This window comes from Leopardus geoffroyi, chromosome B1 (assembly GCF_018350155.1).
Source record: "Leopardus geoffroyi isolate Oge1 chromosome B1, O.geoffroyi_Oge1_pat1.0, whole genome shotgun sequence".
Classification (NCBI taxonomy): domain Eukaryota; kingdom Metazoa; phylum Chordata; class Mammalia; order Carnivora; family Felidae; genus Leopardus; species Leopardus geoffroyi.
This window is the reverse complement of record NC_059327.1, coordinates 89,806,955-89,951,133: the sequence shown is the minus strand read 5'-3', so window position 1 is coordinate 89,951,133 and position 144,179 is coordinate 89,806,955. Positions and strand designations below refer to the sequence as shown.

At 35.3% G+C, this 144,179-nt stretch overlaps 2 long non-coding RNA genes across 5 annotated transcripts; both read right to left on the bottom strand.

Moving 5' to 3' along the window:
- Positions 1-31,256: 31,256 nt before the first annotated feature.
- On the bottom strand, positions 31,257-50,349 carry LOC123583012. 2 transcript variants are annotated; one of them, XR_006704698.1, is made up of 3 exons: positions 50,193-50,349; positions 46,108-46,284; positions 31,257-31,490 (listed from the first exon to the last, which is right to left on the bottom strand). It is a non-coding gene; the product is annotated as an uncharacterized LOC123583012 (long non-coding RNA). The 2 variants fall into 2 exon arrangements; XR_006704699.1 differs by lacking the exon at positions 50,193-50,349 and adding an exon at positions 47,968-48,140.
- Positions 50,350-80,572: 30,223 nt separating this feature from the next.
- Positions 80,573-140,667, bottom strand: LOC123583006. Of its 3 annotated transcripts, XR_006704695.1 has the most exons (5): positions 140,518-140,667; positions 115,692-115,794; positions 96,428-96,558; positions 83,532-83,647; positions 80,573-80,695 (listed from the first exon to the last, which is right to left on the bottom strand). It is a non-coding gene; the product is annotated as an uncharacterized LOC123583006 (long non-coding RNA). The 3 variants fall into 3 exon arrangements; XR_006704696.1 differs by lacking the exon at positions 115,692-115,794; XR_006704694.1 differs by lacking the exons at positions 115,692-115,794; positions 140,518-140,667 and adding an exon at positions 96,682-96,875.
- Positions 140,668-144,179: the final 3,512 nt, after the last annotated feature.

The window sequence follows — 144,179 nt, the reverse complement described above, 5'->3', positions numbered from 1 at the left end:
TGTGAGAATCTTGCTACAATGACATATTCAAAATGCTGCCAGTAAAACAATAAGTAGAAAAAAAAAAAAAAAAAAAACTAAACCAAACAAAAGCAAAAACAAAAACAAAAACCTTGTCAACCAAGAATCTTATATCTGGAAAAACTATCTTTCAAAAATAAAGATGAATTAAAGATAGTCACTAGTAACAAAGACTGTTAGAATTTATTGCTATCAGAGACAGTTTATAAGACTATATATATTTTAAAGATATATAGGTTGAAAAAAAGTGGGAACAGAAGTGATTCAAATAGACATGAAGAAATAAAGAGCATTGGTAAAAGTAATTGAGGAGCTAATTATGAAATACCATATAATTACATATTTATTTCCATTCTCTTCATTGACTTTTTAAATCTACTTAAAGCAATAATTACAAAATTATATCTTTGGATTTATAGAGATATATACATGCTAACAGGGTAAAGGAAGAATGGGGTGAAGAAGTTAATTTGGATTGAGGAAATGACACCCAATTGTTAAACCTAAAAGAAGAAATTTATAATCTAAGAAGTGATAAAATAAGTAGATTAATATACAGAACTCTATAAATATTGCCGTTTTGCTCTTAGCTTCTTTAAAAGGCATAGGGTTATACAAAACATTAATGATAACACAGGGTTTAGAACATAGTTAGATGTAATATATACATTTAACACAAAGAAAGGGAGAGAAAATGTAGTTCTATTGGTAAAAAAATGTTTATATTTTATAGGATCAGTGCTTTCTATGGAGTCGGAGTGGGGGAGGGGGAAGGAATGAATAGATTGAGCACAGAGGATTTCCAGGGCAGTAAAACTGCTCTGTATGATACTATAATGATGGATATTTGTCATTATACATTTGTCCAAACCCATAGAGTGAACACCACCAAGAATGAACCATAATGTATAGATATTTGGTAATAATGATGTATCAATATAATTCACCAATTGTACAAAATGCACCACTCTACTGTGGGATGTTGACAATGGAAGAAGCTGTAAGCATATATAGGGGCAAGGTTACATGGGAAATCTTTATACCTTCTCACTTGTGCTGTGAACCTGACACTGCTCTAAAAAATAACATCTATTAAAAAAAAATAACAAGTATAGGCAAGTGTGTGGAGAAACTAGAAAATTCATACACTGTTGATGGGTATATAAAATGGTTTCATCTCTTTGGAAAATAGTTTGACAGTTTCTTAAAATATTAAACATATATTTCCCATATCAGCAAGCAATTCTACTTCTAGGTATATATTCAAGAGAACTAAAAATATTTGTATACCCAAAAAGTTACATGTGAATATTTATTGCCACATTATTTATAATAACCCAAAGATCAAAGACAAATAGCAATGAATAGAATCATTTATTTGGGTATTTTTGGTTAGTGCAATTTTAAGTTTTGTAAGGCTCCTTAGTGAGAAATAAAATGAGATGGGTATGGAGGTCCCTGAATATGTAGGTTCTAGAACTGAATTTTCTCTTAATTCATTAGGCGATGGAGTGGAACTTTAGGGAAAAATCATGAAGGGAAAAATGAGAACAGCTGGGTTACAGGAAAATTAATTCATAACTCATTTGTAGTTCTTTTGAAGTTATGTAGTAATATGTACATCATAGCCAAATAATGCACAGAGCGTACTTTTTATTTTTTTTCTTTATAGTTGTCCTTTCCTGAGCTCACAGGGTAAGGAATTGGGCTGAACAATAGAGAAAAAAAGGCTTAGTATTTTAACCAGGAAAACTAACAAGAAAATCTAATTTACTTTGGATATCACTGGTCACAGTGCTAGGGATTTTTCCCACATATTTTTATAACAAAACCACTGTTTTGCAGACCCAAATAAATATTAAAATTTTGGAATATGTATGTATGTAGTATTTGTAGATTTTATTCTAGATTTATTAAAAATGTCAGACAGCAAAATAAACCTGATTTCAATGTTTGTTCTTCATGTATATAATAATGGAGGCTACTTGGATAAGGAAATGTTACTAGAATTTATCAGGACTTCATTTACTGGAAAGAAATTATAGTAACCTGTGTTTACTGTAGCTTGGTAAGTGCCTTGAGAGTATATACAGTAGTTGCCCTGTGGCATATTTTCAAATCATTAGAAGCTCCAGGGTCTTCATAAATCACCAGTTAGGAAGCATCATTCAACACTATTCTTTAGTAGCAAATGTGATAAAAGCTCATATTTTAATTTTATTTGTAAGAGTAAAGCCCTCTAGTTTTTGAATACCCAATTTATGTATCTAAATCCCAGGTTAGCTTTAAGTATTGTTCAAAGAGTTGAACAATATCCATGTTTACCTTAATAGGCCTGGAGGAAGAAAATGAAAAGAAAATAAAGGGATTGAGGAATGAGGGGAAAAAAAAAGTTCATGCAGTTTGATGAATTCCAAATTATAACTCCAGTTTATTAGCATGTAAATGGATTGATAGAATATGCAGACCTAATCCAAAGTCAAAGTTAAATTTTATGAAATTATTAAGCAAGGGAAACAAAGAAGTCATAAAGTAATTATTGAAATATTTTATTAGATTAAAAAAAAATAATTATTTTTGGGTAAAAGACAATGTAACTACGGTTAAAAGCTAAAAATGAGAACAAGAAAAGTGTTTCAGCTTATATGAGTCTAATGTTAATATAGCTGTGATGGTAATTGTATGTGTCATCTTCACTGTGGTCATGGAGTACCCAGATATTTGGTTAAACATTATCTATCAGTGTGACTGTGAGTGTGTTTCTGGATGAGATTAACATTTGAATAAATGATTTGAATTAACATTTGAATGGTTACCATTTGAATATGTAATTACCATCTGTATAAGTAATTTGCATATGTAAGCAGATAGTTCTCCCCATTGTGGGTGGGCCTCATCCAATCTGTTGAAGGTCTGAATGGAATAAAAGTGTAAGAAAGAATTCTTTCTCTCTGTCTCTCTTCCAGCTGAAACATTTGTCTTCTGCCTTCAAACTCAGACTTTCACTATAACAATACCATTGGCTTTACTGGGTCTTCAGTTTGTCACCCGTACATCTTGAATTTCTCAGCTTCCATAATCTAATGAGCCAGTTCCTTATAGTATATAGAAATCATATATATCAGATAGTAATCATATATTACCCCAAAACAATTTGAATGCAATTAATCTAATTCAATAGAAAAACAGGTAAAAAGTTTAAAAAAGGAAAAGGAAAAGAATTGAAAAAAAGAACATAAGGAATGAATACACATAGGAAGTCACACACACACACACACACACACACACAGAGTCAATAAATATTAAAAAAGTAACAACTAAGTGATCAAAAACATAAATACTGAGAAATTTATTGTTGCTACCAGATATATAATATCCAGTGTAGGTAAGAGGGAAATTTCTCTCATGCAAGGTAAATATTTTATAAACAGTGAAATGGTACTCCAGGTAATCCTCCCTCTCTCCAACTGAACATCATGAGAAATCAGAAGACGTAGCAATGTTTAGGTTCCTTAGCAACATGGGCTATCACTGCAATGTGGATATGGATGTTATAGCACAACCTATGCAGGTGATAAATGGAGGCTATATAATCAATTGCAATTACTCATCTATATGGAAGAATAATGTCACTTACAATTACTTTTGCCACTGAGATAGACATACGAATGTTGTATATGTAATTTGTAGTAGATAAATCTGAAGGAAGGTAGAGATAGGAGCAAAACTGAATGAGAGATCTTTGTGTCTGTTTCCTTATAGAAAAGGGAACCAGTTTAGACACCTTAACTTAGCTGAAAAATATCAAGAAATTCCAAGTATGCATGTAGGGGCTCTGCTGTTTCACTTTAACCTCTAAACAAATAATCATAAAGGAATGTCGTGGTGGGCTTAAAAGAGGTAAAATATAAGAAGAGCAAATAGGCAAACTTCTCCATGCAGACTTCTCTTTTAGTGTGTTAATAAAATTTCAAATAACACTAATGTTTCATTAGAAACATTATTGCAAGTATATGTGCTTGCATAAGTACTAAATAGGTCAAATTTACACAAAATCTAAAGTATATAGTATTTTATAAATAAAAATATATAGTATTTTATAAATACTATTTTATATATTTTATACTATTTGAAATATTTTATATTTTATACATATTTTATAAACATTTTATAAAATATATATTTTATACTATTTTAAATATTTTATAAATTTATTTTATAAATAAAAACTTCCTTTTTTTTTCTTAATGTTTGTTTATCTTTGAGAGAGATAGAGAGACAGCCTGAACAGGGAGGGGCAGAGAGGGAGAGAGGGAGGCACAGAATCTGAAGCAGGCTCTAGGCTCTGAGCTGTAGGCACAGAGCCCAATGTGACACTTAAACTCACAAAGGCAAGATCATGACCTAAGCCTAAGTCAGATGCTCAACCAACTGAGCCACCCATGCGCCCCAATTATCCTTCACAACTTTAAATACTGTCTTGCTTGACTCCTCTTCTCATCAAGGACACTGCTACAGCTGAGAGAATTCCAAATGGCCAATTATATTTATTCTCACTGGAGGAATTTTAGTAAACCAGCTTTCTAATTTGACATAAAAGGGAAAGGAAAGGAAAGGAAAGGAAAATAAAATGCCTCTTGTTGCTAAGTGTATTATACACACACCAATGCATATGAAAATTATCTGACCAGTTTAAAGGAAAATCACACACACACACACACACACACACACACACACACACACACAAACCCTCCATAGCCACAGCCCAATTTAAAAAAAAAAAAAAAAAAAAAAAAAACAAAAAAACCAAAAAGCTTTACCTTTGAAAGTCCCTCTCTTTATCCTTGAAAGTGTCCTTTCTCTTTGAAGGTATCTCTATCAGAAGATTCTTTAGGTTCTCTTCCTAAGGGGATAGTTATGGTTATAAGTCATATATTTAACTGTACCGATTATGATGTCAAAAATTAGACTCTACAAACTGAATAAAACAAAGGGGGAAAGATTCGTTTATTGCAAGAGTTTCAATCTGTAGTCTGAGAAAATCAAGGCCATAGGAACAATGAGTTTCAAATTGCTCAGAGTCTAAAGGATTTTTATGGGGTAAATGTGAAGTTAATTTGTTTTTTCAGCTGAAAGGTTGCATAGTGGTCTTTTTATTTATTTGGATCAGGGTAGCTAAGTCAAGGGAATAAGGAAGTACAGAGATGATAACAGACTTGGCATTTGGGGATTGGCTGATATCCTCTGCTGATTTCTGAGAAGAACTGTAAATTTCTAGATGGTTAGGTTAAGTTTCCTTAATGTGCCTGCATTGACTGTATCCATTTTGTCCCTGACATGACTCCATTTCCGTTTGGTTTTACAATGCCAAAATCTCTTCCAAAACGGTTGCCCTCATTAACAGCGGATGAGAGACTCCATATCTCACAATACTCCCAAAATTGCTTTTACCTAATTTTTAATCTTTTCCAATTTGGCACATATAAAATGGTTTCACATTGTGGTTTCCATTTTCATTTCACTGATGACTAATCAGGTTAAAGGAGTGGAGAGCAAGTGATTTCTTAGTTTTAAGTTTAATAACATATCTTCAGATGAAAGGTCATATTTATGCTAGAATCCTGTATTTATCCAACACAGGTAAGACTTCTGATTTTCAAATTAAACTGAAAAAAATTTAAAGTTCTTTCAGAAATGTTGAAACTTTATTAACTGAGACCTTTGGTTTTCATTGTTCTTTAGGGAAATCTGTAGAACTTTTCAGAAGCAAATTTACTTAAGAATAGCAATCAAGACGTTTTGTAGGACAATAAAGACATTAATAATACTTTGTTATTGCACATGATATTATTCTCTCTCTCCAGTTTAATGGCTTACAATGCATTTTTTTTTTTTGGCAGTATGAGGAAATTAGCTCTGTTTCCTGGCACAATTAGTTGTAAGTCCTTCATTTTCATTCTGTTGAAGACTGAAGGACAAATCAGTGATAACAGAATCAAGCACTTGGGTAGTCAGCTAAGATTCTTGTCTAAGAGTAATTTATCATGTAAATGGTGCCTGCTTTTTTTTTTTTAATGGATTTGAAAACAGCTTTCTGCATGATTGAAGCCTTTGTCAGTAGCCCACCCCAACATTTGACAAATGTTACTTTTCTCTACAAGAGTGTAAGTAGATCTGTGTGATAAAATTTTGAAATGGCATAATTAGTTTATATGAATTTTTCTAAACCTTCTCTTGCTCATTTAGAATTTTATATATATGTTATATTTGCACTCTAGATAAAGCTTAAAAGATTGTAAAATGCATATTTTTTTGTGAAAAAAGAATAGTTTGGGAACTCAAATGTATAAAGTATATGTGTGTATATATTTCCTTCCTTCCAACCTATGCTTCTTCAAAATATTAAAATAATACTTATATATTAAGGCAGTGTGCGCATTGAAAAATGTGTCTATTGAAAAAAAAAGGAAAAAAAAAAAAAAAAAGAGGTTAGAGTGGGAGAGAGCCAAAGCATAAGAGACTGTTAAAAACTGAGAACAAACTGAGGGTTGATGGGGGGTGGGAGGGAGGAGAGGGTGGGTGATGGGTATTGAGGAGGGCACCTTTTGGGATGAGCACTGGGTGTTTTATGGAAACCAATTTGGACAATAAATTTCATATATTATAAAAAATTAAAAAAAAAAAAAAAAAAAGAAAATATCAGAAAATGTCTAGGTGATTATTGGTATGATACCAGACAACTAGATATCTTAAAATGTACAGAACATATATTTTTTAAAATTCTTCTTGGGGCAGTTGGCACTGTATAAAGAACTAAAGTGCTTTCATCTAAATATATAGTACATGAATATTGATATTGCAGCCAATACCTAAAAATATGGATATGCTCAGATATCTGATATTTATCCCTAAGAAAAAAAAATATGCCAATGGATCCATGCCTGTCAAAGGAAAATGGTAATTTTTAAAGTAATATTCAACCCATCCTGGAGGAAACTGATTTTTTTTAAATTGACATAGTTATTCCTTATTAAAGTCAGCTATTACATTCAATTGACCATATTGAGTTTTATACTATGATATTATAATCTTATGGAACAATTTTTTATTTTTTGTTTTATATTATTTTATTTGTTGTCAACTTATTAAAATGAGTTCTCCATTCTAGTTGACCTAAATCTAGGACCTATTTAATCATATAATACTTTATTCCTCATTTTAATATGTCTATACTTTCTATTCTAAGGTAATTCTCAAATACTTAGAGTACTAAAATACTATCTTAACTAAATTTGGACGTACATACATGTGCACTAACAATGTCATCTTCTGACTTTGTGTCCATTTCATGGTGATCCTCTTTGGCCACCACAGTTGGCGCCAGTAGTCTTTTCTTAGTATGTCTCTTTCTTTTGGTCTCCCCTGTGTATTTGTGTATGCCTGCGCATCCATTTGCATGGTTTCCAATTTCAGAATGCCAGTGTCAGGGCCACGTATCCCTGAAATTATTGTTGTTTCCATGTCACTGCAATGCCAACCTTTTGGAATTGATTTCCCAGCTAGGAAGCCCCAAAGCTGTCACAAACATTTCCTTCAAGAAAATAAAATGCAAAACAGTAGCAGTGAGTGCTATCTTGGGGCCTAACAAAACCCTAGTTGCAGGATTCAATGAGACCTCTGTACCTTCCATTGTTTTAAAGTGATGGGGGGATATGCAAAGAGGGCAAAATGCCTCTTGTTATGTGTCCATCCACAAATTTAAAGCACTTTACAATTATAAAATATTTAGTTATTCCTCATTAACAGGTAGACAGAGCTAAGCATCTCCCTTAATTTATTGGGTGGGAAAATAATACATTTTGTATGATAAACCTAATGCATGATCCATCCTATTTTCTCTTGAAATTTTTAATTCAGTGTTACCTTTTTCACAATTATTATGTGTCTCTTCTATTCAAGATATTCTGCTCATCACTGTCGATATGGATATTACAAGTGCATTTCAGTACTAAGCAATGTACATGACTCTAAAGAAGTATGATTCATATATTTGCTATACATTCATGGACAGAATATTCCAATATATAGAAATGGGAATCTAAATTAACTGTGTTGAGCATTGTATCTTCATGGATTTTGTGGATACATTTAAAGACTTTGGATCTGTATAATTGAAATATGAAAAGACAAAACAGTCTTTCCTGAAAAAAAAATTCATAAGTGATGTCCATCTGTCTGTCTTCTATGAATAGATGTGCACAAGATAGGTAAGAAGTTTAAACATTTCCGTTTGGTCTGGAGCCAATGATAGACACAATGTTTTGCGTTTAGAATAAGAGTGATTTTGGAGACATTAACGAGAAGGTGAGTTGAAGATGTGAAAAGCCTCGGGAAGAGAAAGCAATAGAGGTGCGTTAAGACACTCATTAATTCGTTTATCTACCCAAATCCCAGAATGTAATTTACTCTACATCAGAATATGGCTGATTCCCCAGTTTAACTGCTGAGCCTCAGCAACTGTTGTTTTTCACCTTTCTTCTAGGAAAGACTGATAAGCAGTGAAACTGACTATTGGGGACATTTTAATATTCAGTTCACCTCTTTCACCCTTTGCCTCGGGGCAGCCAGCACACTTTGCACAACCTGGACTTTAGCAGGATTTGGAAGAATTCACCTTAGGGAAATTAAAACTGCAGATACAGTCAAGGGACCTATGATTACAAATAATCCACACACAGCCATTATTTGGCAATGCTGAGCTAAATTGCTACAAACCCAGACGTTTGATTTTTCAATGTTTCTTGGGTAACCACATATATTGTAATAACTTTTAAGTGAGTCATCTTTTCAGCCTAAATCAACGTGAATATGACAAAAGCAGTTTGGCCTTTGTTTTGTTTTAATAATGGACAGGACTTTAATAGATATAATTAAATGTTTGTATAACCCCTCCCCACACATACACATGCACACTTAGAGCTGGTAGTTCTTCATTGTTGTAGATACTTGGGCAGAACACCCGGATTCCCTTTCAGAGCTCTTCTCCCCAGAGCAGAAGTGTTGCCTGCTGGTAGCTCACAGCAGAGACTCTCCCTAAGGGAATCCTCTGTGGAAGGAAGCTGCTGGGTTCCAGATTACCTGCTCCACCTCTCCCACGTGGCCTTCATCCAATGATTGGTCCATTCAGGAGTTCAAAGGCCCGCCAGCTACATCTGTTTCCATCTTCTCTGGAGACTCATCCTAACTCCCATTCAACTTTTCCATCCATACAGTCTCTTTTCCTTGCTCCATCACAAGTATGTCTTCCCAAATCCCTTGCCAAGAAATATCCCTAATGCAAATATTAGTTTCAAAGTCTGTTTCTGAGGAAGCCGAATTTATATACGATGATCAAATAAATAAGACTAGTTCGTGAGAGAGGAAGGGGCAAAGAACAAATTCAAGTTCTACTCTTCTACTCAGATTGCTTTTTTGATGTTGAGAGATTTCAATGAGCCTAGTGCTCCATTTCCAGGAAGAGAGATAAGATCTGGAATAGAAGGTTAAAGGACTTCTTCAAGATTGATCTTTAAGCAAACTTGGGATGGATTGTAGTTTTCTAGTCGATATTTTATCTTAGTTGGGAAAAATCCTTTACCTGACAATAACCTGGTAGTAAAACTATAAATGACATATTTGTTTGTTTGTTTGTTTTCTTCAGTACATTTCTATTTGCATTTTTTTTCCAGTTGAGAAACTACACTTTTTGTGGTGTCTTACAGAAAAGCACGGCCTCTGCTAAGAAGATTTGGACTTCCTCTATCGGAAGCAGTCACTGTTTCTTCGAACAGAAGAACATCAGGATCTAAGAGCTTCATCCCCAGGGCCAATACAGGACTATGCATATTTGGCTTCTGAAAGTCTAATGGCCAATACATGATTTGGGACCTAGTGAAGAATCAATATGCCAATTATACTTTATGTTCCGCAGAGTATTTAGTGACCATCTTCACTGTTTTTTGCTCAATGAAGTTTATGTAGAGTTGTTGTTGTTTTTTTTTCAGATTATTTTTATTTTTGAGAGAGAGAGAGAGACAGAGAGACAGAGAGTGAGTGGGGGAGGAGCAGACAGAGAGGGAGACATAGGATCTGAAGCAGGCACCAGTCTAAGCTGTCAGCACAGAGCCCCGTGTGGGGCTCAAACCCACGAACCGTGAGATCATGACTTGAGCCAAAGTCAGACACTTAACTGACTGAGCCACCCAGGTACCTATATGTAGAGGTTTTAAATTGTCCCTTTTTATAAACTTTTTCTAATTTCCTCTCTAAATTCCATATACAACTACTCTGAAAAAGTGCATAACTGTACAGTTGTTAAGAGTATAAACTTTGAAATCAGTCATACCTATCCTACATTACTGTTATGCCATTTACTAAATGATAATCCAACATAAGTTTTCTGAGAACTCAAAGGGCCAATATGCTTAACTGTACAGTAGAAGTAGTAATATGACTTATAGCCAAGAATAACATAAGGATTTAATGACATAATTTATTCAAAACACAAAACATGGTATTTGGCATGTAGTCAACACTAAAAACAAACAAATAAACAAATAAAAAACTATGATAATAAAATGATTATTAACTTTATCAGTTCACTGAAAGGTGTTAAATAATTTTTTATTTCTCTAAACTCTAACCACATTATGTCCTTTACCAAAGGCAACATTTTTAAATTGGCATAATTGGGGCGCCTGGGTGGCTCAGTCGGTTAAGCGTCCGACTTCAGCTCAGGTCACGATCTCACGGTCTGTGAGTTCCAGCGCCACGTGGGATTCTGGGCTGATGGCTCAGAGCCTGGAGCCTGCTTCCAATTCTGTGTCTCCCTCTCTCTCTGTCCCTCCCCTGTTCATGCTCTGTCTCTCTCTGTCTCAAAAATAAATAAACGTTAAAAAAAATAAAAATAAAATAAATTGGCATAATAGATCTTTAATGAATTCAACTCCTTTGAAGTTAAGTTCTTGTTTACATGGATCTTCTTTCCTCTGTCCTTCAGGCCTTCGTGCTCTTTCTCACCACCTCTCCCTTCTCCACTCGCTCTACTAATAAGCTCTTAAACCCATTTGATGAATCATTTACACCTAGTCGTGCATGTTCGGTGTATTATCTATTACTAATATATCTAGATTAGAAAACTTGTCTTTAAGAAGTTTGAAGACGATTGTCCTTTGCTGAAAAACTTTAGGCACAAAAAAGCAGACAGGGTATATAGTGTAAGTGATGTTAAGCTTTTGATTGCCAAGGCATCCATCTCAAATAAGCACATTGCCAGCACACAACTGGATGAAGAACAAGGCCATCCTGCCCATGAAGCTCCCCTTTTTAGAAAGCCCTGGGTGACACAGTTAACTGACTGATTTCTTGAATGAACCTGGGTTTCCCTTCATGTGCTTTCATTCCTGCCATTACGTTTTAAATTCACCAATAAAGAGTGAAGCCTCAAAACCCTGGGTACTTCACCCTCTGATCCAGTAAAGGAAGAATCCCAGGTACACACACACACACACACACACACACACACACACTCTATCTATGACCTGGTTGTATGGCCCCAGATGTGCCATGTATCCTCCAGGAATTGTGAGTCATACACATTTTTTGTAAAGTCCTTTGATGGTTGTTGCAGAGGTGTCTCATGCAATCATAATAAGAACCACAAGAACCGGTCTAGTCATTGGCTTCAATGGGGAAAATGTCTGTGTGAGTTTACCACAAGCAGAAAAAGGTTGTAGTGGGTGCCTTCACACACTCATAGCCAATAGCACTGGATTACAGTCCAATTAATTGGATTTGAAAGCTGAAAAATATTAATTTTATTTGATCTATATATAAATAATAATTTAAAATATAAACGGAAAAATTTCAATGTTTATTATTTTATTTAATCTTTTTCGGACTTTAATTTAGACATGATAGAAAGCTCTAGAGGAAAATAAAGGATCTGGTTCATTATATATGGTTCACACTATTATTCACAAAACTTCTGAGGAACAGAGATCAATTTCATTTGCACCTATTCAAGATTGAATCTTTTTATCCTGCTCACCCCTCAAGCTGCAGATACACAAATATTTTGTTTGAGATTAAATGGAGACTGTGAAGATATATATACATATTTCCAGGATGTAGTTATCAAATCAGCTAAATGAAATCACGAAATATATTCAAACAAAACCAAAGCAAACAAAAACCTTCTATGAAGACTTCACAGTGATTTCCAATTCTATGTCACACAAGCCCTAGAAATCCCATAAATGATAGATTTATGAACTACATGCCATGCTTTATTGACCTTAACAGATATATATCTAGTCAAATTGACACAGCTAAAGGCAAAATTATTTTGCTCTAGTCTAAATTTATATTGATTCAGAGTCATAACAATACTAATACAAGAAAAGCTTAATTTTCCATTTCTTAACTATCCCAGCCTGACTGAAATAATATTTCAGAACATGAAGTCATTTGGGGGAAAAAAAGGCAAAAGGTAAAAGGAGCAATTAAAAAGAATTCTCATGGCTATTTTTTGTATCCCTTACTGATATTTGCACCATAATGTAGATAATACAAATATATTCCATTGATATATTTACCCAAATTGGAATATATAAATCAGGACTTTAGCAAACTCTTTAGCCTTGTATGATATTGATAAACATAATTCAGTCATAAAAAAAGAAAAGGGATGAAAAGAGTCACCCAGAATTTCAATGCATATAGAAGGCACTAATTTTCTTGTGGCCTATAGTTTTTTTGTTCAGATGCTCTCCATAAAAGTCTTTCAGATTACTCTCTCAATCATCATGATAGGCGTCTGTGGTTTATTTAGTTCTATCTGGTAGCTTTAGTATTGGAGAAGGAATCAGAGACACATCCTGGTCATTAAAATTCCTCCTCGATAGTTGGAGATACAAGACTAAGAACATGAAACAATGGGAAAGTTTTAAAAGCTGAATGTAACTACTATGCACTATGAGCCAATGTAGTATAAGAATCAAGAGAAAAGAGAGTATAAGGGCTGAAACAGACAAGGACACTGGGGAGATGAAAATAAACTAGATTCTTAAGATTGTAAAGAAGTGTTAAGATGAAGGACTGAGAAGAAATTATTTGATCAGGAGAGTGAAATTGAGACCCACTTTAAATTTGAAATGTAATAGCAAAATTTGGGTCATAATTAAGCCTCTGTCAGAAATAGTGTTGGTAGATTTTTTTTTTTTTGCCTTAGAAATATCTGTTAAATCTTGCCTAACTTTGTAACTGATATTTCATTTCAATCCTGAGGCTATTATAAATGAAGAAATGATTGGATGATAGGGCTCTAAATCAGTAATGTCAGTTTTTTTCCTTGAACTGAAAATAATGGTGGACAAAAGCTGCTCAGGTAATTTAATGTTTATGCCTGAAACTTGACTCTGATCATCTTTTAATTTCAATGCATCTCCAGCTACAGGTTCTTAGTAAACCATTTTCATAATTTTAAGTCTTGTATGCACTCTGAAGTGACATTTGAATAAATGGAATCCTTTTCATTAGCCTTGTTGCTCTTTAAAAAAAAAAAATCTAAGATATCAGACACTGAACATGCTTTAGAATAAGTTAACCTTCACATTCCTTAAAAAATATAGTAAATATGCAAATGTCCTTCCTAAAACAACTTTTATCTACAAACACATAGAAGAAAGCAATCACTGGCTTCACAGTTTCTCAGTCTTAACTGGATTTGAAAGCTGAAAAATATTAATTTTATTTGATCTATATATAAATAAAATTTTTAAATATAAACAGCAAAATCTCAATGTTCATTGTTTTATTTAATCTTTTGGGGACTGTTTTTAGATATTATTTATATGATAGATACTCTAGGGGAAAATGAAGACATATGTGGTTATAATCTGGATCATACACTGTGGCAACATTTCTTATTTCAAATGCACTTTTCAGCACGAGCAGATAAACCAACAGAAGATGCCTGGAGGAAAACATAAAATCACATTAAAATATTCTCAATTTTAAGACATAAAATCTCAACACCAATGCCTGATTTATTCCAATATCACCATAAACTTTTCAACATTGTTATCAATCAGTGTACATTTAAATATGCTAATTTTTAAAAGAAATTGTATTTGTACATATGCTATTATGTTTATTGCATTATTGGTTTATATCTGAAGTATATACCTATTAATAGAGTTTTTTGGTATATTATATAAAATACGTAGATTTACTCCACTGTTATGACTTGTTAAATTAGAAGTGAACATTTTTATTAGGGTAAAAGGAAAAGAGACCATTTCATTCAAGAAACTGAAAGAAGCTACTTATTACTGAAGCCCTGAAATTGATGAAGGGCAGGATAAAACAAGAAGTTAGGGAGAGCTTCTCATCAGATTGTAGAAGACTACGTTAAGCAGGTTAGTCTTCAAACATAGTGAATATGAAATCACATTTGTATTTTAGAAACAGCATACTAAAATGGAAAAGCTCTATGATCAATAGTAAAATTAAAAGTAAAGAGTTTTATCTGTATAAGTAACATGATAAAATCACTTTGTGATCTACTATAAACCAAGGTATCCGATTTGTTTATATGTGATTATTCATCTAGAATTTTATGTTGAAAAGATTGACTATTAAAATTCATGTTCAAATTATTTTAAATTAGTTATATATTCCCATAAACTATTGATTAAACTTTAATTAAAATAAAGAAAATTATTTATTTCCAACTACATTTGTCTGGACATCTTATCATTATTATCTTAAAAATTATTACTGGACCTAAACCCAGATATTCTGATTTAGTAGTTCTTAGAGGAGATGATGAATAAAACCAGAAAGTATACAAATTTTAATAAGTAACCTAGGTAGGAGGCATCTGGGTGGCTCAGTTGGTTAAGCGTCTGACTTTGGCTCAGGTCATGATCTCCAAATTGTAAGAGATTTAGAAAGCATAGTAGTAGATAATATTTGCAGGTCAATGAAAGAAAAAAAGAAACTATTGGAGTGACATATTTAAAAGGATCCACTTATTTGCTGAGTCACTCCCATATGTATATTTCAAGATGTAGGTATACAAATAAAATAAATGTGGTCAAGTGGCTATTTTGGAACAAAGATCCAGTGGAGACCAAGAATGATTTTCCTTTCAGTGAAGAAAAATATGAAAAGGAAAAGATAGGACTTCCAAGTGCTTGAATAACAGTAAATAGAATTTTGTTCCATGGTGAATGATAAAGACATAGTAGTTTGAGATATGCCTTTTAAAGCAAGCAGGGGGGCGCCTGGGTGGGCGCAGTGGGTTAAGCGTCCGACTTCAGCCAGGTCACGATCTCGCGGTCTGTGAGTTCGAGCCCCGCGTCAGGCCCTGGGCTGATGGCTCAGAGCCTGGAGCCTGTTTCCGATTCTGTGTCTCCCTCTCTCTCTCTGCCCCTCCCCCGTTCATGCTCTGTCTCTCTCTGTCCCAAAAAAAATAAATAAACGTTGAAAAAAAAAAAATTTAAAGCAAGCAGGAAAGGCTTCTATCCATCTAGATAGCTAACCATAACTAGATTGCTTTGGACCTAAAAATGTTGGGAATTTTAAAGGATTTCAATTAAAGTATCACAATGATTGTTTCCATAAATGAAAGCTAAATTAAAACTTGACATTTTTTTTTCCTCAGTTCAACATTCTTAAGATTAGGATTTGAAGAAATAAGGGAAGGAAGAATTTTCCAACTTCATTTTTTTTTTCCAACGGCTGGTTACTGTGTTGTTATATACGTAAATTATGTGTTAATTTTCTCTGAACAGTTATTTCACTCCTCTTTGCAGCTTAACATGAAGATTGTCTATCACGTGCCATGTGAATAATTAACTCAAAAATACCCAAGTTTGGATGTTCCTTGTTAGAACTGAATTAGAATTCATAATGTCTGACCTCACATCCCACTGCTTCACTTTCTTCTGATGATTATCATTACTTATTAAAGATACACTGTGACCAAATATTTATGTTTTAGAATCTTTCAAAAGGACTGTAATTTAAGACACTAGACTTCCATCTTCTAATCAGGAGATTTATTTCACCAACAAAATGCAAAAGTACTTTACACAAAGTGGAATTGAAATAAAGTTTAGAAATAAAGAAGTTATACCAAACTCTTTGCTTTTCCTTTTAATATTATGACCCCAGAAAAGTTACAAATAATTTTAGCTACTCATTTTCCTTTTTCCTACAATGAATGAAATCACTTTTTACATATCATTTTTCAAGCATAATAGATTATGTGTATTAAACCTTTTATAAGCACAAAAGACTATTGAAATACAGCGTAAAATGAACCGAGACCATATATCTTTTCTAATTATTTTAGAATTATAAATAAAAGATGTTAGAAATTAACCCGACTTTTTAAACCAAGTTAGGAAAATGCAGCTTTTATGTGAAAATGTAAAATTGACCTTAAAATATTTAATACTAATAATGGCAATCATTTGCATTATTTGTGTTGGCAAAGTGTTTAAAACTTTTATGTTTACCATAATATTTTGAAACTATAGACATTTTAAGAAACTAGGTATATAAACTATATTTAATAAATATCGGTGCAATCTAAAGAGAATTGAATTAGGACTTTATTTTTATACCCAAATGTTTCAAAGCTTAAAATATATGTGGCAGTAAAGGGGCACCTAGCTGGCTCAGTTGGCAGGGCATACAACTCTTGATCTCAGGGTCATGACTTTGAGCCCCGCATTATTGGGTGTAGAGAATACTAACAACAACAACAACAACAACAACAACAACAACAACAAAATATATAAAAACATAAGTAAAAAAGCTTAAAAAAAGTACTGGTACTTTGCCAATCAAAACCAAGTTCTCAATGTTGAGATTGTTAATCAAAATTAGTTGAATATATGTATGCATAGATTTTATTCTTGAAATAATATTTGGATTGAATACATCTATCTATATCTATATCTATATCTACTCTATGTGTGTGTGTGTGTGTGTGTGTGTGTGTGTGTGTGTGTGTGTGCATTATATAACGTAATTATATTTCCCTGAATCAAGTCTTTCGGTGTAGTATCTTCTTTCTGACACTTTTATTTTGGCCTTTAAATTTAGGCATCTGATATTCCAAATATATTTTATTACATTTTCACATCCTTTTTCTCCTCTCCCAATCTGTTATTTGGCTAAAATATATATAACATATAATATAAAAAATAAAATATAAATATAATATATATTCCTATGTTATCAGCAAACATGCTGAAAATATGTGATATGAAATTCTAATAATATGGATCATTCTGAGTTCTTTACAAATGTTCATTGAGTTAATGGTGTCTTGCACAGACGCTTTCAATTCTGTCAGCAGACTTTTTCTAGAAGTTTCAGTATATGAAATACTATGTCCAGATGGATCATTCTTTCAATTGAGAGATATCTTAAAAGTAATGGGACATGACTCTGAACAACTCTCCCAAACAATACACAGAACAAAAGGGATAGGCAGATAGAAGAAAGATCATAAATATAAATTTGAAAAATAATGGTTTAAGCAGCTAAACATTTTTCTATTTCAAAGATTTATTTCATAGTGTGCTTATTACACTGCTGTATATTATACATATTAGAAAAGTCATAATGCACAACATTTCTCAAATTAATTGCCCAGGAGTCTATTTTACCTAGAACATTTCTATGTGTCTAGAGTTGAGCTGAATATACTTTGGGAAATGCCACACTAAAAGCAAAAAGAATTACAGGGGGGAAAAATGGAATGCTCATCAGCTTTTAGATTCTGATGTTAGAAAAGTTAATTAAAATGTCAGATGGTTAGAAAGTGGGTGACAAGGATAATTATGTTGAAAAGGAAGAGAGGAAAAGAATGGAAAGGCAGTGGGGTGTGCTAGCATGAATATTAGAGTGAGTCAGTAGACCAAAATTCCAGTCCTGACCTGAAATAAATAAGCTACGTGATAATGTGAAAGCATTTAACAATTTCTCATCCAATGTTTAAAATGAAAAAGTTTAGCTGAAATATCTCCAAGATCTCTCCTACCATTTAAAGTTAACTCAAATATGTTCAGTCACTGGAACACGTTTATTTCAGAATGAGAAGAATGTCCAGATTAATGCATTTCTGGTCATGGGACAAAGACCTGTGCAGAGCTAATTCTTTTTATGAGTTATGAATTTCATGTTGAATTAAAGAGGATTCCATCTATGTAAGCATTGACAAGCCAAAGAAAAGGTAATAAAAGGACAATAAACAAGAGTCATAATGTGATATATTCAAAATGCTTGGGTTGCAGAGAATAGTTTGAGGATTTCTGGATAGAACCTCTCTCCCATGATTTTTTCTTCTTTCCATACTATTTACTAAAAATATTGGTTTCTGGATGACATCTTTAATCTCTGCATGCACTTTTATAACAAGACAATATTTTTGAAGTTCTAATGTTTTTTGTCCCTTGTCTCTTCAGCCCTTCTTTCATACTACTATCCCTCTCGCCGAAGTGGCTAAGATACTGATTCAGAATAGCATAAAATACAAAAGTCTGATTTTAGTTCCTAAGTGCCTTCCTTCTGGTGGGAATATTAAAGACTAGATCCATGGAAAAGTATCCGTAACAGTTATCATTTGAGGAGAGTATTGTTTCCCTCAAAGACTAGAATGTATTTATGTTGAGCCTAAGGAAAGTAAAGAAAAAGGACAGGTGATGAAAACAGAAAATCCACTGGTGAATTTTCCAGTGCAGCTGCTAGTTTTCCACCCAAATCCAGTTTGTTTGTTTGTTTGTTTTGTTTCATTATAACATAGCTCTGGTCAGACACATTTCTGCCAAGTCAGATACTTTGTACCATCTTTCCTTGTAATGAGTTACAAGCAAGTAACCAAAAACTGCTGATGGATTTAAGTCATATGTGCCATTTCTGGTCTGGTGACAAAGATATCAAAAGTAAGTCTTCCACCCACTCCTTTTCTTTCAAAGATCAGGACAAAGTCCCAATGGAACTTCAATCATGAAAAGGATGACAATTTTCTCAAGTATGGTAGATCAGTGGCTTAGAAGGAGGCTGGATTCCCAAATAACTATGAAGAGCATGAATGTCCTTGAGATGGGAAACATTCATACCATAACTGTGACATAAGAGAAAATAAAACTTACTGTCTTTGTGCTACCGTAATTTTGGATCTTTTGTCATAACTAAGTTTTCCCTCATTTAATGTACTGTAACACATAAAAAATTTTTTTTGAAAATTTCAGGCACATTTTGAGTATTGAAAGTTTTACCCATTACTATCATTATTAATAATATAGTAAGTATTATTAGATTGTGTTTAGGAAGGGTCTAACTGAAATAAACTACAGAGAAAGGAATTAAGAATTACTCAGGACAGAAATAGGAATTAGGAACCTTGTAGCAAAGGGCAAAACACAGACGGCAGTGTTCTGGAGCTAAGTCTGGTCACCACCACTAAGTCACTCAACTTCCATTCCAGTGAGGATGTTTTCTTTATCAGCTTCTAGAAGTTAAGTTGAGAAATGTTCCCTGCAAACTTCCATCTTGAAAGATGATCACATACATAACCTGCTCCCAGGCAGCTACACAAACTCTATTTCCCATAATGGAATCATGAGGCATTTTTCTTGGACAGCATCGAGCACTTCTTGCAAGAACTGCCCAGTAATAGTGACATCTGTCTCTGCCCTAATATGTTACATGAGTTTCACTAGACATACTGATGTGATCAACCCCTTTTGTCATTTATCTAGACACTAAAACTCCATGTGTATGCTGTGCTATGGCACATGGATTTCATTCTCAGCTAAATCCTTCTCCAGGAATTATCCTCAGCTTAAGAAATCCAGCTACCTTTCCAAAGGTTATGCACCCCTCCCCGGAGGCAACACACAGCTAAGGATTAGCCAACAGTGGGTTATAAGAGCCCACAGCACTCTTTTCATGACTGAGACCACTCTGCAGGGCCATTCCAAATGGTCCAGCACCCCTTTTAGATGAATTCTCCATAGCAGCTGTATCACAGCTCAACTTCTCCCTCTGTCTGATATTGCTTCCTTCCACCTGCACCGTATTTTTCCTTAAAGAACATTCTGATTAACATACAGAACAACAATCTCAGAATCTCAGAGTTTGTTTCCTGGAAATCTAATTTACAACACCACAAATAAGAGAGGGGTGACCTGTAGACTGTGGAAATAGTGGCACCAAGTTTTAAACTGGCAGCTGCAATTTTGTAGGGGAATAGGGTACTGAGGAAGTGAACAGCATCAACTTAACATTCCACTGATCAAAATAATCTGCTTTCATCGCATGTTTTTCAATTTTATTTCATGTCATGCACATAGGTTTTGACTCTCAGTAATTAATGTTCCGAAGGAGCATAAACTTGAGTTTGTGTTTTTATTTAGCTATGTGGTTTTCATCCATTCACTTAATATTCAAATATTTTTAGATGTCCTTAAATATGGAAATCACTATGAAAGTTTTAAGGAAAATATACCAATAGACATTATATCCTTCTTTGCAGTCTGAAAAGCCTGAAGGCTAATTTTTAACAAGCAATTAATTATAAGCGCTAGAAATCAATAGTTACTTAATCTTCAAGTCTCAAGTTATTGATTGATTGATTGATTGATCTATTTTGAGAGAGAGAGGGAGGGGAGGAGAACAGCAGGAAAGGGAGAGAGAGAATCCCAAGAAGGTTCCACATTGTCAATGCGGAGCCTGATGTGGGGCTCGAACTCATGAACTGTGAGATCATGACCTGAGTTGAAATTAAGAGTCAGTTGCTTAACCAACTGAGCCACCCAGGCACCCCTTGAAATCTCCGTTTTTAATGTCAAAATAGAAATGAGTTTAATATAAAATTGTTGTTATGATAGAAATATAAGCATATGAAAGTGATTTGGCACAAACCAGGATTTAAGCAACATCAGAATATTTCCTGGTTTCTCTTCCAGTTTTGATATGGATTCCAAGACAAAGGTATTGCATTTGAAAATTAAGTTTTATCCTTTTATATACACATATTAGAAGAAGGTTTTTAAATTTGTTTCTGGTTAGAAGCCCTTCCTATGAATGCATTTGTTCAACACATTGCAAATGGAAAATATGTGAGAATAAAGAAAGGTCATTATATTTACTCTATATGAAACTCAGTTTTAAGGGCACGCTTTTTGCAAAGGTTGTATGGCAAGCCAAGCTTTGACTTTTAACACAGAGGAAAACAACCAAACCCACTACAAGCTTCATGATCCTTTCTAAAATCTCTCCATAGGTGTAATGTATTACTTAAAACAACTTAGATGCTTGCGAAAGCAGATTCAAACTTTATGCGTGCATGCATCATCACTATCACTGTAGCAACATACATTAAATGTTGATCATGTGTCAGATTCTATTCATCCCTTTCATTTGTTATAGACATGACCGTATGTGGTATGCAATACTCTCAGGAAAGGACATTTCTATAGTGAAATTTAATTTGTCTGTTTGGAGGAAGTGATTCCCATGGTCTTTATTGATGTTTCCTGAGTTATGTATTCTTAGAATAGTATTAAGTACCATTTATTGTTCTTCAGCTGTAAACATAGCCAATCACCCTGAGTCTTCCCAGAATATGTGAATATATAATTTTTGTATCCTGTTGATGATATTTGTTTGAGAGTTCCATGGCATGTTTTAAAGAGATCTTAGATGATCTGACTCAAGCCTGCCCTATTGCTTGAAATAACCCACGTTATCACCACAAAATTTAATGGAAAATGCTACGTTATAATGGGAAGATGAATTATCTAATACAATTCAATATCTTTGATATGTGCTTTCTCAAGTCCATTATGATGTATCAGAAGAAATTTAAGAAAGAAGGGATTTGGGAAAGGTGAATTGTGGGCAACAAAGCTCAGAAGGTGTTATTATGAACAAGTACTCGGGGAAAGGTGATACTGCATAAGATAATGCTATTACTGAAATAAGGATTACTTAGTGCTATGTGATGGTTCAAACTCTAGCTTCCAGGAGGAGTAACTCTGGATTCAAACCCTGGCTGTTTCATATGTGATTTGAGGGAAACTATCTACCCTCTCTGAGCTTCAATTTAGAATTCAATATTAGAAATTTCTTTAAAAAAAATCTTACTATTAACTACCTCAATTTGTCTTTACATTTGTAAGTTTTTCTTTACATATGTGATTTTGGGGCTGGCATTTACCCTGTCTCTGAAGTTTCCTGAGTTATGTATAATTTTCTTTTATAGAAAATAATCCTGGGGCTACTGGGTGGCTCAGTTGCCTAAGTGTCTGACTTCGGCTTCCGGTCATGATCTCATGTTTGGTGAGTTGGAGTCCCTGTGGACTCTGTGTGGACAGTGCAGAACCTTCCTGCGAGTCTCTTTCTCTTCTCTCTCTGCCCTTCCTTCACTTGCATTTTCTCTCTCAAAATAAATAGATAAACTCAAAAAAAAAAAAAAAAAGGAAAGAAGAGAAGAATCCTAAAAAGAACCACCTTTCTGGACTAAAGTAAGTACTGAATGCAAAGCACTATTTGAGGAATCCTTGCCAAGTAACAAGCAGTATTTGCTATGACTCATATTCGTTCTAAACAGATGTTAGATAGGCAGGTAGGCATATAGATAAATGGATAAGCAGACCTAGCCAGTTTATTTTCTTTTTTGTGTGTTTCTGAAAGGCCTCTCAAAGTTCTCTAAAATATTTTAAGAACATTTTAGAAGTTTTTATTTTTCATTGATTCACTTATTCTCTCCTAAAAATCAGAATAATTGTCATATGGATACAAATTCCTAAAATGTAACTTTTCTCTCTGATTATCTTATTAGTCGGTGTCATGTAGGCTGAGATCAAGGATGTTGCCAGAGCCTATTAGATACACCAGCAGCAGATATAACCTGTTTAATCATAAATTGGAAGAAGCAATTGACCTTTTTTTGATCATTATCTGTATGCCAAATTCCGACGTAGATTACTTAGGTGAATGATAGCTTGCCTAAAACAAAATCACTTACAGTGGCTAATAGTTCTAGGTAATTCTGTTAAATTACACGAGTTGGGAACAATCAACTCCATTTCATAAATGGGGTCATTGAACTTAAGCAAGTTATCTACAGATCTCATAATTAAAGAAGACCTCCATAGGAAAGCTAATACAGAAAAACTGAAAAGTTGAAAAGTGCTAAAACATAAACATTTTCTAGTAAGCGTCCTGGTACTTTAACCTGTCAGTGGTATGGTGAATCCTGAGTTCTGACTCTAAAGTGGATGGCTCAGAGCAGAGAGCTACATTCCTGTGAGAAGTTAAAATACTTTTAGTTTTTGGGGCGCCTGGGTGGCGCAGTCGGTTAAGCGTCCGGCTTCAGCCAGGTCACGATCTCGCGGTCCGTGAGTTCGAGCCCCGCGTCAGGCTCTGGGCTGATGGCTCAGAGCCTGGAGCCTGTTTCCGATTCTGTGTCTCCCTCTCTCTCTGCCCCTCCCCCGTTCATGCTCTGTCTCTCTCTGTCCCAAAAATAAATAAACGTTGAAAAAAAAAATTTTTTTAAATACTTTTAGTTTTTATTTTTTGCATTGTAGAATTACTGTAATGTAATGAAAAGAGTTGAAATTTCTAATTTGTGTCTATTTCTAACTTTGAGGCTTATTAAGTATGAAAAATGTAATTCATTTTGACAGATATTTTCATCAGAGGTGTCCATTATACCTTTTAAAGACTTCTGTTTCATTTATCTGAAAAATGTACTTCATTAGAAATATTTTGCAAATCTGTGGCTGCATATTAATGATTGTTCACTAGGGAATAAACACCTAAATATAAACTGTTGCAAACTGGGGCACCCAGGTGGCTCAGTTGGTTAAGCGTCCAACTTCAGCTCAGGTCATGACCTCATGGTTTGTGGGTTCAAGCCCCACATCGTGCTCTGTGCTGACAGCTTGGAGCCTGGAGTCTGCTTCAGATTCTGTTTCCTTCTCTCTGTGCTCCGCTCCTACTCATGCTCTTTCTCTCTTTCAATAAATAAATAAACATTAAAAAAAATAAAAATAGGGGCACCTGGGTGGCTCAGTCAGTTAAGCGTCTGACTTCAGCTCAGGTCATGATCTCACAGATTGTCGGTTCGAACCCCGCATGGGCTCTGTGTTGACAGCTCAGAGCCTGTAGCCTGCTTTGGATTCCGTGTCTCCCTTTCTCTCTCTGCCCCTCCCTCCCTCACTCACACTCTGTCTCTCTCTCAAAAAAAAAAATAAAACACGGAAAAAAAAAATTTTAAGTTAAAAAATTATAAATAAATTTGTTGCAAATTTAGGAAAAAAATTACCTAAAATTCCTAGTTAATATATGGGTTTTATGCAAAGAAGAAAAATCTGAATTTTCTATTAATTATGTTAGTGGAATACAATTTTTTAAGTGAGAATGTATCTGAAAATATATTAAACTACCTCTTGAATGGTGTATAAATTTTTATAATGATTTCTAATCACAACTGGGATTAGGTTTTTATATTTACTTACATACTTCTAAGTATCTTTTGTAATATATCTACTTCTATACATGTATCTTTTGAAACTTTATATGCAGTAGGCATAATGATATATTTAGCAAAAAAAAACCCAGCTTGTGTGAAAGACGTCTTGTCATATTACTAATTTTTAAAAACATCCTTATCTATTAAAAGGACTTGTCAGGAGCCTAGACACAAATACATAGTGGCTTTTTCCTCTTAAACTTGCAGGCTATCTGAATTAATTTTGTTATTCCTATAAATGTCACACCGTCAATTGAAATGTTTATGGAAAGTTTTATATCACATGAAGGAAAACACACAGATTGGCAAAAAGAAATGTGGGAAAAATAGGGGTAGTACTTGGTAGTATGTTAAGAATTTTTTGGATGCTGTTATTCACCATTTCAATTCTGAAAATTGTTTTATCATGAATATATCTAGTAGGTGACACTCTATTTCTCTGGCTAGCAATCCTGTATTTACAACTATTAAAATGCACTATTTGGGGCATGGCTCAGTTCATTAAGCATCCAACTTCAGCTCAGGTCATAATCTTGAGGTTTGTAAGTTCGAGCCCTGCGTTGGGCTCTGTGTTGACAGCTCAGAGCCTGGAGCCTGTTTCCGATTCTGTATCCTCCCCTCTCTCTGCCCCTCCCATGCTCATGCTCTGTCTCTTTCTGTCAGTAATAAACGAACGTTAATTTTTTTTTTTTGATTTTCAAAAAAATTTTTTTTCAATATATGAAATTTATTGTCAAATTGGTTTCCATACAACACCCAGTGCTCATCCCAAAAGGTGCCTTCCTCAATACCCATCACCCACCCTCCCCTCCTTCCCACCCCCATCAACCCTCAGTTTGTTCTCAGTTTTTAACAGTCTCCTATGCTTTGTCTCTCTCCCACTCTAACCTCTTTTTTTTTTCCCTTCCCCTCCCCCATGGGTTTCTGTTAAGTTTCTCAGGATCCACATAAGAGTGAAACCATATGGTATCTGTCTTTCTCTGTATGGCTTATTTCACTTAGCATCACACTCTCCAGTTCCATCCACGTTGCTACCAAAGGCCATATTTCAGACACATAGACCAATGGAATAGACTAGAAACCCCAGAACTAGACCCACAAACGTATGGCCAACTCATCTTTGACAAAGCAGGAAAGAACATCCAATGGAAAAAAAGACAGTCTCTTTAACAAATGGTGCTGGGGCAACTGGACAGCAACATGCAGAAGGTTGAAACTAGACCACTTTCTCACACCATTCACAAAAATAACTCAAAATGGATAAAGGACCTGAATGTGAGACAGGAAACTATCCAAACCCTAGAGGAGAAAGCAGGAAAAGACCTCTCTGACCTCAGCCGTTAATTCTTTTTTTAAATGCACTACTAGTTTATTGGTTCAGATAGAATTTTCTTGTTTAATCAAATTCAAATGTATGTACTAATTAAGATAGCAATAAACTAGAATCTCTATTATGTTTAAATCTTCCTATGGTTATGATGTAAGTGCAAAGAATAAATATTAATTCAGTTTACCAGCAGATATCATCTGAGGCACCACAGGTAATAGTAAACTAATGACAGTCCCCAGGCCAGTCTCTTGGCCAGTGTTTGAAATTTGGAATCCGTTTTTATTAATATAACAAATATGTGTTTACTGCTTCTGCTTTCACCACTACTACCACTGCTGTTGATATCTGTCATCATGAGTGCTGTGATTTCCCAGGTAAGTGGATAATTGCGCATTAACTCATGTAGCTCTTGACAAAGACTCTCTTCTTTCTCTTTGCACTAGTGGATTTAGAGTATCCCTGAAACTCTGTGTTTATCCTAAGGAAGAGTATATTTGAGTATATACCTGACTTTAACTCAAAGAAACATGAACAATGGGAAATGCATCACTGTGTATTAAAAAAAAAAAAAAAGATTGAACTTCACTGTTAACTCAGGCAAATTATAAATCTTACTCTACATCAAGCTTTACTAATGATTCAAAGGTTGCAAACATGTATCATGCACAGATGTAACATGTTTTTCCTGAAGAAACCCGAAACGTGTTATGACTCCCTTAAAAAGCTCTTTTTTTCCCCTTGCAGTTCCCCCCGCCACCTCCACCCCCCTGTTTTTTTCTTGCTTTGGGAGAAATAGATACGGTTTTGAATTTCATAAGTAGAAACATTAATATAGAGGGAAGATACTTCAGTTTTGGCATACTTTCATTTTATTCTCAATTTAATTACATTGCTCGTGTGACCACTCCATTCTATCTGCTCTATAAATTTGTTCCAGGTTTGTTTTCTATAAAGGGTCCAGATATTACTGTAACCTTACAGAAACATTTTATAGCCACCCTTTTTAGTAAATACCTTTACTTTCTGCACAAGGATGCCTGATCAAAATCACTCGTTTCCCCAAAATTCCTAGCTTTGGAGGGAATGTGCATTCGTCTGCTCTTGACCTTTTCCTTTCTGCTCTGTACCAAAGAGTAGTAGACATTGAAGGGAACAAGAATAACTTTACTCTCACCTGTTGTGTAAAAAGCAGAGTGCAAGGCAATTAAGCATTGCTTAATTTGAACTTCTTGGAAGTTTAATCTATACTGAGGAAGATAGGGAGATAATCCTAAAATAAGCTCAATTTTTATCTAAGTGCTAAATATCATGATTATTAGTGATAGAGTTTAAAAGAAGATAATGCCTTAGAGGTACTAGAGGTTAATAGAGCTAAATTGGAAAATAGTGATCCCTATAAAAGATTGAACTTCTTGGGTACTTTTTCCTTGGATTGTATGAGAATATTGGCATAATATATTTAAAAAAAACAGCTATTATAATTTTTCTTCTGAATAATTTTTATAACATTTGAGCCTGTAGTAACATATTATACATCCAAGCATTCTTATGCACTAATTGTGTGAGACTAAAGAGACTGAACAATACTGCGACCTGTAACCGTGGGCAATCGCATATTCAATTACCTGCTGCTCTGCTGTAACATACTATGATATCAAGAGGATTTTCTTCCAGAGTTCAAGATGGTATCAACACTGATGTACTGAGCAACTCTCAGTAGAGCAGGACAAGAGCCAGTGGGGAGCCATGTTCATTCGGCAAATCAGAAGAGGAACATAGTAATCCTGATTTGTTCCAAAACCAAAGTAGTGAAAAGTGACCGCGGCACAGGAAAAAAGTAGCTAAAATATGAGGTCTGTAGTTTGTCAGCTCCCTCGATTTATTTGTATTGATTAAGGTATCTTAAAAAAATTATTTGTTAATATTTTTATATCATCTACCTATAGAAATATTTGATTATATGAAGTGCTTGATGCTAATAATGAACAAGGGGAAGCTAGTATTTATTATTGAGATGTGTAAGACCTTCTCTCAGGAGGTCAGCTAATTCATGGTTCACTTCTACTATTTCTTCATTCACACTTGTATTTTCAACATTGCTTTTCATATGCAGAATATGTCCAATATGTCCTATTACATAAGAGAGAGATTAGAAGCAACTAACTTATTGGACACACACAAAAATAAATTCTATTAATAATATGTGCAATTTGTTAGGCTTAACTTCTAGATATGATGTCCAAATCGGGCTATCTAGAATCCTTGGTTTTAGGCAGGATAAAGGAGCTTACAGGTTACATGATGAATTCAGAAAAAGAAATTGTATTTATATGTTCTTTAACTGAAAAAAATACAATTAGAAAATAATTTTATTTCCAATACTGTCAAAAAGAAAAATATATTTAGGAATAAATTTAAGAAAAGAAATTTTGAAATTTATTTTGAAATACTGAAAACTAGAAAACATTATTGAAAGAAATTAAAGAAGACCTAAATAAATAGAAAAACATTCTATGTTTATGGTTCAGAAGATAATCTTATTAGATGGCAATGCAACCAAATTAAATACAGATGCAATGAAGCCACTATCAAAATACCATGTTTCTACCAATTTTTCCGAAACTATCTAGCTGACTCAAATTAATACAAAAATGTAAGTAACCCAGAATAGTTAAAAAAAAATCTGGAAAAAAAAAGTTGGAGCCTTACACTTCTGATTTCAAAACTTCTCATACAACCATTGTATTTAAGGCTATGTAGTATTGGCATAAACACAAGCATATAGATTTAATGCAATAGAATAGAGAGTCCAGAAATAAATTCTAACTTTTATCATCAATTGATACTTGACAAGGTGCCAAGACATTTTAGTGGGGGGGGGGGAGAATTCTTGTTAGCAAATGATTCTGAAACAATTGGATATATACATGCAAAACATGAATTTGGATTCTCAAATTATACCCTGCATACACACAAAAAATATTCAAAAGGATCATAGATCTAAATATAAGAGCTAAATCTATAAAATCCCTAAAACAAAAAAAAATAGAAGTAAGACTTTTTTCTAGGCAAAGGTTTCTGGAAAAAAAAACCAAAAGCAAAAGTGAAATAATATTTTATCACTTTTTATATTTTGATAAAGTCTAATTTATACAGTCAAAAGATAACTCACAGAATGGAAGAAAATACTTGCAAATTATATTATCTGATAAAGGACTTGTGTTTGGTACATAAAAGTACTCTTAGAACTAAGTAAAAGAGGTAAATATCACAATTACATGTGAGAAAGATTATGAATAGATATTTATTTAAGAAGGGATATATAATTGTTGATTTGCAAACTTCTAGGACTTCCCTCATATAATTTGAGTTTGGCCCCTGTATTCAGATGGCAGGGAGAAACCAAGGAAAGAGTCCGGGTTGGTAGTTTAAAAAAACATTTTTTTGGGGGGGCGCCTGGGTGGCGCAGTCGGTTAAGCGTCCGACTTCAGCCAGGTCACGATCTCGCGGTTCGTGAGTTCGAGCCCCGCGTCGGGCTCTGGGCTGATGGCTCAGAGCCTGGAGCCTGTTTCCGATTCTATGTCTCCCTCTCTCTCTGCCCCTCCCCCATTCATGCTCTGTCTCTCTCTGTCCCAAAAATAAATAAACGTTAAAAAAAAAAAATTAAAAAAAAAAAAATAATAAATAAAAAAAACCCATTTTTTTTAATGTGTATTTATTTTTGAGACAGAGAGAGAGCGTGAACGGGAAAGGGTCAGAAAGAGAGGGAGACACAGAATCTGAAGCAGGCTCCAGGCTCTGAGCTGTCATCACAGAGCCCAATGTAGGGCTCGAACTCACAGACAGTAAGATCATGACCTGAGCTGAAGTCGGAAGCTCAACCGACTGAGCCACCCAGGCACCCCCAGGTTGGTAGTTTTAAAAGCAAGAGTAACTTACATATCGTGCTTGACTTGGATGTAGAAAGACAAATGGATCCCTGCACTCAGACTTCCAAATCTTAGAAGTTTATAAAGAGGCCTTAACTGTGCTCAGTCACCTATACCATGCAGGTGTTTTCAACACCGTATCACCATCTCAAGCCTATGTCCTTGGAGCAGCTTCTGAGAGAGGGAAAGACATGCAAAACCTAAAACCTATATTCTAAGGACAGAGGAGGGGATGAGAAGCCTCCAGTTGCCTCTGTCCAACTGAAGAGTCAATTAGGAGTCTTGTCTTTTTGATGACAGTCCCCAACAGTTCACCATTCGTGACTGGTTATTACAATCTCATGTCCCCCCTCTTCTTCAATGGGCCCTGAGTGGTCAGCAAGGGATTTCATGTATGTGGAGGACTCTCTCTGGGCAGCTATCTAGCTTCATTGGAGGTGGGTGCTCCAGCAACAATATAGGCACATGCAAGAGAAAATACAGATTAACACAGTAATTCTCCAAATCTGACAACTTTTTCCATCACAAGCCCTGGGATCTAAACCATCAATTTATTAAATCCCCTTGGCTGGGGGTTGGATCACTTAGAGCATTCATTTGTGTCTTCCTGTGATTTAATAAAGATGATACATTAACAGACTCATCAGATACAAACACATAATGCTCTGTTTGGATAATGGCATAGGTGCCTCCTTGTAAGGTAGCAATAATGTCCAAGGCCATCCTGTTTTAGAGGACAGCTTTTCTCATTAGAGTCATTTCAGGGTTTAATAAGGACAAGTTTTGTTGGCTATCATTCAGGGCTTGCTGAGTGAATTTATTAAGAGCTTCTATCGTGTGCTATAACATCCTTCAGGCCTATGGAGGGAACAAAGACATCAGCCAAATGATCATACCAGTAAAAGAACATGTCCATATGGCCTTGAAGAGAGGGAGATTGACAGCCATTGTTACTGCTGGGCAAATTCTTTCTTGTGCCGAGGGCAAGCTCAGGGTGCAGCAGCCCAACCATGAAGGTGGAATCAATGGCTGAAGATTTAGGCCATACAAACATGGGGTTCCATTGGTGCTACCCCATAAATACCTGGGTGTCACAACAAATCAGTGCCAAACCAGTCATTCTCCCTTAATATGATAGGATGACTAAATAGCTCCAGGGATATCCACTCCACATTTGTAGTATAATTGGGTTGATTCTCCTTAGAGTGACTTGGTCCATAACCCTGGGCAAACCATATAAACCCCTTCCAGATCTGAGCATAACCACCCACGGCTCCGATGGTGGTATTCCAGGATCCTTCTGGTAAAAATTTGGTAAATAATTATAAAAGACTACTTTTATAGTTTGTTTGACAGAAAAAGAATACCTATGTCCAGTGTAGCTTATTCTTTAATATACTATTTTAGTGTCTTTTAATCCCTTTCCTGGGGTGGAGGTGATACCAACCATGGAAATCCTCAGGAACTAAAGAGGGGTAGCGACCCAAACACTCAACAGTTGGATTGATTTCTTTGATGAGCATATGAGTAGGCCTGTTGTACAAAGATATTTCCAAAAGTTTTTCATCTTGTGATTGGATACCACAGGAGCAGCAGAGGTGCAAGGCTGAAAAGACAGATATTTAGTAGAAATGTATATGGGCAGATCTTCTGCTTCTATAAGAATTACACTTGTGGCCTAATCTTTAGATGTTAATGTGGCTGTAGCTTTAGGATTCTAACCTGGCTATGCATACCATACATGTTGGCTAAGAGAGATAACACTGCCAGGAATGAGGAGATGGACTGGGGGCAGGATATGCCAGACCAGGACTATTATCTTCTCTCCTCTTCCAATGGTAGATGTTCCATTTCAGGTATAGTCCATTGCAGCAGGACAAAGGATCCCAACAGAGATTGAGCCGATCCTGCTTACTCAAGGGTACAAAGATCCCAAGGGTGGGATCTTCCACTGCAAATTCCAGTTGATGATTCCTTTTCTAGGTCTGATGGGGTTTGGTATTCTCAGCAGCATAGCACATTGATTCACAGTGAACATAAGGGCAGGGCTGCTTCCCAAAACTTCCACATCTTTATAGTGTTGGATGCCTCAGCAGGGGCCCCAGTCTGGCATGTGGGGCAACAGGCCCTACTGGTTGATTAGTCAAATGTCTTAAAGACTGGGATAGTACTTTAGTCTCCCTGGCCATGGTGTTTTTACCTATTAACAATTTAATCTGCTGCTTTAATGTTCCTTTTTTTTCCCCTTTCTACCAATTCTGCTGCTTGTGGGTTATAAGAGACATGGTGCCTCCATTTAATGTCATGTTCTTTTGCCCAGTCTTGCATTTTATGATCTTTGAAATGTGACCTTGATTACTATCTGTTTGATGAGGGTTTCCACCCATAGTTCTCAGGTTTTATCGCTATTATTTTGTTTTGTTTTGTCTTTGTTTTTTAAGTTTATTCATTTATTTTGAGAGAGAGAGAGAGAGAGAGAGAGAGAAAGAGATGGAGAGAGTGGGGCAGAGAGAAGAATCCCAAGCAGGCTCCACACTGCCAGCTCAGAGCCCAGTGTGGGACTGGAACCAGTGAACCACAAGATCATGACATGAACCTTAATCAAGAATCAGATACTTAACTGATTGAGCCACCCAGGTGCCCCATAGTACTCAGTTTTTTAATCCTCTAATAATGATTCTGTGTCTCCCTCTCTCTCTGCCCCTATCCTGCTCAAGCTCTGTCTCTCTCTCTCACTCAAAAAAATAAATTAAGCATTAAAAAATTTTTTTAAAAAGTTTCTCACATTTCATACTAAGTCTCTTTTTGCTGAGCTATTAGTCTTTTTCTTGATTTCCTGTGGGTAAAATACCCAATAAGACATTTTCCCCAAAGTATAATGACTTGTGTTAGTATAAATAATAAATGCTTACTACAAAAAAGCAATAAATAAAATACTAATTAAGTAATAATAATTAACAATAATAGCTAAAAGGGGTAGTAGTGAAAAGTATAAGCATAAATAAATTCTTTCATCTGCTCATGAGACAATGTTCATGAATGTTGCCTACATTGATTTTTCCTGGGTGGGAAATATATGTGAATATTTCTAATTATTGTTCTGAGATTTAATGGGAAAGCAAAATAAACTGGAACTGAATGAGTACAAATATACACAGATACAGATGTAGACACAGTGAATAATTAAAATAATAATAAGGGGCACCTGAATGGCTTAGTTGGTTGATCATCCAACTTCAGCTCAGGTCATAATCTCATGGTTTGTGAGTTTAAGCCCCACATTGAGCTCACTGAGTCCACTTGAGATCCTCTGTCCCCCTCTCTCCCTGCCCTTCCCCTTTCCCTGCTCACATTCTCTCTCTCTCTCCCTCTCTCTCTCTTTCTCTCAAAAATAAACAAATATTAAAAATAAATAAATAAATAAATAAATAAATAAATAAAAATTTTAAAACACTTTCACAGATACATTTGTATCTGGAATGGAGTCATCAAATATTATTTTCAACTTTACATACAAAAGTGACTTTCTCATTATGAAATATGAGAGTCATCATGTCCATATTTTAGCCTCATGGAGTTCATATTTTAGCCTTATTTTAATCCTGATAATTAAAAAAACATGCAAACTTTATCATTACATGTGTGCATGTGAGTGGTGGTGCAGAGGGTGTACTAGAAAGAATTAGCTTATATCCATTAATTGTCCCATAATTTCATAGGTTTGTATGGGTTTACAAATCATTAATTTTTTTTTAACTTTACTTTGATGATTAGTTTCTTTTGTCTACACTGTGCTTTCTATCTGGAATTTATTTATATACGTACTGGATCTTCTGCATGTACTCTTTGCTTCTCATCATTTTGTTTATCCTGTTAATATCTTTTTTATTTATATAGGAAAATGTATCCCCTGAGCAGCTAATAAAGTTTTCCAGTTTCCAGATGTATCAAACCTGTGAGTCACTATTTTACTTGACAATCCTGCTTTATGTATTAAATTGATTTTTCCCTGGGCTCATTATTTGATCACTACTCTCACAAGAACACTCATTAGTCTCCTGTGGCAGCAATAGCCCACGTCACACAGCCTACTATCCTTTTCCAGCTTCATTTGAGTTTGCTACTATGACCTCTTGTTCTATAGATTAGCATTGTTAAGCCTCCCAAAATTGCCTCTGCATTTGATATTTGCCCTAAAATAGCTGTCATGTTGCCCACATCTCTTCTAGTCCAGATTTGGAGCTTGTATTAGTCAGGCTTTTCCAGAGAAACAGACCTAATGGGATGTGTGTGTGTATATATATATGTATATATGTGTATATATATGTATATATATATATATATGTATATATGTGTATATATATGTATATATACATATATATATATATGTATAGACAAAAATATTTATTTTAAGAAATTAAAAAAGAAGGGACACCTGCGTGGCTTAGTTGGTTGAGCATCCGATATCCGATTTTGGCTAGGGTCATGATCTCACGGCTGGTGAGTTCGAGCCCCACATAGGGCTCTGTGTTGACAGTTCAGAGCCTGGAGCCTGCTTCAGATTCTGTGTCCCCCTCTCTCCATGTCCCTCCTTCGCTCATGAATGGTCTCTCTCTCCCTCTCTCTGTCTCTCTCTCTTAAGAATAGATAACATATTAAAAAAATAAGAAATTGGCTCATGCAATTATGAAGGCTTATAAGTCCAAAATTTTTAGGATAGGCTGGAAGTCTGGAACTCAGGGAAAAGCCAATGTTGCAGTTGATCTGAGGACTATTGGCAGAATTCCCTCTTGCTTGGGAGAGGTTAGTCTTTTGTTCTATTCAGGTCTCAAACAATTGAGTGAGGCTCATCTACATTATGGACAGTCACTGCTTCACTGAGAATCTATTGATTTAATTATTAATGTCATGCAAAAACACCCTCATAGAAACATCCAGAGTGATCTCTTTCTCTCTCTCTCTCTCTCTTACACACACACACACACACTCCACTATTAGATCTAATAAATATATTAAGCAAACTTTAAGTATAGAAAATCAACATGTAAAAATCAGTTGCATTTTTATACAATGAAAACCACAAAAAGAAGATTTAACAAAATTCCTTTAGCAAGAACATCAAAAAGAATAAAGTACTTCAGAATGAACTTAAGGAAACAAATGACCTGTACACTGAAAACCATAAGGCACTTATGTAGGTAATTAAATGTAAATAATGAATAAATGGAAAGACATCCTATGTTCATGAATTGGAAGACTTATTATTGTCCGGATCTCAATATTACTCAGTGATTACAAATGATCAAAATCCCAATGAACATTTTTTTCAGATACAGAAAAACCGTCCTAAAATTCATGTGGAATCTCAAGGCACATCAAATAGCCAATAATCTTGAAAAATAACAAAGCTAGAGAAATCAAAAGAAAAACAAAGTTAAATAAATTAATCACACTTCTAATTTCAAAACTTATTACAACCATGTACTAGCATAAAGATTAACTTGAAAACGAATGGAACGGGAGGGAATGGAATGGAGAACCCAGAAATAAATCTTCACATACATGGTTAAATTATTTTGACAAATGTGCTAAGATGTTTCAAAGGGAAAGCAAGTCAAATAGTGCTGGGAAAACAATACCATTATTTAAAAGAATAATACCTTACACTATGTGCAAAAATTAACTCAAAATGCATCAAATACCTAAACATAAGAGCTAAAATTATAAAACTAGAGAAAAACATAGAGAAAATATTCATCATATTGGATTCAACTATTAATTCTTGGATATAGCACAAAAAGAATAAGAAAAAAAGGAAAAAAATGTAGCACATCAAAGTTTAAACTTCTGTGCATGAATGGACATTATCAGCAGACTACAACAGCAACCCACAGAATAGAAATAATATTTGTAAGTCATATACCTGTTAAAGGATTAAATTCCAGTATGTACTAAAACTCAGCAAAAACAACAACAGTAACAATAAATTCCTTATAAAATGGGCAAAGGATTTGAATAGACATCTCTTCAAAGAAGATATACACATGTATACAGCACATGTAACATGTAAATACTGCTTAATGAACATGTAGTGATGTTCAAAATCACAAATCATTAGGGAAATGCAAAACAAACACACAAACAAACAAAACCCAAAAACTAATAATAACAAGGTTTGGTTAGGTAGTGGTGAAATTGGAACCCTTTGAATTGCTGCTACCATGTAACATGGTGCACCCACTGTGGAAAAAGTATGGTGATTCCTCAAAATAAATAAACAAACAAACAAAGAAACACACAAACAAACATAGTATTACCATAAGATCCAACATTTCCACCTCTGAATACATACCATCCAACAATTAAAGCAGGGACTGAAACAGACATTTGTACATCCATATTCACAGCAATATTATTAAAAAAATCCAAAAGATACAACAACCCAAATGTCCATCAATAGATGAATGGAGCAACAACATAAGGTATAGATAGATAGATAGAAATAGATAGATAGATATACAATGGAATATTATTCAACCTTAGAAAGAAATGAAATTCCAACATACTACAAGGTACATAAATATTAAGGATATTATGCTGGACACAAAAGGACCAATATTGTGCATTTTTTTTTATGAGGTAATTAGAATAGGCCAAATTCACGATACAGAAAATAGAATAGTTGTTACCACCCACTGGAGAGAGGGGAAATGGAAAATTATTATTTAATGGACAAAGAGTTTTTGTGATGATAAAAATATTCTGATAAAAAATGTTCTGCGGGGCGCCTGGGTGGCTCAGTCGGTTAAACGGCCGACTTCGGCCCAGGTCATGATCTCGCGGTCCGTGAGTTCGAGCCCCGCGTCGGGCTCTGTGCTGACAGCTCAGAGCCTGGAGCCTGTTTCAGATTCTGTGTCTCCCTCTCTCTGACCCTCCCCCGTTCATGCTTTGTCTCTCTCTGTCTCAAAAATAAATAAACATTAAAAAAAATTTAAAAAAATGTTCTGAAGATGGGTAGTGGTGATCATTCACAACATTGTGAATGCAGTTAATGTTACTGAAATATACACTTAAAAATGGCTAAAATGTTAATTTTATAGTATCTCTGTATATTTAACAGCATTCAAAATGAATAAAAATGCCTTTTTCTACTTTTTTCCTTGCTTCATAGATTAATATTTTATTATCAGAATAAGAGGTGATATGAATGATTAATTCACTGCTAGTTTTCCGTTCTAAATTGCAAAAATGTGTTCCTTATTGCCACCACTACCCTTGCCTTCTCAGTCCTGATCTCACTTATCTAGCTTTATTCATTTCCAGAGCATCTACCATTTTCTGAAATGCTGTATTTATTCATTGTGTTGTATATCTCTCCCCACTAAGCTCCACAAAAGCTAGACTTTTTTTGTTTTTTCTGTTAACAGGTTTGTTACTAGATCTTAAAACTGTGGCTTTTCAACTACCAGCATTTAGAAGACTATTTGACACATAGTTAACATTCAAGAAACCTTTGACAAACTCATAGATTTACCTAGGATCCTAGACACCATGTATTGTAGTGTTTAGGAATTATAATTCGGTGTCAACCAATCCAGGCTCTGCCAATGTCTAGGTGATTGTCCTTGGCCAAGTTAATTGACATCATCAATCCTCATTTTCTCCATCTGGTAGCATTGTAGGAAACTAAACTGTGATACACAATTTTAATAACTTTACCCCTACCTAATGCATATTGAATGTTCTTTAACAGGTAGCTATTTTGCTGTTAGTAATAGGTTTCAAATATACATCTCTATTAGAAAGCGATATTATGTAGTTTTTATTTTTTTAATAGGCCTTATACAACTGTCTGTATTAACTTCTTTTTTATTTTGTAGGGTATGTGAGAGGAAACCTCCCTTTGTTTCCATTTCTCCTTTTGCCTTGCAATCAAGATAACATCCATGAAAGTAGAGCAGTTGTCTGCCTCAGTTTTTGGAATATGTGTTTATACAATTTTTGACAGCATTTAACATGCTAATGTGCCCATGACTATCCAAAATGAGCAATATGGTGGACATATTACCACTTTTATAGAGAATTCCTCCTTTTTGGGGATGCATCTTGTGAAAATGATGTTTCCATAACAAATAAAAAACTATTTAATACTAAAAAAATATAAACAATACAATTGATTTTAGTATATTTGTTAGCTATAAAAACAGTACTTAAAAATAACACACTAATAAAATATCAAATTAGTATTTGATTTTAAATTTTAAATTTTAAATCAATTATCATGATATTTTTAGCACATATCAACTATAATTTATTTGTTTCTTTAGATCATCAAGATCTATTCCTAAATATTGATGAATTATTTGCAGCATTAATTTCCTAATAAGACAAATGACTATTTTAAGGTAAACTTTGGATTTCCCATTTAATCCAGATATAAAAGTATTTTCATTTTAACTGTTAGAATAAATTCCAAAGCCTCATATTACCTTTGGCCAATCCAGTGATGAGCCATTTCTTTTTTTATTTCCCATGAGAAAATTAGGGCATAATGTAGAATGATACTGACCTTCAGGATTTGGTTATATTAAAAAATAATTGGGAATAAATTTATAAAGGCAAGTTGGAGAAAATATATTATTTTTCATAAAATCTATAGCTTTTAATTTTATATTTATTTTTCTAACATTAAAATTTTGAATTTAAGACTTAAGAATTTTAGTTATTTAGATAGACTCATGAGGGGCTTTTAGGATTAGATTTAAAATTCAGAAATAGTTGCCAGTATGGAATAAAAGAATGTCTGGAGTGTCTCCACACTTATACATCATTTTTAATATTACTCTTTAATAGAAAGATGTCTTTTCTGCTGAAAAGCCGGGTAAGATCTACAAGGAGTGCTCCCAACCATAATAGACAATTAAAAAGGTGGTAATCATTTTCAAGTTGGAACAGAAACTTCAAAATTATGGAAAATATTTTAAATAATATGTTTATATGATTTATGATTCATTTTTCTCTTGGTTTGGGTTTAATGCTATATTCAAAGCACTCCCAAGTCCTTGCATAAAATGTAACCTCAAATTTTTATTGCCAAACTTTGATCAAAAGCCCCTTCGAGAGATATTTTCAGACAGCATATGAAGGGTATCGTCAACCATTCTTATAATTATTTATTATGCAAGGATCAAGCTGGAATTGCACCAAGATGCAACTTAGATCACCGTGTCTTGCATGTCCTTCCTTCATGCCTTACCCCCAAAGTATTCTGCTCTTGAGTTATGCTTTGAAATTAAAGTTTTTAAAGTTCTACAAAACCAACCATTATAACCATTTAGATAAATTATTGCACATAGTGATTAACATTGTCTTCTCCTTTATGAGAAGCCTTTAAAATAAATTGTCTCAGTTGTAAGTGCCAGAAAAAAAAAATCTATGGTTTTGTGTCAATTATCAATTCTTGCATTACTTGCTAAAATTTTATTGATTTTTTTATATATGTTGGATACTACTTTATGTCCAGGGTCTCATCAAAACAGACAAAAACAGTCCCTTAGCTTCTAGGGCTTAATTCCAATGAGGACACATTAAAATCAATAAACATACAATAACGGATCACATTAAATGCTGTATAGAAAAGCTAAGTGGGGTAGTAATAGATGAGAGAAAGACTAAGGTTGCTTTAAAAAAAATTTAGTAAGAGGCAGAGGAGAGAATAGGTGAACTAGAAGATAAAGTTATGGAAAAAGAGGAAGCTGAGAAAAAGAGAGATAAAAAAATCCAGGAGAATGAGGGGAAAATTAGAGAACTAAGTGATACACTAAAAAGAAATAATATACGCATAATTGGTATCCCAGAGGAGGAAGAGAGAGGGAAAGGTGCTGAAGGGGTACTTGAAGAAATAATAGCTGAGAACTTCCCTGAACTGGGGAAGGAAAAAGGCATTGAAATCCAAGAGGCACAGAGAACTCCCTTCAGACGTAACTTGAATCGATCTTCTGCACGACATATCATAGTGAAACTGGCAAAATACAAGGATAAAGAGAAAATTCTGAAAGCAGCAAGGGGTAAACGTGCCCTCACATATAAAGGGAGACCTATAAGACTCGTGACTGATCTCTCTTTTGAAACTTGGCAGGCCAGAAAGAATTGGCACGAGATTTTCAGTGTGCTAGACAGAAAAAATATGCAGCCGAGAATCCTTTATCCAGCAAGTCTGTCATTTAGAATAGAAGGAGAGATAAAGGTCTTCCCAAACAAACAAAAACTGAAGGAATTTGTCACCACTAAACCAGCCCTACAAGAGATCCTAAGGGGGACCCTGTGAGACAAAGTACCAGAGACAACACTACAAGCATAAAACATACAGACATCACAATGACTCTAAACCCGTATCTTTCTATAATAACACTGAATGTAAATGGATTAAATGAGCCAACCAAAAGACATAAGGTATCAGAATGGATAAAAAAACAAGACCCATCTATTTGCTGTCTACAAGAGACTCATTTTAGACCTGAGAACACCTTTAGATTGAGAGTGAGGGGATGGAGAACTATTTATCATGCTACTGGAAGCCAAAAGAAAGCTGGAGTAGCCATACTTATATCAGACAAACTAGACTTTAAATTAAAGGCTGTAACAAGAGATGAAGAAGTACATTATATAATAGTTACAGGGTCTATCCATCAGGAAGAGCTAACAATTATAAATGTCTATGCGCCGAATACCGGAGCCCCCAAATATATAAAACAACTACTCATAAACATAAGCAACCTTATTGATAAGAATGTGGTCATTGCAGGGGACTTTAACACCCCACTTACAGAAATGGATAGATCATCTAGACACACGGTCAGTAAAGAAACAAGGGCCCTGAATGAGACATTGGATCAGATGGACTTGACAGATATATTTAGAACTCTGCATCCCAAAGCAACAGAATATACTTTCTTCTCGAGTGCACATGGAACATTCTCCAAGATAGATCATATACTGGGTCACAAAACAGCCCTTCATAAGTTTACCAGAATTGAAATTATACCATGCATACTTTCAGACCACAATGCTATGAAGCTTGAAATCAACCACAGAAAAAAGTCTGGAAAACCTCCAAAAGCATGGAGGTTAAAGAACACCCTACTAACGAATGAGTGGGTCAACCAGGCAATTAGAGAAGAAATTAAAAAATATATGGAAACAAACGAAAATGAAAATACAACAATCCAAACGCTTTGGGACGCAGCGAAGGCAGTCCTGAGAGGAAAATACATTGCAATCCAGGCCTATCTCAAGAAACAAGAAAAATCCCAAATACAAAATCTAACAGCACACCTAAAGGAAATAGAAGCAGAACAGCAAAGACACCCCAAACCCAGCAGAAGAAGAGAAATAATAAAGATCAGAGCAGAAATAAACAATATAGAGTCTAAAAAAACTGTAGAGCAGATCAACGAAACCAAGAGTTGGTTTTTTGAAAAACTAAACAAAATTGACAAACCTCTAGCCAGGCTTCTCAAAAAGAAAAGGGAGATGACCCAAATAGATAAAATTATGAAGGAAAATGGAATTATTACAACCAATCCCTCAGAGATACAAACAATTATCAGGGAATACTATGAAAAATTATATGCCAACAAATTGGACAACCTGGAAGAAATGGACAAATTCCTGAACACCCACACTCTTCCAAAACTCAACCAGGAGGAAATAGAAAGCTTGAACAGACCCATCACCAGCGAAGAAATTGAATCGGTTATCAAAAATCTCCCAACAAATAAGAGTCCAGGACCAGATGGCTTCCCAGGGGAGTTCTACCAGACGTTTAAAGCAGAGATAATACCTATCCTTCTCAAGCTATTCCAAGAAATAGAAAGGGAAGGAAAACTTCCAGACTCATTCTATGAAGCCAGTATTACTTTGATTCCTAAACCAGACAGAGACCCAGTAAAAAAAGAGAACTACCGGCCAATATCCCTGATGAATATGGATGCAAAAATTCTCAATAAGATACTAGCAAATCGAATTCAACGGCATATAAAAAGAATTATTCACCATGATCAAGTGGGATTCATTCCTGGGATGCAGGGCTGGTTCAACATTCGCAAATCAATCAACGTGATACATCACATTAACAAAAAAAAAGAGAAGAACCATATGATCCTGTCAATCGATGCAGAAAAGGCCTTCGACAAAATCCAGCACCCTTTCTTAATAAAAACCCTTGAGAAAGTCGGGATAGAAGGAACATACTTAAAGATCATAAAAGCCATTTATGAAAAGCCCACAGCTAACATCATCCTCAATGGGGAAAAACTGAGAGCTTTTTCCCTGAGATCAGGAACACGACAGGGATGCCCACTCTCACCGCTGTTGTTTAACATAGTGCTGGAAGTTTTAGCATCAGCAATCAGACAACAAAAGGAAATCAAAGGCATCAAAATTGGCAAAGATGAAATCAAGCTTTCACTTTTTGCAGATGACCTGATATTATACATGGAAAATCCGATAGACTCCACCAAAAGTCTGCTAGAATTGATACATGAATTCAGCAAAGTTGCAGGATACAAAATCAATGTACAGAAATCAGTTGCATTCTTATACACTAACAATGAAGCAACAGAAAGACAAATAAAGAAACTGATCCCATTCACAATTGCACCAAGAAGCATAAAATACCTAGGAATAAGTCTAACCAAAGATGTAAAGGATCTGTATGCTGAAAACTATAGAAAGCTTATGAAGGTAATTAAAGAAGATTTAAAGAAATGGAAAGAAATTCCCTGCTCATGGATTGGAAAAATAAATATTGTCAAAATGTCAATACTACCCAAAGCTATCTACACATTCAATGCGATCCCAATCAAAATTGCACCAGCATTCTTCTCGAAACTAGAACAAGCAATCCTAAAATTCATATGGAACCACAAAAGGCCCCGAATAGCCAAAGGAATTTTGAAGAAGAAGACCAAAGCAGGAGGCATCACAATCCCAGACTTTAGCCTCTACTACAAAGCTGTCATCATCAAGACAGCATGGTATTGGCACAAAAACAGACACATAGACCAATGGAATAGAATAGAAACCCCATAACTAGACCCACAAACGTATGGCCAACTCATCTTTGACAAAGCAGGAAAGAACATCCAATGGAAAAAAGACAGCCTCTTTAACAAATGGTGCTGGGAGAACTGGACAGCAATATGCAGAAGGTTGAAACTAGACCACTTCCTCACACCATTCACAAAAATAAACTCAAAATGGATAAAGGACCTGAATGTGAGACAGGAAACCATCAAAACCTTAGAGGAGAAAGCAGGAAAAGACCTCTCTGACCTCAGCCGTAGCAATCTCTTACTCGACACATCCCCAAAGGCAAGGGAATTAAAAGCAAACGTGAATTACTGGGACCTTATGAAGATAAAAAGCTTCTGCACAGCAAAGGAAACAACCAACAAAACTAAAAGGCAACCAACGGAATGGGAAAAGATATTTGCAAATGACATATCGGACAAAGGGCTAGTATCCAAAATCTATAAAGAGCTCACCAAACTCCACACCCGAAAAACAAATAACCCAGTGAAGAAATGGGCAGAAAACATGAATAGACACTTCTCTAAAGAAGACATCCGGATGGCCAATAGGCACATGAAAAGATGTTCAGCGTCGCTCCTTATCAGGGAAATACAAATCAAAACCACACTCAGGTATCACCTCACGCCAGTCAGAGTGGCCAAAATGAACAAATCAGGAGACTATAGATGCTGGCGAGGATGTGGAGAAACGGGAACCCTCTTGCACTGTTGGTGGGAATGCAAATTGGTTCAGCCACTCTGGAAAGCAGTGTGGAGGTTCCTCAGAAAATTAAAAATAGACCTACCCTATGACCCAGCAATAGCACTGCTAGGAATTTATCCAAGGGATACAGGAGTACTGATGCATAGGGGCACTTGTACCCCAATGTTCATAGCAGCACTCTCAACAATAGCCAAATTATGGAAAGAGCCTAAATGTCCATCAATTGATGAATGGATAAAGAAATTGTGGTTTATATACACAATGGAATACTACGTGGCAATGAGAAAAAATGAAATATGGCCTTTTGTAGCAACGTGGATGGAACTGGAGAGTGTGATGCTAAGTGAAATAAGCCATACAGAAAAAGACAGATACCATATGGTTTCACTCTTATGTGGATCCTGAGAAACTTAAGAGGAATCCATGGGGGAGGGGGAGGAAAAAAAGAAAAAAAAAAAAAAGAAAAAAAAAAAAAGAGGTTAGAGTGGGAGAGAGCCAAAGCATAAGAGACTGTTAAAAACTGAGAACAAACTGAGGGTTGATGGGGGGTGGGAGGGAGGAGAGGGTGGGTGATGGGTATTGAGGAGGGCACCTTTTGGGATGAGCACTGGGTGTTGTAGGAAACCAATTTGACAATAAATTTCATATAATAAATAAATAAATAAATAAATACATAAATACATAAGTAAACATTAAAAAATTAAAAAAAAATTTAGTTTTTTCATTCAGCCAACAAATGTCTGTTGAACACCTACAAAGTGCTATACACTGTGACAGGCACTGGCGACACCGTATGGAACAAAGGAGTAAAAAATTCGTTCCCACAAGAAGCTTTCATTCTAGTAGACAGAGAGAGAGAGACAAACACAGAAAAAATAATAAGTGAAAAAGTATATTAGAAGGAAATGAATGCCATGAAGATATATAAATAGAGGAATTTGGACAGGGCGAGCCAGGGTGGTCAGAGGTTTCACTGAGATGATGTTTGCACAAGGCTCCACTGAGGTTGCTTTTTGAAAATACAGGTTTGTAAGGAAAGACTCCTGACACTTCAGATAGGAAACAAGGAAGTGAGACATTTGCATATCAGAATTAAAAGTGTTTCATGCGGGGCTCCTTGGTGGCTCAGTCGGGTAAGTGGCCAACTCTTGATTTCAGCTCAGATCATCATCTCATGGTCCTGACAGTGAGCCCCTCCTTGGGCTCTGTGATGACAGCGCAGAGCCTGCCTTCTTGGAATTCTCTCTTTGCCTCTCCCATTTCCCCTCCCCCTCAAAATATAAACAAACAAACAAACAAACAAATAAATAAATGTTTGTTTTAAAAGAAAAAAGAAGAGGGTTTCATGTTTCTGTCATAGCATGTGTCGAGTCCTCGATTTAAGAGTTTTGTGAAGTGTTCTAGAGTGGTAGAAAGGTTCAATATGACTGGAATGGAAGAGATGGGATGTGTTATTTGAGCCACAGTGGTCTTCAATAGCCTCATAACGTGAGAACATACAAGTCAGAGTAAGAAGTTCATATTGCATTCCAAGGGTTTGAGATAACCATTGGAAGTTTTCTGGGAAGCAATCATACAAAATCTGCTCATTCTAAAAGGATCACACTTCTGTGTGGAGAACATACTGCTATGTGTGTGTAGAAGAATAGTAAAAAGTGGATGAAAAGACCAACAGGAAAATGTTTTATTAGTCCACAGGCAAGATGTTGGTGACTTGAGTTAGTCTGAGACCGAGAAAGAGAACAAAATCGTTTAAATAACTGATGTGCTTTGAAGGTCTCTCTTGGGAATCAGCTAGAAATGACTTTCATTTTATTCAACATCAATCATACAAATTATTGTGATTCCTGTTCTGCTTTAAAAGCTCAGATGAAGAGAATAAAACATTGCTGCCCAAATTTTACATTGAGTGGGACTCATAATTAAATTTACTTTTTTTCTAAGTCCTCAAAGCTATGTCTATGTTACTTTTTCAGATTTTAACATGGTGTTTTTTTTTTTTTAATGTTATAGTTACCTGGTAAACTACATTAAAACCTTTGTGGAATTCAGTTAGGCCAAAATAAATACAAAAAAGTAGCAGTTATTTTTAACTTTGGTGTTTGAAAGAACTATGATTAAGTTTTGAGGAAAATTATGTCTTGGCAGACTCATGTTCCAAAGGCAACATTAAAGAAAATACACTTAAACAAATAGCATCTGTCTGAGACAGATTATATGACATTGAGTTACTCTGTTTTCTCTTTTTGCTATATTTCATACATGGTTTTATGGATGACTAAAACAGAAATGAAAATTAATTCTAATCTACATTAAAATAAATATTCATTTTCCAACTAAAATAAATGGCAACACTACTTGCAATTGAATGAACTCCTTTGATGTTCCAAATGATTTGTTCATTTACTCACAAAATATAAAAATACCTGGAATATTGTTAAAACGACAAAGGCATATAGCACTGTAGATATGCTATCTTTTTTCAGATTGTACTTTTCATCTTTATCGTTCTGGAATATGAATGGTCTCAATAAGGCAGACAGCCTCTCCTCTGCTGTCTCGCCCACTGCTTCCTTGCAGGGTATCCAATAAACTTCTATCTCCTTTAAAAAAAAATAATGGTGGGGCGCCTGGGTGGCGCAGTCGGTTAAGCGTCCGACTTCAGCCAGGTCACGATCTCACGGTCCGTGAGTTCGAGCCCCGCGTCGGGCTCTGGGCTGATGGCTCAGAGCCTGGAGCCTGTTTCCGATTCTGTGTCTCCCTCTCCCTCTGCCCCTCCCCCGTTCATGCTCTCTCTGTCCCCAAAAAAATAAATAAACGTTGAAAAAAAAAATTAAAAAAAAAATGGTTACAATGAGTTATAATTTGAAAACTTCCATTTAATAAAAGCATGAAATCACCACAAAGATATGCTGATCTATATAATACAGTTAATCAACGATTTTTTAAACTAAAATTACATTAATTCATCACTTCAATAAGAGTGACTGTCATTTACTTCATTTTATCCATTCTACCTTTCTTATTTTTTACCATTGCTGTCTGAGTGATCATCATCTTATTTTTCACACCATTTAAAAAGAGCTGAGAGAGGGGAATGAGGAATGAATAAGTGGTGCACCAAGGATTTTTAGGGAGTGAAGCTTCTCTGTATGTCGCTATGATAGTGGATACACGTCATCATGTATTTGTCCAAACTTACAGAATATGCATTAAAGGTGTGTAATGTAAACTATGGATTCTTGGCGATAATGATGTGTCAGTGTAGGTTTATTGATTATACCAAATTTCCCACTCTGTTGGGGGTGTGTGAATAGTGGAAGAGGCTGTAAATGTGTGGGGGCAAGAATATAAGGAAATATCTGTACTTTCAGCTCAATTTTGAGGTGCACTTAAAACAGTTCTAAAACTAAAGTCCATTTGTTAAAAGAGATAGTGTGTTCAAATAAGTATGTAACCATAACTATGACTTTATATTTGTGTCAACAGACATCCAGCAACTGATAATGTATTTTGCCTACAGAAATAAGCTTTGGAAAATTTAATTGAATCACATATTTCTTTACAAACATCTGAAAGTTAACAGGCTATCATTTACTGAATTTTGCTGTTCTAAAGCTTGATGTCAAAGGCATAGAAAGTAACAGTGGAACATTCAAGCGCATTTTTCTCCAACTGGTTTAATCTGACAGCAGATTAAAAATGCTTATCTTCCCATATAAATGTTGCAATGCAATCATCAACATACTGTCAAGATATCATTAAATACATTATGGTATCTCATCTGTCTGCAAAAAAGTTTGGCATTACTAATGTTAATATAAACTTCATGACATAGTGTCAAATAAAACAACAATCAGGGAAAGTTATTCCAACCTTTATAGGATGATTGTGTTATTTTCATATTTATTCTTCACCAATACAGATTGCTAGAAATTGCTGGTAAACATACGAACATTATGAAACATTAGGAAAACATTATTGGTAGACTTTTAAAGCATATAACTTTTCCATCAGCTTCTACTATAACAAGTTATAATTAAAAGTTTATGATGTTTTGCAAAGATCTTTTTCATTTAACCATAATCATCCGTGTCTTTGTCCCTTTCTCTTCTAGGTGAGCAAAATCTATCAAAATATTTCCTTAAAGGTATTTGTATAGAATTACTCCTAATAATAACATTTTTCTTTTTCCCATAATATTAACTTTGTAGACTTTTATAATGGCCAGTAATCTTGCAGCACGTGCATGCAATATATAAACTAATAAGTGTCTCTCAATTTACCTTATCATTCTTTCATTCCAGAACACAGTTTGGCGAAAGTCTCCATCTTGCTTCCTCACCTCCAGTTTTTATTTCAATGAATACAGATATCACACCATCTGACACTTAGCAGTATAAATCCAGATAATTCATATCTCATAATTCCCTTGTTCGTGGTTCTCTCACTACCCCAGCAATACCTAAGTAAGAATGATTAAACTAGTCTGTATGCTAAATTCAATGTCCACTAGAAACCTGTTATAATTGCTCTGGCCTTCTCTTTACACTGTTTCTTTTCACTAAGTTTACACTCATCCACCCTGAACTACTTTTATGGATATGAACTGCATTTCCACAACTCAATGAATTTACTCAAGTTATTTCCTACAGTTGATGTGCTTTTTATTTTAAAAATAAAACAGTTGTCAAACTTGAGTCAAATTGACAAGATTGAGTTTACCTGAGACCTCCAATTTTCTTTTCTTTTCTTTTTTTTAAATATATGAAATTTATTGTCAAATTGGTTTCCATACAACACCCAGTGTTCTTCCCAGCAGGTGCCCTCCTCAATACCCATCACCCACCCCCCATCAGCCCTCAGTTTGTTCTCAGTTTTTAAGAATCTCTTATGCTTTGGCTCTCTCCCACTCTAACCTTTGTAGCAATGTGGATGGAACTGGAGAGTGTGATGCTAAGTGAAATAAGCCATACAGAGAAAGACAGATACCATATGTTTTCACTCTTATGTGGATCCTGAGAAACTTAACAGAAACCCATGGGGGAGGGGAAGGAAAAAAAAAGAGACCTCCAATTTTCTATGGGTAAATTAATCTCTCTTGTCTTCGTATTCCAAGAATATTCTCTTCCAATCTATCTACCTGGTAATAGAGGTAATTTTTTTCAATAAATGATTTGTTTCTCTATATTTTGAACTACTTACAATAGGGGATGTGTCTGGCTTATATTTGAATGCTCCATACCCATAGGGGCACTTGGGTGGCTCAGTCGGTTAAGCATCCGACATTGGCTCAGGTCATGATCTCCCAGTCCATGAATTCGAGCCCTGCATCAGGCTCTGTGCTGACAGCTCAGAGGCTAGAGCCTGCCTTGGATTCTGCCTCCCCCTTTTCTTGCCTCTCCCCCACTCGAACTCTATCTCTCTCTCAAAAATCAACATTGGGGTGTCTGGGTAGCTCAGTTGGTTGAGCGTCAGGCTTCCACTCAGGTCATGATCTCACGGTTCTTGAGTTCAAGCCCCACATTGGGCTTTGTGCTGACAGGTCAGAGCCTGGAACCTGCTCAGATTCTGTCTTCCTCTCTCTCTGCCCCTCCCCCACTCATGATCTCTGTCTCTCTGTTTCTCTCTCAAAAATAAGTAAAAATTAAAAAAAAAATTAAAACGTTTTTTTGAATGCTCCATACTCTTGGAAAATCTTTTACAATTAATTACTGTTGCACAGAACTGAAAATACATTTACTATACTACTAATATCATTATTATTATATTGTTGCTTTACATTTAAGGGCCTTCTTAAGTGGGTGTTTTGAACATTTCCATTTTTTTGTTAAATGTGTAAATATTTTTCTAGTAGATAGTGAAAATAGGATTTTTTTTCAAATGTAAGAATTTTTTATCTTTAATTATTTTAATTATTGTTAATTTCAGGCTTAGGTAATTCTATTATATATACATATATATACATATATACATATATTATATATACATATATATACATATATACATACATACATATACATACATATTATATATACATATATATACATATATACATATTATATATACATACATATTATATATACATACATATACATATATACATATATTATATATACATATATATACATATATACATATATACATATATACATATATACATATACATACATATATATACATGTACAAATATGTACACACAGATATATCTATGTATACATGTATATGGATCATGTATATACATATATATTATTCAACATCTTCTTATGGACCCGACACTATGTTACCAATTTGGAATAACGTATCTAAAAAAAAATCAAAAACTTGACCCTCAAAAAAACTGAGAATCTAGCAAGCAAATCTTCAATTCCAATGGAAAATAGTATGCACTACACAAACACAATTCATTTATGGAGTACTTATTATGTATCAGGATCTGTGTTAAAAGTATTAACTGAATTGTGTGTATCATTTTTTAAAAAATTACCATTATGAGGTGTCTGTTACTAACCTGTACCTTATAGAAGAAAAAGTGAGTCTTAGATAGTTTTAGACTTGCTGAAAGCCAGACGTTTTCCATTCAGGCTGTTATACTCCATAAACCACACTCTAAGTATTTAGACACCAGGTGCTATGACAGCAGAGCAGAAATATCAAAAGGCCAACTGGTGATTGAGAAAAGGTTCTAGAGTATTGGAACAGGGAAAACGCTGGGAGAAAAGAACACATGAGGTAGAAGTAAAACAAAGAGAGAATGGTCTGTAGAATTCAAGGGGAAAAGAATTCTAAGAAAAGAACATAGTATTATAAAATGGCAGTGTGTGGTTAATCAAGTAAAAGCATGTAATTGGAAAACTCTGGAACAGTGGTTTCCAGTGGGAAGATGTATTAGAATTTCCTGAAAACAAAATAACAGACACAAAATTAGAAGTGAGGTGCCTAGTAGCCCAGAGAGAAACAACATATCTTGCCACAAACTTCCCCCCATAGAATCCTAAAGCAGTGATTTTCAACTGGATTGTTGTTTGTTTTTTTCCTCCTAAAGACATTTGACATAGAGACAAGGATGCTGGGTGCTCCTGGCATTTTGACACTACTAAATAGCATACAATTTCCAAAATTGCCCTTCACAACAAAGAATTATTTGACCCCAAATATTACTGAACTTGAGAAACTCTGCCCTAAGGAAAGAAACTCAGCGCTGGGTTTCTCCTAAGAAATTCTCCTAAGAAATTAATCATAGGCAATAAAAACCACCAAGCATTTTCTCACATTTTAAAGTAGCTGAATTCACCATGAAACCCAGACCAGAGGCAGGCCCTAGGTCAAGCTGTCTGTCAAGAGAGTCCCCACAAATGCAGAGATAATGCTGACACTAGAGGTGTTTGACAAGGCCCAAAGTGTCATCCTTTGATCCTGTTTCCAGACTTGATTGTCTACGATAGCCACTTTAGTACTTGAGCATACATACTCTGGAAGTAAAGCGTCTGTAATCAGATTCAGCATGGGCTATCATGCAAACAAGGATACTTACCTGGACTGAGAAATCAGACTCGAATTTCCTAATCTGGTTAAACTGGCCTTTTAAAAAATGTGGTGAGCAATTATTTTAGGGAAGTCAGTAGTTTGAGAACATTGAAATCAACAAAATTAATCCTTGAGAATTAATTTATTATATTAGCTAAGATAGTTAATATGGAGAACAAAATTAAAGCTCTAAACTAAATATGATTAATAAGATTAGGAAAAGTGTTGTGTTCATTAAAATAAACGAAGACAGGGGCGCCTGGGTGGCGCAGTCGGTTGAGCGTCCGACTTCAGCCAGGTCACGATCTCGCGGTCCGTGAGTTCGAGCCCCGCGTCGGGCTCTGGGCTGATGGCTCGGAGCCTGGGGCCTGTTTCGGATTCTGTGTCTCCCTCTCTCTCTGCCCCTCCCCCATTCATGCTCTGTCTCTCTCTGTCCCCAAAATAAATAAACATTGAAAAAAAAAATAAAAAAATAAATAAACGAAGACAATAAGGCTCGATAAAAGTTTTAGTTCAACCATATGATGCTCATTTTTATTTAAAAATTTTTTTCAACGTTTATTTATTTTTGGGACAGAGAGAGACAGAGCATGAACGGGGGAGGGGCAGAGAGAGAAGGAGACACAGAATCGGAAACAGGCTCCAGGCTCTGAGCCATCAGCCCAGAGCCTGATGCGGTGCTCGAACTCACGGCCCGCGAGATCGTGATCTGGCTAAAGTCGGACGCTTAACCGACTGCGCCACCCAGGCGCCCCTGATGCTCATTTTTAAATTGCACTCCTCAATGTATTGAACAACAAAACAGACACAGGCTGAGAATTATTCACTGGAAGAGCTAATTTAAGACTTTCTCCAAAACACAGAACAAAGGGGAAAAAAAGAGGAAAGATATGAGTGAAATATAAAATGGCACTAATGACTTATACCGCGATCTCAATATATTTCCAAAGACATGCTTAAGAAGAGAAGAGAAATAACAGACGCTATTGATTATTAAAGTAAATAGTTTAATGATTCTAGATCACTGTTTGAATTCCTTCAGTTCCACATTTGGTATTTTGCCATAATTATTATTCTTTGGCATACTATCTTCATCAATCTATGCACATAGGTTTTGCATAGATTGCCAGATAGTCCCCAAATCCATCCATTCTTTCATATTTAGCAGCAAAACCCTGAAATTTAGCTGTTCACATGTTAATAAAGGTAAAGATTATACTTCCTAGACTTTCTTGCCACAGAACTGTCTCCTGAAAAATGGTAACTGGTAATCAGACTTTGGCAAATCTTTACTTAAACAGAGTAAGAATGCTTTTCACATTCTCTTTTTCCTCCTTCCCACCCCCTCACACAAGTGGTGAGCCATCTTGGAGCATGGAGAGAATTCAAAGTGAACATACTGTAGTTTTGTTGTTACCCGTTATCCAATCTATCATCTAACTATGCATCTATCTATGTTGGTGGAATATTTATGCATCTATCTATGTACATAGACAATCTATGTAGACTATGTATCTACTTATTTATTTTTTTATTTATTTTTTTAAATTTTTTTTTCAACGTTTATTTATTTTTGGGATAGAGAGAGACAGAGCATGAACGGGGGAGGGGCAGAGAGAGAGGGAGACACAGAATCGGAAACAGGCTCCAGGCTCTGAGCCATCAGCCCAGAGCCCGACGCGGGGCTCGAACTCACGGACCGCGAGATCGTGACCTGGCTGAAGTCGGACACTTAACCGACTGCGCCACCCAGGCGCCCCTGTATCTACTTATTTAAATGGATGGATGGATGGATGGATCGATGGATGACTAGCCAACCTATGATGACATATAATGCAAACTGTGTTTAATTAAACAAATTCAATATAATTGATAAGGTAAGAAGGAAAAGACCTATTTCTCGGTGTTACATTTAAAAACATGTTTTAGGTAAAGAGAAAAAAAAAATGATATATAACTTGGTACAAAGTTGCAACTCAAAATATCCACATGGTTATACTTTCATGCATCTATTTCTCTCAAAATCAGCATATAGGTTTGAGGAAAAATATTTTTCCTCATACTATATACAAAACCAAATAATGCACTAATAGTGTTTTCTGATTTGAAAGTTTTAATACTGGATCTCTGGCTTTATGATGTTCTGTTAAATACCAGATAATCAGGTCAACTCTTTCATTTCAGATGAAGAGAAAAAATATATGGCACGTTAGATGTGACTCACATGGCTACTCAGCTCAGCATTCTTATCACACCAAGGAGACCTCAAATGCCCAATTTCCCCTTCCCTTAATATCTGTATCATTTTTTTTTTTCTGTATGAATCTATAGGTCTTATCGCCTAGACATATAAACTCTTCGGCATTCTGCAGCATTTCACAAGATCCCTTGAGAAATTCTATACATTTCTGAAAGAGAATGCAAGTTATGTGGGTCACAACAATTTATTTCAAGGCTCTGTAATAGAGTAAACTCAGCTGCTCTTGCTTCATGACATGAAGCTTCGTGGACATGAGCAATGTCTCTGAAGAAATAAATCCCACCGTGGCTTTCAATGCATTAGAAAGTACACCAGATCTTAGAGCTGTCTTCCAAATCCCAGTATGGAACTCCCTTACAGATGAAGCCAAACCATAATGATGGCAATTTGTTATCTCAGTAACCTATCTTCCTAAATGTGATTTAAAAGGGATCAAATTTATATTGCTCATTTTATAGTGAACAATATGAGAATCAGCATTCAGTGTACATATTTTTCAACCCAGCATACAAGAAAGCACACTTACTGTTAATTTTATATTTTCTTTAACACATTTAGTATTCAGCTTGAAACAAAAATGTATTTTTGTAATGTAAAGAGCTATAAGTGATTCTAGTTGATGTAAGCAATAATAATTACGATTCTACTGAATAAGGATAAGTATAGGCAATTATAAATATATATTTAACTATATACATATACCAATATGGACCAATGATTTTTGTCTGGCCAAAATCAGTATAACATGCCTAATATAATTCAGTCATGGACTTATGTATGTGACCAGAAATAAAAACATAGAAAATGATTGATTTTATTATCATACATGCTATCAAAGAAGGTATAAAGGATTATAAAATTATCCATGGAGAAGCAAAGTGATCAGATCATGAATGATTATGTATATCATTTTAAGGGGTTCAAACTTTACATGGAGAGGACACGGTAGGTTCTTAATAATTTTAAATAGAGCAATAGTTCAGGGCTTAGAAGGATTAAGAGTACACTTACCATGATGAGCACTGAGTAATGCAAAGAATTGACAAATCAGTAGATGGTACACCTGAAACTGATATAAGACTGAATGTCGACTAGACTGAAATTAAAATTTAAAACAAAACAAAACAAAACAAGCATATGATAGCAATATAGACTAGCACATAGCCTGGATAAAGTGTCCAACTCATCTCCCTGCTTCTGCCATTTGCATTCTACAATGTGTTTCAAAAGAGTACTCCCAGTAATCGTTCAGTTTTTTTTTTTAACTTTACTTTTTATTTTTCAGAGAGACAGAAAGAGTGTGTGAGACGTGTCCCTAAATAATCCAGGTTTCTGTTACATTTTCTGTCTCCATACTTCATTGTAGCCACATGGATCTCCAAACTTTTCTTTAAGTACATGAGGCTCACTTCAATGTCATAGCTTTGGGTTCGCTGTTTTCTGACTGCAGTTTCTCCCACAGAAATCCTGACTGTTCTTTTCCTCATCCCCTTAATGTCTTCTCCCAAGTCTTTGCCTGAACTTGGAATTTAAGAGAACAACTCTCTCCATCCCACCAGGATACTACTTTCTCTTCCTCTTCCACCTTTATTATCTTTTTTCTCCGTATACTTATCGACCCTGACATTATACACAGTTTCTTTGTTTATTTTCGGCTGTGTTCAGCAACCACTGAAGCAGTGAAAGAGAATTATATTTTTGGCCAGAGCTTTGTATCCATGGACTAGAACAGTACCTGACACACAAGAGTCATTCAGTGTAAGTGGGGAATGCAGGAAGAGACAGACTCATTGATAACAAGTTGATGGCTTTTCCAACTAATGGAATCTTACTTTTCTTTCTTTTTCTGTGAAGTAATACACAAAGGCATCTACAGATGGTGAAGGGTTGGAGGCTGTAGGAGGTTGGAGAAGAAAGGAATCCATTTTCACTTAAGTCTTAAATCAGAAATGGTCCATCATGTCAAAATGCAAGTGTAATGTAAAACTCCTAGTTGCTCCAGAAAAGGAAAGAACCAGCAGTGCAGAAAACACAAGTTTTCTTAATTGTTTCTTTATCAGAAAGAACACTGGAGAACCAAAGAACAGGCCACAGCCGTTTCCAGAATTTCCAAAGATCCAGGCGGCCAGCTTTTTGCAGAGTATATCACAGGGTGATAACTGATGTAAAAGAAATGTTATCCTTAAGAAACATAAGTGCTCATTAATATTTGAAGATTTAAAGTTCACCAACTGTAAAATGAAAACATTAAAGCAAATAGGTAACATTTTAAAAACGAGAATGATGTTGGGCAAGACCCATGCCATATCCCAGAGAAATGGTAGCAGATATCAGGGCATTCCTAGAATGAGTAAGACACAGGTTGGACAAGGGCAAAAATTCTGCTGTCAGAGGTCTAAATCATAGCTCTATATTCCCCAGCAATAAGTAAATAAAATAAATAAAAATACAAATTGACCCACAAGTGTCTTAGGGAACTGTGGTAGGCAGAATTCTACCAAGACTCCCTTCTTAATTCTAAGACTAAAATATGATGGATATCACAATCATGATCATAAGTTACCTTACATGGCAAAAGAGATTTTTCTGGTGGGAGAAATTTTTCAGATATAAGCAACTTGGCTTAGCTGGCTAACCTTTAATTAATCAATAATGAGATTGTCTGGGTGAGCACAGTCTAATCACAGGAACCTTCTAAGAGGAATGTCCCACATTGTAATTTTCTCCATCTGGTAGCAGAAGAGAAATTCAGAGAGATTCTAAGTGTGAGAAGGATTTGACCTGAAATTGCTCACGTACAGATGGAGAGGTCTCACTTACAAAATGAGGAATGTGAGTGACCTCTAGGTTCTAAGTATAATCCCCAGCTGACAGCCAGCAAGGAAACAGCAACCACATACTATAGCCACAAGGAAATGAATTCTAACAAAAATCTAAATGCACCCTGCAGCAAATTCTTCCCCAGAACCTCCAAATAAGAGTCCAATCTAATCAACACCTTGATTTCACATGTAGGAGACAATAGGCAGAAAATTTTAATGCCACTGACTTCTGACCTACAGAAACGTGAACTATCAAATGAATGTTGTTTAAGGCACTAAGTTTTGAGGTGATTTTTCATACAGCAATACAAAACCAATGTAATGATTTTATTTAATTAAAAAAAAGAGTTTTGGCTTTACTTGAAGAATTTAAAAATCTGGAGAACTTGGACACTTTTCTGCATGGCATATTAGGATGTTCACTTTAACAGAAACATGATCATAACAATTGTCACACTTCCACTCTGGACACTCCATTCATTTAGTTTAAACACGCAAATGTTTGCTTTTCAGTCTTTTCTTTAAACCATAGTGACAAGGGATTCTTCTCTTTTTCTTTACAGATGGAGAAAAACATTCACTGTAGTAATCCATTGTATATCCTTTTAGTAGATGTAAGTATGTATGCTTACTAATAAATATTTAAATCTATGTGGTCCACAAAGTCCTATTTCCAGACTATCCTATTCCCAAAGGTTTTAATCGTGAGCTTTAGTAATCTTTAAAAGTCTCAAGGTTTGTCATAATTAACTGATCGACCTTCATTTCATTACAAATAAAAAAGGGTGTTCCTTTGTGAAGGGTCTGCAAAACCAGCTAAACAATACTCACACAGCGTTTTCCGTACGAAGTTTTAAAGAATTTACCCTAACGAGTTTGGAAAATAACGTTATCTATTTTATGAAAGGCTTAAACTTTATAAAAATTCAATTTGAATACTTAAAGATCAATATTCTAGATCAATATTTTATAATGTTGTATATATTTACAGGGAAGTATAAAAGATTAACTTCAAATCAATGAATCTCAGTCCACAAGTTTACAGGGAAAGGAAAATTTCACGTGCAAGAGAACAACACTGTCTGCAAATCTTAAATTAAATGGTGTACCTTAGTAGTAATGAGATTCTGGTAAGTAGAGACATGTTGTCAAAGTTGTTCAGGTTGCATGATGAGAAGGGTGCCGGGAACATTTAAAATATGGGGAGGGGTGCTTTAACCTACATAAAATGTTCAATGCTGAGCTATTCATCTTGGTAAGGAGAAAAATATCTATGAATTTTAAACAGGCTTGACCATACCATCTTCAGGGCAAAATGCTTGTCAATGTGTGATCTGAAAATAGTACAATCAAGCACATTGAAAATTCAGCAGTTTTGCTCATAGGAATGGATGTCTTCCTGACAAGTGAACACTGGGTGTTATTTTGGCCTGGGGATTTGTTTTGATAGAAAACTTTATTTACTCCAAATACATCTTATAAACTATGGAAATGAATCAGAACTTCAAACAAGGTTAATTTCTATGCAAAACACACCAATGGCCTGATTGTTCTTTATGATTCCTCTCCTTGAACAAAAACATGATCATTCATCATTCAAATTAGTTTGAGATTCCTGTGTGCTTAATTCCTTAGTTAGCACAGACTTTATAGCAGCACATGATCCCGTGCCAAAGCAGTAAAAACTATTGAGTCCCATGTGAGTATTTATCAATAAGGAAATGTACCCTTTTTTCCTTTTTATTTTTATTATGTAATAACCATATCTTCAATAAACAAAGTTTTGGATGTTTTATGAATTCAAAAAACCATTTAGATAGTTTTAGTGTTTAAGTATTAACTAATGACAGGTGCGTGTATTGACAGAGTTTCACCTCGGTTTTTGGAATGAATTACTGTAAAATGGTATTAAAATGCTCACTGTTTGTGTATTGAAATGATAGTACCTACACAGCATAATTTTGTTGTACTATATTCAGGTGATGAAGAATAAGAAGCATGGACTAGCATAAGAAGCATGGACTAAATATTCCATAAAGTAAAAGTAAGGTCAAATAACTACTAAATAAATTGCCAGAGCAAAAACAAAAACAGGTAAAACAAAAAACGATTGTTTTAAGGAAATGTTTTCCAGGGGGAACAACTGGGTGATGTAGGTAGCACATTTTCCATTTATATTGTAGTTCTAGATCTGACCTAATTAAAAAACAAAACAAAACAAAACAAAACAAAACAAAACAAAACAAAAACGCTTTTAGTTACTGTGATGATATCACATCATTCCTTGGTCAAATACTCCACGAGGAAATCTCATTCAGAATCAAAGCCAAAGTCCTAGTTGTTCACAGGCTCTGACTCTTGTGTCTCTGACTTAATCTGTTGCCTCTTTTCACTTGCTCCCTCTAATCCATCCATCTGGGCCTCCCTGCTATCCTTCCAGACTCAATGCTTTTTCTCAAAGGGTCCTTTGAACTGGAATATATAATATAATACAATATAATATAATAATATAATATAATATAATATAATATAATATAATATAATATAATATAATATATATCCAAAGATATAGTAGAATGTCAGCTCCAGGACTGCTTGTCCAGTAATCACCCATTAAATGTTTGTTGAGTTAATCACTAACTGAATGAATATATATTGGGGCACAAGTGGCTCAGTCAGTTAAGTGTCCGGCTTCAGCTCAGGTCATGATCTCACGGCTCATGAGTTGGAGCCCCATGTCGGGTTCTGTGCTGACAACTCAGAGCCTGGAACCTGCTTCGGATTCTGCATCTCTTTGTCTCTCTGCCCCTCCTCCTCCCACACTTCGTCTCTCTCTCTCTGTCTCTCTCTCAAAAATAAATAAACAAAAAATGAATAAATATGTATCATTCTCTTTGAAATAAGTTTGCCATTTTAAGAAGTGTAGAAATGTTCTTATTAAAAAAACAAATATAAAGCAAAATGTAATGTATGAACGTGGTGCTTTTAAAAATTAAGGATATAAACCAGACTCTACAACAAGATGTGCTAAAGTCAAACATACGTGTAAACTTTCCTTTATGCCCAGAAGGGCAAATAGGTTACCTTATCAAAAGTCAAAACATATTCTCCCTCATAGTTGTTCAAGAAAATACTTTGTGTGGGAGGGAAGGAGCAAGCAGTAACTTACAGTTCTTGATAGGTGGCCTTTCAATTTCTACAGTATGTTTTATGGAGCCTTGCAGAAATTACTTCCAAAGTCTCCTTGCGTATTCCCTTTCTGATCCACTTCGTTCAGTGTCTCAGCTTAATTACTCTAAAGATACTAGTTTTCCAGCATATATTATTTTCAAGCTTGACCTCTTATGTCCAGGTATTAACATGTCTGTTTTGGATTCTCATATTATTCAATCTGGGTAAATCAAAGACAAGCAACCTTTTTCCTAATAATGTTAGTTGCTTTCCAGCTAAATTATTCCTGCTCTGCCCTAAGTTTTCACTGGGTTGAATTAACTCTGATCTCTTTGAAGTATCATTGGCAATGATAAGAATGCTTTCTTTTTTTTATACCTGTTCATGAGATACTTTCATGGAAATGAAGCCTCAAAATCTCTCTCTTGTCACAATGTATGTGAGAATGGGGTATCAAACTGAAACTTTACCTGTAGACCCACTACCTCTGTGGATTCTTTCTGATTTCTGATAGAATGTGCCTATCATAATGACTGAAGTGTTTAGTTATCATCAAATGTGTTACTAGATTTGGACCCTTGGTTTCCAAAAGACAAAATAATATATATTTTATTAGCAAACAAATATTTCTGGGGTGCCTGGGTGCCTCAGTCAGTTAAGCAGTCAGCTCTTCATTTCAGCTCAGGTCATGATCTCACATTTCATGAGTTTGAGCCCTGTGTCAGCCAGCTTGGGATGCTGTCTCTCTCCATCTCTCTCTGCCTCTCCTCCTGCACTCTGTCTCAAAATAAATAAATAAACAAAAAAAAAAAAAAAGGGGGGAAAAGAAAATAAATATTTCTAACCAGTTGCCTCAATCAGCATTGTTCTGTATCCTGATATTTCAAATAGAAGCAGCCCACATTTGGTCATTCTTCTGCATGCATTCCTGTCATTGACTTCCTGGTCTGGAGTTCTTTCTTGTTCAGCAAGAGAGTGAATGCAGGATTAAAATGCAAAAGAGGCTAATGTCCAAAAAGAGACAAGAGCCCAGAGTAAGGGTCCTTTGCTCCATTTTTATTAAGATTAGAAGACTTAAAAGCATAGTGGGCATGCACAAAGAGACAATGAAACTGTGAACATTACCACATGGGCATGAGGGAAAGGGGGTTTTGAAGATATGCAGTGTTAGGGGTTTGGGTCAATACAAAACAAAATCTTGGCTGGGCAGAAGGTTGTTTACAGCAAACATGAGGCCCACCTTTGTTTACCTAAACTGGCCTAGGGGACTAGAAACAGCATGCAACTTCAGGAGCAGAGGCAGAGACTGGAGTGATGCATGACCTCAGGGTCAAAAAGGCACCTTTCTTTTGCTAGTTAGCTCCATTCTGGGCAACTTCACCCTGCAGCAATCTAAAGTCCTGTTTTCCTGTTTTTGTCCGTCCTTCCTGTGAAAGCAGCTTTCTACTATTGTACTAAACTGGAGGGCTTTTCTGCCCTGAATACCTAATCATATTTACCTCATCTTGGATGTTTTCATCCTGAGATTTCCTATTCCTATATATTTGTCCTATACTGGGACCCTTTGCTCTGTTTACCTAATCTTATTTACATTTACCTAATGTCGTTTACCTAATCTTGTTTACCCAAACTTGGGTGTGTTCATTCTGTGGCTTTCTAATTCTTTATGCCTTAGTAACCCATCAGTGCAAGCTCAGGAAATTCTTAAGCTTATTCCTCACATAGTCCCAATGCCAAGTGTGCATTCGTTTCTTGTGGCTGCTCTAACAAATGACCACCAACTGGGTGGTCTAAAAACAATAGAAGCATATTCTGTCACAGTTCTGGAGTCCAGAAGTTAGATATCAGTATCAATGGGCCAAAATCAAGGTGTTGGCAGGACCACACTCAATCTGCAGGCTCTAGAAGAGAATTTGTTCTAGTTCCTTCCAACTGCTGGCATTCCTTGGCTCCTGGCTGCATCCCTCCAGCGATGCAGTGCCTCCATCTTCACGTCATCTTCTCTTCTTTGGTTTGCGTGCATGTCTCTAACTATATTCTAGAACACTACACTCTTCTACATTATACTTAATGGATTGGGCATAATGTCTTCTTTTTATACAGCAAGATTCTTCTCCACTTACAGAGTAAGCATATACTCGTATAACCTTTGTTTCCGAACTTTCCCTTCTTCTGTTGGTATCTCTAAAGCAATCTCTGCAATTGAAAACATCTATTATCTCTACATGATAGCTGGTTTAGAGTTTCTGTAATCTAAGATAGCTTGGGTGCAGCCTCAAAAATTGACACTAGGCTGTTTTCCCTATTCTTCACTTTGAAGGACATGACCCATTATCTGCAACCCCTTCTTTGACTAAATATGGTGTCAGGAGAGCTCTGCCTGTAGCATATAACATTAGTATCTTTCTTGCTTACCTGAGTCTATATTTTATGTACAAAGTCTGGTGCAATGACACACTAACTCCGTGCTGTTTTAGACTCCATCTCATGGTTTATGGAATTATTACCTTCCATCGATCAAAGTGTTTGCCTTACATTTTAAAGACTTCTGTATTTAAATGAAGCTTACTTCATTTCCAAACCTGTGACCCTGGGATTTTTTGGTAAATAATGGAATGAGACAGAGTTGGATTAGCAAACGCCATGACTCTATTTCTACAGTAACCTTCCTGATGTATTACTTTATGAGGGTCTGGTAAACATAAAGGACTTTAAATAAATTGACAATATTCTATTTCCTCAGCTCGATGATGAGTAAATGAGTACTTACTTACATTCTCTGCCTCTACATATGCACTGTATGTCTTGTTTTACATGTATAATACCTTTTACAATTGAATCAAATAAAGTGAACACACACTTTAAAAAGGTGCATTAACTAGGCTTATAGCCATGGGAAAAAGCACAACAATCGTGGTAAGCCCAACACCATCACCTTTATTAGACATTCCTGAGGATACAGTACTCTGTAGGGATTCTCAACACTGTCAACTCTGACAGCTTAGACACTTTTTAACAGTAGTTCCTGTCAGATTTTTCTCCATGGCTTTTTCATCTTTTCCTATGCTGATTCTTTGTTTAAACTGTTTCTTTTATGCCTCTTCTCTTACTTCTTTAAAAAAAAAAGAAAAAGAAAAACTCCTGAAAATCAAGCTGGAGGAAAAGAATAAACAGCCATTATTAGAGATGTGTGAAAAACTTCTGCATACATCTGAGATAGGGGAGAGGAAATAGGGGAGATAGGGGAGAGGAAAAGCTTTCATGGGCGTTTTTTCCCCCATATAATAATGTCTCAATTATACAAATTTCTATTTATTTTAGTGTTCACATAATTGTGGGTAGGAAAATTATTGCCAATCCCTAAACATTCATGTTGGCTATGTTCATTTCTTATGTGTTACTCTTTCTAAACAAAGATATAGGAGTGTATAGGAAATTTTATAAAAATTTTGAAATATTGAATGAGCTTAAAAACTATCAAAGATTTTAAAAAGATATCTCTCTTTTTCATGGTATATAGTATTATTTATTCAGAATTTTATTTTTGCTAATAGTTCGAAGTTAATAATTGCACACGGTATAAATACTGTTCAAGAAATAATGCTGCTATTTGCAAAGAGAGTTGAATTCTTTCGAGAAGGATGGAACAATAGCAGGAAGTGAGCTAGAGAAAATTTTATCAAAAAGGTTTCCTTCTAAGGGAGATAAGGAATACAGTATGACATAGCAAGGTAAATGATTTGAAGAAATAATATGAAAATAAACACAGTAAGTCATGATTCTTGCTTTTCTTTTGACTTTTTGCTCTTTTACTCTGTAGGTTTTTATTTGCCATTTTAATTACCCTAAAATAATTGTTATATGAGTGAAATATCTTTGTTTGCTGTTGTATCACATTGAGATTTATCATGAATATGAAAAAAAATCTAATTAAAGATTATATTTGGGTGATTAATAACACAATGTAGTAATTATGGGATCTGGACCAGACTTACAGTTATATCTTATGTCTTAGCTCTTTACTTATTAGGGGGTAGGAAAATGGAATATATAAAATCCGTCTCTACCTCAGTTTCTTCATCTGTGAAACAATAATAATAACAATAATATTTTCTAACTGAAGTAGTCATTGTCAGGAAGGAGTCACTGAAATAATATATTTTATTTATTAATTTTACAGAGATTCCTCGTGACGAACATAATTTTATGGCTAAGAATTAGAATTTACATAGAATTAAATGGAAATTCCCTGAAGTGCTCATTGTTAATTTTTATCAGTGCAAAATTATTGATTCAGTAATTTTTACTAGTGTAACGCATGCATTTTCAAGGTCGACATCACCCACAAGGAGGCAAAAATTGGTTCTGGAGGTGTAAAAAATCCACTCTCTTTATGTAGAAAGCACAAATATACACATAACATATAAACAGATATACAGTACATCCATCGTATTAAAATTTGATGATTCTATGTTAATCAAAACATCCTAAATAGCACCTAGGGGGTAGAGTGATAATGAAAAAATAATAATAATAATAATTGAGGCCAATGGTGTAACACAAAGCAAAGAAATAGGAAATTTCTAGAAATGGACCTATAAAAGACAAAACTTCTGTTTTTATTCTTTATTCAGTACAAACAATACACTAGCGAATAACACTCAAGTGCGGTAGGTAGACAATTCTCCGTGGGTCTCTACACTTTTGCACACCTTGTGAGCAGAAGTGGACTCTCTTTTTTCTTACTTTTCAGTAATGTATAGATAGTGAGCAGCCTCGGAATACAGAGTGTCACCGTTCGAAGCAGCAGGCATACTGGCTCAGAGTCCCTCTCCTGTACTGCAGTCCACTGCATGTGCAGGTGCCACCTGGTCATTTTGGTTTCATTCTGTGCATATTGGGACTTAAGAAATTGGTGCCATTTAAGAAATTGCTGATTCTATAGCTACTGCTATTGCTGTGAGTAATAAAACCCTTTTTCTTTGACCTTAGTGTCTCATGTCTTCTGCCAGCCTCCATGAATCTGGGGCTGAGACACTCGCCAGCTTACATGTAGAGTAAAACCTCAGACATTTTAGTTTTTAACAAGTATAAGTCTCTAATTCTAGAAATTTGTTTTGAGTTGCCTATAGCATGAAAAATTAAGTAGATTTTTTTTCCTACAAGTAAACCACTTACTGTGTCAAAATAGATCTCAGCCTGATGTTAATTTCTACTGTTTTAGGTATTAGGGGGATTCATAGTCTGATCGTTGCCTATTGATATCACAGAACAATATATTCAATATTTTAATATCCTTATTTAAAAGAAGTAGTCTATAAATTCTGTATGAGTTATCTGCCCTTTTAACATTGGTTAAAACTATCAAAATCATTATGTCATTGTTTATTGTTTTAAAATACATTATCCAGATAATATCATGCTTTTAAATATTTCAAAGGAATATATAGATTATTTTCCCAAATTATTATCTATTTTAATCACACAAATGATTATTCAAGTAAGCTGAAATAATAATTTGAGATGTCTAATAATAATTGTTCTTATATACGATCCAAATACCAAGAATGGAAATAGTTTTCCATTTCCTCCACCCTGGGGAGAATTATGCTTCAAGCTTATGGTCCCGTCAGCTTTCTCTAGCTGCCTAATTGATAATCACCAAACTTAGATTTCTCATGTCAAGGAAAATTTTGGTTTATTGCTATAGGTTTTTTCTGCTGCAATGATCCCGCTTGTCTACACTTATGTCAAATTCTGTAATAGTTATTCCCATGACAGGGTTCATAGGGGCTTTTCTATTAAGTTGAATTCAGAAGTCAAGTTTCCCCTAAGGATTACTGAATGCCAAGCTGACAAAATACCAGGGAGAATTTCACTGTTTTTTTTTTTTTTTCCATAGTCTTCTTTCACTTTTGTCCCCTCTTTTTTTTTTTAACTCAGCAGAAAAAATGTGATTTGAAACTGATATACAGCGTGTAGCTCCATAAGTTTATTTTAAACTAATGGTACTATTAGAGTAAGCAGGTGAAATCTAAATAGAAAATGTATACTGGAGATAATAATGGGCAAATATCACATTTCCTTTAGTTTTGTTGTTGTTGTTGTTGTTGTTCTTCTTCTTCTTCTTCTTCTTCTTCTGATATAAAACATCACATTAAATTCCTTATTTTCAAGTAAACATGAAGTTACCAACTGAAAGTTAAGCTTTGCACTTATTGGAATCTATCTATAGAATGTTCTCAGGGCATGGCGTTCAATGAGAGAAAGAGACTTGTATTAAACTTATCTCATATATGGATTCTTCATTTTCTTGAAAGAATATCATCCATCTTTCAATTACGGTCAAGACTAAATTTTTCCACTTCAATTTCTTTTTTTTTTTCTTTCAAGCACACATAAATTTATTGTTTTCAAGTTTTTATTTAAATTCCAGTTAGTTAACTTACAGTGTAATATTAGTTTGAGGTGTATAATATAGTGATTCAATACTTCCATACATCACCCTGTGCTCATCGTGACAAGTGCACTCCTTAATCTCTATTACTTATTTAACCCATATCCCTGCTCACCTACCCTCTGGGAACCATTAGCTTGTTCTCTATAGTTAAGGATTTGTTTCTTGGTTTGCTTTGCTCTCTTTTTTTCTCCTTATGATCATTTGTTTTGTTGCTTAAATTCCACATCTGAGTGAAATCATATGATACTTGTCTTTCTCTGACTGACTTATTCCCCATAGCATAATATTCTCTAGATCCAACCACGTCTTTGCAAATGGCAAGATCTCATTCTTTTAATGGGAGGGTAATATTCCATTGTATATACAAATGCCACATTTTATTTATCTATTTATCAGTTCATGGACACTTGGGCTGTTTCCATAATTTGGCTGTTGTAGATAATGTTACTATAAACATTAGGGTGTATGTATCCCTTTAATTAGTGTTTTTTCTTCCTGGGACAAATACCTAGTAGTGCCATTGCTGGATTGTGGAATAGTTCTATTTTTAACTTTTTGAGGAACATCCATACTATTTTCCGGAGTGGCTGTACCAGTTTTCATTCCCACTGACAATGTAAGAAAGTTCTACTTTCTTGACATCCTTGCAAGCTCCTGTTGTTTGTTATGAGGTTGGTTTTAGCCATTCTGACAGGTGGTTTTGATTTCCTTGATGATGAGTGATGTTGAGCATCTTTTCATATGTCTATTAGCCATCTGTATGTCTTCTTTGAAAATAAATATCTATTCATGTCTTCTGCCCATTTCTTATCTGGATTATTCCTTTTTTGGGTGGTGAGTTTTAAATTTTTTTTTTCAACGTTTATTTATTTTTGGGACAGAGAGAGACAGAGCATGAACGGGGGAGGGGCAGAGAAAGAGGGAGACACAGAATCGGAAACAGGCTCCAGGCTCTGAGACATCAGCCCAGAGCCTGACGCGGGGCTCGAACTCACGGACCGCGAGATCGTGACCTGGCTGAAGTCGGACGCTTAACCGACTGCACCACCCAGGCGCCCCGGGTGGTGAGTTTTATAAAGTTATTTCATATTTTGAATACTAACCCTTTACCAGATATATCATTTGAAAACATCTTCTCCCATTCCATAGGTTGCCTTTTAGGTTTGTTTATTGTTTCCTTTGCTGTGCAGAAGCGTTTTCATTTTGATGATGTCCCAATAGTGGACTTTTGCTTTTGTTTCTCTTGCCTCAGGGGACATATCTAGAAAGAAGTTGCTATGGCCAATGTCAAAGAGGTTACTTACTGCCTATGTTCTCCTCTAGGATTTTGATGGTTTCCTGTCTCACATTTAGGTTTATATCCACTTTGAATTTATAGTGTATGATGTAAGAAAGTGATCCGTTTCATTCTTAGCGTGTTGCTGTCCAGTTTTCCCAGCACCATTTGTTGAAGAGACTGTCTTTTTCTCATTGGACTTTCTTTCCTGCTTTGTTGAAGATTACTTGACCATATAGTTGTGCATTCATTTCTGAGTTTTCTATTCTGTTCTATTGATCTATGTGTCTATTTGTGTGCTTGCACCACACAATTTTGATCACTACAACTTTGTAATATAAGCTGAAATCTGGAAATGTGATGACTCCAGCTTTGCTTTTCCTTTTCAAGGTTGCTTTTTGGCTATTTGGAATCTTTTGTGGATCCATACAAATTTTAGGATTGTTTGTTCTAGCTCTGTGAAAAATACTGGTGGTATTTTTTATAGAGATTGCACTAAATGGATAGGATGCTTTGGTAAGATAGACATTTTAACAATATTTTTCCTCCAATCATATTCTTGGAATGTCTTTCTATTTCTTTGTGTCCTCTTTAATTTCTTTCATCACTGTTTTATAGTTGTCGGAGTACAGGTCTTTTACCTCTTTCGTTAGGTTTATTGTTTTGGGTGCAATTGTAAATGGGATTGATTCCTTGATCAATATTATTCTGCTGCTTTTGTATCCTACAACTTTCCTGAAATTGTGTATCAGTTTTAGCATTTTTCTGGTGGAGTTTTTAGAATTTTCTATATATAGTATCACATCTTTGGCAAAGAGTGAAAGTTTGACTTTCTTCTTGCCAACTTGGATGTCTTTTATTTCTTTTTGTCTTATTGCTGAGGCTAGGACTTCCAGTATTATATTAAATAACAGTGGTGAGAGTGGGCTTCCCTATCTTGTTTCTGAGAGTAGAGGAAAAACTCTCAGTTTTTCCCCATTGAGAATGATATTAGCTGTGAGTTTTTCATAAATGGCCTTTGTTATGTTGAGGTAAGTTCCCTCAAAACCAACTTTGTTGAGAGTTTTTATCATGAACAGATGGTGTACTTTATCAAATGCTTTTTCTACATTTATTGAAATGATCAGATGGTTCTTATCCTTTCTTTTATTAATGTGGTGTATCATGTTGATTGATTTGTGAATATTGAATCACCTTTGCAATCCAGGAAAAAAATCACATTTGATTGTGGTGAATTATTCCTTCAATGCATTGTTGGATTTGCCTGGCTAGTATTTTATTGAGAATTTTTCCTTTCATCTTCATCAGGGACACTTCAATTTCTTACTATAATCTCGCCTTGTATTTCTATTTACCTTCTTTTCCACACCTCCAAAACCAAATGGTGTTTTATGTTCCTTCAAAGACCTTTCTGTTATTTTCCCCCACTCACAATTTCTGCTTGGGGTGCATGGGGTGGGGTAGGTGGAATATTTTATACCATAACTCTTACTTATCTAGAACTGATAGGTGCACATAAAGTGTGAAAAAATGCTTTAAGCAAAAGCTATTACTATGCTTATTTGTAGGAATTTCTTAAGAAAATGAACACAGGATGGGGCGCCTGGCTGGCGCAGTCGGTTAAGCGTCCGACTTCAGCCAGGTCACGATCTCGCGGTCCGGGAGTTCGAGCCCCGCGTCGGGCTCTGGGCTGATGGCTCAGAGCCTGGAGCCTGTTTCCGATTCTGTGTCTCCCTCTCTCTCTGTCCCTCCCCCGTTCATGCTCTGTCTCTCTCTGTCCCCAAAATAAATAAACGTTGAAAAAAAAAAAAAAAAAAGAAAATGAACACAGGAAATATTGCTTATAGAGAGTAGTGTTTAGCCCATCCCATCTTACTTCCTCTTAAAAGAAGAAAATAGGGGCACCTGGGTGGCTCAGTGGTTGGGCGCCCGACTTCGGCTCGGGTCATGATCTCACGGTCCGTGAGTTCGAGCCCCACGTCGGGCTCTGTGTTGACTGCTCAGAGCCTGGAGCCTGTTTCAGATTCTGTGTCTCCCTCTCTCTGCCCCTCCCCCGTTCATGCTCTGTCTCTCTCTGTCTCAAAAATAAACGTTAAAAAAATTAAAAAAAAGAAAATAAATAGTGAAAGGAAGTAGGATTCAGAGAAGGAAGTGAGACATTTATTCTGTAGGGAAAAGGGGCAGGCAACACCAAGATAGGCTGATCTGATATAAATATTATTTTATGTTAAACACAACCAAAACCCGGCAGATTCAGGAAAAGTCCTTTACCATGCCCTCAAATATCTTCCTGTACCAGGAAGAAAGCTGTTATCAGAGACTCCTCTTTACATAAGAAATTTATCTGCATAGCAAGGCAAACTTTGTTTTCCAAACATCTCCTCTCACCTTTCTGCTAATGCTCTTCTTCCCCTTCATGTTCTTGGATTGTATCCCTCTCCTTCACCCATCTAAGCATCATATCACCTCTCTCTTCTTGTAACTTCTTGTCTGTGTGGATTCCTTGTATTTACAAAATTAAATATGATTTTCTCCTGTAAATCTGTCTTATGTCAACTTGATTCTTAGCCCAGCTAGAAGGTCCTTGAAGAGCAGAGGAAATTCTTCCTCCTTAACAATTCTCTATGATTAAGTAGTAGGAGGGGCTAAGAGATGTTTTTGTGTCTTTCCACAACGGAAGCCTGGGCTCATGGAGAAAAATAATATAGAGCATTGCAGTTTGTACTGCACACTACAGTGACTGATTGAGGAATTTTGCAGAGATTAGAGTGGGTGATAGAATGAGGGATTTTCACTGAAAATTGATCACAAATGTTATAGAGAATAAGAAAAGCAGACAGATTTTTTTTAGATTCAAGAGTAGTGATTTTTAAGCTACTTTTTGACTTATATTAACAACAAGAAAAGGATTTCATACCACAACCCAGAATACAGGCACACACTTATAAAAACAGCAAAGGAAAAAGTACTTAAACTAACTCTGTGTTGCAACCTTATATTCCCTTTTCTATTCAATTCAAATCTATATAGTGACCAACTAAATTGATTTCACATCCTGTGGATGATATAGGAGCCACGGTTAGGCTACCCCAAGATGGACCACTTTGGTATAAAGATTTTTTTTAAGTCGAAAGCAATCAAAACCTAGCAGATTGAGGAGAATATCTTTACCTCCTCTCAACTGCCTAAATTTACATTGGAAAAGAGAGAATGTACCAGGAATAGCTATTAACAGAAATTTCTTTTTGCTAAAAAATTTATCTGCCCAATGGTGAAAGCTTTGTTTTCTAAACATCTCTCACCTTGCTGCTAATAGCCTTCCTCATCTTTTTATCCCCAGACCCCTTCCCCTTATATGTCATATAAGCCTCCTGTTGCCTGACTGTCTTTGGAATTCCATGGTTGGATGGATTTTCCATAAATACAAAACTAAATTTGATTTTCTTCTGTTAATTTCTCTCACATAAATTTACTTCTTAGTCCAGCTAGAAGAACCTTCTATGGGGAAATTTCTTCCTCCTCAACAACAGCAACTCATAATTTGAACAATGATGCTTTAATGGAGACTGGATCTTGATGCTTTTGCTAATGAAGGTGTACCCAGTAATTATAAAGCAGATCTATGGGACAGAAAATGATTGAGGTAGGTTTGCTACTTTATGTGTTTCTAGCAGAGAAAATAAGACATATTAATTTTTGTGGCAAGGCTAGAATCATTTTTGTATCAGGTACTGGTGAGGGGAACTGTGGAAAAAATGAAATAAACCCCAATGAGAGCAGTGGGACAAGCCAGAACTGAGTTAATGCTGCGTGTAGTGAGGTCTAGACAGATTGCCACCTCTCCTCAAGAAAACAAAATTTCTGTGTTTTTCTTTAACATAGTTCTCTATTACTCATGCTGTCTTATATGTGTCAAGTAAAACAGTTTTAATAGGTAGATGTTTTACATAGTTTTGTCACCAGCTATACCCCAAGACCTGACCTTTACTGGTCACCCTCTTATACCCACCAGCCTTTGTCCCACATTTTTCCTTAAGCCATTCTTTCCAGCCTATCTCTTAACTCAGAAAAAAGACCCTATGGGCATGGCATCCCATCATGGAAACCAAAGTACCTCTAAAGTACTAATAACTGCCCTGACAAAGAGTTCCAGCTGGCACAGACCACCTGAAATGACCTCCAGTCTCAGCTTAACCTCCCACTAACTTCTGCCTGGATGGACAATGGAGTGACCCACAGAGTGAGTGACCTATAGTTTCCTTTAGTTCATTATACCACACGAAAATCTTCACCCAAGGAGAAGCACAGCCTCATTTACAAACATACGATGTATGTACAGCCATGTTTCCTTGATATGCATGTGTGACCTTATGTCTGCCTCTGCATACAATGACAAGGCTCCCTTCTGCATCTAAATACTGGAATCACCCTTGCTCAGGGAGTCACAGCTTTGGAAGTTATTCCCCATGATCTTTGCTGCAAATAAAGTTTACTTTGAGTGTATGACTCCATGTGGTGTAGTTTCTACCCGTGACCAAGCAGTGAACTCATGCTAGTTCAGTTACAGATTCACCTGACAGGTGAAAGTTTTAATTCCTATCACTGGATGTTACTATATCTAGTGAAGTAAAGGGACAAAGAATTCTTGGAGCAAAACTAATCCCTGAGTGAGTGAGTAGTAGACTCAGACAGGCAGATAGTCCGCTGTGAGAATCAAATGCTGGCACCAGAACATAATCTGCTTCATGTTTTCCAAAGCTCCAGTCTAATCCCTGGCCTCAGTTCTGTCTTCAGAGAGAACCAGGTGCCAGCTGAGCTACCTCTCACAAAATCAGAATAGCTTCCTTCCCTGGAGTCCTGGAACTTACCGAACTGGCTTTGGATTCTGCATTATTGGCTGCATATCCCTTTTAGGTATGGCTATGAAATTCAACTATTTCTTCAAAAGCAAAAGTTGGATAAGTCAACATGAAAGGACTGCACCAGTGGCCTGAACTGCAGCTACTGAAATTCTCTGCTCTCTGCGAAAATGTAGTTTGTAAACTCAGGGGACCACAAAGGATCTTAGCGATAACCTTCTGTGATCAGGTCACCTATTCTGTATTTGTCTCTGAAGATGTTTTATCCGACAGGTTTTTGGCTAAGACCTCCATATGTCTTGCTTTATATCTGGTTTTAGTCGGAGAGTTGTTAATTAACCTGTGAAAGAACTATATGTCATACAATCTTCAGTTTAAGAAATTGTAATCATCAGGGTGCTTGAGTGGCTCAGTCTGTGAAGGGTCCGGCTTCGGTTCAGGTCATGATCTCATGGTTCGTGAGTTCGAACCCCACGTTGGGCTCTGTGCTGACAGCTCAGAGCCTGGAACCTGCTTGGATTCTCGCTCTCTGACTCTCCCCCACTTAACCTCTGTCTCTCTGTTTCTCTCTCTCTCAAAAACAAAATTAAGAAGAAAAAGAAATTTTAATCATCAATACTTTTTGAATATATACAGTACTTAAAAATCTTGGCTTTGCTCCAAAATCCTAAGGATTTCTTCTTGAGATTTTTCTGTTATAAGTAGACAAAAACTCCTGATGCATAGCACCCCTCATTCTGTGAAGCAATTTTGAAACTGCTGGATCACATGATCATGTAGTAAAGTAGATTTTGTGAAAGCATGGAATGCCTCCAGAAAGAGGATTTAGTAGTCATGCAGGTAGGTTGCATCTAGGACCCAGAGGGGGTCCCTCAGGAGCAGCCAAGAGGGTCCTTGGCTACAAGCAGCATATGAATCATATACAAGCCAGCAGGAAGTGAAAGCAGAGTTTGTTGAGGGTATAGAGAGAATGCAGGTCTAAATGGAGCATCTGGGAGACTCAGAAAGAAAAAGAGAGTCTCAACTTTTCTCGGGGTCTGGGGTTTTTATTGAAGGTTGTCGTCTGACATATGTATTCTCTCAGGCATCCATAAGCCATAGAACATTCCAGTTGTCCCTTATAAGTCACTTATGCCTTGGAACTTGCCATCAGGATGTCTAGTGTCAGTGGTCTGGAATACACATATGATGGCTTCGTCTGATCATTCTTGGCCAGTCCTTCCTTAAATGTTATCTATTGTGCTGAAAGCCTCTAAAGAAACCATTAACTCCTTGACGTTTACAGGGAAGACACATTACAATGCATGTGGAAGGTAGGGCTGCAGGTCCCAGCAAGACTCTAAGTAGAAAAAGGAGCAAAGAGCCAATTTTCTTTTCTTTTCTTTTTTTTTTTTTTTTTCAACGTTTATTTATTTTTGGGACAGAGAGAGACAGAGCATGAACGGGGGAGGGGCAGAGAGAGAGAGAGACACAGAATCGGAAACAGGCTCCAGGCTCTGAGCCATCAGCCCAGAGCCCGACGCGGGGCTCGAACTCACGGACCGCGAGATCGTGACCTGGCTGAAGTCGGACGCTTAACCGACTGCGCCACCCAGGCGCCCCTATTTTATTTATTTACTTATTCATTCATTCATTCATTCATTTATTCATTTATTTATTTATTTTTGCACAAAGCAGATTTTTATGGTTTCAGTTTCCCTATCTCAGTAGCAAGAAGTATAGCCTTGGCAATACACCTCTGAGAAATGTGGCCCAGGTGGATATTAAGAAAACAAACAAAACGAACATTTTGGTATTCAAACAAAACAAAACAAGACTTGGGTGCCTGTAGGGCTCTTCAATGATACTGTAGGAAATATTGTTTCTTTTTTACTGATGTCTGATAATGTCTATATTTTTAAATTTTTCTTATTCATACATGTATTCTCAAAACCCTCTTTACATTACATTAAAACATAATTTTAATGATTTTTTTTGAAGTTTATTTATTTTTTTTGAAAAAGACAGACACAGGAAGAGTGGTGGAAGGGCAGAGAGAGAGAGGGAGACACAGAATCCAAAGCAGGCTCTAGTCAGCACAAAGCCCAATGCGGGGCTCAAACCCACAAACCCTGAGACCATGACTTAAGCTGAAGTTGAGCACTTAACCAACTGAGCCACCAAGGCACCCCACTTGTTACCTATTTTAACATAGCATCTTAAATTTCTTATAGCTAAGTTTAAATAATCATGTTTTATTTTATTTATTGAAATTGTTATCTCAATTATAAAATATAGTCTTTAATATTTTAGTTCATATCAAAGAATAATCTATATTTTTAACAATATTTTTGAAAAAAATTATTAACGACTGAGAAACAATTAGAAACAAAAACCCTGCAACTTTATTTATAAAGAATTTTATTTGAAGGGTGCCTGGGTGGCTCAGTTGGTTAAGCATCTGACTTCAGCTCGGGTTATGATCTCCCAGTTTGTGGGTTCAAGCCCCGCTTCAGGCTCTGTGCTGACAGCTCAGAGCCTGGAGTCTGCTTTGGATTTTGTGTCTCCCTTTCTCTCTGCCCCTCCCTTATTCTCTCTCTCTCTCTCTCTCTCTTTCTCAGAAATAAATGAATGTTAAAAGAAAAAGATGTTAAAAATGTTAAAAAAAAGAATTAAAAAAAGAATTTTATTTGAACCTTTTGTTGATTTCCAAGCTCCTCAGAAGCTTCCCAGATATAATCTGAAATTGGTCCCTGTACTCAGAGGGCATAGAAGGGACAAAAAAAAGAGACAGGCCACTCCAGGTTGGCAGGTGGCAGTTTTAATAGGCAAAGTCAACTTACATATGAGACTTGTCTTGGGTGGCAGCAAAACAGTGGATCCCTGCATCCATTTGCCAAATAAAAGTTTATATAGAAGCCTTAACTAGGTTCAGTTACGTTTACCATGCAAGTGCTCTCAAACCATATCATTACCTCAAAGCTATATCACTGAGCAGTCTCTATGAGTGGAAAAGCCAAGCAGAACCTACATTCTAAGGTCAGGGGAGGGGGTGAGGAGTCTCTGATTGTCCAGGGCCAGCTCCTGGTTGATGAACCCTCCAACACTCCACCCGTCATGACCAGATCATATAATATCACATGCATCCTCTTCTTCCATAGTGTCCTGACTTGTCAGCAAGGGGCTTCACTAGTATGCACGTGGGTCCTTATGCAGATATCTGGCTATACTTTAGCTATGACACAGATATATGTATGCAGAAACACAGATTAAGACGATGATTCCAAAATCGGTGACAACTTTTTCCATAAGACCCCATGATCCATACCACTGATTTATCAAGTCCTCGAAGCTGGGGGTTGGGTCACTCAGGGTGTTCACTTGTGTCCTCATATGATTTAATAAACGTGATACATTCGCAGATTCATCAGATATGAACACACAACATTCTGTTTGGATAATGGCCGAAGTGCTTCTTTTTTAGGTAGTAATAATGTCTAAGGCCATTCTATTTTAGAAGACAAGTTTTCTCATCAGAGACATTTTAGTGTTCAGTAAGGACCAGCCTTGTTGGCTATCATTCAGGGCTTAAAGAGTGAGTAAGGGCTTTCATGGGTGTTATCACATCCTTCAGGCCAATAGAGGAAACAAGACAACAGCCAAGTGATCATACGAGTGGAAAAACAGGACATGCCCACCTGGACTTGGCACTTATAGAAACTTAACCTGGTTCTATATTCCATGCATTTTGGCCAGAGTAAGCAGCACTGTCAGGCAGGAGGAGAAGGACTGGGGGAAAAGTATTCCAGAACAAAACCCTCATCTTCTCTTCTCTTTTGATGGTACATGTTCCGTTCCGGATACAGTACATTTTGACCGGTCCAGGCTGCAGCAGGATAAATGGATCACAGTGGACACTGAGGAGTCACCTTTCATCCAGGGGTGTAAAATAGCTCACCCATCCTGGGAAAAGTCCCATTGCAGATTCCAGTAGATAATTTCTTTCCCAGTTGTGATGGGATTGGTAGTTCAACAGCATAGTGTGTTGGACACAGCATCAGGACAATGGCTGTGTCCCATGACACCCCTACCTTTATGGTATTGGATGCCTTGGCAATGTCCTCAGTCTGGCATATGGGCAACAGGCCCAGTGGTTTAGCATTCAAATATATTAAAAGCTGGGACACTACTTTAGTCTATCCAGCCAAGGTGGTTTTACCTGTTACTAATTTCAACTGCTGTTTTAATATTCCATTTTTCTTTTCTGCCAATCCTGCTGCTTGTCGGTTATAGGGGAGATAGAACTTTCATTCATTGTCATGTTCTATCACTCGGTCTTGAATGTCGTTTTTTTTTTTTTAATATTTATTTATTTTTGAGAGAGACAGATGGGGGGGGGACAGAAAGAGAGAGGGAGACACAGAATCTGAAGCACTCTCTAGGCTTTGAGCTGTCAGCCCAGAGCCCCACATGGGGCTAGAACCCACAAACTGTGAGATCATGACATGTGCCGAAGTCAGACACTTAAGAAAGTCACCCCTCAGTCTTGCATTTCTTGACTTTTGCAATGTACCCCCCAATAACAGTCTCATCAAAGAGAATATCAGTACATGGTACTTAGCTGTTCTAATCTCCTAATGGTAGCAGTCTGATTTGCATAATGTCCAGAGAAAGCTTGGATTAGGCCAGATACAGTGTCCATTTAAACCAAGGCATATTTAGAACCCTATTTAGAGGGAAGGGGTCAATATAATCAATAGGCTAATCCTTACTACTTGGGAATTCTGGTGGATGGACTCAAACTCCTTTGGCACTGCCTTCAGCATTGTTTAGAATACACAGAGCATGCTATTGCTATTGCATTAACCAACTCATTCTACTTCAAGGGCAACCCGGTATTTGTGGTAATAGGCCATTCTACTCGGGCATTCTTTCTCTGCATCTAATCTGCTGTAGCTACTGAGGGGTCAGTAGCTGAGGCTTGTACCTGAGCTAAGCCATCAGCTTCTTCATTTCCAGGGAGTGTCAGTGTCTTTGAGAGGAGATGTAGAAAACAGTGAGGACTGCCTCAGGCTCCTGCCAATGGACCCAAATGTCTTCCACAGCTCCCGACGCCTTAAGGGCTTATAAATTGTCATTTGTCCCTCTGCTTCCCTTAGTCCAGCCATACCTTTTATAACAGCCCAAATATCAGTACGAAGGGTTAATGACCAGGGTTCGGTAATCACTAGCCAGACTATTCTGAGCTCAGCCCACACTGTCCACTATGGTTTGTTCCTGCTTCTATCCGATGGTGTTAGTGATGGGCTAAATAGTAACAACGGTTCATATGGACCAATTTCCTCTACTAGACTCATATGTATACAGGCATCAGTGGGAATTTCCCTGGTGTCCTTTTTGTAGGCTGCACAGGCCATCATAGGAAAAAGGGCAGAGGTATCTGGAAAATCTATATGCTCCATAGGGCCAAGTAGCATCCACATTTCTAGAGACATTGGGCTGGCATATAAGGTGATCTTCTGCTACAAAGAGGCATGTCACTCAATGGAAGCTTAAACCATGGCAGAGGTCGGTTGATGGAACATATCCTCAACCCAACCCTTGATTGACAGGGAGGTTCTTACCAAGATATGCTCTTCCTTAGTGAGAGGCTCTACCTGGAGCAGTGTTGACTACACTGCTAGGAGCTATTGCTGTATGGGAGAATATCAAGCATTTAGAGCTGAGACCAAAATCCTAGGAGCATTATCCTTCTGTTATTTCTGCCCTAGTGCCCCACCCACACCTTCCAGAGTAACAGATATACCTGACTTCAAATGGCACCCTACTTGGGAGATAACCCAGAGCTTTGATCTGCTGTGCTAGAATTTTGGCCTTCTCAAAGGTGGCTTGTTGCTCTGACCCCCAATCTCATAGGTACCCTTTTGTTTATCAGGTGATATAAAGAATGGAGGCATTGGGCCAGATGGGCAATAACATTCCTCCAAAACTCATAATCCTTACAAAGGCTTGCACCTCTTTCATGTTCTTAGGGATGGACAAGCTTACATCTTATCAATCACAGCATCTGGGACAACATGGATCTTGCCAGAACAGATGGCTCCCAAAAGCGTTACAAGGGTGTCGGGGTCTTAAATTTTCTTTACGGTTTTGACAATCTTCTCCTTCCCAGATGTTTCTGCCAAGCCTGCAATGTTTTCTGCAGCAGAGGCAAATCTTCATGTGTTAGCATTAAGTCATCAATGTGATAGGCCCATTTTACTGGTGTCAGGAAGGAAAATAGGGACAGATCTCAGGCTGCCATCCATGCCATATGGTGGGGCTATGCAAGTAACCTTGGGGGAGCACTTGAAGGGCCCCTTGTTGCTCCTCCCATGTGAAGGCAAATTAACTTTGTGATTCAATGGCCTGCAAAAGATATTTGCTACATCTAGGCATGCGTCTATGACCATGGCTGAGGTGTCTAAGATGGTGGCAATGTTGGGCATAGCCTCATGGATGCGGGACACTACCTGTTTAGTTCCTGGTAGTCTACTGTTATCTGCCATGAGCCAGCTGGCTTTTTTACAGATCATATTGGATGTTGAAAGCAATGTGGGCAGAGTGTACATATCTACTGAGTACAGTTCTTGGATAGTTTCTCCTATGTCCTTTATGCCCCTCAGGTGTAGAATTGTCTGAGAGTTGCCACTTAAAAGAAACTTTCTAACCATAACCTGTTTGCCTTCCCTAGCCATCGATGGCACTCAGGGGGCAGGGAAACTTTGGAGGGTTACCATCTATTAGAGTATGTTCATTTGCATTGTCCACCAGAGCCATTGCCTTGGGTGTCTCTGGAGGAATAGTGAATAGTGAGCTCAATCAAAGTGTGGCTTCCAGTTGCCCTCAGTGGCCCTCACCTGGAGGCAATCTTGGCCTGCATCCTATGCCTGAGGTATGGGAGGTATCCACCCCAAATATCTGCTGGAGCAAGTGGAACATCAGGGAAGGTAGGGACAGGTGGGGCAGGTTTTAAGGCTTTCTACCAACCAACCCAGTATTGGATAGTCTATCTATTTCTCCTTCAGGCTGGATCCTACAGCATTGGAGTCATGCCATATTTGCTTCCAGGTTATTTCTATGGGACACTTCAAAGCCTATTGAGACTGCCTTCTGGCTTTCCAAGCTTCCCTTTTATGTTTGGGCTTTCCCACAGCTCTTAACTCTTCCTGGGATTTGTCAGTTTCCTTCAGATCATCAATGGATTTCCTGATATCATAAATATCCTGTCTCACAACTGGGCTCAACAAGGATATCAGTGTTTCATACCAGGTACTTAGGGTGGACTGGATTATCTTAGCTTTCATTCCTGCAGTGAATGTGGCCTGATTAGGGCCTTCAAAGGCAGGAGTGTAGATGGCTTGTGTCATTCCCAGCTCCCTAAGAACTTGATGCACCTCCTCTAGAAAATGCCAGGGTCTCATACTGCAGAGAGAACTCCTCATTGGCTAAAGTCTCCCTGCAGGATAGACTGTTTTAATTTATAAGGGGGTGAGTGAGTACCTTGAACCCCTTGAGCATCATGCAGGCACTGCTGGATGGCAGGGTGTGTGGTGATGTTTATTTTTGTTTTGCCTCCCAACTAGTCAGAGAAATGCCATTACCTGCTGTATCCCATAGCTGTACTAACCGGGATACTTTCCCTCGTCTTTTGCTGGTATTTAGCACCTACCTCAATAAGCTCACACAGAGTGTATTCTCTCATTATTTCCAGAATTGAGGGCTGTCCTGGTAGCTAGTGTTGTCGTTGCTGTACTTTTGCTTTCTTTTGCATTAGGAGTAAGATAGTATCGGGCATTTTGTCCATGTCACTATCAATCCCCATGACATCCTCCTTTTCATTCTTATCACTTTTCCAGGGATTTCAAGTCTTAGGGTCCCAATTAGACTGAGTCACAAATGTTCAGACCTTAATCTGCCGTGGTTTATGCCTTCCTAGCTTTGCAAAACAGCACGCTAAGGTCTCTAATTTATTATCTGGCTCTCCCACCTTGTCTGCCAACCCGAAGCCAGAGGGCCAATGGACATTCCCATGTCCTTGTCTTATCTCAGCTCTTTTTTTAACTTCCTTACCCGAGCTTCAGCCTCCAGCTGGGCATTGGTGGCCAGTAGAAGTGCCCTCAATAGAGGCCAGCCCATGGGAGCATCCATATGCTTTCCTTCTCTGCTGCAATGTGCCATGTGCAATTCCTCCAACAAGCATGTTACAAGGACTGGCATTTTGGGAGCATCCCTGTACTCACACGGTGGCCCACAAGCATCCAACATATGGGCCACCCCTCCCCTATAGAAGTTGATGACCAATGCATGATTTCCACCACAGATACCCCTTTCCTAAGGCCCTTTTCTCTGGTCTCCTGACTGGCACACCAAATGTTGGTTTGCACGCATCTCAGGAGCTTCCCAGGTACAACCTGAAATTGGCCCCTGTACTCAGAGGGCAGAGAGAATCTGCCAGAAGAAGAGGCTGACTGCTCCAGGTTAGTAGGTAGCAATTTTAATAAGTGAAGGAAACTTAGGTATGAAGTTTGTCTTGAGTGGCAGTAAGACAAGTGGATCTCAGCACCTGCCTTGATGCATGCCTTGATCCAGTATCCTTGATAAAACATAAAAAGACATCACTAAAAGTTCATGGAAGGAAATAAGAAACAAATAGGGAATCAGAATGGGATAGGGAAATAATCACAAAGTTAAATTAATTTAGAAGTGAAACTAACAATTGCACTTATATTTAATAGACTTTTAGAGGAAAAGCCTACATATTATGCATTTCTATTTACTGATAGTGTCTAATATAATGCCTTGAATTAAAAAAAACTATTTAATAAATTCATCCATGAAGTTTTGAGTTAAGTAATGCCTAATAAATATTCTCAAAACCTCATTTTAACCATTTATTATGAAATTCCTATTTGGAGCAAGCAACTAATTTGGGGTAACAATTTGTGTGTTCAGCTGTTTGTAGGCTAGTACATAGTGAAGAAAAAAGCAGGGAAAGGTGGGTAGGATAGAGAGAAAAGAGAAACGAAAGCCACATGTGCTTACAACTCACAACATGAATGAAAAAATATATTTCTTTAGAATCTGTACTCTATTGGCTTAACTTTGTATTATTGTATATTTTCACATTAAGATTATTTGCATCCTTTTAATGTTTTATCTTCTTGGAATTTCTGCTCTTTTTAGAATGCTTTGACCTTGTTGTTAAGAATATTTGCCCTCCTAACTGCCCATGAGGTACTACCAGCACGTTAAATTTAGCACCAACTAGCACTTAGTAGCTGTGTGCCTCCGCCCTCAGTCTGCTCATTAACACATAAGACATTTGTGAAATAGAAAGGGCATAGCAGATTCAAGCAACTTAATGCACTTTGAGGATTGTCATTAAGTAGTCTGTACATGTCAGTTGCCTTTATAAAATTTATAATTAAAGTGAAAATTTAAAGATCATAGAATAAACGCTGAGGGTCTAACCTTAGAGCTTCATTTCCTAGCCATGTGGCTTACACCCAGGTATTTAAGCTTCTTATTTCTTGATTTCATTATTGGTAAAATAAGACTAATGGAATCTACCCTGCTTGTCTCACATTCATCTAATGAAAATTCAAATAAATTTTTTGTGACACTTTCAATGTTATGATATCATAGTGGAGTGCAGAGAAACACCCAACTACTTTCTAAAGTCCCATGTAGCAAAGATAAAATGCAATTCTACAATGACGTGATTGGGAGTACATACTGGGGAGGAGAGCAGTTAATTTTATTTATTAACAGATTCTGTTCAATTGCATCTTCCTAATGATTGATCTCAGATTCCCCATCATGTCCTTGCCCTCGCCTGTATCATAACTCATTCTGTAGAATGACGTCTCTCTGCCTCACGTAGTTTTGGGTGGAAATTTTATTCAGTGTTAGTAATGCCTTTATTCCCTTATGCAATACACATTTCAAAGAAAGGTAACTGACATATTCTTTGGTTTATTCAACAATGTCATATTTCAATGTAAAAGGATTGAAGTTCCACGCCATATATGTGCTTTCTTGTAATCTTTCACATTATTTTTATTTTAAGGTGGAAACGGTATTCTATTCAACGACAAAAATCACAAACTATTACTGTGCTGGGTATCAGTTTGTATTTACATATTTTAGTATTTCATGAATAAAGAACATCAGTGAGGTTATGAAATCTGCATTTTCTTTGGTTGATTTTGTTAAACATATATAATTACCTATGGCAATAATCCCGAGATATTAACAAACTTTGTGGAATTTTGATAAAATAATTTTTGCACTGAATGTAAATAGAAATCTTAATGAGAAGGGAAAATAAGATAATTTCATTTTCATCAAAGCTATTATTTCAGTATATTTATCCATTTGAAAATATACAATTTTTAGAGCAGTTTTAGGTTCACAGGAGAATTGAGAGGAAGGTACAGATATTTCCAATATATCTGCTACCCCCACACCTGAATAGCCTCTCCCATTGTCAACATCACTCACCAGAGTAGTACATTTGTCACAACTGAGAAACCTTCATTGTCACATCACAATCACCAAAGTGGACAGTTTACCTAAGGGTTCACTCTTGGAGTTGTGCATCACTTATGCATTTTTGGAGCCACACTACTTTGCAAATTCTTGTAAGCTTTTGCTGCTATATTTTATATATTCCTGTCCTAATTCTGACTTTTATAATGTAAGGATGAAGAGGTCGGCAATGTTCACAATAGTCCTTAATAATATTAAAGTCCGTGTTAGTGTCTGTGACACAGACACACTGTCAACAATTTTATCGTTTTGTACAAGTTTTACTTTATGGTAAGTTCAGTGTGCAACTTAAAGTCTGCTACAGAGCCCGCATACATTTCCAAGTCCTGAAACGGACTGAGTATGAATTCTTAAAAGCAAAGAGTAAAACTGCATACACCATTGCCTCATCTCTCATTATTTCCTATCCCAAAAGTGACTTATATCATAATCCATTCTTTTTAGTACACTTAAGGTTCAAACTTTATTACACTTAAGTTCAAACTGTTAGTGCAGTAGATGTAAATGAGATTCCTTCTTAAAAGTATATACTTAATGTATTTTAATGTGTTCAATGTTTTCTATTATTTTATTTTTTTCTTATTTTAGGTTAACTGCTCAATTGTGCATAGTAATGACAGAACAGTTGAAGTTAGTAAAATTGCTTTGCAAAGTAGGCAATGAATGCTTATGATTTGAGTAGTAAGAGTTTGGGGAAGAGTGATATCTGTGTATTACCAAAAAAGATCAGAACCACCAATAAAGATATATTACCGTTGCCACATGTAAAGGCATATTATTTCATTTTAGAATAACAATGATAAGCTCATTATATGAGTTAATATAAATAACAGCATATTTATGAAAATTAGCTATATTTTTCCAAACAAAACCCATTTAGTGAGAGGAGGGATATCAATGTACCTTTTTGTGGATTCCTTTAATGTCTTATGGAGACCACTGCATCTCACATCTGGTCTGCATTCACACTGTTGAGATAGAAAATGTCATATAACAGTCACTTTTCTCAGGATATATTTCTGGAATATGAAAGGAGTTATGTTAGTATTGTTTTAACTTGACAATGTACTATTAATGTTTGAAATAAATTTAAACTGTATTTTAAAATTTTAAGAAAATGTCATATAAGTTTTAGAAAGTTCCACTTACATTTATGTTAGTAATTGTAAGTCAGAATAAAAAAAAAACAGATATTTATATCTTGCTATTAGGATGAAAATAGTTTTGACTTTGATGCCCCATTCCCCCCCCCTTAAGGGTCTGAAGGACCCCTAAGAAACCGAGAAAACATATTGATAACTACAGTATAGTTACAGCCATGCTTCAGAGTTTATTTACCTCATCACAAGTTTAAACATTTTATCAATTACATGACTACCAAATTACATTTAAAACCTCTTGGAAATTTCAAAATAAATACTAATGTAGCATTGTAGGGGGAATCAAATGAAATAGAACAGAACAGAGAATTGGTATGATGACTAAAAACTGATGGAGAAAATTAAAGGAAAAAATGAACAGTAGAAAACGAGCAGGCTGGGGCACCTGGGTGGCTCAGTTGGTTAAACATCAGGCTCTTGATTTCAACTCAGACCATGATCTCCTGGTCATGATCGCATGGTTGCGAGATCGAGATCGAGCTCCACATTGGGTTCCATGCTTTAGCGTGGAGCCTGCTTGAGATTCTCTCTCTCACTCTCACTCTGCCCCTCCCCGCTCATGCTGTCATGCTGTCTCTCTACTCTCAAAATAAATAAACATCAAAACAAACAAAGAAAGAACATGAGCAGGCTGGCTTACTGTCTGAGTAATCTTATGGTGTTCAGACCTAGCTACACATTTTAATCACCTGGGAGGTTTGTTAATGTACCTGTAGCCAGGCCTTATTCAGGTCCACGAAGGAGAATCTCTGTGGAAGAGGCTTCCTTCGAACAATTAAAAATTAACTCCAGAGAATCTCTAACGATCAAGCAAGGTAGAAAATGTTTTGGAGTAATAACACAGAAGTATCCCATGCAAATAAAACATAAAAGTTTAAGGCAGGAAATATGATAAAGCATGATCAGTGTTGAATAGGTATGTGAATTATATATAAAATGTTTTATTAAGTGTAATGAAAATATGTCTATTACATTAAAAAATCTGTAGCATACATTCTGTTTTGCCTTTTCTCCGAAACCAATCGGTCACAAAGAAAGAATTTTGACAGAACCTTCATAAATGTATTTTTAGCAGCAATACCTATGTGTTGTTCTCTCAAAAGTTTGATCAATGTTTTGAATCTGCTGATTAGAAATATATTGCTAATTTGTTGCCTAATAATATATGGATAGAGTTCTAAAGTGTGTTCATCACTATATTAAAACCAAACTATTAAAAACTGAGAGAAAAGCCACACTTTGCACCAAATCACACAGGAACATTTACAAATAACTCTCAGATACTGTTTTATCCAACAGTTCGTTAATTCATTTACAAGTTATTCTTTCATCCCATTGTGTTGTTACAAAGTCATGAGGATAAAAGCTCACCTGCCTTCTGAATGTGTCACAATATCTAAGCAGTATTAAAGATATTTGAAGTTTTGTAGTACATGCCCATCTGTATACATTGTACCACACAACTAAGCAAGAGCTTTGTCTGCTGTGGTCTAATACTATTTTTTCTCTTCTTGCTAAAATGTAAGTTCCAAAAGAATATGAATCTTTGTTGTGCTTCGCTAATATATTCCAAATGCTTTAGAACAGTGCCTGGTACCTAGTAGGGGTTTTCAAATATTATCAACCAAATGTATAAATAGGTGATTATAATCAAGCCTGAGAATTTGCAGAAGGCTTGTATAGGAGTTGACCTACATTTTCTCCTTTTTTCAAAAAATCTCATTTCTAGAATGTGCAGAATCTGAACAAAGAATACATGAATTCATTATGACATACTGACTTTAAAAAATATTATCAATAACTTAACTTCCAAGTATTTTTAATTTGGCCGTGTGTTCTTTTGTTAAATAGGAAATACTTTATTACTCAAATAAAAATGATGTGGCACAGTAGACTTTAAGACATGGTTTTATGTGTATTAAAATTATAATATCTCCTGACAAAGAAGTTTTGTCACCCTAACAGTCTATTTATCACTGATACAAGGAAAATGAAGGAATTACTAGGAAACATACCTAAGGGAGAGTTTTTATTTCCTACTGAGCTATCATTTTCTTTTCTTTCTTTCTTAAAATATTCATAACAAATTAAGGCATGATTCATGAATAAGAGAAAATAATGCTCCTAATAGAATGTGGGTATTTTTTAAGAGTCAAAATATTCCTTTGGAATTTACAAGCATGTAATATTATAAAATCAAATGTGAATGATGTATATAACCAAGTAATGGTGTATCCATGCTCACTATTTATTCAGAAAAATAACAAATATTTTAAGCAATTAAATATTTCATTTAGGATTTAAAGTTAATTATCGGACACCTAAACTGCTCAATGGCCTCAGGTTCTTATTTTTCATGTAGTGTTAAATACTGACTTTTTAAATGCAAAGTTTTCCAAGACTTGTGGTGTGTGTATATATATATATATATATATATATATATATATATATATATATATTTTAGTTTCTCCTCTATCCATGGACTGTATTCTTGCTTTACAGCACAGTACAGAGCTGCCATAAAATAGTAGCTTTTTCAAAATCTTCTGTTCCTTGATATGTAGGAGGGTTAGCAGGCTCTTGATGTAAGTTAAGGAGCCAAGGAAATGTTGTCAATGCCAAATATCTGTTCACTGGGTGATATGACGGTTCACTGGGAACTGTTTATAGTGCCTTAACTTTCCAATATTAGCATCCTTTTGGAGTAGCAAATATGTCATCGATGAGGTTGACAGAATTCCTCACTAACATGTTACTAAGAAACCAGCCCAGTATCTTCTGGTTTTGCAGAGTTATTGAAAGAAAAAAGGGAAGGAAAGTTTTAAGAGTTCAAAGACTGTTGAATAAGGCTGGTACTGAATTCTAGCGTAGGTCCTGTAGCAGCTGTGTAATCTAAAGCACTTAAACTCTCTGTCTCTTATGTATAGGAGACATTTCTACCTTATATCAGATATTTATTTCAGTTAATTCAAGGGAAAGGACTTAATTCTTCGGTGGTAAAAAACAAAACTCATCAAAAACAAGAGCAAATCCCACCAGCTTGTTTCCTGTGTGTATGATTCTCTCTTTTTTAAAAAAGAATTAGATTCCATGTAAAAGTAAAATCATGTGACACTTGTCTTTCTCTATCTGACTTATTTCACTTGGCATAATACCATCTAGGTCCATCCATGTTCGTAGCAAGATAACATAAGGTATAGAATTGTTGAATCTCTGTGTTGTATACTTCAAACTAATATAATATTTTATATCAAGTGTACATCAATAAAAAAAGAAGCAAAAAAAAAAAAACAAAACACTTAAATTGGTCAACTAAACTAAGTAGAACTATTCCTTTTAAAAAAAAATTAATGTTATTTATTTTAGAAAGAGAGAGAGAGGGACAGAGTGTGAGCAGGGGAGTTGCAGATAGAGGGAGACACAGAGTCTGAAGCAGCCTCCAGGCTCTGAGCTGTCAGCACAGAGCCTGACGTGGGGCTCGAACTCATGAACTGTGAGATCATGGCCTAGCAGAAGTCAGATGCTTAACTGACTTAGCCAACCAGGTACCTCAAAGTAGAACTATTCTTAAAGCCTAAGTCTTAGTAAATAACGATTATGCATTTGAATGAAACATTCGATAGATTTACAGAGGCAAAGAAACTTATTGTATGTGACCAAGCTAAAATTTACTTGTGCCCCAACAGAAACAAGGTTTTATTTCCATGTTTTCCTTTTTATGGTTACAAGGCAAAATTTAAATAAACTGTACAGCATACACTATACTTTTTTTTTATAATCATGCAATGATTTTTTAAATCCAAGTACTAATTCCCTCATGTCAGCACGTCTCTTTAATTCAGAGCAAATGATCTACAGAATTTGACCAACACAAAGGCTATGATTTAGTCACACAAGAAATCCTATAGTTTATCAAAACAGCACTTCGCACTGGATTAATCTAAATATAAAAAAAAACTAAAAAAATTATAATGCTTTTGGAAATAAATAACTTTTTTTGTACAAGAATGTTTTATAGGCTCCTATACACATTAAAATATGTTAAAGTGATTTTTACATGTCAGTGTTTTATATGAGAGATTATATAATTTTGGAGCTTATTTTTATCTATAATATCTTAATACTGAACATAGAAGAATATTGAAGAGAACATAGCACTCTTAGTGAGATTATTGGGATGGAGTCATACCCAGATAAAATTATACATAAACATATTACATTCATTTAGTATATGTAATATATTTTATATTATAGGTGTAATCTTTATTGTATTTATATGACATGCATTATAGTTTAATTTCCAAGAATAAAAATATAATGAAATCACAATGTTAATGTTAATAAATTTGAAGACAGAAAACAACAAATCTTTCTACACACAAAGCATTATTGAAGTCAAAATACAAAATGAAAAAAGCTACGATAAACCAACAAAATATAATAGCCTTAAGATGGAAATATGTATTCAAATTGATGAGCAATTCACTAGGACTTCACATGAAAAATAAGTAGAATAAATTAAATATTTTTAAACTGTTGTTTTTCAATTTGAAATTACATAGAATCTAATGACTCTGACAAAAGAACACTCCAATATGTTTCTCTGCACTGAATGGAAATTATCAGAGCAGAAATTTGGGGAAGAAATTTAGCAGTATAAATCAAAATCCATGCAAATATTCAAAATATATGCCCCAGGGATTTCATTTTCAGTATTTTATATAAAGTATTCACAAAGTGTGTACTAAAATATTTCATCGAACACTGGCATGTATATTTATTATGGCAAAAACAAAGAATCATAATAACTTTTATTGAATAATTAGTCTGTCCTTGGTATTCTTCTAAGTGATTTAATTATGTTAACTCATTTATTACACACAGAAACACTTCTCTATTTCAGATATGAGAAAATGAAATTCCAGACAGGTTAATTACACTGAGTTAGAATTTGTAGGACATAAAATCTAGCTGTCTGGCTCAAGGGATCAAAACTCCTAACAGTTATGCAGTGTTGCCTCTCAACTAGCAGATATTATAACAAGATACAAAAACTTTTATGTTAGGGATGTAATGTACAGCACGGTGACTATAGTTAATAATATTGCATTGTATATTTAGAAGTGGCTAAGAGTTCTCATCACAAAAGGAACGATTGTGTAACTATATATGATAACAGAGACTAACTAGATTTATTGTGGTGATCATTTTGCAATATATACAACCATTGAATCGTTATATTGTAAACTTGAAACTAATATAAGGTAATATGTCAATGGAACCTCAATTAAAAAAGAAAAAAAAAACACTTCTATATAATAATAGTGTATAGGGGCACCTGGGTGGATCAGTCGGTTAAGTTTTGGCTTTTGGTTTCAGCTCAGATCATGATCTCACGGTTCGTGAGTTTGAGCCCTCAGAGCCTGCTCTGAATCTCTCTCTCTCACCCTCTCTCTCTGACCCAACCCCACACATCCTCTCTCTCTTTCTCCCTCTCTCTCAAAGTAAATGAATAAACTTAAAAAAATAGTGTATGTAAAACACTTAGCTCCAAGCTGACAACAATTACTGTTGTTATTATTATTATTCAATGTTAGTTATTAATATCATCATTATAATTTTTCCTAAGCCATTAAAATAATGCTTCCTGACAATATTTGTTATAATCAGAAAGCTTCTGAAGATGTTATTTAGAAGATCTAGATATAGAATTATAGATAGATGTGATTTTTTATTTACATTCTACATCATATGACATTTTTTACATTATAATTTTTTTCTTTTTTAATATTTTGAACAATAGTTAAAAGTACCTCTATACAGCTAAGATTAAACACAATAATTTGGGGGCGCCTGGGTGGCTTGGTCGTTTAAGCGTCCGACTTCGGCTCAGGTCATGATCTCACGGCCCGTGAGTTTGAGCCCCGCGTCGGGCTCTGTGCTGACCGCTCAGAGCCTGCAGCCTGTTTCAGATTCTGTGTCTCCATCTCTCTCTGCCCCTCCCCTGTTCATGTTCTGTCTCTCTCTGTCTCAAAAATAAATAAACGTTGAAAAAAAAATTAAAAAAAATAAACACAATAATTTGATGATGTATTATAAAAATAAATTGTGACAGGCTCTGGAACTTTTAGGACTTCTAAAACCAGGCAGACCATGATGAAAACTAGACCAAATAGGAAGATCCTCTCCCAATTTAGTGTCCTCCTAAATCTGCATAAATATAATTGTGATCTACTTCTATAAATGTGTCTGTTTCTTTCACTGAGAGTGGCTTCACTAACTTTTTTTTTTCCCTTAAGCATTTATCCCTCTTGAAGTGAGCAATTGTTAGGAATAAAAAAAAAAAAAGTGCTTGTTTACATTACGAATAGAATTGTTTTTTCCACGATGTCTGTGCAGAAAGAATTGCTAGTGGAATAAGGAAAGAAATTAGCAATCGGTTGCATGGGAATGGTTGTTGTCAGAATTTCATATAACAGTTGTGTTGCGTTGAGAGAACACATAGCATTTTATTTTCAATAGTTATATGTGTTTCAATGATTCATTCTGTTCTTTCTTCACAGTCCAGAAGGACACTTGGATCAGACCCTTCTAGATTTGGAGAGACAGAGAAAAAAGACAAAAAAAAAACAAAAACTAAAACAAAACGACCTCCTTCATTTTTCTCTCAGTTTTGTTAGTAAACCAAATTATTGGTTTGGTAGTTGAACCCAGCAACAGAGTCTTCTTGATAATTTCTGTGGAGAAAATATCTCTCTTCTGTGGCATCTTTTTCTCAGAAGGAAAAAAAAAAATGTCATCCCGTAGTCACCACACACATCTATATATAGAAAAGATATCTGTAAGCACCTAAATCCTGCCTTCGACATAACACAGCAAAGTTATTTTTCCAATGTGAATAACATATTTTCTATTTCCTAATTAAATAAGCTTTAAAACTCAACACTTACGTTATTTTCTCTGGGAAATATTTGCATATGTTTGTCTGTGTGCTTTTGCATGTAAAAATTCTTCTTACAGGAAAGCCTAGGACTTCATTGCAGTCCTTAGAAGTGGGTTCTATGTAGCAGCACCTTGGTGTCTCAGTTGGTTGAGATCTGCTTAGGTCAAGATCTCATGGTGAGTGGGTTCGAGCCCCGCGTTGGACTCTGTGCTGACAGTTCAGAGCCCGGAGCCTGCTTTGGATTCTGTCTCACTCTCTCTCTGCCCCTCTCCTGCTTGTGCTCTCTCTCTCTCTCTCTCTCAAAAATAACAAAAAAATGTTAAAAAAAAAAAAGGAGAGTTCTATGTTATTTTCCCAGATAATCTCTCAGTAAATAACAACAATAACAAAAAAAAGTTCCTTAGCTTAAGTCATTGTAGTTTTATATCTGAATTAAATGTAAAAACCTATTTTATTTCAAAGGAATACTGAGATTGTTTTTCCTTCTTAAATCTTAAGGTTTGACTTAAAATGGGTAACTTTCATTTTCTCACATAGATTCACATATTCCAAAAGCCATATTGAATGGATAATATTAGAATAATAATATGACATTATAAAAATGGGTTTTGAAAAATATATTTGTAATGAAATATCTGTTTTCCTAAGAAAAATCAGTGACTCAAAAATTAAAATCATAGACTAGCTATACTTTCCCTCATGTTTAATTACACTTACCATTCATACTTGAATTTGATATTCTTATTTTCAGTTGATGAATAGAAAGGAGAAAATTATTTCCAGTTGGAAAGCACTTATATTTTTATGCATTTCAGTTCATAACTTAAATTTACTCTTACTTAAATTTACTTATACAGAAAATAAAGGTGAAATTTTTTCGTTCATTATTTTTTCAGGTGTTAGGAAAAAAAATTAATTAATGAACCCTGACTAATATATTTTAGTACATTATAAAAATATCAGTATGACATTTTATTTAAATGACATAAACAGCAAGGCCTATATATTTGCATTACTCTATTTGTTTCTGCAGGCATTAAATAAAATAAGTGAGGTATACTAGAAAATGACAATTTTCGTCTTAGGTACTTTCTAGACCTAATGAATTTAATGGTATGGGCATGTTTCTGAAATCTCTGTTCTTCAGTTCTTTTGTGGATAGGGTGGAATTTACTTCAAAACTTCTCTCAAGAATTGGATAACATGAAACTTTAAAAAGCATGAGACAATGGATGGTAGATGTTAAACACTCAATAACTGTTAATAACAGCAACGATATAGAGTGTTAATGGTGCTGTTATGCTGCTCTGTCCTCTCTTTTTCAATAAAAATGGGGGGGTGGATTGGATACACTGAGCATGATATTACTAGCTTGGTGATTATAAACAGGTCACGATCTCTCCGAGTCTCTGTTTCTGTGTAATAAAGACAGTTCAACACATGTTCCTCGGAAGAATATTGCAACAAGTGGACCAAGTGGTTAGCTCAATGACTTGAAATGCCTCATCACTCACAGAAATATTCACATATCATATAGCTACTTTTTAACTGCGTTTTGGGGAACTAAGGGTACAAGATGAGAAGACCAAACTCCCATCCTTATGGCTTTCATAATTTAATGGATAATGTAATGTTTTTACAGGTGACAAGGCACATACAACCTGCTGAGGAAGTTTAAAAGCTGCAATTAGGTCTGCTTGGTGGATGAAAGACAATTTTATAAAATTCATAAAAAAGGTGCCATTGAATCTGCAACCTGATGAATGAAAATGAGCAGGTAAAAAGGAGTAGGCTATGCGAACAAATAGGTTTATGAACAGGTCTCAGATGATTATGTGATCATGAGAAAATCAGGGTTAAACTTAATCAATGGCAAGACTTCAAAGGCATGTCGTAGCCAAAAATTTTACACACACACACACATTCACATACACGTAGTGCGAAAGATTGATGCATGTTTCTTTAATGCATACGCTCACACATTTATGAGTGTTTTCTACTTTTGGCACAATGAGAATTTTCTTGGTCAAAGTCCATGGGCTCTCCCGCTGCACCTGTCTTCTATCTCTGATTTTGTACAAGTGCGGGTGTACATTCAAATTGTAGTTAATTGTCTACTAAGCACAACTTGCTCTCGCCAAGGATATGATGATTTTCACTTCATACGTTTTGATAAAAGTTTGAAATGAGAAAAGAATCCCAGCGCTCAAGTTTGGAACCTCCTTATTTTTTTTTTATTAAAAGAAAATTTTCTTTTTTAAGTCCCCTTACTTTCCAGAAATATGGTAATGTTTATCTTAATCATTCTGGATGTAATCCTGTCTGCAGGGTACTGTAGAAAGGTGATGTCCATGATCCTACGGGTCAGGTGTGGATGTCTGCTCAGTATGAAGACAGGGCTGCATGTGGGTAGGTTGGGGTGGGGAGAGCTCACAACTCATGGATGTTTGGCCTATGTTCCTGAAAAGTGGAGTTAGGGGTGTCTGAGTGGCTCAGTCGGTTCATCATCTCACTCTTGATTTGGGCTCAGGTCATGATCTCACAGTTGGTGAGATGGAACCCTGTGTGTCTCTGCACTGAGTGTGAAGCCTGCTTGGGACTCTCCCCCCCACTGCCTCTCTCTCTCTAAAAATAAATAAATAAGGGGCCCCTAGGTGGCTCAATCAGTTAAGCATCCGACTTCGGCTCAGGTCATGACCTCACTGCTTGTGGATTCGAGCCCACGTCAGGCTCTGTAATGACAGCTCAGAGCATAGGGCCTGCTTCAGATTCTGTCTCTCCCTCACTCTCTGCCCCTCCCTGGCTTGCTCTCTCTCTCTCTCTCTCTCTCTCTCAAATAAATAAACATTAAAAAATAAAAGTAAAGAAATAAACATTAAAAATAGAATGAAAATCCAGATGTCCTTTGGTTTGTAATAATACAGACTTTTCCAAGAAGTTCCTTTATTTTCCCTTTTACTCAATATATTGCATGAAATCCATATATGAAATCCATATACCAACAAAACTCTCTCAAGCTGCTGTCAGAGGTAATGTGCAGGTCAGTGTGCAGTGTCTTATCTAACTAGATTCAAGCCATGATCATTTAAGCTTCTGAGAGGCACCAGGGGAGTCCCCAAAAAGAAATGCACATATAGCTCTCAATTAATACTAAAGTCCTTTTCATATGCTTCAAATATTACTTTCAGATCTCTTAAAAGTTTTGTGTATTTTACCTGTACCAATTCCCTAACACAGACAGCCTCTAGTGAGTGATGGGGAAAAGGGTAAGCCTTAAAACATTTCCAGTGGGGTACAGATGTGAAGATAGCCCTTCTCCAAGAGCACTCCACAGAGCAATGCTTGGGGAAAAGTGGAACACTTCAGTTTGTCATTCTCTAAAAGGGAACTTGTATGTATTTCCTCCAACCAAAGAAACACTGAACACTGATGATGACAGAAGTTCTACTGAGAGGTTGCAATTAATGTTGGATGTTGTCCTCAAAGTCTAGCAGATTGTTCTCTCACACCACACAAAGTAGAGAGGCTTCAACACAAAGACACTGGAACCGTGTAATATGAATACACACAATTACTTCTCTCACAATCTTAAGGACTAAGTTCTTAAAAAAAACTTTAATGTTTATTTATTTTTGAGAGAGAGAAAGAGAGAGAGAGAGAGAGACAGAGCTCAAGCAGGGGAGGGGCAGAGAGAGAGGGAGACACAGACACAGAATCCGAAGCAGGTTCCAGGCTCTGAGCTGTCAGCACAGAGCCTGATGCGGGGTTCAAACTCATGGACTGTGAGATCATGACCTAAGCCAAAGTCAGATGCTTAACCCACTGAGCCACCCAGATGCCCCTTAAGGACTAATTTCTAAGTCTGTAGAAGACTTATTAAAGCTCGATTTCAGGTTTCATGAAATTTTCTCTTGCAGTACTCTTTTCAAGCAAAATGGTCTAATTCTTCCCACTTGCCACTGATTTTGTCAGATTGTCATTTCTTTGCACACTATTATACAAGAATACTATCCAGCTATAAAGACAGTCTATGTGTGCGCAGTCAGCCTTACTTACAATTCTTTTCCTTGGGTGACCAAATACCACAGAAAGTGATGGAAGTCTCATTCTGTCGGCTTCAATGAAAGTGAACATTGGGATGCCTGTCTTTGATTCGGCGTAGCCTTGTAACTTACAGTTAGGGCTCAAAAGTGGGGTAACTTGATGTATTTCATTTTTATCCTTGGGTCTCTCTTTTTGTGAATTTGTTCTGAGGGTATCATGTGAGCACAGAGGCCATGAAGTTAGTGAACTCTTTATAATGGATTTTCTTTCTCTAAATTGTCTGGTGTGTTTATAAATATATGTATATATTTTAATTTAAAAACAAGTTTCATTTCTTTATTAAACTGGGTGAGAAGTACAAAGGTGTTTGGTATGCTTTATATGTTTTGAATGTCTTGTTTCATAATAATTACTTCTGGAAACACTTTAAAGCAAACTTGTGTCACTACATGATGTTTTTATATTACAAAACGATTGTTTTCCATTTTCATGGAGAACTAATTGACATGCATCAGTTTAAGGCATACAACATGATGGTTTTATTAATAAATATTATGAAATGATTATTTCAATAGGTTCAGCTAGCATTCATTATCTAATATTGATAGAATCAAAATAAAAGGAGGAAATAAGGAAAAAAAGAAAAAAATAAGATTTTTTCTCTTAACAATTGTGTATATAAAATGAGGCAGTGTTAACTACAGTCATGCTATTGTACATTACATTTCCAGCATTTATTTATCTTTAACTGAAATCTGTACACCAGTCTGTCTTCCTCCAATTTTCTCTCTTCCCTCTTTCTGCCTCTCATAACCACGTGTCTGATCCCTTTTTCTATGATTTTTTTTATTCCATGAATAAATGAGATCATACAGTACTTGTGTTTCTTTGTCTGACTTATTTCACTTAGCACCATGCCTTCAAGATCCATCCATCTTGTCACAAACGGTAGTATTTCCTCATTTTTTATTGTTGAATAATATTCCAGTGTGTGTGTGTGTGTTTGTGTGTGTGTGTGTGTGAGAGCGTGCTATGGGAGTACAGATATCTTTTCAAGTTAGTGTTTTTATTCCCTTTGGATATATTCTCAAATTGGAATGATTCGATCTTATGATAATTATATTTCTAATTTTTTGAGGAGTCTCAATTCTGGTGACCCCAAGGTACAGTAACCTGATCAACACCTCCATTTTTATCTTCTGCATTATACACAGTACATGATAAAGAAAATTTTAAAAAATAACCAATTTTTATAGAGGTTATATTATCTTTCTAAAAATTTTAAGTCTTTACATTCTCATGAAATCAAGACCTACTTTACTTTTTAATATGGCAAGTTGAGCCAATAAACGTCTTATCTGGTTGATACTATCATGAAAAAATTACCTGGCAGAGTTTTAGCATCAGTACTCACTGCACTTGGAATGTTTGAACATTCTTGCTTCATTGACTATTACATGTGTGTGGGGGAATGGGGCAGAAGTAGAAAGAGAGAGAAAACTCTCAGGAAGACTTCATGCAGAGCCTGACATGGGGTTCAATCCCATGATCCTGAGATCATCACTTGAGCCAAAATCAAGAGTCAGATGATCAACCCACTGAGCCACCCAGACACCCTTCTACATCACTGGTAATATTTAACTTATAGTTACCTTAAGTGAAATAAGAGCATTTCTATCCTGGCTGCCCATTCATTACTTCATCAGCCCCCAGGAATCCAGGCATACATCTGCTTCTTTTTATGATGATTTGTTCACACTTAGCATGGCTCTGTTGGAGAGATCTGAAAACAATGACACAGTAAATTATGTGTGTGTTTATTACAGCCATGGGAAAACTTCATGCATTTCTGCTCTGACTGAAAATCCAGGCAGTCCTAAGCTATACTATTTTGGACATCTCTTACCATTTTGATTGTTATTCATGAGTTAGATTCCAATTCACTTTGTCCTCTAAATCTCATTGTATTTTATTGAGCTCTTCAAGTGATCTCTTTAAGAAACTTCTCTTTTGTGTGAAGATGAATCTTGCCAGTCAGGAAGGATAAGGTTTCATAGCACCACTCTATTAAAGAAATCTTCAAAAATCCTCTTTCTATACCTTCATTCTTTTGTATTATAGAAATGATTCAGCATTTTCAAATAAATAAAAGTAGCCACACTTTGTAATTCTTGCAATATCCCATTGGCCACATAAATCAACCCTATCCATTGTCAGAGGAGAATACCAAATGCCTGCATCCCAGGAAGGGGCAGCCATTGGGAGCCATCTCAGAAGCCAGCTGCTGCAGTGTTCCTCCCACCGCCAATGATTTATGGGCAAAACACTCTCCATATGCAAAACATACTCACCCTTTCTCAAGCTTTGAAAGACCTTATCCCACTAAAATTCCAACACCTTGGGTGCCTGGGTGGCTCAGTTGGTTAAGCATACAACTTTGGCTCAGGTCACTATCTTGCAGTTTATGAATTTGAGCCCTGCATCAGGCTCTGTGCTGATAGCTCAGAGCCTGGAACCTGCTTCAGATTCCATGTCTCCCTCTCTCTCTGCCCCTCCCCTGCTCACTCTCTCTCTCTCCCTCAAAAATCGATGTTAAAAAATGAAAATAAAATAAAATTCTAGAATCTTATCATCCAAATTAATTTTAGGTGTAGCTCTTCAAGCAGAATTCCTCTTGATACGAAGGCCTGTGAATTAAAGAGACAACTTCTCTGCCTCTCCTGGTACACATACAATACAATCTCATGAAACGATCCTAGGAGACTACTATAGACATTTCCTTTCAAAGGAGTGTGAGTGGTGGGAGGTACACAGGAATTGCAGTTTCTTAGTATTTCTGAAATCCTACCAAGCAAATGTTGAAATGTTCTCGTTCAGGACTCAGTCATATACTCATCATGGACTAATTCTCCATGATTCTTGGCTTTCCTCTCTAGATTTCAGAATTCATGATTTCACCCTGAACCACCCATCCTATTTTTTGTAGCATAGTCTGTTTGCACCTGAGTCATTTCTTCAACCTACCTTCTCACTGTAAAGGTTAGATTTCCAAGGACCTCTTTTCAGTTTTAACGTTTCTTTCAGTCAAAGCTGGCACAATTCTTTATAGTACAGTTCTCTTAAAAACGTGTTCATGTTGGGGTCACCTGGGTAGCTCAGACAGTTAAGCATCTGACTCTTAATATCAGCTCAGGTCATGATCTCGTGAACCGTGAAATCAAGACTTGTGTCAGACACTGTGCTAACAGCATGGAGCCAGCTTGGGATTCTCTCTCTCTCTCTCTCTCTCTCTCTCTCTTTCTCTCTCTCTCTCTGCCTCTCCCCTATTTGTGCTCTTTCTCTCAAAATAAATACACTTAAAAACAATTTTTTTAATTTATATTAAATCATCTTTTATTGATTTGTGGCAGCTTTTTTTATATATTATGATTACAAGCCTCCTATTAGATTACACGTTACAAGCATCTTATTTCACTACATGGCTTTGGCTTGCCTTTTTAATCATATATATATATATATATGCACATACATATATATAATATTTATCTATTATATAGAGACTGCTACATATGTAATTATGTGTATATGTATATAAGTAATGGCGATTTAATATATTAGTCTTCCTTGTTACCACTTTTTAAGTTCTATTTAAGAATCTTTGATTAGAGGTTACGTTGATATTCTCCCATATAATCTTCTAGAGAGAGATTTATTGGGTTCAAAATCACTTTTGGATCTAAAATCCCCCTGAAGTGGATGAGAGATCATCAGTGTCTTTTTTCACATATATACTCAAATCCCATAGACAGACACCTGCCCTACCCTTCCAAGGACTCTCTCGCCAAGCTATTCTCAGCAGCAAGACTGGTGGGAGAGTAGCCCTGAAGAGTCTGCAGCGAGGCAAGCTTCTGGGAGGCAGTAAGATCCCAATGCCTCTCATCCTTATGAATTACACTTTTGAGGTCCCTGTTTTTTCTGCATGGGAGTTGCTTTCCAAGTGCGTCCCCTCAAAAAGCTTACAATGTCAATGCCAGTGACTGGCAGCTGCGACTCCCACTCTCCCTCCCAGTCATCTTTTGTGAAGCTTGGCAGTGAGCACTGGAGAGCCAGAGTTGTAGAAAAGTGGTGGTTGTCAGAGGGATAAATTCTGTTGTCTCATTGCTAATCTCTAAGGGTCTTCTTTAGAACTCAGCACACATCATCTCTGGGTATCAGCTGTGGGTCCTAATTTCCTCAGCAGAAGTTCTGCTCAGCCTGTGTTTACATGAGTAAAGATGTAGTTACATAAGTAAAAGAAATTCTTTCTTCCATAAACTCATTTATCTGTCGAATTAAAAAAATTAACATTTATTCATTTTTGAGAGACAGAGAGAGACAGATCGTGAGCAGGGGAGGGGCAGTGACAGAGGGAGACACAGAATCTGAAGCAGGCTCTGGGCTCTGAGTTATCAACATAGAGCCCACAAACTGCAAGATCATGACCTGAGCTGAAGTTGGATGCTTAACCAACCGACTGAGCCACCCAGGCACCCCATATCTGTTGAATTTTAAATCAGAAGACTATTGATGGCACATATTGAATCTTGAAATATTCTTTTTAGTGTTTATGTCAAAAAATAAACTAACAAAAACCTGTATTTGCAGAAAAATAATGCATTGAACTTTTAAAGGAAAATGATCCCAAACCATATATAATCTAACTTTACTTCCAATAGAATTACCTACCAAATTGCAGAAACTCTAATGTACAATGAATCCTCACAAGAGGCTAGGCAGATTAAAAAAAGAAAAGGAAAGAGTAACATCTCCAGTATAACTCTTATTTATGTTTCAGCCCTACATACCAAGTTGAGAATTTATTCTTTATTATGTAGTGTCTTCTATTCAAGATCACTCAGTGAATCTTGCAGTTATTAATTGCACACGGGATTTGTTTTTGTGCCATGATAGCTCTTCTGGAAATGAAGTTATAACACGGGCTATGTGAAAATTTACAAAGTGCTAATGAGCTTTCTTCAAACACCACAAATTATTTAAGTAACTTAATGCTGTTGTTATTTTTACAGTGTCAGAGGAGTTTTCACACTAATGTGAGGCAGCCACATAATTTATTTCTCTGTTTTCAAACTTTCATGTATAAATTGAAAACATAAGCATAATGTCAAAGAAAATGACATGAATTTCTTTCTTTCAAATGTTTATATGCTAAAAAGTTTTTTCAGAGAAATATAATACATAATGATATGACTGATTTTGATCTTCAACAATCCAAAATTTTGTAGTACTGCTTTGAGATAGACTATGCTTAACAGGATGTTCACACGTTTGAATAGAATTTTATTTCTATTGATGTTAGTTTTATTCTCTGTATTCAAATTTGATAAAAATTGTAAAATGTATACATAGGTATTGTATATATGTGTATATATATATACATGTATATATATATATGTATATATACACAAAATATTTATACTAAAAACCTCTCTGTGATAACTGCTCTCATTCCATCACACTTGAAAGTCAATTTGATCTTTACATGGAGATGTAAACATTGGGTAACCATAAATTTTCTGTTTTCTTAAGAAAACCTAGAAGCTGAGAGCTATCTCTAATTCGCAGTTACACTCAGGGCTAAGGGCCATAAGCAAAAGACCGTCAATTCCAAACAATAAGTGGAAGTTGAGTTCTGGGCTCACTTAAATCTAGCACTAGTTTTGGGTTCTTCAGATTATAGAAGATGTACTTGTACTGTTCTAAACCCAACACCTGGGAAAAAATGGGAAGTGGAAAGGAAGATAAGATCTCTTCTATCTCATAGAGTGAAGAAAACACCAGTAAAAATATTAAAACCTAGACACCCTTTGATTCCCACCAAGGGAAGAATTGAAATTGGTTTAACACTGATCTTTTCTATTACTGAGTTTCTAAAGTGACGTTCCACTTGCATGACAGTAGATTTAAAACTTTTGAGAAAAACCCCTGGGGTCCGCCAGACTCAGGATTCAATCCCAGGTTTAGTGCTTATTAGCTGTATGACCTTGAAGAATTTACTTACAATCTCTAAACCTCAATTTCCTCATCTCTGAAATGGATAGACTAATAATGTGTATTTATAAGTCGATTTCTAGATTAAAATGAGTTAAAAAATATAAACTTAGCTGAGTGCCTGACAGAGATTTCAATTTCACTGGATTTTGACAATTAATTTACTACTTTTATTAAACGGCATGATGTATATATCCTAGACCAGGTAAGTAATAATATCAATAACATAAAATAATAGTGATCTTTTCTTAAGTTTATAATATGTGCTGATAAAATCTCAGTACATTATACAAATGTAATTCTTTGAACAAGTCTAGATAGGGATAAATAAAAAGTCTTACAACTAGCAAAAACCTAACCCATGGCTAATGCTTTAAAGAGAGATCTGATCCCCCAAAATTATAAATATTAGTTAATATTCTTCTTCTTCTTATTATTATTATTAAGAACAAGTGCTAAGTTGTACCTCAAAGTAGTCATTTTTAATTATTTGAGCTTGCAGCCTCTTTGTAAGTAATGCAAACCCAGATCAGGTTTGGAAACATTGAGCACACTAATTGGCTTCTGATTTTAAAACCACATTTGCAAGCATATGCACCTTGTACATTTCTGTTAGGGTTTTGGACATGTACCACAGGCTAGCACTTTGCCTTGACATTGCTGTTCTGCAAACAGATGGCAAATTCCTTGCTGATTTTCAACGAAGTGTATTTTTTTTCAGAAACATTTAAAGTACTAAGCATCCAGAAATTGAGGACAATTGCACATGTAATATAATGAAGGCAGAAAAATAGACTTTTGATAAATTATACTAAAGTTTAATTAAGTAGTTCCTGGACTGATGACTTTTTTCGTTAAGGTTTTCACACTCAAGTTTCTTATTGCTTCTTCCATTTAGGTTAGGTTTTAGTAACAGCAGCCATAATCCATAGTGGAATTTTTATCTAACTCTGGTTACATTAGCTGCAAATAGACCGATGGAAAATTTACTTAAATAATGTATCTCAAACTTCAAAAGGAACATTTGTGTCTCCTTCATTGGTACATTTAAAAATCAAAGGATATGTACTTTTAACTTTGGAGGTTGGTGTTTGGAAGTTAATATTTCATTTGATTTTAACAAAAATTGTATCTTGTATAGAAAGTCTGTGAATTTCAATTCAGTAACTATATAAGTAGGAATAACAAGAAAAATTAAGAATGATGCCTCAATATCATGCTAACCAAATCTTTATATTTCCAGTAAGCTTTATCATTTTCTTTTCAATCATCTTTACTGATAAGAATTGATGATAAAATATTCAAACCATAAGAGAGCTTCAAGGTTATTTAGTTCAATAACTTTCTTCTATAGGTTCAAACTCAGTGTCTTTATTTTATAGGTCCAAAAAGTGAAGACCAAAGAGATTAAAAGAAGTTTCAAAATGACAAAGATAATGGAGGAAGAACTTAAACCTTGATCTGATCAAGGGCAAGTCCTAATAGACTGCCTATTGTGTGAACAAAATTATAGTATATCGTAATATTAAAGCCACCTCATAATCTATTATCTTCACAAAGACAATTAGACATAGTGGCATTCTATTCTGGGCCTCTATTTATCAGAGGTAATTGGGTTTAAAAAAGTAACAGCAGAAAATTCAGAAGGAGATCTAAATCAAGCATGCGCAAAACTCAATGTAGAAGCATGTATGTTCACATCCGCCCCCCCCCCACACATACACATACACAGTCACTATCTACGTCTGTATTTGCAAGCACTAGACAAACACACATGCAACTGCACTTGAACAATCATGAGAGTGCTGTGAAAGAAGCTTTGGTATAAGAATTACTAAGATATGTACAATATGAAAGTTTATTTAACATGCATTAATGTTGAGCCTTCTAAGTTAAAGAACATTTCATTGTGAAATTCTCTCACCGTGAAGGATTTTGGCTGTGACTAGGATTAAAGGAAAAGACGAGCTGTAATGCAGGCATGTTTCAGGGCCCTCAGTTCTATCAGTTCCTTCTCACATTGTATCTTATGCTATTCCTGCGCCATTGCTATCCTCGAGTAACTGAAATAAACCATTAGTCTATAGGTCATGTTGTCAAAAATTATGGAGAAAGCTTAAATTTTTAAAGATATATATATATATGTATATATATAACATATATGTACATTATATATTATTGTATTATATTTATTATATTATATTATATTATTATATAATAATATAATATATGATATATATACATATGACACAGGGGCGCCTGCGTGGCTCAGTTGGTTAAGTACCTGACTCTTAATTTCAGCTCAGGTCATGATCTCACGGATCATAAGATCAAAAATTCCCATATGGAGCTCTGCGCTGACAGGATGGAACCTGCTTGGGATTCTCTCTCTCATTCTCTCTGCCCCTCCCCAACTCATGCTTTCACTCTTTCTCTCTCTCTCTCCAAATACATACATAAACTTAAAAAGAGAATATAAAAAATGCTACCTCCACTATTACAACTTGAAGTCGAGTTAAATTTTTCCTATAAACCTTCACTGATTATACTCCTCTTCAACACAGAAGTTATAAAATGTTGAATTCGTGTTGATTATTCCCTGCATTTCTTTATATTTTATTACATACATCTGCAACTAGAACTATTCATATCAATATAAATGAGTCTTAAAAACAATTTTTGCATAAAATAATTTAAAAAGCTAGTTGAGAAAAAACATGTAGCATATAAAATGGTAATCATATGAAGTTTTGCTGTTTTACTTCCACATATAAACATTTTATATTTCGTTATGTCTTTTCTAGTTTCTACTACATTAAATCATATTTTATTTAATAAAAACTCTACTCTTTGCTTATACTCACTAATAGATAAAGTCATATGAACTTGATTCTGTGCCCTAGCAACAACGAGCAACCTATCCAACTACTGTCATTATTTTGGATTCCTCAGAAGGGACTAATATTGTTCCTTGTCTGTCTCCTGATATCTAACATTGTCTCAAAGCATCTAAGAGCTTTATTTACCATGAATGTGCATTACTTTTGTTGGTTTTGATGTGTGTGTGTGTGTGTGTGCGCGCGCGCATGTGAGTGTGCATGTTGATGTCATTTACACTAGCTGTTCATTCTCTATTCTTGTTGCTGACATTTTTATCACTATTTGGCAGGAATATGTACAAATCTTTTAAATCTTCATCGTCTGGGGTCTCTCTATGTAACATAAAGTAAAATCTTTGCTTACCAATAGCATTTGCCCTGAGTACTATCTTACCTGAGACTCACAACTTCTGATATATACGAAATAAATACATTTCTCTGTTAAATGAACCTTATAAAGCTTTAGCACTAAGATCTTCATATGATATAAGAGACCATTTGAATATAACCTTATTAATCTGGGTCGCGGCCATTTCTCTTCCTCTGTTTTTGTCACCAAAAACAATCATTGTACGTTCTTGGGTTATAGAAGCACATCTACCATAGAGAGTAAAATGAACAATTAAGTTAATTGAGTATTCTATGCAAGACTAGGAAACAATAATAACTCAAAAGAGGAATAATACTGCTGAATTGTTATTTTTAAAAACTCTGAAGAGATTTCCCATTAGAATTCAATGATATAAAAACCAAAGTTACCCCTAACCCTTATAAAACGTTTCCTTGTCTTGTGAGAGCAGAGACAAACACATCAGGCACATATATTGAAGAAACGTAATGAAGAACAATGAAACTTAATTGAAATGCCCTTGGCCATTAAGGTCAAGCCCTTCAGTGGATTAGAGGCACACACTATTAGGCCTTGCTCTCACTATTGCTATTTAATGTCAGTTTAATGTAGGTGAGTGTACTGTTATTCTGCTCCATTTAAATTAGTCAAAGTTATATTTTGAAATGCAGAAACACAGAGTCAACCTTGGAGAAATTTGCTAACAATATTAAAGAATGAAATTAATCAGCAAGAAAGTTCAAATTTACTGTTCGTGATAGACACAGTTTTAACATTTCTCATTACTATCCACATTTATGTTTAAACAAGAAATAGACAAATAGAGTTTATTAATTTGTTTTGAAAAAGTATATATTTTAATGAACAGTTTACTAAGAAAATAATTGTAGTATATCATTAATCAGTTATTTCACTGGAATAAATTGCATTTGCCTTCACCTGTTTGTGCCTGTATAATAAAGTTAATTCTTTCTCTTTCATTTGAATCTTTTTTCTTCCTCTCTTTGACCTGAAGTAATATGTTCCTTTTGATAATTCACCCAGTCATCCTAGTTGCAGGAATATCACAAATGCCTATTCGAATTAGTAGGTGGAAGTCACAACTTCACAGTCACAGAGCCAGGTGGACAATTCATTTTTCTCTGTATTTCTTCACTGGGATATGAACTTCACCTTCATAAGCAGTATACGCCAGAATTTGAAGAAATGTAAACTGATGTACATAAATAATCAAATAGAATTGAAATAATAGGATTAATATGATAAATGTAAGGAAGTATACTATTTATTTTTTCTTTACGAAACATTGCAAAATGACTAGATGAAATTAAAAATTGTGAATTACTGATTTTTAAATATGTAACTGTAAAAAGCAAAGTGGGTGCTTAATAGTTCTATAGTTTTCCATAACAACTCTGGTAATGTATTAACTCTCTCCCTACCCCATGCAGGCATAAATACTCAACTCATGCTGACTTTCCTTAGAACAATAGTGCTTTGGTATCAACATTGAATGTTTTTGAGGTAACTTACGAAGAGAAACATGAGTTATATGTAATGTTTATGAGGTGAGTGGCCATATGTAAAAAATAAGACAAAAAACTGATGTTATTCCACAGATGTCTTTAACATTGATAAAGGCCTTTCCTTCACGTTTATATTTCTTAAACAGCTATCAATAACTTAAAGGACATTTTAATCAAAATCGAGATATCAAATGTTTTAGCAGTCTGGATGAGAGACCCATAATCCATAGCGATCTTGATAGACTGAAGCATATGCCTAATATGATATGTTTATGTTTAAAGGGAATAAATATACACCCTTGCTAATGAAAGCTAATCGATAAGATCAAAAAACATCCAGGAAAGCCATAATTTAAATAAAATATATAATTAATTTAAACAAATGTAAACAAAATATGTAATGTAATCATAAACTTCACCAACTGATAAGGATTCTTAGGTATAAAAAGACTAATTTGAGCTAAAAATAGAATTTCCAGTAACAGAAAGTATTTTAATTTTATTCTATTTATTTTGTCAAATTTATATCCTGGGTGATGTATTTGCAGACACTGAAAAGATTTTTTCCTAGAAAGACAAAGAACAAAGGAGATGGTACAGATAAAATTAGAAAGCAAAGACATAGAAAACAAACACAATATAGAGAAAAAGAATAAATGCAATCCTCATTCTCTGAAAAATTAAAATAAGAGAAAAATATCTGGCTAAATTGAGAAAGAAAGAAAGAGGAACAGATGTGTAAATATTAGTAATCATAGAGCAGAGACAGTTGCATATGGAAATGACTATTATAGTAATATCTTAGAGATTTTGATGAGATACCAAATTTCTTTTTTTATTCTTATTTAATTTTTTAATGTTTATTTAGTTTTGAGAGAGAGAGAGAGAGAGAGAGTATGAGAGGAGCCAAAAGAGAGAGAGACACAGAATCCGAAGGAGACTCCAGGTTCTGAGCTCTCAGCACAGAGTCTGACGGGGGACTCAAACCAACAGTGAGATCATGACCTGAGCCAAAGTCAGACACTCAACCGACTGAGCCACTCAGGCACTCCGAGATACCAAAATTTCTAGAAAAAGTTCTAGATTTTGATGAAATACCAAGATGTCTGAATTACGAAACACCTGAATACTCCTATAAATTCTAAGTAAATTGGAATATTGAAGCACTCATTATGAAATCACAAAGAAAACAAAAGGCCCAGGTGATTGTTAAAGTCTAAGGCTGCAAGATGTTTTTTGGAACACATCATTCCAATGGTATCCAAAGTTTTTAAGATAATGTAAAGAGGAAATACTCTTCATCTCATTGAATAGAGCCAGATCACCTTCATACAGAAAAGAGACAGACATGTTATCAGATAGGAATATTACAGTCAATCTCTTCCTCAGCAAAGCCCTTAATATCTTTAACAAGGTATTCATGCTCTCAATTCTGGCAGTATTAGTCATAGTTAATTCAACACGAGTAGCTGATTTTATCCTAGGAATAGGCAAGAGTAGGTGCACAAATCAAATCTATAACTACCATTCAATACATCGACAAAGTAGAAAGAGCACACATGAGAGATTCAGTTTTAAGTATCATCAAAATCTGATATCTCATAATTAAAAACATATATATATATATATTTTAATTTAAAAATTTAAATATAATTTAAAAATACAATTAAATATATATATATATATATATATATATATATATATAAAACTAGAGAACAAAGAATTTCTGTAATATGTTGAAGATTAAACTCATGTTATAACATCAATTTTGGAAAATTGGGAAATTTGGGGAAAATTATTTTAAAATAAGAAATAAGACAAAGATCCTCACAATCACAGCTTATATCATCGCACTGGTATCACTAATTAGCCTAATAATCCAAACAAAATAAATTAATGGCATAAAGACTGGAAAGGACACAAAAGGAATATATTTTTTTCCAAGAAAATATGAGCTATTGTAGAAAACTCAAAAGGCACATTGTTAGAAAAAAATAAGAAAGATTGGGAAGGTATCCAGCTATAAGATTCATAAAAGAACAATCAATTCTATTTCAACACATAAAAATTTTCCATCTGTTTCCCAATAGCCAGTGTCTTGTACATAACCTATAAAAATTTACTTGGCTCTTGAAAATAATTTATGACATTATTATAATTCTTGCTTTTATGGGCTACTAGCTTAGTGCATTATATTAACATTTACTAATTGTATCTCTCAGAGACAGGTTGTTTTTTTTGTTTTTAATAATTCCACTTTAAAATTTTATATATATTTTAAGAGAATAATTAGGGTACATAAATAAAGTCTTTGTTAGGTTTAGAGCATAGAACAACTTATGAAATAAAATTTTGTGTGTGTGTGTGTGGAATAAAATTTTTATATAAAAATTACATGTTTATTTTCAATGTGTTTTTTCTGTTTGTTTGTTTTCAGTCCAAATCCTATCATTATGTCTTCTGATTTGACATGTTAACCAGTTATTTATTTAGGGACATGTTACTTTTGGGGATATGTGAACTTTACACAAATCCTAATAATAAGAATGGTAGATTAGATTCAAACACTTCTGAGAGTAAATATTTAAAAAAAATTGTTTTAGGTTTTATGTTTGATTTTGTCCCATATTAAATGATTTATATATGTATATATTTTATTTTTTATATTTAGTGTGGTAGATAAGCACATTGTCTAATGGTTGCCATGAGCTCTAGTTAATTTTCACACACATCATCTCTGATGGAAGTTGAACATAAAGCAAGAAGATACCTCAAAGAGTTAACAGCACATTATAATAAGGCTTCCTAGACATACAATGTATGAATATGATCCCAAGCTAAGTAGATAGTGTGAACTAAAGGGTCCATAAGTCACTAGCTTCTATGAAAGTACTGCAGTCTTCGTTGAGGAAGGTATATAGTTCTCACATTCAAGACCTTGGAAACCTAGACAGGAGTGCTACCCTTGGGTGTAAGATGATGGTTCTTGGTATAAATCAAGATGATATTAAAGCAGTATATCTAGTGAACTGTGCAAAATAGGAAGGTTGCTAAAGTATAAAGTAAAAAATATGTACAAGGCACAATCCTGAGACTTAGTTGCCATTATACATTTTAGTCATGTAAATGAGTGAATGCAAATCAATTTCAATTATAAAAATAAAGACATCATGGGTGACAGGGGTAGAGGAAAAACTAGAAGAGTCACGAATATCGTTTTGCCCAGCCGTGGCCAGATGAAACAGAAATGAGCTAATATTAGTTTTTTAAAAAATGAGGCTAAAGTTAAATTCTTTTGGTCATTATCTAAACTAGGGACAATATATATCTACTCATGCAGTTGAGATACTCAGCTCTGGAAAGAAAGGGAGTTGAGGGGCTAAACTGTGACAGTTCTTTTCATATTCATTAATATCTCCATTTGCAAGCTTATAGAGAGTAGCCAGCTCTCTTCACTAAAGATGTTTTTAAGTAGTAAATAGAGGAATATGACAATAAATTCAGGAAAAAAAATATTAAGGCAGAATTATATATCTCCTTAATATACAACCATTGCATGCTAAACATACTACTTTTAAAACTCCTAAGATTGGATTATCCTTAATATTATATCTATTTCTCCCTTAGTCTATGCTATGAAATTTTTGTAGAAAGAGGTTATTGGAAAATGAGTAAGCACTTAAACATAAATCCATAATTGGATTTTGACCCTTCCCAACCACCATTTATTTTTAACAGTGTAGGAGGAATATAGGAAAGGGCAGCTGTTTTAAATGCCATAAATCACTTAGGGGTTTTTAATAGTCTCTGTAAGAAAATAATTCCGTTTAAGGTGCTAACATTTAAAAAAAATCATTTCAAGTTCATTTATACTTGAAGTGAGTAACAATGCTTACATTTATAAACTGTCAGTATTTACTGCATTTTTCATGGTTTATGACATTCCACAACTATTAAAAATTATTTTACAAGCTCTGACATTCATAAAAATATAAATGTTTACAATCTAGAGAAGGCAATCTCTATAATGAAACTAGTGAACAACAGGAGTTTTTATTCATTTCTATTGAATGGAAAGTAAAGACAGTAATGGAAATAGCAAATATATCCTTTAGGTTAAAAGAGCTTAAATTTTTTTATGTTTATTTATTTATTTTTGAGAGAGCGAGAGAGCAAGAGAGCGAGAGAGAGCACCAGCAGAGGAGAGGCAGACACAGAACCTGAAGCAGGCTCCAGGCTCTGAGCTGTTGGCACGGAGCCTGACTCGGGGCTCGAAACCACAAACTGTAAGATCACAACCTGAGCCGAAGTTGAGCATTTAACCAACTGAGCCACCCAAGCGCCCGGAGGAAAGAGTTTAATAAAACAATCTCATGGACAAAATTTGCTTAAGCTGATTAGTGAATCTGTTTTTTTTTTTTTTTTTTTTTTTTAATTTTTTTTTAACGTTTATTTATTTTTGAGACAGAGAGAGACAGAGCATGAACGGGGGAGGGGCAGAGAGAGAGGGAGACACAGAATCCAAAACAGGCTCCAGGCTCCGAGCTGTCAGCACAGAGCCCCATGCGGGGCTCAAACTCACCGACCGCGAGATCATGACCTGAGCCGAAGTCGGCCGCTCAACCGACTGAGCCACCCAGGCGCCCCAATCTGTTTTTTTTTTTTTATGACATAATAAATTCCTTTGTCAGCTCACAGAAGGAAGCTAAATAATTTTCTTGAATACAAAGATCTAAGTTCAAAAAGAGTACTTCATAGTAGCTTTCCTTAATTAAAGTATTGTCTCTTCTACAAGGGGGACATAACTCTAATACATTTTCCTTTCTCAAACTGTGACTTCAAAGGTTTTTATTGACAGGATCATGCCAGTTCCTCTACATAATATTCCTCAATTACCCAAAGTGAATCTATTGTTCCATATTATTAGCATCTTCAATAACACATAAATACCAAATTATTCATTAATCCTGTATGTTACTCTGTGAATCATCTGCCTATTCGTTGGTTTTATTAAATAAACTATAATTTCCTTTAGGAGAGAATAAGGTCTTTTGTTTTTTTATTGTTCAGTATTATTTGAATTTGTGAAGAGATAAAATATGTAGCATATTATTTTTAAAATTTCAATAAAGAGAAGTATGTATTTATGAGTAAATAGAATTATGGAACTTGGTAAATCATATCTTCCCACAAACATCATGTTATTGAAGTACTTAGCTCTTGATTTCTGTATTATTGCAAAGAACAGGGATAAAACCTATCTCGAATGAAAACATTCAATGACTTTCTCCACTTCTTAAAAGAAATTATCTTCATAATTTTTTATCCCTTTAAAATATGTTTATATTTGGGGCATCTTGGTGGCTCAGTTGTTTAAGCACCAACTCTTGATTTTGGCTCAGGTCATGATCTCAAGGTTCATGAGTTAGAGCCCCATGTTGGGATCTGCATTGCCAGCAGGGAGCCTTCTGAAGAGGATCTCTCTTCCCTCTTTCTCTGCCCCTCTCCCACACGTTCTCTCTCCCTTTCTCTCTCTCTCAAAATAAATAAATAAACATTAAAAATATTTTTATCCTTAACACACATATTCCTTAAATAAAAGAAAATTAATTGATTTTCTAAATACATATATTCTAATTAAAAATGTATGTCTTATAAATAATATAACTTTAATCAAACTGCAGTGAATGTGAAGACATTAATTATAAATTAGTCAGATATAAAATGTCTTTATGTTCAACAACTGCAGTACTTATTCCATAAGCCATTTATGAATAGTAGCTAATATCTATTAAATGCAACTCTGTCTTTAAATAAAAGACATCAGTTTGATTTTTAAAGAAGTTAAACATGGTTTTATATTTCTACTAATTTCAAAATACAATAACACTATGTTTAAAAGTTCATTGAATCTTGTGAGAAAATCAATGCATAAGTCACCTTTTAATTACTTTCTTCAGACGCAGTAACTCTTCATTAACTGTGAGGTTATGGTGTATGTAAAGCACTATATAGATTAATTTCAATTTTTATGTAATGTTAAATAGGTACCCATAAAACTTTTATGGAATTTCATCCAGCGTCAATATTTACGTATCACCCCATATAATGCAGCTCTATGGTAAATAAATTAGTTTGCTTAGTAATATTTGAAGATAAACTGCCAAATATTAGAAAATAAATCTACTGGTTTTAACAATCCAACTCTTTATCTATTGGTTTATCTTTGAACAGGCAGTGTTCACATTACACTGAAAAATGTATTTCTCAAACTCCTATTATGTACCAAAAATTATCTATCTGAAGCACTGAAGATAAGTTGGGGAATAAAAAAGACAAAGACTTTGTCATCTTAGAGGCAAAATTTAGAGGCGAGACAAACACACACATGCACACACATGACTTTCAAAAAGAAAATAAAGAAGCTAAATTGTGATCATGGTAAAGCACAATAATGGGGTATGGGAAGTCAAGTGATAGGTCTTCTACCTTAATGTTAGCAAAAAATCTCTCAGATATGATGCCATGTAAGTTAACACATGAGAGATTACAAGTAGGCCATGCAAAGAGGAAAGGAAAGAAAGAACATTGAAGAGGGAAAATTAAGTGCAGGAGGCCTAAAAGGATATACGCATGTCATTTGGGAGAAACAGAAAGAAGACAAGAGTGGCTGGAGCATAAGAAAGGATAAGAGATGAGTTCAAAGAATCTAGAGAATACAAGTTGCCACCAAACTAATCCAAATGTGAACACAAATGTAAAGACCACCTTTCATAGATACATAGAAACATAAAGAAGTGAAATGCCTTTCAAATAAAAGTAAGATCTCTCTTGTGAAGGACATTGAATGACTTGAAGAAGCTAACAATAGTATAAATATACCCTTAAATGTGTCATGTTTCCAAACCATAGACTTTTGTTCCTCATTCAGGTATCGAAAGCAAGGCAGTTACAGGTTGGAGAAGTGCTAATTTCTTACATAATAATTCAATAATAACACGTCAGAGACACTGCACCTTCAACATGCGTCTTCCAAGTTGGCCCTTAGTGACTTGGCAGAGGGCAAAGTGCATGGAGGACCATGAGGGGAATATGTTTTTTTTTATGGGTTGGGGAGGGAGAGATGTCAATCACATGACCACATCTAAATGAAGGGAGGAAGAGAAATATAATCCAGAAAGAAGTGGAGATAATGATTTTTTATTGAAGTCTATATTGATATACAATATTCTATTAGTTTCAGGTGTACATCATAGTGATTTGATATTACTATACATTACGAAATGATCCCCACGATAAGTCTAGTTACCATCTGTCAGCAAGAAAAGTTATTACAGTATTCGTGACTATATATCCTGTGTAGTACATCACATCCCCATGACTTGTTTATTTTACAACTGGAAGTTTATTCCTCTTCATCCCCTTCACCTATTTCACCCAACCCCCATCCCACTCTCCCCTTCGGTAGCAGTTTATTTCCTGTATCTCTGAGTCTCTTTCTGTTTTGTTTGCTTTGTTTTTTAGGTTCCACATATAAATGAAATAAGAGTAACTTTGGCTTTCCTGGTATGACTTATTTAACTTAGAACCAATACCTTCTAGGTCCACCCATGTTGTTGCAAACGGTAAGATTTTATTCCTTTTTTTATGATTAAGGACTCTGCCACATTCCTAAATTTCTAAATTTTGGGGTCACACCACTCTTACATATATCAGAGATATCTTCCTCATTTTGGGAATATGCAGGATGCGTAGTATGGTTTTTGAGATGTAAGCTGTTCTTCATTGATACTTATAATTTATATTGTTATGTTAAAAAAGCACCATTTTAAATATTTCTTATCTGATAACTACATAAGTACTATACTTTTGGCGATAAAAAAGGAATTACAAGCTCTGTAAAGAGGTACGGTTATTTTTGTTCAGAAATTATAACAATGTGCGACTTGAAATCTGAGTTATCAAGAAGAAATACTGATACACTGAAATGACTTCCCTGGAGTTTTTGATGCTAACCTGATTAAATTTGCATGTACAAAAGACATGTGTACTTAAAATAAAGCTTGACAATCTTCAGCAACTACTCTGTACCACCTATGAGTCTAAATTGAACTAGCCATCAAGTCTTGAACAATTCTTGATTATATTTATTCATTGTCTGGTTTTTAATGCATATAAATTAACCTTCCATCAGCATTTCAGAAAGTCAGTGCCCTAGGTTCTCATCTGAGAATACATTATTCTGTATTGTTCTTCAGTTCAAATAAATATACTGGATTAGAGAACTTATCTGTGTCAATGGTTTGGATGGTATCCAACCTAGCTACTCCTTGAGGTACTTTGTCTATCCCTAAAAGCCAGACTACACAGACTTAAGCTTACTGAGCTTTATGTTAATATTAAGCCCTCAGTTCTCTAAAGAAGGAACACTATCTTGCTATTTGAAATCTATAACTTTATTATCTTTAGGAAAACTGTATGAAAAAGAAAAACAAACAAGCAAACAAACAAACAAACAAAAACTATCATTTTGTAGTCCTTAGATAGAGCCGTAGGTGAAGTTTTAAGTCTGTTTTGTTTCATTTTGGTAGGAGTATGCAAGGTATAGCTTTCTTGCCCTAAGGAACTAATGTGCTTTCCTTTCAGATGATGACAGTTCTGTCAGTGACCATGTTTCACCCTTTTCTCTCAACTGCTTCAAAGTTGAGCAAACAATTAGAAACTCTTTTATGGCCCGTAAGAGTGGACCTCCTTTCCTTATGACTTTCTTGCTTATAAATATCTCCCTCTGATACTTTGTTTTGATGTCTATTTCACTTTTCTTTTTTTTTTTTAGTTTTGTTATTGTTACCTTTCTCAATGCTTTTTTGGGAAAATATGAGAAAATTATCTGTACAAATAAAAATCATACATCTTCTAAAGATTCACTGAAGCACTTGTTAAAGGTTATTGTTCAGCTGCACCGCTCAGGTTTCTCATCACTCCATATGCAGGGGCAACACTACCACCTACCTATTGCCATTCAAGCTTATTGAGGATTTACATGACATATACAACTTTCATCTCCATATGACTCTACTTGCATAAAAGGGACTTAAGCAATTTCCTGGAGTGGATCAGAAGGCTGTCTCTAATTATAATTGTACTGTTTCATGTCTAGGATGTCCTATCTTTCATTAATGTGTAAATGAATGTATATGAGCACACCCTTGGATTTAATCAGAAAATACATCCAAGGATTTTAAAACATAAAAGGAATAGAGAAATGAGGAAAGCTAGGAAAGGCGTATGATTGTAAAGCCAAAAAAGGGGCATGTGAACTACTTTTAAGCAAGTTCTTTTAACAGTAGTAATAAAATAGCAGAGTATTCTGAGTATATGTCTCTTAGGTCAGTATCCAGTCACAGTCTTAGAGCCAATGGAATTCTGAAAAGAGCCTAGAACTACTGAGCACCAGGAATTTCAAATACTTGCTCAGGAAACAAAGGATATGTGCTAGCATTTGTATACAATCAGCTTGAAAAAGGGGGAAATATAAATAATGATATCTGTTTAGTACTTGGAATTTTACAAGTTGCTTCTACATGGAACATCTCATTTGATTTTAACGGAAAAGAGAATAATAATAAAAATGAAGTAATAAGCAAAGAACCACTAGGAAGAAAGAAAAGCAGCTTTCTGATTTCACCATTGTGGAATTTGAAGGTCAGATAAGTTTGATGTTAGTTAACGACACCGTACTAGGTGAGAGTTCAGATTGCCTCACTCAAGTTTCATAATTAAGTTGCTAATTATTTTACCAATTCCCTATGTCTGAACCCAGAAGAAAGATTAAACCTAGCTAGACTTACTCTGATAATTTTAGTAAATAACAGTGTCAGAGTTGTGTTTTAATGTTAATTTTAGGTCAGATTAAGGATGTAGTTTTCTTCAAAATCCCTATATTTTCATTGAAAATTTATAAATATCACTAGAGTGCAAAGTAAACTTTGATCTTGGTTTTTAAAATTGTATTCTCCAGTTTCATAGACTCCACATTTGGAAATGGCCATACTTTCAAATACTCACTGATATAATTATAACTGGCTGCAGTAAGGCTGTACATAGTACTTACTGTATCCCTCACTCATCATGAAGCATGTCAAATGCAATGAGCAGTAGAGCATAGCTGGCTTGTGGAAACTTCTCTCCCTTTTCTCTGCTTCAGTGCTCCCTGTCTTGACCCAGGAAAGATACAACAGCATTTTAACATCACAGCTAAACTCTCAAACAATACAAGTTATATCACTAATAAGTTGAGGAAGAAAGGAAGCTATTGTCATTTTGTTTCAGAAATCTAATTCCTATATTTGTAAATGAAGAAACATTTTAGCAATATCAACCCATACGTTCAGTGCAAAACAAGTATTTCTTTCAATTAATTATTTAAAAAAGCATCAGGCCCCAAATTTTGTGCCATAAAAAGTTTATGTTCCTCAGCAAAATGCTTTGGTTGAAAATACAGTTGAGAAATGAAATATGAATAAGTTATAGTTTTGCATTTAAATTTACTATATTTCCCTGAATTTACACTTAAGATCTCTATATCAAATAAGGAGCAGTGAATTTTTTCTTTGTAGGGGGTGGGTCCTGTTGAGAAAATAAAAACAAAATCTCTTTCCAAACCAGAAAACCTCTCCAGAAAGGTAGAAGAGAAATAAAACCATTTTTTATTATTAAATAGGCATTAAAGCAGTATGTTATATACATCAGAGACAATCCAATAAGAGACTGCAATGATAGGCAGAAGTCTCATTCTTTTGTCTAGGCAAGCAGACATGACCCATTACATATGCATTCTCAAAATAAACAGTAACTAGTACTCAAGAAAGAGAACTTGATAGCAACATTTGTCACATGCAGTTCAACACCTTAATTTCACCTGGCCTCTGTCGTGGCCATCTGTGTTTGTTAATTGGCTTAATCCAAAGGGAGATAAACTTCTCACATCTCTACCATAGGAGATAATTCTGTATCTTGGAGCAAGGCACCCAATGAAGTTAGGCTCTTACCCACTCAACCCTCTCCCACCTCAAAGAGACTGAGAGATTGGTATACTATCTTTTATGAAGATCCTATTTCAAAGAGATAGTTCCCAGGTCCTGGAGAAGACATTCTCGAATGTTAAAGTTAGCAAGAGGCTATTTAGCTTTTAAAAATATATTCTTACATTTCAAACAGAAAGAAAACAATTACAAGTTTTTTAAAGTAAACGCTCCACGGAAAGGAAGAAGGGAAGCCCCTTCCAGTATTTTCAACAGCGAAATTTAAGCCTTTAGTTTTTTAGTTGTATTTGCCTTTACACTTCATGTGGATTATGTACGCAGAGAGGGGTTGGGTTTTCAACACGTTTTTCTATTAAATAATGCCATTTGGTGAAAAGCTCATTGTTACACCGTATTTCTGACAGGCTAGATTTTGTTCTCAGCAATACATAATTTACTTTTGCTATTAATCACTATTTGTTATTAGTAACTGCTAGTAAGTCTAACAACTATTCAAAACTTGATGGGGTGATGGGGACAAGGAAGAGGCATCAACAGTATCAGTGATTTTACATTCAATATCAACAGGCAAACGAAAGCATCACAAGGAATCTGCTCCTTTCGCATGAAATCATACGCTTTCCTCTGAGACTCTTCCTTAAAGACCATATTTTAGCCTATTATGTTATCTAGAGGATTTCATTTCCCTATTATCTCTTTTGCCACCTTGCAGTTTGTTTATGTATGTATGTATGCATATGCATTCAGCACTCATGAATGAAATTCAGTGCCTCCTCCTTCATTTTCTAGAAGGAAGAGGGAGAGTTGCCCTGAGCTTGAAGTATTAAGCCCAAACATTATAGATATTCCCACTATTTTTAAGGTGATTATTTACTTGTTTTTAAATTTCTAATTAAATTACTTCGAAAAGTTAAGGCTCTTGTGATATAAACTTCCTGTATTATAATAAAGTTGAATTCATCATGTACTAAAAAGTTTAGATTTTGATGAAACATGTAGAAATAGGACAACTGTTTTTTTTCTAATGAAATTTTTATTTTATTATTTTATTTAAATTTCCATTATTTAACATACAGTGCAATATTGGTTTCAAGAGTAGAATTCAGTGATTTATCACTTACATACAACGCCCAGTGCTCATCACAAATGCTGTCCTTAATATCCATCACCCATCTAGCCCATCTCCCACCGACCTCCCTCATCATCTGTTTAAGAAGTCCTTCATCAGTTGCACTTTAAGACTCCGATTTCTTCACTTATATGTGTATTTGTGTAGCTAACATTAATGTTTGTTTATATACATATATATGCAAAACTCATGTGTGTGTGTTAATAGTAAAATTAATGTCCCCGTGATAACCTCAGTTATTTCTGTGTAGTATTTCATTGCTTTACACAAGATAACATATTTGAGGCCTTAATTCTCACTATGTCCTTGGATCTTTAAGTCAGTCACTGATGTTGATGATTTTTTTTTTTTTAATTTCTAATTTCAGATCACACACAGCATTGCAATAAAATCAGAGAATCTGTAGCCACACTGCCTTAGAGTCCTAATTACAGTAATTAGTTAGCTTCATGACCTTGAACAAATTACTTCAACTCTTTATGGCTCAGCTTCCTCATCTCTAAAATGAGGAAGTAGCAACTTCCTCATTGGTATTTGGAAGGGCTCAATGAGTCAATATGCATAGAAGGGGCAGTGTGATGCCCTGAGTTGGGATTTTGTGGATTTGTATTCTAGTTTCTACTTTGCAGGTAACTACCAGATCCTAATGTCTATGTCTGAAATGCTTTCCTCTCCATTAAAACAACAAAAGCAACGGGTGCCTGGGTGGCTGGTTAAACGTCCAACTCTTGATTACAGTTCAGGTCAATATCTCACAGATTCATGAGTTCAAGCCTTGTATTGGCCTCTGTGAGCTGACTGTGCTATGCCTGCTTGGGATTCTCTGTCTCCCCCTTTCTCTGCCCCTCCCCTGCTTATGCTCTGTCTCTCTCTCAAAAAAATAATAATTATAAATAAAATAAAACAACAAAAACAAAACAAATATCAAAACTCTGGTAATCTGATGTTCTTTAATTCTAATTGTCTGTGAATTAAAATTCTTTTTCCTTCATCTCAAAAAACAATATATATATATATATATATATATATATATATGTATATATATATATATATATTTGGCATAACACGGCTGACTTATCTCATAAATTATAGATATCCTGTCACATATGGATAAAAAAGAGAATATTATATTAAGACATCCAATTATCATTTCATGTAGTCTTGAGGTAGTTCTAAAGCATTTTTGACTACAGAACACTTTACTCATATGAGTGCTTGCTTATTCAGATACCCTAATTTAGGGAGCCCATTTACCACTCCCAGTATGCCTCATGTACCAATATACAGAGGTTGCCTTTCATCAAGTTCTAGTTCCATTGTTCTAGCAGAATTTAGTTTAAAATGAGTGCTCTGGATCAAGTGACAGGATGACTAATCATTCATCAATTTAATCTCTTTTTGATATTTGTACAAGCTACCAAAAAATGGCCGTAGCTTTTATAGTTCTTTGAAATGACATCAATATGGTAATATATATATATATATATATATATATATTGTTAATTAAAATTGTTAATTAAAATTACAAAATTCAGAAAATGTGGAGGGGGGTGGGGCATCAAAAAATCAGTAATGTCCTATTTTACTGAAATCTCTCTCTCTCACACACACACACACACACACACACACACAAAACCAGAGGGAGTGTACGATCAAGTAATATATCAGAATTTTAAAATTGATGATTTACCAGAAATATGTTTTGGTATGATAAATGAATGAATTCAATTCCATCAACTCAATAATATTTGTTTTAAATGAGAATCTTTACCCCTTCCCAGACATAATCAGAAACTATTTCCAATTTAGTTTACCTAACTCTAAAACAATCTTATTTTTTTTAAAAAAGCAAGATGTGTATGGATAGGCTCAGAGCCATGGATTTATGTGTTTGGAATTCTTTTTCTGTATTAAATTTAGTGGTTAGGGCATCTCTGTTGAGTCCTGTGTATCTATCAGCTCAGAAAACTGTAACTTTTCTCTTACTCTCTTGTTTTTCTTATCTAATTTATGTAGTTATTTGTCATTTTGTTTCCAGTCCTTTCCCTTGGATTTCATCCCAAACCGGAAGTCCTGTCTAGAGCCCTCAGTAACTCTTTGTATTTCTTACTTAATCCTAACCAAATTAAAAGTGCTCCCCGTGCCAAAATAAAGACATAAAGGAATAACCAAACAAACAAAAACTTTTTAAAAAGTGTCCCATCATATATCTGCATGTTTAAGGAAGGTTATGGCCATGTCTCATTCACTAGAAGAAATGTATTTGTTTAGGAAATTGGGCTGTAGGCTCAGGCCTAAGTATGCCACATCCATATGTATTAAAATGGGAAATTCTTGTGGGTGATAGCTATTTACTAATTTAGTTTTGTCTTCCTGGTCCCAGAATTTCTCCTTATATTATGGCCTGGTCTTAAAGACTCATTAGACTTCATAGTAGTTTTGTCTTTGATATAACATCTATGTTGGAATTTATCATGAAGATTATATACAATCATTTCACAAATACAAAATGGTGCATAATAAATGTGGTTGGATTTAATATGAAGCTTACAAAAATAAGAAGTTCAAAGTTATTTCTTAACTAAAGATAAATACAAAAAACATATATTTTTCTCCTAAACCAAAATCAGTAAAAGTCGATAACTGACAATATTTGTAGTAACATATTGACAATTTGGTAGTAGCAACAGTGAGGTAAAATAGCCATGTAATAACCAGAGGTGTCATATTCATCTTACGTGCAAGTGGTCTTACCCTTTTGGCAGAAGATAGTGTCTCTGATAGAACTTTAGAGTCTGAAAATAATGGTTAGCCACCAGATAGATTAGGCATATATATAGGATGGCAGGTGATGACTGAATTTCACACACTAGATGTTTTCAGTCACGCTACACACATGAGTGATTTTGTATTACATCATATGCATAGTGATTTTCTACTACAAAAGACATAAATATATAGTGAATTCTCTATTTCTTGCATCAGGTGTGGACATAGAAAATTTCTCGATATTAAGGCTCTTTTTAATAATCCTTCACATTGTGAAATAACACAAACCAGTCATAGCACAAAGAAGGGTTGATCCAGAAAACAAAGTGGTCATAACTTTATTATAGTCTTTCAGGTCAAGCTCACCTTCCCTTAAGCCATCGCTCAGTGAACTGATTTAATAAATGCCGTCACCTTCTCTTTCAAATCTTGAAGAATATGTAATGGACAGCATCTTCAAGGGTGAATGTAGTTTAATAGATTTTAAAGTCCTCCCAGAAATCAAGAAACAGAGTTCTTCATTTGTCTTTCATGCTCTGACTCCTAAGCCTTCTATGGAGCACATCAAGTGTGTGAGTGCGTGTGTGTGTGTGCATGCCTGTGTGAGTGTGTGTGCATGTGTGTGCATGCTCATGTGTGTGTGTGTGCACGCATGAGTGTTTTGAGATGATTACAGATACAATATGAGATCATTTGGCAAAGCAAAATGATGAGTCCATCAGCCCACTTCATTTAACAGTGTGTGTCTTACTGTCTTGGCTTGAAAAAAATCTACACATTCAATCCTATAATATAGCCAAATTAAACAAAGCTACAATATGATGTAAAATATAATTCAGTAAACCTTTAGTTTGTTGCCATCCATTGACTATTCAATTTATACTATTGTCTAAATCCTATGGGAGCATATTTTTAGGATAGTAGTTTTTATTCCCTTTGTCCTTCTTGTTTTAACTATTTCAGTAATTTAAGATCCAATGATCTGGATATTTTTTTTTTTCTAAACAAACAAGACTTGGAGGGTGAATTGCAATGTTAGGGGCATAAAACGCTGACTTTCCTAGAATTTCTTGTCCAGGTATCCCCTCAGAGTACATAGTCAGTAAGCCAGGTAAATATAGAAGGAAATAGAGCAGGCTGAAAAGAGATTGCATTCCCTCTTGCTCTAAACCTAAGGTCAACATCACACACCGTCAAACAAAAGATCCTTTATCCCTCATAGAACGCTGTACAGGAACTTTCTTGACTTGGGATTTTCAGAGGTATATTAGATACAAGATTTTGGGACTAAAGCACAAAATAAAGAATACAGAAAAACACAAAGTACAATACAATAAACCTTGGGGCTAATTAAAATCAAACTACTGTTTGGCTTTCAAACAGCGAATCTGAACAAATATATATTGCTGCATGAAATATCTTGGTGACTAAGAAAGAAAAGAATTGGTAGTTGGGGCCATTAACTAATGTGAACATTAATTAATTCTTTTTCCCTTGGCTATCTGTGTGATCGTGGATAAATTACCTAAGTTATTTGGGTCTCTATTATGTCATACGTATATTTTAAAACTTAAAAAAATCAAAGAATATATTGGGCTGGCTGGGTGGCTCAGCTGGCTAAGAGCCTGGCTCTTGATTTCAGCTCGGGTCACGATCTCATGGTTCATGAGTTCTTTCTCTGTGTGGAGCTCTGCACTGCATCGGAGTCTGTGCTGGTGACATAGAGCCTGCTTGGTATTCTGTCTCCCTCTCTGTCTGCACTACCTTCTCTCTCTCTGTCTCTCTCTCTCTCTCTCTCTCCAAAAAAATAAACAAATAATCATTAAAAAAGAAAAAAACTCAAAGACGATAACGCTAGAACTAAAATATTTCTATGGACAACCTAAACAATAGCTGCATTAAATAGCTAATACCCCAAACTTAAATTTATAAACTCAAAAATCAAATAGATTTCAGTTAAATATCAAAAATTCAACTAGTTATTGGTACACAGTAGTAAAAAAATGGCTAATGCTTTAGAATTATCATTTATCCATACAAAATTAGAATCAAATACTTAAATATCCATAATTTCAGTTATAAAACTCGAGCAAACTTTTCTTCAAAGATTATGCATATTATTAAAAACATTTTACTATTTAAAATTCAGCCTTGTTCAAAACCTGAGGGGGGGGTGGGAAATGTTTGGCTTAAGGGAAATGATGGTACCAGAGCACTGTCACAGTAATTGAGAACAAAAATAATGAATCGTGCCTCTAATCTCTGGAAGTGTTGAAATCAGTAAGTCAGATTTTGTTTTCTGATATGAGAAGTTCAGTTTGTAAAATAAAATTTGAATTATTGTTATTTGCATTCCTAAGGGAGGGACCATCCTTTTCTTTCAATGTCACTTTCCATGGTTTTTATAATTGTCTTTAGACAGAGGTTGAGCATTGATGTAGCAATCTTCTCCTCTAAAATTGCTTTGCACAGTCTGGCAAGAGATCTAATTTTCAGAAGTAGGGAAGTAATAATGGAAGGTTATCAAATCAAATGTGACAAAGTCCACTGTCTTTAATGACAACTTTATTTAATCTGCTTTATGGTTCCTAGAAATTATAGTTTTCTTTCTTTAACAGTCTCTGGCAGAGTCAAAACTAATCTCTTATTTGTTCTTGAGAAATTGTAACAGACAGTGGCACCATTCTCAATCCTTTTTGAGATATTTAATCTTACTTACTATTATAATTTTCTTCGGTCTTTGTCACATTTGATGCTGTTAAGATACATATGCTGAGGAATACATTTTTAGAAGGATCCATAATATATATATATAAATATATATATATATATACAGATATATATATATACATATATATATATTTATATATATATACTTATCCATTTACTTTAGAGAGAGAGAGACAGAGCACAAACAAGGGAAGGACAGAGAGAGAGAAGGTGACATAGAATCCAAAGCAGGCTCCAGGCTCTGAGCTGTCAGCACAGAGCCCGATGCGGGGCTTGAACTCACGAACCAGGAGATCACGACCTGAGCCAAAGGCAGATGCTTAACTGACTGAGCCATCCAGGTGCCCCTGCATGTATATTTTATTCACCTATACATGCTTATTAATATTGAATATTAATAAAAGAAAGATAAACATAAAAAGAAAGCTAAGAACAAAATGATAAAGTAAGAAGAAAACATATTCACTATGAAAGCTAATTGGATTAGTATAATTTAGTATTCAATTTGTGCCTGAGTTTCCTGAAACTTAAAGTAAGAATTCTGGCAGATCAATTACAGCTTATTATCAGAAATATGCATTCCAAGTATTCATGAAATAAATAGTTGTTATGGTCCTTAACATTTCTTTCTACAAATAAATATTTTCAGACATATATAAACTCTCCATAGATAAATACAATCAATGTGCTACATTGTGCTAATGACATACAATCATATGTGCTAATATTTTAGAATCCCTCTCTCTCTGTTCTCTCTCTCTCTTTTTTTTTTTTTTTGTTTGTCTAACAAGCCTCCTCTCCTTCTCCCCACAATTCCTACTATTGGTGAACCTGTGTCCATTACCTAAAATACATTATTGTATATTTCCTTAATTTGTATATATGAAAGTATAGAAAGAATTAAGGTCAATGTTGATTAGACAAAAATTGGTATAAAACTACCCCATAATTTCATTAATTATGGAAAGCCCTCTAAATCAACAGGTATATATCTATCTTTGGTTTACTTATTTTCTTAAGTTTATTTATTTATTTAATTTTTTTAATGTTTATTTATTTCTGAGACAGAGAGAGACAGACCATGAGTGGGGGAGGGGCAGAGAGCAAGGGGAACACAGAATCCGAAGCAGGCTCCAGGCTCTGGGCTGTCAGCACAGAGCGATGCTCAACCGACTAAGCCACCCAGGCGCCCCTGCTTTATTCATCTATTTTTAGAGAAAGAGTGAGCAACAGTGAGGGGGGGAGGTGGGCAGAGAGACAGAGACAGGGAGAGAGAAAATCCCAAACAGGCTCTGTGCAAAGCCTGACACAAGGCTTGATCTCACAAACCGTGAGACCATGACCTGAGGTGAAATCAAAAATCCGTCGCTAAACCAACTGAGCCACCCACAAGCCCCAGTTTTGCCATAATTTTTAAACTTTCTTTAGTGACGGGCATTGGCTTTGTTTCTATATTTGTCTCACAATGTATCCTTGGAACATGTAAGAGAGAGATAAAATATATCTTATGTTAATTATATACATATGGTATATATACATTATACATTAAAATATTTGTTTTTATATTTATTCATGTAGAGATGCTTTACCTTTCTGGGAGTGATCTTAGGTTTTAAATAGCTGAATCAAAGAGTTTATGCAACTTAACATTAATTGACAAAGTTTCCAGATAATTTTCCAATCTGCTGTCATAGTTCATGTACATGAACATTCCTGTGAGCACCACACATAGGTGTTCTGGCTGTATAAAATTATATGCCTGATATGCCGACTGTTTTTTTTTTAATTTCTCTATTTATTAAATTACGAATCCATTTACTTCTGAAATAACATCAGCCTTGTCACCCAATTTCTTTCACACATTTAGAGTTTGATTCAGATGTTTTCAGTTTCTTCTGTTCTTCTGACTTACTTGTCTTTTCCTATGTAGATACCATGGTGAGTTATTTGAAGAGGTTTTATTGTTTATTCTTGTAATTCCTGCACTATGCTTTAAATTTTTTTTAATGTTTGTTTATTTCGGAGACAGAGAGAGACAGGGCATAAGTCGGGGAGGGGCAGAAAGACAGGGAGACACAGAATCCAAAGCAGGTTGCAGGCACTGAGCTGTCAGCACAGAGCCCGATGTGGGGCTTGAACACACAAACCCTGAGATCATGACCTGAGCTGAGGTCGGTCACTCAACCGACTGAGCCACCCAGGCGCCCCTCCTGCACTATGCTTTTAAAAGGTATGTTTGCCAGGTGGTCTGTATTCTGGTGTACCTGTTATTCACTTTGAATTTAAGATCTTTTATTAAATTCCAAACGACAATCAACAGAGTGTTAATTTAAAAATAACACTTCCGTACTGGGGCTTATTTAAGAGAAACTAAAGAGTTTTTGTTTGTTTGTTTGTTTGTTTGTTTTAACCACAAATGCATAAACAACATTCAGACATCTGTCTTATGTTAAAACATTCTTTATTCATATTAGCTTTTTGCTTAAAGTTGATATATCAGTGATATACAACGTTTAGGTAAATATTTAGGTAAAATATTATAAGTACTAAAGATAGATGATTTCAGAATGTTTTGAGGGAGGCAAACCATAAGAGACTCTTAACAGAGAACAAACTGAGAGTTGATGGGGTTTGGTGAGGGGGAGAAGAAAATGGGTGATGGGAGGAGGTCACTTGTTGGGATAGACACTGGGTGTTGTACATAAGGGATGAGTCATGGGAATCTACTCCCAAAATCAAGAGCACACTGTATACACTGTATGATAGTTAACTTGACAATAAGTTATATTTAGAAAAAAGAAAACAAGAAAAAAGAATGTTTCCAGTCAATTTTTAGTGAGATTTTTTTATTTTATTTATTTTGAGAGAAAGAAACAGAAAGAGCACTAGCAAAGGAGGGTCAGAGACAGAGGGAGACACAGAATCCGAAGCAGGCTCCAAGCTCTGAGCTGTCAGCACAGAGCCTGATGCTGGGTTCTAACTCAAGAACCATGAGATCATGACCTGAGCTGAAGTCGGACACTCAACCGACTGAGTTACCCAGGCATCCCAGTGAGATTTAGATGGAATCGATATTTGGATAATTCAAAATTATGCTATCTGATTAAAACTGATATCTAGAATTCTGTTTAAACCAACAGAAGAAATATATATTCATATTAAAACAAGAATATTGAATAGTATAATTAAAACTCTATTATGGAAGCTTTGCCTAATTTTTTTCCACAGAGAAGTGCATATTTCAAAGTTTAGTCAGAGAAAATATATGCAAGAATGAATTTAATAGTAATAAGGCAGAGAAAACAAAATGCATAATTATGTATGCAAAGTATTAGATTTATTAGTGGTTTCTGGAATATGTACATGTACTTACTTTAAAGACTGATACTGAGAAGATTGGGCATGTTCTGGTTTTGTGTGGTATGAAGGTGAGGTAGGCTGTTGGTATATTGTCTTCATATCTGTTTGTTTCTCCTTCTTAGTTCCTTTTCTCCTGGTACTTTATTCTCCTTTCTTCACTCTCCCCAAAAGCCAACAAGACAATTGAGTCAGTGTTCAAGTTAAAAGAAACATATGTTCATATAATCATGTTATTTTAATGATAATGTTTTGGCTGCTTAAGCATGGCTTAAAACTTTTCATAATAACCATGTGTAATTTTGTAGTACATTTAATCTAATATTCTAAAAATAGTTTAGGGGCACCTGGTGGCTCAGTTGGTTAAGCAATCACATCTTGATTTCATCTCAGATCATGATCTCACAGCCTGAGACTGAGTCTTGCATAGGGCTCCATGATGTTCGTGGAGCCTGCTTGAGATTCTCTCTCTCTCCTTATGCCCTTCTTCCCTGCTCACTCTCTCTCTCTTAAAAAAAAAAAAAAAAGGATGCCTGGGTGGCTCAGTTGATTAAGCTTCCAACTTCGGCTCAGGTCATGATCTCATGGTTCGTGAGTTTGAGCCCCACATCAGACTCTGTGCAGACAGCTCGGAGACTGGAGCCTGCTTCCAATTCTGTGTCTCCTTCCCTCTCTGCCCCTCCCCTGCTCACATTCTGTCTTTCTCCCTAAAATAAATAAACATTTAAAAAATAAATAATAAAAATAGTTTTGCACTTAGAAAAATATTAGGTGGTATAATAGACCAAAATATTTAAATTAATTGTTTAAAACTTTGAAATAAACAAGCCATTCTTTAAGGATTTTGCATTCAGAAAGAAAGCCATGATGCTGTTTGAGACATAATTATTCACTGTAATATCATAGCATTCCATTGAATTGACATTGCTTCTCTACAATTGATGGTTTATTCTTCATTGAATAAACACATCTAGATTCCCTATTTTCTTCCTACTGCTCCTGGCTTCCTGTGACTCTTTTTTACCATTCCTTAGATTAGTTTGGCCTAGGGACTGTCCTTGGACTTCTGTTTCCACTCATATTTTTCAGCTTATCTGAAAATTACTTCAAATACTACCAAATACCACCTGGATGCTAATGATTATTTAATGTGGAATTTCTAACCTAAAACCCTCTCGAGTGTCACAATGACTACCAGGCAGCCTCATCAAAATGAAAAAAAAAAGTATCTATCTATCTATCTATCTATCTATCTATCTATCTATCATCTATCTATCTCATCTATCTATCTATCATCTATCTATCTCATCTATCTATCTATCTATCTATCTATCTATCATCTATCTATCTCATCTATCTATCATCTATCTTTATTATCTATCTCTCTATATTTTATCTATTATCTATGTACGTATATATGTATGTATGTAATGTATGTATGTATGTATCTATCAACTGTCTATTTATAATAATTTTCACACCATCATCTTTCAGTGTAGATGAAAACTCATTCCTCAAAATATTCTTACTTCCTTTTTCCTTTTCTTTTTTAAGGGAACTATACTTTTCCAAATCATCTAAATCATCATAAACTTGGCAGCTTGCTGTATTTCTCACTCTCCTTACCTCAATCTCCACCCATCACCACCTATGAGTTTATATCCTTACACCTTCCTTATCTGACCTTTCCCATATCCAGTGCTCCTATCTTAGTTCAGGCGATTACTTTGTGCTGAGCTACTATCTCAGCTTTCTGACTGTACATGCCTGTATTCCCACATCACTCATACATCTTGTACACCCATTTCAAAATGATTTCTTCTAGCATAAATGTGATTAAATCACTCCCTTGCTTGACACGGTTACATAACCTATTCTTATTCTCAATCAGGGATTAGCAAACTATGGCCTGTGGGCCAAATTCAGGTTCCACCTGCTTTTATAAGCTTTTATTAGAATACTGCCACACCCGTATACTTTTATATCACATAAGTTGCTTTAGCTCTTATAATGGCAAAGTTGAGTACCTGTAACAGAAACTATTTGGTATGCAGAGGTTATATATCTAAACCTTTACAAAAGTTTATGACCCTACTTGAAATACTAAATTCTTAACCCCAGCCATCTCTGTCATTATTTCTGAGATTTTTCATGCCCTGTGCAAAATACACACTGATATATTTCAGCATCAATATCAGGATATACACTGATATAGTTATATACATAACTCTCTATATGTAATACACACATAGGTAACTTTACAATTCAATAAATAATAAAAACTTTTGTTTAACTCTTATCATTCTTTTGCCTGAAACACACATCACACTTTTCACGCTGCAACCCCAGCCTTCCATTTCTCAATCACTTAAAAGATCACCATCTTTTAAGAATTGAATCAATTTCTCACCTTGTCTGTGATGTTAATCCCAGGGTAAACTAATCCCTCTTTGTCCTGTGCCCCCTTCGCCTCCCTATACCCTGTACACTGTTATTTATCACATATAAAGTGTTCTCCCTTTGTTTGTTCACACGAGATCTCTATCACTTTCCCTGCTCCTCTGCACAGAAGCAAAACATAGGTTTTATTCTTTGTGCTATGCCCAAAATGGAGCACGGCACCTTTCATACAGTTAGCACTCAGCAAATGTTAATGGTGTACATGCATACATGAATGAATAAATATTATGTATTCTCTGGGTGAAAATCTTTATTTTAGGGGGAAAGGTAATTGGCATCCATGTTACTGGGAAGTTGTTACTCTTAACTTCTCCATATAGGTTTTTATTTTCTCAAAGTAAAAAAACAAGTCTTAAGTAAATTTATTTTTCAGATCCCGTCCTATTCTATACTATATTCTGCTTAGCTTTGGTACCGTTCCCTTTTTTCCTTCTCAGTAGGTTATATTGATTTATTGGAATAAAACTCTACTCTTCTAATTCCTTTTTTAAAATATACTTTCTTCATTTTTGAAGTTGATTTCTATCAATTTTTTTGGACAACTTTCATCCCAAGAACCTAACTTTATTCAAGTCTAATTATAGTCCTGGCACTCTTGTTTCTCAGAGAACATATTACCAAATTTGCTGCTGAAAACAAATAAACAACAAATCTGTGGAAATTATGGAGTTGTAGAACAATGCTTTAGTTTCTCACAATTGATTTTGTTTTCACTGTACATTTCTCTGTAGGAAATATAGAAAGATGCCCTATTACATTCTCTCAGTTAATAACTTTTCTTCCCCATTTTGTTAGCTAGATATTTTTTTCTTTCATGATAAAGTAAGAAAAAGATAGCTTGAGGATGGAAGTAAAGATATTGTTTAAAACAATACAATTTTAATGGAATACTGTACAGACAAAGGGAGGAGATCATATAACTGCTCAGGTACTTTCTACTTCTATTATGTGTCTGAATTAAACAATAGGATTTTTTTCTATCCCACTCTAAGACAATCTTGGGTAAAAGCAAATTTGGTCATATCTTTTAACATATTTTAATGAACTGTATCTAGTTTTGGAAAGGAGAAAGTAACATTCAGGATATTCATCAAACTAGTCCATACTCCCATTATAAGTAGGTAGGTAGACACATGTATATTATCTCTTCAAAAATATTTTATCTCCCATCTTATATCCAGGATTCTATCTAAGGAATTAGAAACCAAATTCAAGAGAATTAGTTCATGGAGCAAGAATGCAATATATATATGGTGAAATGTGACTTTGAGGAACAGTACAGATGTCAGATTATCCTGGACTTTACATCATACCTGAACTCATGCATGTGCACACCCCCACACAGACGCACTCACACATTTTCAGCAAAGTGTTTAAGACAGGTGTGCATTTAATAGCAATTCATTTAGAAAGAAAACTAGAGAATACAAGCCTACCAATGAGGTTGATTTCTTTTTCAGTCTGTTATGCCTGTATCAAATAGTTCAGTCTGTATCAAATAGTTAATTTCTGTAGATTGCATAACAAAGAATGGAGAGTAGCTAATATGGATTGGGTTAAATAATGGTGCGCTTCTGTATGCAAAAAAACTTCACGTTAAAGTGACTATAAATTGTGACATTAAATGGATATTTATGGGGGTCCGGGTGGCTCAGTCAGTTAAGCAACTGGTTTCAGCTCAGGTCATGATCTCATCGTTCGTGGGTTCGAGTCCCACATTGGGCTCTATGATGACAACTCAGAGCCTGGAATCTGCTTCAGATTCTGTGTCTCCTTCACTCTCTTCCCCTCCCCTGCTTGCTCTCTCTCTCTCTATCTCTCTTTCTCAAAAATAAATATTAAAAAAATAAATTAAAAAATAGTCATAAGGAAATTGTAAATATTCCTGAATGCACAAAAAAACCACTGTCTGATAATAGAGAAATTTAAAAAAAAACATTCTTTTCAAAATAATTATATAGACCTTAGTTATATTTAATCCTTTAAGATCCTGAATTTCACTACACACATGCCTAAACTTATAGCTCCAGGTATGTAAACAAATCTAGCTATAATTTTTTTAGCTGTGAACTATGTTATCCATACAACTAAAGCAAAATGATCGGAGCAATGTATTCACGATTCCTGACATCATAGAAAATAATTATTTACTAATATAAAGCTTATGAGATATTCTAGGTATTAGAAATTATGGTTCATATACAGTCAAGACATATATTCATTCAAGAAAAAACATTAATCAAATAGTATTGCCTAATAGAGATTGGAGTAGAGAGGTGAATAAAAGCAAGCAAAAACATTATTATCATTGAGCTTACTATTTAATGGTAGAGATAGATACTAGACAAGACAAATAAATAAAAAATATGCTATGTTAGAAGGTAATCAATTCATGCTGTGAATTGGAGGTTAGAAAATGCTGGCATAAAGGGGTTTCACATTCAGCTAGGTTGTCAGGCAGGGCAAGACTAAAAAGTCCTGACAGAAATGAGGAGGGAACTTTGAAATATGTAGGGTGAGAATGTTCCCATAAGGAGGATAACAATACAAACTGCCCAATAAGAGAGCAGCTACAGGCACAGCAAACAGGCCAGTGTGGCTCTTGTGGGGTGGAAGGAGAAGAGAAATATATAAAAGAAAGTAAGGGGGGTATTGGGGGCAAGAAGTGGTAACAAAATTTTAAAACATTGATTCTCCTTTTGTAGACACTCCTTATCTGTTGCAGGTTCACATCACTTACAGATTTTAATCCTATCTTCTATTTCCTCTAGTATGCCTGTGTATGCGTGTGTGTGTGTGTGTGTGCGTGCGTGACAGAGAGAGAGAGAGAGAAAAAGAGAGAGAGAGAGAGAGAGAGAGATCGATCCATGGGTTTCCTTCCAACCAAGAGGGGAACCAATCAGTATATTGTCAGCTACTGCGGGTTATAAGAAATGTTCTTTTGCGAAATTCAGAGTCTGGAAGTGAAGCCACAGTCATGGCATAATTCACATACACTATTATTTACCTGCTGTCTCACCTTGTTTATGTTAGGCAGTGGCCAGCCGTGCAAATATGTATAGCTCTGATGAAGATGGAACAAAGTTCTGAATAAAGAACCTGAATACTTTATGCATCAAGATTTCACAAAATAATTTATAAAGTTAAGATGTTTTAGTGTTAAATTAATTATGAGATATTAGCAAAAATAAATCAACATTTATAATAACATGTCTACAAAAAATCAAGAGGAAAAGTTTTACAAAGTTTTTATCAACCCAGGTAATCTTACACAAGAACTAAGTTTGAAATGAGCTCGAATTCACGAACTGTGAGATATGAACTGAGCTGAAATCAAGAGTTGGATGCTTAACTGATTGAAACACCCAAGTGTCCCTTTTTAGTTATTTTTAATCAAATTTTATCACAAGTGATAGATATATTCACAATAATCATTCAATATCTAGAAAGTTTTTCTTAAAACCTACTCTTATTTCTCATATTTATGGCTATTATCTAGCAAAATGTTTTCTAATCTGAACTATTTAAATATTTGTCTTAAAACATTCTAATATATGTCATACTTGTCTCAAGCCCTAAGGGGTAGTGTGTTTTTTAGTTGAGCAATATTACAATAATTTTTACAAGCAATATACAATGCTTTCCTTGAACTGGATACAGTGGAAATAAAGTTCCACATTGGGATTTGTCCTAGTTTGTCATTGATATAAATTAATTTTCAGAGATTCTACTATCAGTAAAATGGATTTGTCTATAATGAAGTACATCTTATAATGTCACACAAATCCTTAAAATAATAGGCTTTAAATCTGTGATTCATAATTCATGCATGTGGTAATATTATAGATAAGCACAGTGGCTATAATAGTGTTTAATAAAGACATCATGCCAAGCTAGCCAATAACCTATGACATAATTACCTACCAACTATTTGACATGTTATAAGTCTTGCTAAGTACTTAAATAAAGGAAAAATAAGTTTACCAAATGAAGAAAATATATATATTTGGATCAGGTAAAGACAAATTAATTTAAGATTCTAATTTAATCCAATGGTACATACACATCAAAAATTGTATTGCATCTTTCTGAGAATGTATTATATTGTGTTGTGATTTTTATACAAAATTCCATATTGTCATCTGTAAAAAATCGGAAATGTTTTGCATTATATTTTTGGCTAGGGATGTGGTCTTTGATGATATATATTTAAGATCCCTATGGTAAAGTCCCTGTGGCATTTCCCTGAATGCTGTTCCCTTGACTCGTCAGTCAAGTTCATCCATTAAAACAGCTTATTTCCTCTTTGCTTCACAACAACAAAAAAGACTTTTTTTTTAAAAGGTTAATTTTATAATGTCATGGAAAGATATTTAGAAAATATATTATTAGAAATATCAATAGAGCTGCTTAGAGATTAATGATCTTGTCACTGCAACAGCCTACAATGTTTTAATTAATTTTTCAGTGCTCTAAAAAGACATTATGGAGATATTTTCTTTGCAGTATGTCTACTGTTTAGATAGTTATTAGATTGCTTTAGAACATTATTTGTTAATGATAAAAGAAGAGAAGCATTTTGATGAGATATGTTGAAGCTTATTTTGAAAGACAAGTGGAAAGAAGGTAATACTTTCATTTTCTTTTCATATTTATTCCTTTAAAATGTTGTAAATTAATTAAAACAAAACAAAACAAGATTATTTTTATGAAATTAAGTGTCCTTTGTTACAGTCCTAATGAGGTTAAAGAATAAGAAATTTATTCACTTCTTGGGGTGCCTGGGTGGCTCTGTTGGTTGAGAGGCCGCTCTTGATTTCAGTTCAGGTCATGATGTCCTAGTTCGTGGATTTGAGCCCTACATCAGGCTTTGCACTGTCAGCATAGAGCCTGCTTGGGATTCTCTTTCTCCCTCTATCTCTGACCTCTCCCATTAGTGTTCTCTCTCTTACTCTCTCTTTCTTTCAAAATTAAATGAATAAACTTAAAAAAAATTAGAAAATAAAGAAAAATTTCCCTTCTTTCCATGAAAAATATTGTGCACATATTATATGCCACGCAATGCTAGACTGACAGAGAATTTCATAGATAGATAGATAGATAGATAGATAGATAAATGATAGATCAATCTGTCAAGCTAGTCTCTCCATATATTATCACATATGCCTAGTAAAACAGAATTTGGACTACATCACACATTCAATCATCAAACAAATTATCTTGAACACCTGTTTATTTTTAATGACTTACAATAACTACAATTAACATAATACTTTATAGATTTTTCTTGGTGCGTGTCTGTGAATATGTGTACTTGGTATTTTTGTTTAACTTTGTAAAATGAAATAATATGAGATGTTTTCTGTGATTGGCTTTCAAGGGGCTTCTAGTTTATTCACCAAGGAGTTTAATTCTATCCAGTAAAAACCATATGCAAAGCCTCTAGGCACTTTTCTGTCAATTGATGAAAATATAGCTTGTTTTATGTGTATTTCTGTTTAGCAGCACCATATTTAATATATATATTGTTGGGGCGCCTGGGTGGCTCAGCCCGCTAAGCATCCGACTTCGGCTCAGGTCATGATCTTGCGGTCCGTGAATTCGGGCCCGGCATCGGGCTCTGTGCTGACAGCTCAGAGCCCGGAGCCTGTTTCAGATTCTGTGTCTCCCTCTCTCTCTGACCCTCCCTGTTCATGCTCTGTCTCTCTCTGTCTCAAAAATAAATAAACATTAAAAATTTTAAATATATATATATATATATATATATATATATATATAGTTGATTCATTTACACAAAACTTATGGTCAACAGTATCATAACTTACACCTGAAAACTAACATTATTTAACACACAAACTTTCTCTATAAGGCACCTCAAAGTCTTCTAACATATAAGTACACTATAAAAGAAATTCTGCACTATGTTTCGAAACCACTTAAAACAGGAAAAAATCACTGGGGTGCCTGGATGGCTGGGTGGTTAAGCGTCCAACTCTCAATTACATCTCAGGTCATGATCTCAAGGTGTTGTGAGTTGGAGCCCCATGTCGGGCTCTGCTTGGGCAGTGCAGAGCCTGCTTGGGATTCTCTCTCTCTCCCTCTCTCTCTCTACCCCTCCCCCATTCATGCTGTCTGTCTCTCTCAAAATAAATTAATAAACTAAAAATATTTTCTTTAAAAAGGGAACATCGCCAACAAGAAACAAAAAATGTGAAAGAATGTGCACACTTATTTATAGCATAAAAGCTGAGACAAAAAGTCATAGCACAGCACTGTTGACTTTAGCTAGGAAGTATGTCAGGTGACTCAAATTTTCCACCTCTCTGCACATGTCCCAGGGTGACTATGATAACATCTAGGGAAGTGATTTTGGGGTTACAAAGAAATTTTAGTGAATAAGTGAAATTCTAAATATGGAATCTTCAAATAACAAGGCTTGACGGTACTATGCTAGGACATCTTAAATGCTATAGAATTTAAAAAAAAATAGGAGCGTGTCTCTGTGGCTCAGTAGGTTAAATGTCTAACTCTTGGTTTCAGCTCAGGTCATGATGTTGTGGTTCATGAATTCAAGCACTGTCTCAGGTTCTGCATTGGCGGCATGGAGCCTGCTTGGGAGTCTCTCTTCCTCCCCTGCTTGTGCTCTTTTTCTCTGTCTCAAAATGGAAACAAAACAAAAATTACAAAAAAAGCAAACTAGGATATTCAGCCATAAAAAAGAATGGAATCTTACCATCACCAACAACATGGGTGGACCTAGATGTTATTATGCCAAGTGCAGTATCAGACAGAGAAATACAAGTGCCATATGATCTTACTTCTATGTGGAATCTAAAACAAATAAACAAATGAAATAGAAACTGACTTCTAGATACAGAAAAATTATTGGTTGCTTACCAGAAGGGGGAGGGGTTGGGAGTGGGCAAGATAGGCAGAGAGGATTAAGAGGTACAGACTTCCAGTTATAAAATTAATAAATCACAGGGATATAATGTACAGCACAGGTAATAGAGTCAATAATACTGTAAGAGTTTTGTATGCTAAGAGATGACAATTTGACTTATTGTGGGGATAATTTCACGGCGTACACAAATATGAAATCACTACCATGTACGCCTGAAAGTGATAGTATATAGTATGTCAATTATTCTTCAATCAAAAAGAAAATTAAAAAGCGGAATAAAATAAAATAATAAAATAAAATAAAATAAAATAAAATAAAATAAAATAAAGTAAAATGAAGAGCTCTGAGAATAGGAGTGGTTATAATCTTAAAAGAGTTACTCAGGGCATTTCTAAGAAGAGTATCCCTGAGAAAATGATATGTCCATAAGAATCTGGAGCAGGTGAGAAGGGTGGCCATTTGGTAATCTGGAATGGAGCACCCCAAGCAAAAGGAAGAGCCACAGCTGAAGTGTGAAGCTAGGAGTGCACCTGAAGCATTAGCTGAAGAATCAGAAGGTAACAATGGTAGGAGGATTGGTTGAGGAAGAGGACAGTGGCAGAGGAGGTCAGGGAAGTAATGAAGGAACAGTTCCTGTCCGTCTTTGGGGCAATAAGATGAGAAGTTGTCGCAGGACTGACTTATATTTGAAATCAACCTCACTAGTTGCTGATTTAAGAAGAGACCAATAGAAAGAGAAGAGGGGAATGGTGGCCAAAGGAAAAAGCCAAGATAACCTCTTGGTGTGTGGAAATTAGAGTCCAGAGATGACCAGGTTCAAACCCTAATAATAGCAGCGGAAGCGGTGAGGGCTAGTAACACTCTAGATATATTTTTAAAGTACCGGATGTGGAGCATAAGGGAAAAACTGAGGGGAATGAAGTGTCTAAATATTTTTAGCTCAAGCAACTACAAGAACAATCAGAAGTATAACTACCCTTGAATACTGATATGAAAAGAATGCAGGAAGAGTAGATACTGGGGGGGGGGCAGTGCATTAGTATTAACATGCTAAATTTGAGATGACTGTAAGATATAGGGATATCACAAAGGTAATTACATAGATAGGTCTGAAATTGAGGAAAAACCATAGATATAAGGAAGAAACAAGAATGTGGAGTTGGCCGCAAATAAATAGTATTCAAAGCCAATACACAGGTAAGTGGACCATGGACAGAGCCCTGTGTTGCACCTAAGTTAAGATGGTAGGGGAGGAGTGGAAGCCCCCAAAGTTGACCAAAGGAGCTACCAGTGAGACAGAAAATAAATTAGGAGAGGGGAGCATCTTGATATGCAGGGAAAGTAGTGCATCAAGGTTGAGTGTGTGGAACTGTTTCATATGCTAATAAATCAATTAAATTGGGAAGGGAAAATTTATATGAGGTTTGGTAATGTAAAAATCATTAGGGATGTTTATTTAGAACTCTAGGAAGACAATCTTGGTCAGATTATATTTAAGAGAGAAAAAATCATGAGAATTTGGAGATGGTTAGCATAGACGATTATTTCCCAGGGTTTGCAACAAATGGAAACCTCTGTGGCAGCTGGTGGTTCAAAATAATAATTTTTTAGAGATGGGATAATAACATTTTGTTTTCATGATGATGGGAACTGCACCTAGACAATAATTGCTGATATAAGAGAGAACCAAAAAGCATTTTCTCAGCCATATACTGAAGGACAAAGGATAAAAGGAGAGAAAGTTAATGTGAAAGGCAGAAATTAGTGTATTCAGATGGAATTAAGGATAGTTCATGATAACATGCAAGAGTATAGTGAATCCAGATGCTGATATGCAGGGAAATATGGCAGTGGGAGTGTGTAGATTTTTTCTTGTTGCCTCTATGTTGATAGTAAAGGATGAACTGTGGTTACCATGAATGTGAGTGGATGTAAACATGCAAGAGGTTTGAGGATAAAGAAGCAGTTATGAAAGAGCCCCATAGGTGAAGGGCAGCGGGGGAGTGATTGATCAAACAAATTAAAAGTTGTATCTTTTCCTGGTATCTTTATGGGCTCTTCTGAACATTGTCATTCTGAATCAAATTGCTACCAGTCCACATGGTGATATGTAGTTTTTTTTTTGCCCCAGTAATTTTTAATTAAGCATTTGCATGTGTGAAATGGGTGAATAGACATGCTTAATGGGGGTCGTAGTTTGCCAATAAGTAAGTAAGACAAAGTGCGGATAATAACAAGGGCCAGTATTGTGTTTATTTATCACGAGAATTCCAAGATTGTGTGGCGATTTTCTCCAAGACATAATTTATTCAAATGTGCCAAACAAACCAACAAAAATCCCTTTCTACATAACAGGGAGTTTTGCCCACATCATTGCAAGGTTCAGTGATGCAATAGCCTTCCAAATGATGGGCTACCACTGGGGCGTGACAGTGCCCCTCATTGATGCTAATTTACCTTGCACTCTGCTAGTGGACTAATCTTTACAATGCACTGGTCTACAAATGATATGTTTTGCAATTTAAAAAAAAAGTGTGCCTTTTAAGCGAAAAAACAAACAACAACAAATTTTGCTTGTAATCCCATGACCAGAGCAAAGCTTTTTACATCCTTGTTGCATGCTATTTTCCAGGTAATTTTGTGGAAATATACACATTCCAATGGCAGAAGTTAATACCACTTATGTAGTGATATAATGACAAATAATAGTTTAACAGAATTATTTAAAAAAATGTTGATCTCATCTGGTCTGCTTTCACAATTCTAATCCTTTGATGATTCTCTCTTAAAATAATTTTATTTTTTTGCATCAAAGCCCTTCACTAAATTCTACTCTATCTTCACTTGCATCTCACATGACTCAGATAAGCTGCTGGTGACAAATCATTTCTTTCTCTGGTCTTTGACCCTCCCCCAAGGTTGAAATTCATATATTCTGATTGCCCTTATCTCCTTTTTGATTTTCATTTGGATATCTAATAGGAAATTCAAACATAATGTCTCCAAATGCCTTGTTTCAATGGTACCATACCTGACCCCCACTTACTCCTCTGTCTTTTGTATCACAGTACATCACACCATTATTCACACAGGTGCTCATTCCTGAACACAAGAATCTTTGACTTTCCTCTTTCTGTCACTCTACTCCATCATCAAATACTGTCAGTTCTACCTTCAAAATCAAGCCTCAGATGCACAACTTCTCATTTCAAGGTGTCCAATGCAACTCCTTCTCTGGAGTGTTCCTTTTAATGTACGAAACTCTCCTACAACTTCTCACAGAAGACAACATAAGGTTTAAAATCCCGCAATGCCCTGTATGCATAACATGGGAACTTTGCTCTTGAATTTTTCTTCACCAGAGAAACTCTTCCTTCCAAACGTCTCACCATCCCACATCGGTATTTTTCAAATGATGCTTTCTTAGAGAAAGGCAGGAATTATCTAAAAGGGACTATGTTTGAGGAAAATGGTATCCAATGTGGCATTTGAAAATCTCTAGGGATATTCTGGTGTCCCCTGGGGATGGCGAACCAGTGGCATTTAATGTAGGTGGCCCAGGACTGTTAAACAGCCTGCATTATGTACAAATGTATCTTTGTCATCCACATATTTAAATCATCTGATGTATATATTTAAATAAGGTAAAAACTTACTTATAATTATCTCAACCTTAGAACTAAACTTTTTTACATAAACACAAAGTTGTTTTGGAAGCTTTTCTTATTCATGGAATTTTCCAATAATGTGACAACTGTATAAACAGAAAAAAGTATACTTTTTGAAAAACAATAAAGAATTATTAAATATATCCAAAAAATCATATTATCAGTGGTGATGCCATGCTTTTTGAGCTGGTCTCAGGCTTCTTGATTTTTTTCTTCTACCAAAAGATAGGCCAAGAATCTGATTATGGAAGCACATATTATTTTTAACCTAAAATCACTTTATATTTCATTTTATAACACAGGTAAAGCATTATATTATTTTTGTAGCTGTCTTTGAATTTCTGTTACAGTTCTCTGGCTATCCTCGTCCAATATAAGTCACTCAGGCATATGTGGGAGCATCTGATAGGATTGAGAGCAAATGATTTAACATTCAACTTGTTAAAGCTCGTGTATTTCTATTTACTGTTTTTTTGCCATCAGATACATCTCATCTCCTTACTATTTTGTAAAGTGAAAATGATAACAACACATTGCTGCCTTTTTGAATATCTTCTGTCAGTCACTTTATGTTCATCATTCCTAATCATCCCAACACCATAAAGTACTAAAGGTACTGAAGAAGAAAGAGATGCCTTATGGAATGAATGATCTCAGGGTGAGGAATCGCAAGACATGACTTGATTTCTTGTCTTATCCCCCTTTTTAGACATGGATGCTGTAGTTATATGCTCTATAGCATATTCCATAATGCGTTATGCATGGATATTCTAAAAAACATTATTCAAGGTTTCACATCAGAAAAAATAGGGGCATAAGTTATATTGATACTCAAACTGAAACGACAGCTCCACACTATGGCAAGTGGAGGCTGGTACCTGTTCCAATTCTTGGAAGTTTCTGGTCTTCTATCTTTCCTGGCATGTCCTTGAGTCCCTTTACCTCAGTCTTTCTTACCCTGGCCTCAGTAGATAATAAGCAATGTGGCACATGCTTCCTGCAATAGGTGCCCCCAGGGCCACCTGGGTGGCTCAACCGGTTAAGTGTCTGACTCTTGATTTTGACTCATGTCATGATCTCACAATTTGTGATTGTGAGTTCAAACCCTTGATCTGGCTCTGCACTGACAGCATGGAGCCTGCTGGGGATTCTCTCCCCTGCTCTTTCCCTGACCCCCCACCCCCCACCTCATGTTCTCTCTCTCTCTCTCTCTCTCTTTCTCTCAAAACACAAACTAACAAAACAACTTAATAGGTACCCACAACATCTTTAACATTTTCAACTGTAATGAACCTTAGTCAAGAAAGAATTTTCAGTTACTGAGGTGCCTGGGTGGCTCAGTCAGTTAAGCATCTGACTCTTGATTTCATCTCAGTAATGATCTCATGGGTTTGTGGGGTCTAGCCCTGTGTCTGGTTCCGTGTTGATAGTGCTGAGCCTGCTTGAGATTCTCTCTCCCTCTCTCTCTGCACCACCCCCTCTCAAAATAAATAAACTTTAAAAAAAGAAAGAAAACTCAGTTAAATAATATATTGCTTAATGAATGTAAAATCATTCAATCTGAATATAAAATTTAAATAATTCAGTAAATTAGGTAATTTTTGGAATTAAGAAGCCAATTTGTTAAAATGTTTCATCCATTCTATTTAAAGAAATGTTATAATTTCAACTATAACTATGTGACATACTGTCAAGATAATGGTTAATTTCCTTAAAGATAAAATTGTCAACTCATTACAGCTGAATTTGGAATATGATTTTCAAAACTGATTCAAAACTTAATTATCATTAGCTATTTTTTAGCTGATGTATTTTAAATTGTTAGGAATATTATTTTTAAAAATCAGACTTTATATGTAAAATATAAATTTAAGATTATTTTCAAAAATAGCAATGGAAAGAAACTAATTTATGTATTAGTTAGGCAAATGCTAATGTTTAAAGGCATACAGCTGCATTTCTTCTGGTAAAACAAGAAAATTCAATCTAAATCTTTTCAACATTTCAGTTTGGATATGTGACAGTAATTGTAAATCTTGTTGACATGACTTCCCCTTCTCTTGGCAACCACTTAAGTTTGTATTTGAACAGCCAACACTCATTATCTATTACTTTGTTTTCCTCTGAATCTGGGAGAATACATTATTTTTTCTTTTATTGCGGAGTCATTTTCACAAATGGGTTCATATTACCAAGTATGAAGAAGATGACTACATTAATTATATTTATTAATAGCAAGTTCTCAATTATATCATATCATTTACATATATTAATAGCATGTTGTATATATATGTATATATGAACACATATACATATGTACACACACACACAAACACACACACACACACACACACACATATATATATATATATATATATATATATATATATATACCTGTGAAGAGAGAAATACTTCTTTTAAATGTAAGAATTCTTTTTTTTTTTTTTTTTAATTTTTTTTTTTTCAACGTTTATTTATTTTTGGGACAGAGAGAGACAGAGCATGAACGGGGGAGGGGCAGAGAGAGAGGGAGACACAGAATCGGAAACAGGCTCCAGGCTCTGAGCCATCAGCCCAGAGCCCGACGCGGGGCTCGAACTCACGGACCGCGAGATCGTGACCTGGCTAAAGTCGGACCCCTAACCGACTGCGCCACCCAGGCGCCCCAGAATTCTTAAGTAAATATCTTAGAATTAGTAGTAACATGGATAGCTAGTAACATGTATTAATCTAGGTAGAGTTATCTTTTTCTTCTCTTCAAACAGTCAGCTTTAATAATAGCAAGAGGACAAAATTTGTGTAACAAATTCTCACTAGGTAAGAGGCTATATCTAATCCAGCGCTATGACATCAATGAGAATAAAGTTATTAATACTTTAGTGTACCAGATGCCTTCAGATATATTTTAGCTCAGATATAACATTTGTCCTGAAATTGAGAAAATAATGATCTGAAATATTAATTCTTGATAGGTCCATTTATTTTCTGTTGAATCTATTCACAATAGATTCTAATTCTAATTGAATGATGAGGGTAGGATTGAGAGAACAAAAGGAAGATGAAAGATTCTATATCTTCCTGACCAGGTTCGGCTGCAGATGACCTCCTGTTCTTTCTCTGATTTCTCATTGTTCCACAAGAGCTTGTGCAGATCAGAACAAGAATTCTTTAGTGTCTGTCATGTAACATTAATAATACCTCTTATCTCTTATGACATTGACCTACAAATAAATGGCAGTTAACAACTACACAGCTCAAGCTCACTCAAATGTGTGTTTTAAATAATGACAGTTTGAACATCAGATGCCTTACATATTGAATCCATACAAATCCTAGATCAGGAAACAGAATGGGATGGGATATGGACATGGGATAATAATAGATACTCTGAATATGTGAGTGATAATTGTTGGTAAGGCTCAATTGAAAATCGTCTTCAGAAGGTTTTTTTTTTTTTTTACTTTATGTTAAATGTCCCTTCTACCTTTGTAATACGGCTTGTCTTGAAGTTTATTTTATATGATATTAATATAGACACACTAGTTTATGTTGTTTCATGTTTACATGAAGTGTATTTTTATAACATTTTACTTTCAGAACATTTGTGTCGTTACATTTAAATGCATTACTCCTATAGTGAAAGAAAAATGCCTGGCTTATTATTATGTTATTCTTATTTATTGTTTTAAAAGTTGGGCTGACAATCTGTACCTTTTAATTAAATTGTTAATTGTAGTTTTACCTGATGTAATAATGTAGTTGGACTCATATCTACCATTTTTAGCATCTATCTAAAGTTATTTATTCACTTCTTTTTTTTTTAATTTCTGTTATCTTTTTCCTTCTTTCTCTTGGATTGACCAACCATTTTTTTAACATTCCACTTAAATCCCTTTCTGCTTCTATTTCCGGGTTGCTCCTAAAATTACTTTATACTTACTTAACAGAGTACAGAGTTAGTATTTTAATGCTTTATGCAAAACATAAGCATCGTGTAATAATACTTCATGTACCTCAACTTTGTTGTGTTACAGCCATATGTTTTACATCCACATATATTACAAACCTAACCATAAAATGTTATGGTTTTGCATTAAATTATCCGTTGTATGTTAAAGAATTTTAGACGTAACAGAGTTAGTCTTTCTATCTTTATCCAATGTATTTATGTATCGAGCATATTCATTCTGTCCTTGGATCTGTTCCTTCTGGACTCAGATGTCTTTGCAGAAAATTTGTAATAGCAGTTTTTGTGGTGCAAATCAGTGGTGACATTATTTTCGCTTTAATTTTCTGAAAATATTTTCAATTTACCTTCACTTTTGAAGGTGTTTTGGTTGGGTTTCCATCTTTGGTTTTGTGGGTTTCTTTGTTTCTCCCTAAAAATATCAGTCCATTGTGTACCGACATTCATTTTTTTCTGAATCTTGATAATTCCACTGTTATTTGTATCATTATTCTTCTGTAGATAATGTGTCACTTTTTCTCTGGCTCTTTTCAAGGTGTTTATTTTTATCTCTCCTTTTAAGCAATTTAATTA